Here is a 144179-nt window from a genome sequence, read left to right as displayed (position 1 = left end):
CGACACTCCTGGTCATACCATGAATTCTTTTGTGGAGGTATCTGGTATCCAGTATGGATTTTGCGGCTGTTTGCAGGGAGTGGGCAATATTTTGCCATTGTGTTGTTATGTTATCGGGACAAGGAGTGCTCTCATTAAGCAATTGGGCTAGTTGAGTGGAATATGCTGTGGCTATCTGTTGTGTTTGCAGCCTATCGATGTCCAACTTCCGCGTTGTGTCTGCTCGTGCTTTATTTGCAACGTTTGGACGGGTACGTACCTTTGCTGCAACAAGGTACTGGTCCGAGTCTATGTTTGCACCTCGGAACGATGGTACATCCAGCACGCTTGATGCATGTCTTCCATCTATTACAACGTGATCAATTTGATTTCTTCTTCTTTGATCCGGCAACAGCCAGGTGCCCTTATGAATATCGAGATGCTCAAATCTGGTACTGCTAATTACCATGTTGTTTGCAGCTGCAAAGTCTATCAGCATCATACCATTGAAAGATGTTTCACTGTGGAGACTGAATTTCCCGACTGTTGGGCCAAAAATATTCTCCTTTCCAATTTTGGCATTCAAATCGCCTTGAATAATTTTAATGTCATGGGCAGGGCAACTGTCATAAGTTTCTTCTAAGCGCTCGTAAAATATATCTTTGGTCTGTTCGTCCTTTTCTTCAGTGGGAGCATGAGCGCAAATAAAGCTGATGTTGAAGAATTTAGCTTTTAATCGAATTGCAGCAGGTCTTTCATTCACTGGGGTGAAGTTGGATACCAGATGTTTTAGTCTCCGACTAACTACGAATCCGCAACCAAACTCATGCTTTACGTCATGGCAGCTATAATACTAGTAGAGTGCGTCACCTTTAAGTGTTATTGTGACGCCATTCCCAATCCATCGTATTTCCTGTATGGCAGTAATATCGGCCTTGTACTTTTCAAGTACGTCTGCCAATGCGAAGACTGCACCTTCTCTATACAGAGTGCGAACATTCCTTAAAACGTTTGCGGGGTTCGCCAACTTTAGAGAGGTTGGTTTTACTTTTCTTTCGTTTTTTCATAGTAGGCTGTTTTTCAAGGGGAGGGTTACTAACCCGACGCCCAAACCCAATTTTTTAACGTTCTTATGGGTGAACGCGCGGCACATGTTAGCTCACTACCTTTAACGGATGTTAAAGGCAGCTCCCCAGGTGACACCACGGGGAGGTCAGTGTCCACTTCCATCCCCTACGTCACCCATTGTGGTTGATTGTTATCTTGAATTTTGAACGGAGCAGAAGCCGAGAAAAGAGGATAAAAATCGCAATTGTTTTGCTATTTTGACCATTAAGACCTGTTCCTTCAGGGTTCGTATGTTCTAGAAAGATGTTTATTGGGATCTGAGATACATTTTTGTAGTTGGTTGCTTGCTTCAAATTTGATCGGTTTGAAAGCTGTATAACAAAACTTGAGAAAAAATTTTAAAAGAAATTTTACCATGGCGATTTTGACCTTGCAGATGAAGTTTGATGGATTATATGTGCTCACAATTTTTGTTCTTTAAGGCAAGAGCTACAACTTTGCCTCCGAGATAAATTCAAATTTCCTGACGGTTTGGAAGATAACCTTTGAAGGCCTATAACCGCGAAAGTTGTTGAGATAGGAAAAACGGCGAGACACGTGTCTTCTCACTTTTGGTGTTCTATCACACTACGGTGTCAGAATATGGATAATAATTTTCGTGTTGCACAGTGTAGCCAAAAGTTCATTCATCCGTGCTATAGAAAATAATTTTTCAGAAAAAAATGTCGAAAGTCATAACCCTAAGGGACACACTTCGCTCAACCGCTTCATCTCGTCTAGATATGAAATATGGTGTTTCCAAAAGCCCTCCGACTAAGACGAAGACTTCGTGGTGCTACCTCTTTTTTTTGACAAAATTAACTTCTACTACCCTTTCCACATTGTGATTGTTATGAAGCACCAACGTAGCCAAATAGTCTACAGAGACCTACTTCAGCTGGTTAATAAAAACTGTCTTTTGTCTGTCTAGTCTACAAAGTTTTCCTACAAAGGATTTTTCTCTAAAGACTACCTTCAACTCGTTATCATAAAAACTACTATATAGGCCCACTTCATCTGACCCATAAAGACTCCTTTTGGAGTCAGTTCATCTATAAAGACAGCCTTTGTCTCGTCTATAAAATCTTTCTGCATCTGGCTTATAAAGACTTCCTTCAGCTCGTCTATAAAAACTCTGTTCAGCTATAGGGACTCCCTTCTGCTAGTCTACAAAGAACCCTTCAGCTCGTCGGTGAAAACTGTTTCAGACTTTTTAAAAAACTCCATTCTGGTCGTCTATAAAGACTCTTTTCGGGTCGTATAACAAGACTTACTTCAGCTACAATGTCACCCTTAAGTTTTTCTTGCATTATTCCCTTCAGCTTACCCAATAATATAAACTGTGGTACTTTTGTGGTTGCAGGAAACAAAACCAGCCTCAAAACATAAATACGAAGAAAATGAAAAAAAACTACTTAACAACTAAATAATAATATTAATGTAGGCAAAAATGACAAAAACAATATGAGCAAACGAGAATACATCATATACACTCATAGTAACTAACATATACCCCCAAAAAGCACGCACACAAATACCCCCAACCTCTCGTGTGTGTGTTCTTCTTCGATTCATCTAGTAAAAATAATATTTATCATAAAAATGTAGTAAACGGCCGAGGGAAATATTGCGGTTATTAAAAATGAACACCAACATGCGAACCCGTATATGAGAGGCACATAGATACAAACTACACACACACACACACCAACACACACAGTGCAACACATTCTCATCTACAACATAGAAATATATAAATTTTGATAGCGAAAAATATCAAAAGAAATAGCAACAGACTAAACCAAACAAAAATACATACAAAGGCTGATGCTAAACACACAAACATACATACAAATATACAGTTTTATCTAACTCTGTGTGTTGGTTTAAGTTCCATGAAAAAGCGAGGGGGGAGAAGAGAAAAAAACATTAAAAATGCCAGATAAGAGTTACAATAAAAAGCATATTTTATTTGCAAAGACCGGCCTACCCTGCCCACAAATCCCTGCATATACGCACAATCACTGATATATACACGCAATGAAACACGCACACACACCATGAATGCACCCACCCACACAACATTCTGTGTGTGAGTGCTAGTGCCAGAGAAGAAAAAAATTGCCAACAGAAATCATCATAAAAATGCTCCTATAAAAAAATTATAGATGAAATTCCCTGTGAAAAACAAAAGACCCACCACAAAATTTATTATGAAAAATGAAACAAAAACGCCAAAATTGCCAAAATATTCACACACAGATACATACAAATATACACAGATATATATTTATAAATACATACGGATTTATATAGAAAACAACTATATATGGGAAATTGCAATAAGAGATTGCCAGAAAAGATATTTACAAACGTGATTAAAGGGAAATTTACAGGACCCAGAACAGATGAGCATATGCGATACAAAGGGAGTCTTTGTGGACGACACGAAGGCAGTTTTTATGGAAGACACGAATGGAGACTATAAAAACTCCCTTTGATCTACATATCTGTAAAGATTCCCTCTGAGTACTATTGGAACTACTTTCTAAATACGCCTATCTGGGTACTATAAAGACTGTCATCTGCAAATTTATAAATATTCCTTTCTGAGAATCTATAAAGTCCTCCTTTAGGTGGTCTATAAAGACCCTCATCTGAAAGTCAATAAAGACGCCCTTCTGGGAGTTCATAAACAAGTATATAAAGACCTCCTGCTTCCTTTTTTAAGCTTATATAGAATCTCTTATTGGAATCTATAAACGAAATCTATACAGATACTCCGATAGTCTATAAAGACTGGCTTCCGAGAGTCTTTAAGGACTACCCTCTGGGAGCCTATAAAACTCCCAGTTAAGAGTTCAGGATTTTGGGTGTCTACAGAGATTCCTTTTCGAAGGACTATAGAGACTCCCGTTTGGAAAGTCTAAAAATACACCCCTTCGGGAGTCTATAAAGACAGCTTTTTTGAGCCTATTAAGATTTCCTTGCAGGTGTCTATTGAAATTTCTTTCTTGGAGACTATAAAGACTCCCTAGTGGAAGTCTAAAACACCTACTTTAAGGGGCCTTTAAAGACTCCCTTTTAGGGGCCTGTAAAGACTTCTATATTGGAGTCAATAGACATTGCCTTTTGCGGGTCTATATAAAATCCCTGTTGGGAGTCCTCCTATCTGTGAGCCTACAAAGATTCCCGTCTAGGGGTCTTCTACGGACTCCATTTCGCGAATCCATAAAGACACCTTATTGGGAGTCCAAAAAGACTGCCTTTTGTGTGTCTACTAAGACCCCCTTTTTGGGACTCAATAAAACCACCGTTCTGGAACTCAATAAAGGCTCCCTTCAGGCAGTTTGCCCTTCTGAGGGTCCATAAACACTCCTCTTGAAGTCTATAAATAATCCCTTTTTGAAGTCTATAACGACGTCAATCTGCAACTCTACAAAGCCCTTCTTTGGAGTTTATATAAAGACTCCAGTTTCGGCAAATTGTCTTTCAATAGAAGACTCTTAAGACTCTGGGTGCCACTGTGGTGCAATGGTATGCACACCCGCCTTGTACTCAGAAGGTCGTGGGTACGATTCCCCGGCCAGGCAACATCAAAAATGTTCAACGGTGACAAAATAAGACTCAGTAATGTTGGCGACATTTCCTGAGTATTTCAGCCATGCACAACTTCTATACAAATAGTGTCTTAGACACGCCGTTCGACACGCTAATGTCAATCAGGGTGCACTCATTGATATGACAGAAACCTCCCCTGTCCCATCTGGGATGTTTGTGGAACAGTTATTATTATTCGAAGACTCTTAAAGAGGGCTTCTATTCTGTAGAGGTCTTATTTTCTTAGAAGACCCTTAGGTGATGCCTTCTATTTTATAGAAAACCCTCTTCTTCTGTAGAAGGCCCTTAGTGAGCACTTCTATTCCGTAGGAACTCCTTAGCGAAGTCTTCTGTTCCCTTATGAATATATTCTATTTTGCAAAAGATCCTAACGTAGGTGTTCTTTCTATAGAAGAACCCCATTTCATACGCTTCGGTAGGTGATCCTAGAGGGTCCCGTTTCTATAGAATACCCTTCGGTAGGCCTTCTATTCTTTATAAGACCCTTAAGGAGGTCTTGTTCTACGACCCTTAGAGAAGTCTTCTGTTCTATATAAGCCACTAACAGAGTTGTTCTATTCTCTAGAAACCCCTTCGAAAAGGCTTTTATTCCGCAGAAGAAATTAAATAGTCCATTCTATAGAATACCCTTCGGAAGGACTTCTATTCTTTAGAGTAGTACTACGGAGGTCTCCTATTTTATAGAAGACCCTCAAGTAGGTCCTCTATTTCACAGAAGATCCTCACAGAGGTCTTCTATTGTGTAGAGGGCTTCAATTCCATAGAGGTCTTCTATTTTATGGATATTCACGAAGGTCTTCTGCCCTTTCGGAAGTTTTCTATTTTGTAGAACACCCTAATGGAGGCCTTCTGTTTTATAGAAGACCCTCATGGAGGGTTTCTATTCTACAAAAGACCATTACGGAGGTCTTCTGTTCTACAAATAATTTTCACGGAGGTCTTTTTTTAAAGCAGACCCTTCCGGAGGCCTTCCCACACGGAGGTCTTCTATTCTATAAAAAACTTTTAGCGAGGTCTTTTATTCTATAGAAAGCCTTTATCGACGTCTTTTATTCTATATAAGACCCTCACTGGAGGTCTTCTATTCTATAGAAGACCCTCACAGAGGTCTGATATTCTATAAATTTCCTTTGCCGAAGTCTTCTATTCGATAGATGATCTTTACCGAGGTCTTTCATTTTTAAAAGATCTTTGACGAAGTCTTTTATTCTATAGGAGACCTTTACCGAGGTCTTCTCTTCTATAGAATACATTTACCGAGGTCTTCTGTTCCATAGGAAACCTTTACCGAGGTATTATATTCTATAGAAGACTTCTACCGAGGTCTTCTATTCTATAGAAGACCCTTACCGAGGTCTTTTATTTTAAAAAATACCTTTGCAGAGGACTTGTATTCTACTGAAGACCCTTACCGAGGTGTTCTTTTCTACTGAAAACATTTACTGAATACCTTTACAGAATATCTTTACAGAGGTCTTTTATTCTATAGAAGATTGTTACTGAGTTCTTCTAAGATCATTATCGATGTCTTCCATTCCATAAACAACACTTACCGAAGTCTTCTATTCTTTTGAAGACATTTAGTGAGGTCTTCTTCTCTATAGAAGGCCTTTACTGAGGTCTTTTATTCTATAGAAAGTCTATACTGAGGACATCTATTCCATAGAAGACCTTTACTGAGGTCTTCTATTCTATAGAATACCATTTCTGAGGTCTTCTATTCTATAGAATACCATAACTGAGGTCTTCTATTCTTTAGAAGATCATTACTGAGGTCTTCTATTCTATAGAAGACCATTACTGAGGCCATCTATTCCATAGGAGACTTTTACTGAGGTCTATTTTATAGAAGACCATTTCTGAGGTCTTCTATTCTATAGAACACCTTTATTGAGTTCTTCTATTCTATAGAAGACCATAACTGAGGTCTTCTATTCTATAGAAGACCATAACTGAGGTCTTCTATTCTATAGAGGCCATTACTGAGGTCTTCTATTCTATAGAAAGTCTATACTGAGGCCATCTATTCCATAGGAGACTTTTACTGAGGTCTATTCTATAGAAGACCATTTCTGAGGTCTTCTATTCTATAGAAGACCTTTACTGAGGTCTTCAATTCTATAGAAGACCATTACTGAGGTCTTCTATTCTATAGAAGACCATTACTGAGGTCTTCTATTCTATAGAAGACCATTACTGAGGTCTTCTATTCTATAGAAGACCATTACTGAGGTCTTCTATTCTATAGAAGACCTTTACTGAGGTCTTCTATTCTATAGAAGACCATTACTGAGGTCTTCTATTCTATAGAAAACCTTTACTGAGGACTTCTATTCTTTAGAAGACCTTTACTGAGGACTTCTATTCTTTAGAAGACCTTTACTGAGGTCATCTATTCTATAGAATATCATTACTGAGGTCTTCTATTCTATAGAAAACCTATACTGAGAACTTCTATTCTTTAGAAGACCTTTACTGAGGTCTTCTATTCTATAGAATACCATTTCTGATGTCTTCTATTCTATAGAAGGCCATTACTGAGGTCTTCTATTCTATAGAGGACCATTACTGAGGTCTTGTATTCTATAGAAGACCTTTACTGAGGTCTTCTATTCTATAGAAAACTTTTACTGAGGTGTTCTATTCTATAGAAGACCATTACTGAGGTCTTCTATTCTATAGAAGACCATTACTGAGGTCTTCTATTCTATAGAAGGACTTTACTGAGGTCTTCTATTATATATAAGACCTTTACTGAGGTATTCTATTCTATAGAAGATCATTACTGAGGTCTTCTATTCTATAGAAGATCATTACTGAGGTCTTCTATTCTATAGAAGACCATTACTGAGGTTTTCTATTCTATAGAAGACCATTACTGAGGTCTTCTATTCTATAGAAGACCATTACCGTGGTCATCTATTCTATAGAAGACCTTTTCTGAAGTCCTGTATTCTATAGAAAACCTTTATTGAGGTCTTATATTTTATAGAAGGATTTTACTGAGTTCTTCTATTTTATAGAAGACCCTTACCCAGGTCTTCCATTTTCTAGAAGATACTTACCGAGGTCTTCTGTTCTACTATAGACTTTTCTGATGTGTTCTCTATAGAAACCTTTTACTGAGGTCTTATATTCTATAGAAGAACTTGACTGTTTTACTGAAGACCCTTATCGAGGCCTTCTATACTATAGAAGATTTTTACTTAGGTCTTCTATCTTATAGAAGATTTTCACAGAGTTCTATTCTATAGAAGACCATTACTGAGGTCTTCTATTCTATAGAAGGCCCTTATCCAGGTTTTCCATTTTCTAGTAGATACTTACCGAGGTCTTCTATTCTACTGACTTTTAATGAGGTCATCTATACTATAGAAGAGTTTTACTGAGGTCTTCTATTCTATAGAAGACCATTACTGAGATCTTATATTCTATAGAAGATTTTTACTGAATACTATTCTATAGAAGCCCCTTACCGTGGTCATCTATTCTATAGAACACCTTTACTGAGTACTTCTATTTTATAGAAGACCTTTACTGAGCTCTTCTATTTTATAGAATGCCATTACTGTGGTCTTCTATACTATAGAAAACCTATTTTCATGTCTTCTCTACTATAGAAGACTTTTATTGAGTTACTTTCTCCGAGATCTTCTATTCTAAAGAAGACCTTAACAGAGGTCTTCTGTTCTATTGAAGACCCTTATCGAGGACTTCTATTCTATAGAAGACCCTTACCCAGGCCTTCCATTTTCTAGAAGATACTTACCGAGGTCTTCTGTTCTTCTAAAGACTTTTCTGAGGTCTTCTCTATAGAAACCCTTTACTGAGGTCTTATATTCTATAGAAGACCTTTACTGAGTTCTTCTATTCTATAGAAGACCCTTACTCAGGTTTTCTTTTCTCTAGAAGACACTTTCTGAGGTCTTCTCTTCTATTGACTTTTACTAAGGTCTTCTGTACTATAGAAGATTTTTACTAAGGCCTTCTATCTTATAGAAGATTTTTACAGAGTTATATTCTATAGAAGACCATTACCGTGGTCATCTATTCTATGGAAGACCTTTTCGGAAGTCTTATATTTTATAGAAAACCTTTACTGAGGTCTTATATTCTAAAGAAGGATTTTACTGAGTTCTTCTATTTTATAGATGACCCTTACGCAGGTCTTCCATTGTCCAGTAGATACTTACCGAGGTCTTCTATTCTATTAAAGACTTTTACTGAGGTCTTCTTCTCTATAGAAGAACTTTACTGAGGTCTTCTATTCCATAGAAGACGTGTACTGAGTTCTTCTATTCTACAGGAGACCCTTTCCCAGGTCTTCCATTCTACCGAAAACTTTTACTGAGGTCTTCTTCTCTATAGAAAACCTTTACTGAGGTCTTATATTCTATAGACGACTTTTACTAAGTTCTTCTATACTGTAGAAGACCCTTACCCAGGTCTTCCATTCTCTAGAAGATACTTACCGAGGACTTATATTCTATTGAAGACTTTTATAGAGCTTTTATATTCTACTTTCTGTCGTATAGAAGACCTTTACCGAGGTCTTCTATTGTATAGAAGACCCTTACCGTCGTCTATCATTCTAATGAATGCTCTTACTGAGGTCTTCTATTCTTTAGAAGATATTTACCGAGATCTTCTACCTATATAAGAAGACCCTTACAGTGGTATTCCATTCTAATGAATACTCTTACCGAGGTCGTCTATTCTAAAGAAGACCTTTACTGAGATCTTATATTCTATAGAAGACCTTTACCTAGGTTTTCTATTCTATAGAAGACATTAGCAAGTTTTTTTATGCTACTGAAAATTTTTTCCGAGATCTTCTATTCTATAGAAGGCCTTTACCTAGGTCTTCTATAGAATGGAAAGTAATCTACATTGTAGAATACCCTGGAGAAGTCTTATATTCTATAAAACAACCCCTTAATGAGATCTTCTATTCTGTATAACGCAATTATGAGGTTTTCTTTTCCGCAGAGGACCCTTAGGTATATAAAAGTCCTTATAGGGTATGCTGTAATATAAAATACCCTCATGAAGGTTTTATATTCTATAGAATAATCTTAGGAAGATCTTCAACTCTTAAGAAGACCTTTACTGAGGTAGACCATTATAGATGTCTTCTATTCAATAGGATCTAGGTGTACAATACAGATGTGTTAGCAGAAATTCTACGTTTTGATTCAATTTTGAATTTCTTCAGAAATAAAACTCTTTATATAACCTACGTGGTATATTTTTATGAAATCCAAGTATTTCATTATTTTCCCATATAGTTTATATGTACGTAAATATATATTCTATGTCATTGTGTGTGTTTGTTGTTGCGTGTTAGTGATTGTTGTAATAATGTGGCGGCATATAAAAATATTGTATTTCATAAACAATAACCAACTATGAAATATGTCTAACAAAATACCATCCATGTACATTAAACGCACTCGTATAAAGAATCTGAAATTCCGTCCCCCATCCCTTCCTACACACAAGCGTGCTTTTGTACTTAGTTACACTCAGATAAAACGTTTGCTTCCAAAAAAAAGAAACTAATAAAAATCATTTATAAAAGCTCCACGGAAGAAACAAAAAAATAAATCCAAACCATAATACAGATTTTTGGAATTTTGTGGCTTTTCTTTGAGGTTTTCATATAAAGGGAACTTTAAGGGACTCAAGGAAATATTGCCATAATTTACTAGACAATGATAATATTACAAGAAGCCGGCTTTTGTTTACAGAAGATATTCTTCCTATAGACGAATACATTATATATAGGACTTATATGTCTTTTGTACTGCAGCCCTTTACGAGGGGTCTTATAGGACATTTTCTAATCTATAAAATATTCTTGAGATCATATATTTTATAAAAGAACCTTATAGAAGACTCCTACAGATGTCTTTCTTTCCATAGATAAGTATTTTTTCTATACAGAAAACCCCCATTTGAACTTTTAAGAAGATCGTCCATTCCATAGAACCTCCTTTGATTTGTTGATTACTCCGTGTTTTTCTCACTAAATCCAACATTTATGAACTGTTCTAAAGAACACACATGCCAAAATATCCACGACTGTTGTATCAAATCCCCAGCTCATAACCATAGTCCAGCTACTCCTACAAATGGCAATTTACAATCCAAAGAAAAAAGTAAAAAAGAAGAAAAAACTCAAATAAAAACAGCAATGGCGGCAAAATCGAATAATAAACAGCCCCCATCAAAAACAACAACGGCAGCAGCAGGAGCAGTCGCCGGAACAAGAACAAAAAAAGCAATTTCGTAAAAAGCCTCATAAAAAGCACTGCCATTTTCTATCAAAGGAATACAAAAATTTGTGCACAGGACAGGACTCCTACAAAGCAGATCTCCTGAGCAGCAGCACAGAGCTAAAAACCAGCCACCACGGCAATAAAATGGGAAAGAATATGGCCAAAAAAAGAGGCATACTAAACAAATATTCACACACACTCACTCAAACATATACAAAACGGAAATAAGAAGAAGAAAAAAGCGGTGAACGAAAAAAAAACACATAAAAATATATGTCCAACTTCATGCTACCCTTAACTCTGCTTTGGGATATTTTTTTACAAAAATACACGCGCGCACACACACTGACACATTCAAACACCAAGAAAGGAACTCTCTCGCATAAACTTAAGCTTTCTTTGTCCCTTATCAAGTCCTGCGGCCCAGAGCGCACAAAAAATGCACATAAAATTATAACTTGAATGGCCTGTGACGAAAGTGATGGCGACAACAAAAGGCACAGGCAAGGAGAAGAAGAAAAATACCGATCCAACATTCTCTTCCCCACCCTCTCTTTTGGCCAAAAACCCCCCGAAAAAAGGAATATTTACTTTTGCTTATAGCTCCATCATTTTATTTAATGTCTTAGCTCTCCTTCCATCAAATCCAAGGTCCTGCTTGACAAAAAGGAAACACCATTGAAGTACTATTCCTCCTCCCCCTCCTTCTCCGTCGCTTCGTATTTTATTTCATTCTTTTGCGTTGTTTGGAATTTTTATAACATCAGCGTCTTTTGTTATCCTGTCACCGTTAAGATATACGAAAAGCTACAAAAACAACAATAACAACAACAGCAGCAACAGTAACAGCCGAAATGATTGCAGAAGCTGGAGCAACAATCGTTACAATTCTCATAATACTAACACTCACATAAATAAACACACACTTCAACAGTTATAAGGATGAGGCTGGAAGGAATGGAGAAGGGACAAGGATGTGTAACAGTGTGAGTGTGATTGTCATATTCACAAAATCGTATTGTCATTTTAACGGGAAGTGTTTATTTTTCGTTGAAGGAGGGGGGCACACTTTCAAAACGAGAGACCAATAGAGATTTTTTATTTTATAAAAGACCCTTAAAGAGGTCTTCCATTCTACAGCTCTTCCATTCTGCGAAGACATATCGAGTCCGACTAGAAGACATATAAAGAGGTCTTTTTGTTCTATTCCACAACCTAGAGAGTCTTTCATACTTGAGAAGATGGCTAAGGGGCCTCATGTTCTTACAAAGTCTTTATCCTATTCGATAGGACTCCTCAATCTATGAAAACCCTTTAAAGTCCCTCACCAGTCAAAGAAAGGCGACTTTTCTTAAGAAGTATTCTTTATATTCCAGATAAGCCCACAAAGAGCAGATCTTCTTTAATAATTGAACATGGAAGAGATCTCCAATTCCACCCAACATCATGGCGGACGTCTTCTATTAAACAAAAGATTTTAACTGAAGCCTCTTGATCAATAGAGGAACCTTAGGAAGATCTTCTATTCTGTAGAGGAACCTTACTGAGTTCTTTCATTCTATACAACCCTTTAACCGAGGTCTTCTATTCTATAGAATACTCTTACGAAGGACTTCATTCTTTATAAGACCCTTTTATTTTTTATTATATAAAAAACCTTTACCTAGGTCTTCTATTCTATAGAACACCCTTACGAAAGCCTTCATTCTTTAGAAGACCCTTACGGAGGTATTTTATTCTATAGAATACCCTTACGAAAGTCTTCCACTCCATAGAAGACCCAAACGGAAGTTTTTTATCCCATATAACACCGTCACCCTTACGAAGGTATTTTATTCTATAAAAGATATGCACGGATGTCTCTTATTCCACAGAGGTGGTTTTGTATTCAACAGAAGACCCTTACGAAAGTCTTCTATTCAATAGAAGAACCTTACGGAGGTCTTCCATTAAATAGAAGACCCTCCCGGAGATCTTCTACTTAAGAGAACACCCTTACGGAGGTCTTCTACTCAATAGAAGACCCTTATGGAGGTTTTCATATTTACAGAAGACCCTAACGATGCTCTTCGATTCTATAAAAGATACGGAGGTGTTCAGGATACCCTTACGGAGGACTTCTATGTTTAGAAAACCCTTACAGAGGTCTCCTATTTAAAAGAAGACCCTTACAGATTAATTATATTTTATAGAAGACCCTTACGCAGGTATCCTATTCAGATGAATAACCTTACGGAGTACTTGGATTCTATAGAAGACCCTTACAAAGGTCTTATATTCAGATGAAAATCCTTATAAATGAATTCTATTCAGTAGCAGACCCTTACGTATGTCGCTACTTTATAAAAGAACCTCACGGAAGTCTTGTGTTCTACAGAAGACCCTTACGGAGGACCATTCCAGAGGACTTCTATTTAATAAAATGTATTTTTAGGTTAATTTTTTTATATTCTATAGAAGACTTTTTCCGAGGTCTCCTATTCCTTACCGAGGTCCTCTATTCTATATAAGGTCTTACCAAGGTCTTCTATTCTATAGAAGACCTTTTCTTATGTCCTCTATTCTATAGAAGAACTTTACTGAGGTCTTTTATTCTATAGAAGACCCTTATCGAGGCCTTCTATCCTATAGAAGACCCTTACTGAGGTATTCTATCCTACAGAAAATCCTTCCCGATGTCTTCTATTCTATAGATGATCCTTACCGAGGTCTTTTATTCTATTGGATACACTTACCGAGGTCGTATATTCTACAGAAGGCCCTTAACGAGCTCTTCTATCCTGTAGAAGACCCTTAACGAGGTCTTCTACTCTATAGAAGACCCTTACCGAGGTCCTCTAACCAATATAAGTCCCATACCGAGGTCTTCTATTCTATGGAAGGCCTTTAAGGATGTCTTCTACTCTATAGAAGACCCTTACCGGGGTCCTCTATTCTATAGAAGACCTTACTGAGGTCTTTTATCCTATAGAAGACCCTTACCGTGTATTTCTATCATATAGAAGACCCTTACCGATGTCTTTTTTTCTATAGAAGACCCTATGGAGGTCTTCTATTCTATAGAAAACCCTTACGGAGGTCTTTTTCTATGGGAGACCCTTACGGAGGTATAGAAACCCCGTACCGAAGTCTTCTATTCAATAGAAGACCCATACCTAGGTTTTCTATTCTATAGAAAAGCCTCACGGAAGTCTTCAAATACATTAAAGGTCATTGCGGAGGTCTAGAAGAAGACCCTTACCGAGGTCCTATATTCTATAGAAGGTCTTATATTCCTTAGAAAGGCCTTACCGAGGTCTTCTATTCTATAATAGAATAGAAGACCATTCTATAGAATGTCCATTGTCCTATATAAGTCGATTACAGAGTTCTTCTTTCCTATAGAAGTCTCTTATCTAGGTTTTCTGTCCTAGAAGACCCTTTCCAAAGTCTTATATTTAGTAGATGGCCTTTATCAAAGACTTTTATCCTATAGAAAGAAGGTCCTTACCGAAGTCTTATATTCTACAGAAAAGCCTCAAGGAGGTTTTTTTGTATAGAAGACCCTCACTGAAGTCTTTAAATACATAGACGACTCTTACGGAGGTCTTCGATTCCACAGAGGATCCAAACGGAGGTTTTCTATTGTATAAAGCTCCCTCATGGAGGTGTTTATTTAATAGGGCACCATCTAGGAGACCTCCTATTATTTAAAACCCCCGATACGAATATCTTCTATTATCTTCTAAAGAAGAGCCTCATTTATGTCTTCCATTCTATAGAAGACCCTTAGGAGGTCTTCTCTTTTCTCTAGAATGCTTTTAGGACTTCTTTGCTACAGAAAACCTTTAGGTAGATAGGTCTATAGAAAGCCCCTAGGCAAATCCTTAGAGAGGCTTTCTATTCTATTCTGTAGAAGACCGTCTGTACTGTAGGAGACTCCTTAGAGGTCTTATATCCTTCAGAAGTCGCTTAGGGAGATCTTCTATTCTATAGAAAATCCTTACGGAGTTCTTCTTCTATCTTACAGAATACCCTTACCGAGGTTTTCTATTCTATAGTAGATCCTTACCGAATTCTTCTATTCTATAGAAAAGCCCCAGGGAGGGTTCTATAGAAGACACTCGCGGAAGTCTTCAAATACATTAAAGGTCCTTACGGAGATCTAGAAGTAGACCCTTACCGAGGTCTTATATTCTATAGAAGACCCTTACCGAGGTCTTATATTTATAGAAGTCCCTTACCGAGGTCTTCTATTCTATAAAAGGCCCTTACCGAGGTCTTCTATTCTATAAAAAGGCCGTTACCGAGGTCTTCTATTCTATAAAAGACCCTTACCCAGGTCTTCTTTCCTATAGAAGTCCCTTACCGAGGTTTTCTATCCTACAGAAGACCCTTACAAAAGTCTTATATTTAATAGAGGGCCTTTACCGAAGTCTTTTATCCTACAGAAGGCCCTTACCGAAGTCTTATTACTTACCTACTTACTTACTTAGCTGGCCCATTACAGAACATTTGTTCCATAGACCGAACTAAGAAAAGATCTCCAATTCTCTCTGTATAGTGCTTCGCTTTCTGGAATACCGCGCCTTGTCATCTCTTCATCCACTTGTTTGCGCCATCTTTTCTTTGGCCTGCCAATTCTGTGTGCACCGCTCGAATTTATACGCCTTTTTAGCGGGTTCATCATCGCTCATTCTTATTATATGGCCTAGACAACACAATCGCTGCATCTGGATACGTTTAACTATATTGATGTCGTTGTATAGCAGATACAGCTCGTGGTTCATACGACGTCGATATTCCCCGTCAACGCAGATCGGTCCGTAGATTTTTTAAAGAATTTTTCTCTCAAACACGCCAAACGCTGCCATACATCAGCACGGGTAGTATCAGTGTTTTGTAAAGCGTTATTTTTGTTTGACGAGTTGTGGCTTTTTTTGAAGTGCTTACTTAAGCCAAAGTAGCATCTGTTGGCCAATACAATTATTCTTTTTATTTCACAACTGATGTCTTTTGTTGTGTTTACGGCGGTGCCGAGGTATACGAAGTCTTTTACTTCCTCAAAATTATAGGAACCAACTTCTACAGTTGGTCCGATCTCAATGGACGCATAGCCCGTCGACATCATCAACTTGGTCTTCTCGCTGTTTACCGCCAGACCCTCCTCCTTCGACAGATACTCCTTCGACCTTCATAAATGTATCGGTTACTTCTTTTACTGATCGTCCCATGATGTCTATATCATCAGCATAAGCAAGTAAAATGTGGCTATTGGTGTAGATTGTGCCACTTCTTTTGACGTTTGCCTCTCGCATAACCTTTTTTAGCAGGAAGTTAAAAAGATCACACGAAAGGCTGTCTCCTTGCCTGAAACCTCTTTTGGTACAAAACTCTTCGGAGAGGTTCTTTCGTATTTTAACTGAAGATCTTGTGTCCGTTAGAGTCATTTTACAAAGCCGACTGAGCTTTGCGGGGATACACAAATTCAGACATGGCTTGGAATACCTTTGAACGTAGCGGGCTGTCGAAGGCTGCTTTATAATCGACAAAAAGGTGGTAGGTGTCGATATGCATCTCTTGAGTCTTCTCCAGGATTTGCCGCAGTGTAAATATCTGGTCAATGGTGGACTTGCCAGGTCTAAAGCCGCACTGGTATGGTCCAATTATTTCGTTGACCATGGGCTTTAGTCGTTCGCACAATATCCCTGACACTATCTTGTAGTAGATAGGGAAAGGCGTATGCCCCTATAGTTGAAACATAAATTCTTATCTCCTTTCTTATGGACGGGACACAGGATGCTCAGGTTCCAATCGTCGGGTACGCGTTCTTTCTGCCAGATGGAGCTAACTAGCTGATGCATACACCTTATAAGCTCCTGCTGCCTTATTATTCATTAGCCGGTTTATTGCTGTCTTTACCTCATCTTGGCCGGGTGGTGTACATTCAATACCATCTTCTGGGATTGGATCTGTGGTATCTTCGTCGACTTCGCTACTATTGGATACCAACAGTTTGGAAAATGCTTTTTCCATATCCTTAGCACACAATCTGTATCAGTTACCAGATTACCTTGCTGGTCTCTACAGGAGGATGTGCCACTTCCAAAGCCATCAGTTTGATGTTTCACTCTTTGGTAGAATTTTAGGACTTCATTCTGTCTCCTGTACATCTGGATTTGTTCACACTACCGCTTTTCCATCTCTCTCTCCTCCTCCTTTCTCCTCTCTCCTTTCTGCCGATACCTCTCTCGTGCGCTACGCGTTGCTACAGATTGTAAAGAAGCCCTATATGCCGCATTTTTCTCTTCGGTAGCAGCACGATACTCCTGGTCATACCATGGATTCCTTGGTGGAGGTCTCTGGTATCCTAGTACTGATTTTGCGGCTGTTTGCTTGGATTGGGCAATGTTTTTCCATTGTTCTGATAAGTTATTGGGACGAGGAGTTCTTTGATTAAGCATTTGGGCCAGTCGAGTGGAATATGCTGTGGCTATCTGTTGTGATTGCAGCTTACCGATGTCCAACTTCCGTGTTGTGTCTGTTCGAACTTTGTTTGCTACGTTTAATATGGTACGTCTATGTTTGTGCCTCGGAACGATCGTACATCCAACACGCTCGATGAATGTCTTCCATCTATCACAACGTGATCAATTTGATTTCTTGTTCTTTGATCTGGCGACAGCCAGGTGCCCTTATGAATATCGAGATGCTTAAATCTGGTACTGCTAACTACCATGTTTTTTGCAGCTGCAAAAGTCTATCAGCCTCATACCATTGTCAGATGTTTCACTGTGGAGACTGAATTTCCCGACTGTTGGGCCAAAGATATTCTCCTTTCCAATTTTGGCATTAAAATCGCCTAGTATAATTTTAATGTCATGGCCAGGGCAACGGTCATAAGTTTATTCTAAGCGCTCGTAAAATATATGTTTGGTCTGTTCGTCCTTATCTTCAGTGGGAGCATGAGCGCAAATAAAGCTGATGTTGAAGAATTTTGCTTTTAATCGAATTGCAGCGAGTTTTTTATTCACTGGGGTGAAGCTGGAGACCAGATGTTTTAACCTCCGACCAACTACAAATCCGCAACCAAACTCATGCTTTGTGTCATGGCAGCTATAATACAGTGCGTCACCTTTAGTGTTGTTGTGACGCCTTTCCCGTTCCATCATATTTCCTGTATGGCATTAATGTCGGCCTTGAACTTTTCAAGTACATCTGCCAATGCGTAAACTGCACCTTATCTATAAAGAGTGCGAACATTCCAGGTGCAGATTCTCAGATCATGGTCCTTAAAACGTTTGCGGGGTTCGTCAACTTTAGAGGGATTTGTCTCATATTCTATAGAAAGTCACACCCCTAGCAGACCCTTACTAAGGTCTTCCATTATATAGAAGTCGTGTTTTATTTCAAATATCCAACCACCATATTTTCCAAACCACCCTCATAACTTGAAATTGGATATCTACATAGAAACATCTTAAAAATCTTCTATGCAAGCATGTGTGGGTTAAAGCTCTTGGGTTGGGGGCTTTGAAATGTCGTCGTCGTTACTGTTTTTGATGGTTTCTCAAACACGAAGCAACAGCAGCAAACAAAAATATTTGTATGCTGTCGGCCTTTTTTTGGCTCTCCTTAACAGGCTTTTTTAACATCTTATGAAGTCCCTTTGCTGCTTTATTCACAAAACCACACATTTCTCATACCCTTCCAGCTAGTCATTCAGCCACCCACCAACCACCGATTTTCTTCAGTCTTCGTGGCCATAATGTTGCCAAACAGCACAAACTTTTTAGTTGTAAAGACGACAACCAAGCAGGGCCTTTAAGGTATGTGTATGATTGTGTGTGTGTGCCAGCTTCCACCATCTTCCTGTTGTTGCCATTATAGACTTCCTTGCAAGAAAGGTTCACAGTTTCGTTTTCAGCGTTTTCCTCATCTTTACGAATTCATCTAACCATCCCGAAAGCTGTTTTCTTTCATTACTTCGTTTGAATGCGACTTTTCAAAGGTTTTGGGGCTTTTTTTTTCTTTTTGGGAGAGATGAGGGTTATGGCTTTGAATGACTGACTGAATGAATGGCAGGTTTGTTTTCATTTTTTGTTTACAGCGGGTGGGTGGATGGAAGGATGAATAAAGAAGACTGTGGTGGACGGGGGTATAATGGGATTGGGTGATATGGCAATGCTCCTCTGCCCGCTTTTTCCCATTTTCCTAAGGACAATGATTTTTATTTGAAATGTAGTTTTGTGTCTTGGCCCATGAAGAAGGTTATGGCCATATGTTTTGCTTATGTGTAAATGTGTGTGTGTGTGTGCGAGTTCTTGCTTGCTTGTGCGGCAGTTAGGTTTGAAGTAGTGACTAAATTAGATTTTTATGTAGATTGGCCAAAAAGTCCCAACAAAAAAAGAAAACTAAAAAGAAAATAAAAGAATTTTCGACCTTCTGGCCGGGGGAAAAAGAAATTTCATTAAATTTGTTAATGTTCCACAGGATTTTAGTTTCTGTGAAGGATAATGTGTATGAAAGGGGGTTACGGGGAGCAGGGGATGCAGACAAGAGATTTATAAACTTAAAAGGTAATTTTCTTTGTAGTGAAATTTCTTTGTTTAAAAAAAGGAGCTTTGCCTTCTTCTTTGAAAAAAGGTTGCCTTTTCTTTTGAAGCCATTTTTAAAAATGGGTTTTCCTGCTTTGTCAGAAAAGGGTTGCATTTGAAAAAAAGAAATCTATCTTTTAAACACGATAGAGGATTATATGGGGAAGGTTGTTATTTCTTTAATTAAAACTGACAAGCAGTTTTAAAGAAAAATGTTTTTAGGAAAATGTTTCAGTCATCTACCCCAAATTGGGGGTATTTTAAAAGTGGCAATCGGTTATAGTAACATTCGTATCTGTTTCTCCAGAACATATCATTCATAGTATGTTAATCTGCATTTCCAAAGTAATGAAAAGACAGCGAAATTTTATGCAACCCCTATTTTTGGTCCGATTCATGCCAAAGTTTGGGACTGGGCATATTTATGGCTTCTGAGGGCTATATGAAGACGTAGACCTATACCGGCAAATTTTAGGTGAACAGTTTTATACCCCCTAGGAAAACTTAATACCAAATTTCATCCATTTCGGAGGGATATTGAGGCCACAACCTTAAAAATGTCGGAAATCGGGAGGTATCGTTCTATGGGGGCTATATAAAAACGTGGACCTATACCGACGAATTTCAGGAGGAATATTTCATACCCCTACGAAGACTAAACGCCAAACTCAGCCATTTCGGTGAGATATTGAGGCCATAACCTTCAAATTACCGAAAATCGGGAGGTGCCGTTCTATAGGGGATATATGAAGACGTGGAACTATAGTGACAAATTTCAGGTGGAAAGTTGTATACTCCCAAAGAAGACTAAATACCAAATTTCAGTCATTTAGGTGGGATATTGAGGCTACAACTTTAAAAATACCGAAAATCGGGAGGTGCCGTTCTATAGGGACTATATGAAGACGTGGACCTATAGTTACAAATTTCAGGTTGAATGTTTTATACACCCAACGAAGACTTAATACAAAATGTCACACACCAAAGTTCAGAAAATTTGTGCGCACGATAACTCTTAAAGGAAGTAATCGATTTCCTCCATACTTTTCACATCGGGAAATTTCTACCAGACTTAGATGAGGTTCCAATATGGACTCAATCGGTCTACTCCTTCGGGTACCCCCCACACAAAATTTCGGAAAAGTTCAGTTTAGGACCTTCTCTCGAATCGCTTTGATTTTTGTTACAGAAACTAGTGTTCACTGCCCCCATACGACGCTATAAGTTTCATCAGGGGCAAGTCCATACTTCCTGAGAAAATAGCCTGAAAGTTACAAAAAAACACTATGACACCGTGTGTGGTGGTTGGAGCGCAAGATAACTTTCGGACGGATCTGCCGATTCGGTCCAAAATGTGGCCTTCGTAATATTTTGTGCCAACTTAATCTAAGTTCAAAGATAAGACATATCGGTCCACTCCTTCAGGTATCTGCCCCCACAAAAGCTCAAAAATGTTCGGAAAAATTGTGCGCACGATAACTCTTAAAGGTAGTGAACGATGTAATCCATACTCTGCACATCCTATTATATCTACCAGATATAGATCAGGTTCGAATATGGACTATATTTGTCTACTCCCTCTGGTATCTCTCACAAAATTTCGGATAAGTTCACTTTAAGACCTGCTCTTGAATCACTTTGATTTTTGTTAAAGCGATTTGCATTCGCTACCTCCATTACGACGATAAAAGTTTTTTCAGGGGCAAGTCCATATTTATTGGGAAACCGCCCCTAAAAAACCCCTATGCCACCATATGTGGCGATCGGAGAGCACGATAACTCTCGAACTGTTCAACCGATTTGGCCCAACATATGGTCTTCGTCATATTATATCTAAACTTAGTTTCATGGGGCAATACCGGTCCACAACTTCCGGTACTTCTCCACAATATTTAAAAATTTCACTAAAATGCTAGGACGATATCACTTTAATGGGGTAACCAATTTGGTCCAAACATTCCCAGCAAAATTTGAAGGAAGGTGTTCCATGCGATGACGTGATTTCATGGCATCTTTTGCATTGCTTCAAACGAAGTCGAGAAAGATCCGATCTTTTCATTAGCATTTGAACCAATGCAAAGAAAGTTATGAGAGATCCGATCTTTTCATCAGCATTTGAACCCATCCCATCGATCCCATAGAGATGAATTTCGTGTTTTTATTCATATACATTTTTCTAAATATATAAGATTAATTATTTACAATTCGGAGACTCGAAATCTCAATCAACGTTGTTAAAACTCGTCGTAATGATAATGTCATTGCAAAGGGTTAGTGAAAATGACATGCCAAAGCATTGGTGGAAATGACATGCTTTGGATCCAAAAATGAATAGCGTCTATTGGGGTCCACGCTCATATAAAATTCATCGATGAAGATGCTAAAAAGATGACATGCCAGCTCACTTGCACCCGTGATTGAATGGCATCTTTGGCATAGAACATTTTGCTGGGTTGGATCTCCGAATATTTTTGGCCAAAATTTAGTTTAACTTCTAAAATGACCCATATCGGTCCTCTCTCAGGGTACCACTCCCAACAAAAGTTCAACACATGTGTCTTAAAGGAGTTAATTCCTAACCCACATTTTTGTCGGCAAGTTCAAATGTGCAAAAAGGGCCACAAAATTCTGAAGAGACCTTATATACATTCGATCTGTCCGTAGGTGAAAGTTTCACTTCACATTGGCTGAGGGTATATATCTGTCGGCAAAGCCGACTGACACTTTTTTACTTGATTAGATTAGAAGATCTTCGTAAGGGTCTTATATAAATTAGAAGACCTTTCCATGCCTCTTCTATAGGATAAAATACCTCGGTATTGGTCTATATAGAAGACATCGATATTGGTGGAATAGAAGACTGCTGTGAGGGTATTCTATAGTTTAGAAAACCTTCTATGGAAGAGGATATCTGCATAGAGTTCCTCTATATAATAGAAGACCTCCGTAGGGTTCTTCTGTAGATTGAAAGACCTACAAGGCTTCTTCTTTGGAAAAGGAGACCTCTTCTTTAGAATTGATTACTTTCGTAAGGGTCTTCTATACAATATCACGCCTTCAAAGGGGTCTTTTAGAGAATATAACATCTCCATATTGTTCTTCTACAGAATAGAAGACCTCCGTAGGGGTCTTCTATAGAATGTAAAACCGCTTAGGGTTCTTCTATGGAATAAGGTATGTACCTCCGTACTACTACACATGTATACGTTGTTATTTTATTGATTCGGATCTATTTTCGTCTTCAAGCTCAAAAATGACGCCACATGGCTGGGTACATGTTCTGCTTTACACCAAACGTCAGCTAACAGGATATCGACAACACGTGAAAACACCATTTAAAATAGAAAATGAAGCTATAGCCGCCTCCTTTAAAGTTCAATATAATATTTTGCGATACGTATTAGCTTTGTGATATTTTGAATATATTTACCTGCACGTAGTTTGTAAGTTGTACTCAATTCAAAAAATATTAATCAAATGTTTCGACTTTTGGAGCTATTCTTAAGATGAACGCTTTCGAATGAAACAAATGGCCTGTTCCCGTACTTTATAAAGTGGTAAAAGTCGTAAAAGTTGTAAAAGTCGTAAACGATTTTCATATAAATTTTTGTGTACGGGAACGCAAAATGTGTAAATGTGGTAAAAATTGTAAAAACTTTTTAGTTCTGGAACAGAGCTAATATCTAATATATTTCATATCATAGCTATCAGAGTTGCCAGGTGTTTTATGAAAAAATTGACATTCAGTTTTTTTTATTTTTGGCCAATGGCTGGAACCACTATGGTATGCCTGGCTACCACACTTTTGTTTGGTGACCCAACATTTCAAACAATGCTGGATGGTAATATTCTCGACATCCTCGAACAGCATAGCATGACTGACTGTATCAAATACTTTAGTCAGGGCCACAGACTTTCCAAGAGGAGGGTATCATAAGAAAAGCTGTTCGGATTCGGCAATAAACATATCTTTGAGCTAATATGAATCGATGTGCACTCATTGACATGAAAGAAATCTCCCTTGTCCCTTTTGGGATGTTTGTGGAACAATTATATTGGGGGTTATTCTGAACGAAAATTCCCCGTGAGTTTTTGTCTTTCCGCCGTTTCAACTTAAGGGAGAAAGTGAAAAAACTCACGGCAAATTTTCGTTCAGAAAAGTAGTATCGTGTGTGTCCTTGTGTTGGAGAGTATTAAAATACTTAGTTCAGCCAAACTTATAACCGTTTTAATAGCAATTTAATTCTTCTAAGATTTGTTTATTATCCACACAAATTATCGGTCTCATCGGTGATCAAGGAATCACACAGCCTTATTCTGAATATAAACTCCCCGTGAGTTTTCTTTCGCTGCCGTTTCATCTTAACGCAGAGAGTGAGAAACTCACGGGGTATTTACGTTCAGGATAAGGCTGATAGTCACAATCACGACGCGACTCCCGCCCTAAACCGCTAATAGCTCCAAACTAATTTGATTATTTGATCCACGTTGGACATTTTGCTATCACCAAACGTGTTTTTCTCGAAACTTCATTATTAGAGATGTAACACTCTTTGAGTAAATTAGGGATATGTTTCCCCGAACACTGGAAATACAAAATGAAGAAAAATACTCCTGTTGGGTTATATACAATACGGTGCGCCTGAACTAACTTCAAATAAAAGGAGGTTTGAGATATGTAGGTAATTTTGGAAATTCGCATATAGGGGTAAGAAGAGTATTAAATGGTACTAAATTTGGTACAATTGGATTTGGGTGAACGGATGGAGCTGGAATCCTGTGATTTGGAATTAAGATTACTGTTGGATTGTAGGTTTTAGATAGTTTTGGAAATTTGGATAAAGCGATGGAACTGGAATTTTGAAATTTGGAACTAAGATTTCTGTTGGAATTTAGGATTGAGGTAGTACTTATGGGCACGAAAAGTACTAAATGGTACGAAATTTAGTACAATTTGGATGAATGGATGGAGCTAAACTTCTGAAATTAGGAATTAAGACTAATGTTGGAGTGAAGGGTTGAGATATGGAGATAGTTTTGGAAGTTCTTACTTATGTGCACTATAAATACACGAAAAGTGCTATCGAATTTTCGTACAGGTTGTATGGATAGAGTTGTAATTCTGATATTTGGAATGCAGATCGCATGCGTAGGGTTGATATGTGGAGATGGTTCTACGAACAGTACTAAACGGTAATAAATTGGGTATTGGGTATAGAAGTGATTTTCTGAAATTTGGCATTAGGGTCATTGTTTGTATGAAGATTTGTAATATGGAGTCGGTTTTTGATGGAATACGTATCCAATGGTACTAAATTGTGTATTGGGTGTATGGATAGAGTTAAAATTCTGAGTTTTTGTATTAGGGTTTTTTGGTATTGAATTCTAGAAATACGTACCACAAGTATAGTAAAATTATTAAATGAGTTGTGGATGTGGTTTTGGAAGTACCTGTTATGAATATACGAGGAATACTAAATTCTACTTAATTTTGTATTCGGCGCAGGGGTATACCGAAATTTGGTATTATGGGCAATTTTGTGTATAGTTGGTTTTGGAAATAGTACGTACAAAAGTTACTAAATATTGACTTGGGTCTAGGGATAGACTTAGAATTCGGAAGTTTGAAACTGAGGTCAGTGTTGCTGTGAAAGAGCTTTGAACATACGTTCGTAGGTAAATGAAAGATACAAAAACTTGGTAAATGGTACTCCCAATACACAAGGTGTACGGACAGAGTTTGAATTCTGAATTTTGGTATTAGGGGCAGTATTGGCGTGTACGGTTGAGATGTGGAGGTGGGTTTAGAAATGTGTACTATAACAGTACGAAAGGTACTACATTTAAAATTGGATATACATATAGAGGCGGTATTGGAAAATATAGTTATAAACTTACGAAATGTAATAAATGAAATAATGGAAAATGCGTACTATATGTGCAAAAATGTAATAAATAGTACAAAATTGTTGAATAAAGGCAAGTGACTTTAAGTGTAATAGGTTAACATGACGATTTCGTCCACAAAGACGATTTCAATCCAAATTTTTGAAAAAAATTTTAAACGCATTTAAAAAAAAAAACAAAAAATTCTTCATAACAGAAAGTAATTCGAACGAATTTAAATTAGAACCGTCTTACAGAAACCGGCCAAAGGAGTGCGGAAAGTAATAATGTTGTTCCGTTGGTATTGGGAAGGTTAGGAATCAAATATTGTCATTTGAATAAATTTTTCAACTTTCATTTATTAATTCTGGAATAAATAAAACCGGGGTCTGTTTGTATCCCCTGTCCTATAAATGACAACTTTTCGCTAACGAAGTAGCGGGCACATGCTAGTGTTATAATACGATGATAAAATTAGTGAGAAATTTAGTTTTCAGTTAAATAACTGCTTTCAGTGACTTCAAAAAATTTTCAAAAGTTTTGAAGAATAAAAAAACTTCAGAAGCTTTTTGTGCGGAAGTTTTTTATCGAATCACTTTATAATTAAGATTTTATGAAATCTTAGGTAAAAACTTATCAAAATATCATACAGGGATACGAGGTTGTAAAAAAGTCATAACCCTATTAAAGACCCGTGAAACGTAGCATAATGTTTGAATGTGTGGAACTTCGCTGGACACTTCGCTGGTCATAACGTCTCAACTCGAAAGATAAATAATTCAAATATCACTATAAAATGGCCTTCGCCTCAACCCACATAAAGCCACTGGTCGTTTAAACGCCACAAAAAATGGCTGCAAAAACTGACGTAAAACTCGGATATTTTAGAAAATTGTTGTGTGTTTTTTGCATTTTGTTATAGTATTGTCTGTTATCTGTCCTTCCATGATTATAAAGCTTCATTTGGTGCATGCATTTCCTCGCAATTGGCCTACGCCCTCTTTTGCGCCTACTTTTTTCAATTTTCAATTTTTATCATTTCTACAAAAACTACTGAATAGATTTTCCTGAAATTGCCAGGGAATGTACAGGGATGGCCCCGGTTAAAATAGGCTATAAATTTAGTTGATTTTCTTAAGGGGTGGGGTACTTCCCCTATATTTCTTTAAAAATGCTATATCTATATAAATAAAAATGTGGATAATTCTTTTTTGAAATGTTCGTCATGGCCCAATTTAGGTTTTTATGCAAAGAAAATTTGACCACGCCCAATTTTTTCAATTTTAATCTTTTCTACAAAAACTACTGACCTTCCTCAAATTGTCAGGAAGTGTACGAGGATGACCCCGGATGGGTCAGGGGGTACATCCCCTATACCCTATTTCTTTGACAATGCTATATTTACAATAATTTCGAATGTATCGGTTTGGAAATTAATGTAAGAGGCAATTGTGGATGTGTCTCCGACCTTACCTACTTTTTAGGACCTACAGACGCCCACTTTTTATAGTATGTTACATCTACAGGGATGGCCCCAGGTGAAAATAGGATGCATATTTTCTTTAATTTCTAAGGGGTGGGGTACTCAGTGTTGCCCAATTAGACGATTTTTTGGCTCAAAATAGCAAAATGACGATTTGACGATTTTACCCCTTTAAATGACGATTTTTAGACTAAATAATTTCAATCCAAATAATGCCTTTTCACACTCAAATCTGACTATCTATAAAATTTGACTATCTATATCTGACTATTTTTTAAAGTACATTGCTTTAGTAGTTACTAAAATACACTCTGATACGATGAAAATGTGTCCCATCGAAATAACCGAAAGTTTGTTTGGACGAAATCCATTTTAGACTTAGCCATGTCCGTCAGTCTGTCTGACTGGAGCGAAAGATAACTCTCGAACTGATCAACTGATTTGGTCCAAAATTTGTTTCCCGTAATATTTTGTCCAAACTTATGTCTTCGGGTACCTCCAACAAAATTTTCGCAAATGTGCAGTCAAAGAACATGTCTCAGATCGTTTTGAAATTATTACAGCAGGGTAGTCCTCGCGACTCATTCTACTCAATATAATTGTTTTCGGGGAAAAGTCTATACTGACTGAGAATTACCCTACTGCCATCAACAATGACTTTTAAAGGGTCGGTCCAAACCTTGCTCATCGTAATTTTTCTTCTAAACTTACGTCACAGCTGGAGATGGACTATGTCGGTCCGGAAGTAGCAAATTCTTGTAACATTTAAAATGTTGACGATTTTCCGTGTTGAGCTGACGATTTGACGATTTTTGACAAAATTTAGTCGGCAACGCTGGGGGTACTTCCCTTTGCCATATTAAAAAAACGACATATCTTTATGAAGAAAAATCAAATGCCGTCACAACCCAATTTAAGTTTTATGGAAAGAAAATTTTAATTTTTTTCAATTTTCAATTTAATGTTTTTTCTGCAGAAACCGATTTCCATCAAATTTGCAGCAAAGTCTGAATGTTTGCCATCGTTATGTATATTTTATGAATTTCAGAGGAGGTGGGTTACCTTCCCCACCTTTTAAATGCTACATGTATGTGCCAAACTTATGATTATATTGGTATCAGCAAAAATTTTGGGAGGCAATAGGATTGGTACACACAATCCTAGGTACATATTTGGAGCCAAAATACTGAACCACGCCCACTTTTTTTAATATGTTTTTTCTTGGAAGCTGTGAAGCCACGTCCACTCTTTTCAATACTTTATTTTTTTCCAAAACTACTGAACTAATTGCCAGTTTCTGTAAGACGTTTTGAAATGAAATTCGTTCGAATTACTACCAAACTCTTGCTGTTGTAGAAAATATTTGTTTGACTGAAAAGGAAAATGAATAAAATATTTTTTTAAAAAACAGAAGGTTGGCAGTAGTTTGAAAGAATTGGTATTCGAATCGTCTTAGTGAAACAGGCCATTACTTTCATGAAATTTTCAACAAAAAATTTTTAGGAAAGTCCCGTGGTCCAAGATGCTATATATTTGTAGACGAATTTCGGGGGCCTATTGTTTTATAATCGCTATACAAATTAATGTTCGAGACAACGGTGGTTGCGCCCCCGATCGAGAAATACTATATATTTACAAATTTCCTAAAACGGTGAGGTTCAACGGTTCATCAGACATGCAAAACTAATACATATACATATCGCTCATTTACTCAAAGAGTGACATAACTCAAAAAATCGAGTTGTTGAGTTAGAAATTTCCGTTTTTTCTACGACTTCTACTTTATATTGTGTCAATTTTTCAAGTTGATATCTATAAAACTTAACGAGTTACAGCTTATTTTCTAGGACTTTGGCATAAAGCATCAAAAAAGTTTTTTGAGGTTATGAATCACTAAAGCACTTCAAATCATGCTTGATCTTGCACAGAAATTTAGCACTGGTATCTGGCTAGCTTTTTACAAAAGATGGTCCAAATAGTTATTTTATTTTTTGTGTAATATTTGTTTTTGAGTTGGGAAGTCTAATTTCAATCGGCAACTTAAAACGAATTTTTCTCGAAACTTGATTTTTTGAAATGTGTCACTCTTTGAGTAAATGAGCGATATGTAAGTCTCAATAAGCGGGAGAATTCAACTTTACCATTTTTTAACTTTTATAATTAGATCGCTTTAGGATAAAGACAGAGGACATGGACGATAATAAATCCTAAACACAGCATCAATGGGCGAAAAAATCCGTCAAAGTCCGTAAGAGAAAAGAAAGGTTACACACAAAATCTGTTGAAAAATGCAAAATCCTCCTCCGTTTGACAATGGACCGAAGAAGTGAAATAGGAAATACCTTTTTTTGTATTGTCAATCCTAAAGTCCATAAAAAGTTGGCATTAAAAATCATCACGACGGGCCAGCAAGGCGGACCGGGGTATGCTAGTTGCTAATAAATATTAACCTTTTTTGTGTCATCTTTGCGTTTCCGGTGAATATCCTTCTCTAAATTTATTATTCCTTTCGAAGTTTTCAAAATTGAGGTACGTAACAATTTTCCTCTGACTTCATTTGAATATTCAAATGATTTTTTCTTTAAAAATATATAAACATTTTTCAATTCATTGTCTTTTTTTTCTAGTTCACACCATCACCCCAAAGGATGAGAAAAGTGACTTGTTTTTCTTTCCTTGCGGCCGAAGGGAAGGAAACTTCCTTACCAGCAATAAAATTCCAAGAATTTGCCTGCGAACCTTCTGAGAAACAACCAAAAAAAGGTCTGCTGCAAAGACAAAAAATCACGTTGACGATTTTAATCTTTTTTTAACCAAAAATATGTGAAAAATATTTTTCGTTTTTGGGAAATATCCTGACTACCTTTATTGCGGAGGATTAGTGTAGGAAACTAGAGCACAACATAACGGACACGGACACACACACGCACGCAAAGGGAAACGCACATGCTGTGAGCGAGTGACCATTCCGTCAACATGGTCGGTCAACGGTTCATTGTTTGAAACGACGGACAGTGGACAACGGAATGCTCTAATTTCTTTTGTTATGTTAATGATTACAGAGTAAAAACCTGAATTCAAAGGACAAAGACAACAACGGTTGGGTGCGCCTGTGTGTGTGTGCATGAAAGAAAAATAACGCGCCTTGAAGGACATTTGAAAGATTTGATGTTATGTTTTTTGTTGAATGTTTGTTGCTTTGTTTTGCCCAGGCGAAAGAGAAAGCGTAACGAAAATCAGAAGTCATTTGTTGCGTTAACCAAAATATTTGCCCAAGAGAGATTTTGTTGCACTCAAGGCTGGGTTAACGGAGTGATCATCGTGATCATGGTCGCTGCCACCGATAGCAGACGCATGGATAATGAGAGTGCTAAAAGGTTAGGTAACAGGTACTTAGGCATAACGTACGTATGACGACTGTGTGCATATTAAGCTTCAAGGAGGTGATTAACAATGAAAATCTAGGGAAAATTGCATCAAATCTCAATTTAAATCCTTCAAAAAGGAAAGGTTGCTTGTTGGCAGGGTTAATGAGTTGCAAAGAGAGTTAGGGCGAGTAGGATTTGCTTATGCCTTTTTGAGGTGTGTGTGTTTTTGGGTGAAGATAGACTTGGCTAGTCATGGCCAATTAAAATGGTGTGATTTTTAATATTGCCATGTAAAATTAGAAATAAATGGATTTCAATTTCCCTTGGCCTTGATCTATTTCAGTTTTTTTGTTTTGTTTTATTTTCTTTTACTGAAAATGACCCATAATATTTGTAAAACAGTACAGGACACATTTACATATTTTACCATACTTCCTTTTGAAAAAAATAATGTGATTTTTATTACAGAAATCAGGTAATTTTTTAAAGGGGCGCACACACACACATTCGCGCACTCTTTTACTGCTTAACCCTTTTCTCCTTTAACATGCATGCAGAAACAAAGGTGGATTGTCCTTTTTTGTCCTTGCACATGCAAATGTTTTTCCACGAACCATGAACATGAACAAAAAACCTTTTCCTTAGCATGTTGGCTTTATAACAAATGGTATCTGCTTTCTTAAAGAAATTATCCTTTCACAATTTTTATGATGTTGTTAAAAAAGGATCTCCTAAAATGTGGCCTTGTCCTTGTTTTGGGTGATTAGTTTACCAAATATAGTTCACTTATCTTTCGTTTGTTTGCATTTAAATATGCATTTCTTGTTGTTATTGTTGTCCTTAACCCTTTCCTTCTAAACTGGTTTTCATCATCGTTGTTCTCTATTGCCTGGAGAAGATAAACATGTCCTCTTTTGGGTTAGTTTTAATTACATTTTTTCTTTAAGTGCTACCATTTTATGAAAAGTTGTTGAAAAAAAACTAGTTTTTCTAGGAAATTTTTCTGCGTTTTTGGTTTCTTATTTTGGGACATGGGAAAGGATTTGTGTGAAATTTTCTCAAAGGTCCGATGACAACTTTTCATGTTATAGACCATAAAAGTTTGACCACTTTTTTATAAGGAGCTTTTGTGGATGAGCGAATAAAAAATGAATTATTTTGATAGCTAAAATGTGATCCCCTTTCGCAGGATAGTTTTTACTGTTAGTTTATTGTCTACCCTCTCCGCGTAAGAACGCAGAAGAAGCCTTTCGTAGTAGTCAAGAAATAAATAAAGAAACATATTTAAAAAAAATATATATAAAACGTTTATAAAATTCGGAGTTGAATGAAACAATTTGATAATGATCGTGTAAGTTTAAAAATATCAAATTAAATGCATACCTCTATCATCCACGATGGAGGCATTACGGATATTCGATTTTCCCGGATAATGGAACATTTGTAATCAAAAATATGTATGTGTTCTTGTTAATATTTATACATATGTGTGTATGTATGTATTTGAATTAAATTAATGTGAATATTCAAAAAGAATTATTTTTTGCATTGTATTTGTCCATTGGTAGGTATTTGGTCGAATTAGTTATAATCACGGATAATAGATGTTTTCACATTTTATCGATGTAAAATTAAAAAAAAAAATTGTGTGTTTTCCCTTCCTAGATAATCGAGGTTCTGTGTTCTTATATCCCCAACACAATTGCAAAAGTGAAAAAGTTTCTATCGATTTTTCCGACGGGGTTTTGTGAAATAACCATGAACATACTGTACAACCCCACATATAATTACAGGAAAAATCACATAGGGCGCCTTCTCCGCTGGGGCGGCTATGCCAGCGCCGATTTTCTCGCAAACTACAAGTGCTAGAAAAAATCCGTTAAATGCAAAATTGTGAGTTTAACGAAGATCTATCATGTCCCAAAAGTTGTGTCATAGGTATGATAGCGGACACAGGCTGTTTTGTGTTTCCAGGGTATTGGGAAAAATAACACTGTACAACAAAATCGATTTTTTTTTTTAAATTACAAGAAATCCCGCACAGATTAAGAAAAAAGACCGAAAAAAAGAAGACACGTGTATCGGCGTTTTGAAAGTTTACGTCGGGAAGTAACCTAAATAAGCGTGGCACGTTCCGCCAATTTCTACAGGTTTTGAAATATTCGACATCAGATTCCTTGGAATCCTTGCATTTTAGGTATAAAGTGTCTTTGGCAATATTACTGACAACAATGCGAGGTATCTTTTAATGAAAAAATTAACCCTCATGCGAGTCACTAAAGGGGTATTTTTGGTCCCTTTTTTCAAAAACGTTTAAAAACTCCTTTAAAATGTGATCGTATCAGATCAAATTATTCTAAAAAATTATTTGTCATAAAATTTTACTATAGGTCACCGAATACACTAAAACTCTAAATCGTACCTAAACGCCAGGAATCTGCCAAAAGTAAAATCACGTTTTAGGGTTAATGTTGTACTTTATCTGAGTTTATTAAGTTTTGTCCCACAAAACTTCATTCTAGATAGAAGATGTCAAAGACAAAAAAAAAATCTCCATCAAATTTTAATATAAGTCGCCGAATAAATGAAAAAATTATTTGAAATGTATATAATGAAAATATATACATCAAATTTGCCAACAAAACACCCAAATATTTTTGGAATATATTTGTTTCGTTCTTTTGTCGAATTCATGCATGAAAGTAACATGAAATTTAGTTTTAGACGAAAAGTGTTAAAAGAAGAAATGTTCTACACAAAATTTCACTGAAATTCCCAGAACAAACTAGATATCTAAGTAAAATACTTTGTTATGAAAATGACGTTACAAAATTAGATATTATAGGTAGAAATTATTTGTTAAACTTTTAGACTGTTAATTAAAATTTATTCCATACTGAATCAAAATCTCCTAAAATACCTCACTTTTTGGGGGTTGTGTCAAAAGAAGAAATATCCCAAATCAAATTTCATTATGAGTCTCTGAACAAAAGAAATTTGTAGCTATAATATTTAACATCTATATATGATTTAGGACCGTATTCTAACGTTTTATTCACATTTTCGTTATCTGCGGTCACAAAATATACTTTATTGAAGTTTTTATACCCTACACCACTATGTGGGCTATGTGTGTCCGTCCGTCAGTCCGTCTGTCCATCTAAACCTTGTAATCACGCTACAGGTCGCAATTTTGATCGGATCGTCACCAAATTTTGGGTGTTGATGAGGGTCCCGGAGGGGAAGAAGCCTATTGATTTTGGTGATGGTCGGATAATATTCAGGGGTCGGAATGGGCAAAAAACTAATTTGGGGAAAAAGTCAACGTTTTATTTCAAAGCGAATATCTCCGCATCTATAATGGGTATATCAAAAGCAAAACCTGCTAATGAAAGTAGAAAATATCACCTTTTCAACGATGTAGAGTAGGTTGTCGTAGTTGGTCAAACAAAGAAGAAATCGCAATAGCCGCTAATACAACCCATCTTTTTATTTTTGCGATTTGGGTTATAATGACGAATATCACAGCTTTGGTTGGGGATCTTCCAAAAGCAAAGCCTGACTATGAAAGAAGAATATCCCACCTTTACAATGATTCAAAGCGGGTTGGCGTAGGTGGCCAAAATAGGTTTCAAAATCGCGCTACAGGTCGCAATTTTGATCGGATCGTCACGAAATTTTGGGAGTTAATGGGGGTCCCACAGAGGAAGAAGCCTATTGATTTTGATGATGGTCGGAATTTTTGGAGAAAAGGTCAACGTTTTATTTCAAAACCAATAGCTCTGTTTCTTTAACAGCTATATCAAAAGCAAAACCTGGCAAGGAAAGTAGAAAATATCACCTTTACAACGATGTACAGTAGGCTGTCGTAGGGATATCGCAATAGTCGGTAATGCAGCCCATTTTCCGATTTCCTTGTAATCACGCTACAGGTCGCAATTTTGATCGGATCGTCACGAATTTTTTGGGAGGTGATGCGGGTCCCACAGAGGAAGAAGCCTATTAAGTTTGGTGATGGTCGGATAATATTCAGGAGTCGGAATAAGCAAAAAGCTTATGTGGAAAAAGTCAAAGTTTTTTTCTTTTGCGAATATCTCCGCTTCTGGTAGGAGCATTCCAAAAAGAAAACCCGCCAATGGTAGAAGAAAAGATCTCCTTTATATTGATGCAAAGTATGTTGGCGTAAGTGAGCAAACAACCGAGATATTGCAAAAGTCAGTAATATATTATTTTTTTTTTCATTTTTTGTGATCACGCTATCGGTTGGAATTTTGATCGGATAGTCACAAGATTTTGGGGGTAGATGCGGGCCCCACAGAGGAAGAAGCCTATTGATTGTAGTGATAGTCGGATAATATTTAGGGGTCGGAATGGGGAAAAATTCATGTGGCGACAAATTCAAAGTTTTATTCTTTGTGAATATATCGGCTTCTAGTAGGGGTTTCCAACGGCAAAGCCTGTCAATAGAAGAAGACAATATTACCTTTAAATTGGTGTAAAGTAGGTTGGCGAAGGTAGCCAAACAAGGGAGATACCACAATGCATCCAATTCTTCCATTTTTTGCAATCACGCAATTTGATCGGATGGTCACGAAATTTTGGTTGCTTACTGGGGTCCCGAGAGAAATAGGCATATTATGTTTGATGGTATTCGGATTATATTCCCTAAAAGAAATGTTTACCAGTGAAAAGCTTATGCACAGGGGTAGTGGTGTAGGGTAACACATGGTCGGCCCCGTCCCGACTATAGCCTTTGCTCACTTGTTTGATAATAAATTCTTTCAGAAGATTATGTGTGCTCGATCCAAACTGTTTTTGAAATATCTATGGTGAATATATATAGGGAAAATATTGATTACCCAGATCGGACTTTTAAAAATTGCGTATTTTAGTACTATAAACTAAAATAACGTCATCAGGATAAGTCATAGGTTCCTGATAATGTATGTGAACGTGCCGGTATAGTCCACGGCTATTGTCCTGTGAATATATATCTGACATACGAGTCCTAACATCCATGGGTTTGGCATGGTCCTAAATACTCTAATGATAGCAGCTACTCCTGCTCTGATAAAATTGACTCAATTAGTGACTTTAGTGACTCGCATCAGCGTTAATTTTTTCATAAAAAGGTACCCCGCATTGTTGTCAGTAATATTGCCAAAGACACTTTATACCTTAAATGCAAGGATTCCAAGGAATCTGATGTCGAATATTTCAAAACCTGTGGAAATGGGCGGAACTTGCCATTTAGGTTACTATTTAGGTTACTTCCCGACGTAAACTTTCAAAACGCCGATACACGTGTCCTCTTTTTTTTCGGTCCTCTTTCATAATCTGGTCGAATTATCTTGTAATTATTTTTTTGTGTTGTACAGTGTACACTGTGCTCTTAAATCAAATTTTAATGGAATGTGCTTACACCTGGGAAGTTTTTGCGGATTCTGAAACTACAATGTTCATAGATGAGAAAAATCAAAAAACAAAAAAATCGCAGGAGCGCTTTTTAAATAAATCTTGTTTCAAGTTGACATTTTTAGGGGTTGTTTAGGTTTTTGCGATTTTGCTTGGAAACCGCAAGTCCTATCAAAATGGGAATGATAAAATGTTGTAGCTATCAAAATTCTCTACAAGATTAACCTTAATGATGTTTTCGTAGGTTTTACAAGTTTTGAGATATAGAAGTTGAAATTGGGACAATTCAAATTCAATTCATTTCTGTATCGTCTCCTTATAAAACAATGTCATGACTGCAATTTTTCAACATAAACTTATATATCTAAAAAAAGTGGTACAACCTAGGAAAAATTGCATAAGCCAGTCTTGTAGAGAATTTTCACAGCTATAAGATTTTCTCAGGTCCCATGCCGATAAGACTTGCCGTATTCAAGCAAAATCGCGAAACCTTAACAAAAAAAAACCTAAAAATGTAAACTGAGCTTCTTAATCTCAAAAATGGTACAGCCTGGGAACAAATCGCAAACACCAATCCTGTAGAGAATTTTCACAGCTACAACATTTTCTTTAGCTCCATTTCGATTGGACTTGCTGAAAACCTAAAAAACACCTAAAAATGTGAATTTTGACCGCGATTTATTTAAAAATCCCTACAGCGATTTTTTCTCGTTTTTGGATTTTTCTCATCTATGAACATTGCTGTTTCAGAGTTCACAAAAACAACCCCTCTGTAAGCGGTTTTCATTAAATGTTAGTTAAGGCGCACCCTTCATGACATTGTTTTATAAGGGGGCGCTACAGTCATTCCATGTTCCCAATTTGAACTTCAATATCTCAAAAATGGTAAAACCTATGAAAATACCGTGAAGGTCAATCTTATAGAGAATTTTCATAGCTACAATTTTCTTCAGTCTTATTTTGATAGGACTTGCGGTTTCTAAGCAAAATCGTGAAAATCTAAACAACCCATAAAAATGTCAACTTGAATCGCGATTTATTTCAAAAGCGCTCCGGCGCTTTCAGAATCCACAAAAACTTCCCAGGTGTAAGCACCTTCCATTTAAATTTGATTCAAGAGCACCGTGTGTAATTATGGTAGGTATGTTTTGTGATATCATCGTTACCTTTTGTGATATCAAAAACATATTTTATACCGTTAGAAGACAACTTCAAGCTTGGTCTCTTAATTACAATATTCGCAGTACAATAATACAATATCTTCGATATAAATATACGATTCGAAGCATTGCCAAGAGAAGCCACTACCTACAGCAACCGATATGCCTGATGAGCTGGGTAACTAACAGTGAAACCGGTAGCATAATTTGGTAGTTGTGTGGGAATCTCTTTGGCTTGCTTTTTTCATATGCAAAAACCTTGGATCATTCAGCTCAACTTTAACAAGAAATTATTAAAAATTAATGTTAAATGATCTACGCCCTAACAGGCAAAATTTCAAATAAATTTCGTATTCATGTTTTTTTCTTTTTTCTTTAAAAAAAATACTCAAGAAGTCTCCGTTTGTATTCTCAGCCTTGTAGCAACACTTGGTCACATCAGAAAACTATTCCCAATGAAATAATGGTTTTAGACTCCGCATATTTTAAGACCAATTTTGTATCGCACAATATGGAGTAGTTCCAGTTATTTCCGCCTGCCGTTAATCAGCTCCCTCCCTAAGGTTTTAAAGTTTTGTTTGTTTTGTTTATTGTTGAAGATTCAATCTAATTTGACTGCTTGAGTGGAGTAAAATTACTCTCTGTAATAGAGGGTAATAAATGAAGTTGAGCCAATGGGGGAATACTCCACTCAAGCAATCAAAAAAAGTTTTAAAGTTTTGCTAAAAATGAATGAATGAATCTTCGTGAATTGATTTGGTCTTTATGGTCTAGTTTACATTTTTTTTCTTGTAAAAGTCCACACATTCTGAGATAATGGCCTAAAAGCTTTAAAAAAGTCCTTGCACTAAAGTAATATATTTTTTAAACGTACCTCAAGTTCCTAGAATGGCTATATGGGATATATTCTTCTTCAAAATTTTTGCCTTTGTGCAGATTCAGAGCTGTTAACGGATCGCTTTGATATGTTCATCGAATGTAGTCCTTGCATAATTATGATTATGTATAATTCTATTCCTGAAGAAGTCAATGCTTCCTGAAATGTTGTCTTAAAAGCTCTAAAAATTCTCCGCGTGACCAACTAAAATGGCTGGTGGACCCGATAAATATTGAAAAGCATCAAGTATCGGCACATTCCACATATTCAACTTTTTCTGCTTAAATACAGTTTAAACCACTTCTGTAGTGGGATTCTGTAACTCATTTTTGCTGTTACCGACAAAAATCGGTAAAATTAAATCGCAAAATTATGACTAAAAACATAAAGAAAAGTTGGCATCACTGTTTGTGTCGGTAGAGACTAGCGACTACTTTTTATCCATCGTTAACTTACCGAAAAATTTCGTTAATTATCGAAATTATAAGCATTTTAATGTTACCGACAATTATCGATAACAGCAAAAATGAGTTACAGAATCCCACTACTGGTATCGTATTAAGGTTTTAAAAGCTGCATCTCTGAAGAAGAACAAGGCAGACTCTCTCTCTCTCTCTCTCTCTCATATTAAAACGTGCGTGGATTCAGATTAGGGGCAATTGTAATTTCTAACCCCTGAGTTGGAAAACTTAAGGCACGCCTCAAGAAACCTCAATAGTGTTCATACCCGAGGGTATCTACATTTTGATACGTTCAGAATTGTGCATAATTGTTTGGGTTTTAACCCAATTATGCTCGCATGACATCTGTTTCAGACAATTTGGAGTCAATTTATCCAGCTCCGTCCATCGATCTGCCTTCTGGTGCGTACGATATATGTCTTGAGCGGATCGATCCACATCGAAATTTGGTCGCTGTATTATATTTTCTACACTTAGAACAAGTTCGAAGATGGGCCCTTCGGGTACAACCCCCACAAAAGTTAAAAAATTTAAAAAAATTGCGCCCATGATAACTCTCGAAGGGAGCAATCAAATTGAGCCATATCTTCGGTTATGGACTATAAACTATCGATTCACACATTCTGGTAGCTACCTTACAACATTTTGGAAAAGTGCAGTTTCAAACTTGCTTTCAAAAAAAGATATTTGGCATACATACGTATGTTTCCACAAACATCCCGAAACGAACAAGGGAGACTTCTGTTGTATCAATGAGAGCACCCCAATTCACATTAGTTCAATGATATGGGATCTACTTTTTATAGCAGAGCCTGAAGTTTAGATGGCTGAAATATTCAGAAAGTGTCGCCAACCATACGCTGAGGAATATTTTTTGACACCGTTGAAAATATGATGTTGTAGCCCTGAGAATCGAACCGGATGTGCTTACCATTGCCGTCCATTGCTATAACTTCGTTCTTTCATCACCTACTACAACACACATGGCATTATTGCAAAAAAGATATGTTCTATTTTCATTGTTATTTGTATAGCCCCCAACATTATATGGAGGGTATAATTAAATTTGTCATTCCGTTTGTAACTCCGAAATATTCATCGGAGACACTATAAAGTATATATATTCTTCATCAGGGTAAAATTCTAAGTCCGTCTGTTGAAATCACGATAGATCTTTGTAATCTGGTATAGAAGTTTCTATTACTCCTAGGATGTTTGGTATTGCAAGTGGGCTATATCGGTCCACGTTTTGATATAGCCCCTATAGAACGGTATTTTGAAGGTTTTAGCTTCATTATCACACCGAAGTGGCTTAAATTTGGTACTTAGTCTTCGTGGGGGGTATAAAACTTTCCCCCAGAATTTTGTTGGTATGGGTCGACGCCTTCATATAGTCCCCATAGAACGGTACCTCCCGATTTTCGGTATTTTGACGATTGTGGCCACAATATTCCTCCGAAATGGCTGAAATTTGGTATTTAGTCCTCGTTGAGGTTACGAAACTTCCCCCAGAAATTTGTCGGTACAGGTCCACGCCTTCATATAGAACCCATAGAACGGTACCTCCCGATTTTCGGATTTTGAAGGTTGTGGCCTCAATAACCCACCGAAATGGCTGAAATTTCGTATTTAGTCTTCGTTGGAAATTTAGTATTTGGTGTTCGTTGGGGGTATAAAACTTTCCATATTAAATTTGTCGGTATAGAATCACGCCTTCATATAGCCCCCATAGGACGGTACCTCCCGATTTTCGGTATTTTGAAGGTTGTGGCCTCAATATTCCTTCGAAATGGCTGAAATTTAGTTTTAGGCTTCGTTGGGGTTACGAAACCCCCAGAAAATTGTCGGTACAGGTCCACACCTTCATATAGCCCCCATAGAACTGTACCTCCCGATTTTCGGTATTTTAAAGGTTGCGGCCTCAATATTCATACGAAGTGGTTGGTACTTAGTCTTCGTTGGGGGTATAAAACTTTTCCCCAGAAATTAATATTGTAATATTGTCTACAGTTCCCAAGTATATACATACATAATATACATATATGTATGTATGTAGATCACGTAAAAACTCTCGCGTCGAAGGCCCCATATCTATAGATTAAAATTTTAAATTTAATACCAAAATCTGTAGCCGATGAATACAAGAGTGCCGGTGTATGATTGTTTTAAAATCTTATATACATATTATGTATGTATATACTTACTTATTTACTTAGCCTTAAGATTATTTTATGATTATTTCAAATCATTATCTCGGAGCATCTTAAAAAATTAAATCAAAATTTATGCAGCGTCTTTTCAACAACACAAAATATTATGACACATGTCTAATTTACATAATTATGTATTAACATGCGGATGGATGATTTTAACTTCAACTCAATTGAAAGCCACATGACACAGGTTAATGCGTACGACTTTGTGGGCTTGTGAAGGAGCTAGATATGGAAAAAGGAGAAAACGAACACCGGAAATGGCTAACAGTGTTCACAAACCTACAATTGGTAAACACGACATCAAAAGGGAAAGCATTTAAAAACATTATATCGACAACCGGCTGAAAAAAGCCAGGTCAGTATTTGGCCGCTTAAACAAAATCTGGAGAGCAACACAATTATCCCAGAATACTAAATTAAAAATCTTCAACTCATGCGTGAAGTCAACACTTCTTAATGGCAGTGAAACATGGCTCATGTCAAAAACGTTAGCCCAAAAACTGCAAACCTTCATCAACAAATGTCTCCGAATAATCTGTGGCATATTTTGGCCAAACACTATTTCAAACATAGATTTACATACCAGGATGAGAGAAGAATATATTACTAAGCAAATCGCTAGACGGAAGTGGAGATGGATTGGGCACACTTTAAGAAAGCCGGTCACCAGTATTTCTCGTGCGGCTCTTGAATGGAACCCTCAAGGATCTCGACGTCCAGGACGTCCAAAAAACACATGGCGCAGAACAATCCAAAATGAATTATCAGGAATTAATATATCAATCAATGACTTAAAAGCAATATGTATCGATAAAATTAGATATAATTTTCTTGTAGAAGCCCTATACTCCCAAGAGGAACAATAAAGGACAAAAAATATCTATTGCTAGTAATTTAGTGTTTATAACCATTCGAAGGAACACTAGAAATACTTCTTATAACGGTCAAAAAAGGACAACATGAGGGACGTTTACCTTATAAATACCCCAAAGGTACTTCCAATAGAGATCACCATTTTATATAGACAGAGAATAGAGTGCCTACAAAGAAAGACAAGGAGAAGATTTTATTGGACCTATAGCATTTTTTTCGAACAACCAGAATGAAATTGTTATAGGGAACTAGAGGATTAGCTGACGAATAATATTAATAAAGACTCTAAAAGTGCACTCTTGTTTTTAAATTTATTTCCAAATGATTTCACCTTTTAACCTTTACACTTAGAAGGCCTATAAAAATCAAGGAATCCCAACAATTACTATGTTCATGTACATACACACATACTCCTCGTATGTAAGTATGCATATGTGTCTTCGTTAGAAATGATATATGAACGCTGAAATTGTAGATCCGCATACATATAAAAATATATTTTGTAATGCATTGAATTTTACCTTTTCGAAAAACGTAAAATTATAATACCAAAATATATAAACATAGGTAAACACATACATACATTGATACAGAAATACATACATACATATGTATGCATGTACATTGCCAATGGTGTATGTATAATTTGTACCGTTGTACATTCATTCGCTCACTCACAAATGCAATAACATAAATTTATAATTAGTTCATTTATGTATAAAACGTATAAATGTTTATTTAATTATAATGTGCAATACATATGAACATTAGAGTGCCTTCTATGAGTTTACCATGAGGTTTTCCATGAGAAGACCATGAGGTCTTCTATGAGAAGACCATGACGTCTTCTATGAGAAGACCATGAGGTCTTCTATGAGAAGACCATGAGGTCTTCTATGAGAAGACCATGAGGTCTTCTATGAGAAGACCATGAGGTCTTCTATGAGAAGACCATGAGGTCTTCTATGAGAAGACCATGAGGTCTTCTATGAGAAGACCATGAGGTCTTCTATGAGAAGACCATGAGGTCCTCTATGAGAAGACCATGAGGTCCTCTATGAGAAGACCATGAAAAGACCATGAGGTCTTCTATGAGAAGACCATGAGGTCTTCAATGAGAAGACCATGAGGTCTTCTATGAGAAGACCATGAGGTCCTCTATGAGAAGACCATGGGGTCACCTATGAGAAGACCATGAGGTCCTCTATGAGAAGACTATGAGGTCTTCTATGAGAAGACCATGAGGTCTTCTATGAGAAGACCATGACGTCTTCTATGAGAAGACCATGAGGTCTTCTATGAGAAGACCATGAGGTCTTCTATGAGAAGACCATGAGGTCTTCTATGAGAAGACCATGAGGTCTTCTATGAGAAGACCATGAGGTCTTCAATGAGAAGACCATGATATCTTCTATGAGAAGACCATGAGGTCTTCTATGAGAAGACCATGAGGTCTTCTATGAGAAGACCATGAGGTCCTCTATGAGAAGACCATGAGGTCCTCTATGAGAAGACCATGAAAAGACCATGAGGTCTTCTATGAGAAGACCATGAGGTCTTCAATGAGAAGACCATGATATCTTCTATGAGAAGACCGTGAGGTCTTCTATGAGAAGACCATGAGGTCTTCTATGAGAAGACCATGAGGTCTTCTATGAGAAGACCATGAGGTCTTCTATGAGAACACCATGAGGTCTTCTACGAGAAGACCATGAGGTCTTCTAAGAGAAGTCCATGAGGTCTACTATGAGAAGACCATGAGGTCTTCTATGAGAAGACCATGAGGTCTTCTATGAGAAGACCATGAAAAGACCATGAGGTCTTCTATGAGAAGACCATGAGGTCTTCTATGAGAAGACCATGAGGTCTTGAATGAGAAGAACATGAGCTCACCTATGAGAAGACCATGAGGTCTTCTATGAGAAGACCATGTGGTCTTCTATGAGAAGACCATGAGGTCTTCTATGAAAAGACCATGAGGTCTTCTATAAGAAGACCATGAGGTCTTCTATAAGAAGACCATGAGGTCTTCTATAAGAAGACTATGAGGTCTTCTATGAGAATACCATGAGGTCTTCTATGAGAAGACCATGAGGTCTTCTATGAGAAGACCATGAGGTCTTCTATGAGAAGACCATGAGGTCCTCTATGAGAAGATCATGAGGTCTTCAATGAGAAGAACATGAGGTCACCTATGAGAAGACCATGAGGTCTTCTATGAGAAGACCATGTGGTCTTCTATGAGAAGACCATGAGGTCTTCTATGAAAAGACCATGAGGTCTTCTATAAGAAGACCATGAGTTCTTCTATGAGAAGACCATGAGTTCTTCTATGAGAATACCATAAGGTCTTCTACGAGACGACCATGAGGTCTTCTATGAGAAAGCCATGAGGTCTTCTATGAGAAGACCATGAGGTCTTCTATGAGAAGACCATGAGGTCTTCTATGAGCAGACCATGAGATCTTCTATGAGAAGACCATTAGGTCTTCTGTGAAAAAACCTTGAGGTCTTCTATGCGAAAACCTTGAGGTCTTCTGTCAGAAAACCATGAGGTCTTCTACGAGAAGACCATGGAGTCTTCTATGAGAAGACCATAAGGTCTTCTATGAGAAGACCATAAGGTCTTCTATGAAAAGACCATAAGGTCTTCTATGAGAAGACCATGAGGTCTTCTATGAGGAAACCATGAGGTCTTCTATGAGAAGACCATGAAGTCTTCTATGAGAAGATCATGAGGTCTCCTATGAGAAGATCATGAGGTCTCCTATGAGAAGACCATGAAGTCTTCTATGAGAAGACTGCGAGGTCCTCTATGAGAAGAACATTAGGTCTTCTATGAAAACACCATGAGGTCTTCTATGAGAAGACCATGAGGTCTTCTATGAGAAGACCATAAGGTCTTCTATGAGAAGACCATAAGGTCTTCTATGAAAAGACCATAAGGTCTTCTATGAGAAGACCATGAGGTCTTCTATGAGGAAACCATGAGGTCTTCTATGAGAAGACCATGAAGTCTTCTATGAGAAAACCATGAGGTCTTCTATGAAAAGACCTTGTGGTCCTCTATGAGAGGACTTTAGGGTCCTTTATAAGAGGACCTTGTGGTCTACTGGAAAGAAACTTTGTTGTCTACTATGTGAATATGTATTTCGTTTTTTTTTCTTCATATCCTTCTTATCCTTTACTAATGGCACTAAAGGCACTCCAATATTCATCTAGGCTCCAGAATCCAACAATACAATGTGTGTACAAGCGGTTGTCATAGACAATATACTTATTCTATTCAAATGTAGACAAATATACAACATACAATCATTCGCACACACATGCAGACATTGTTCGTTTGGTGTATCCGCAGAGATGCGCGTATATTAGAACCAAAAATGCAAGTGTAACTAAGTCAGTGTGTGTGTAGAAGTTTGTGTTTGTCACATGGATGTGTATTCGTACATCCGTATGAACATTCATAATTGAGATGGTTTTTGGTGTATTGCATTTAGGTGAGCAAAAACATACACATGTGAATGCGTGTGTGTGTGCGTAATGCACACACACTGTTACACATTCGTATTTGTTAAATGATACCCTTAGGGATTCAAAGCAGGAATAACAAAATAAAATAATAAATTTAAAGTTTTTACCATTATTTTTGTTGTAGTTGCAGTTGTTGTTGTTATTGTTCGATTCAATCGTTTTGTTGTTGCCATACTAAAAACACAATAATTACGTTGCTCATTATAATGTTGGTCGTCAGGGCATTATCGTGGTAATGTTGATTATGAGGTTCTATAATTATATTTAAATACAAACATATACAACATGCCTATACAGTGTATAGGTATGTAAGTATGTATGTCTATGCCTAGCATCATCATAGTTAGTCGTTACCTTGTTGATTATAGAAAATATATAGAATGACTAATCGCAATTGAGTAAAAGAATGTAGGTTTCGGTTAATGAGGAATTCTAAAATCTATTCTATTTATTTGCATATAGTCCGCAGGATCTCTAGCTATAAACATATTACTGTTGTAGTCCGATATACATACCAGATGTATATGTCATATGATATTTTTGGCCTTATAAAAGGTTTCCTTACACATTTTCATAAAACGAGAATTGAGTACCAGAAAGAGGAAATCAAAACAGGGATTCATGGAACTGTCAAATGCTCCTTTACTAGGATATTCCTTTCTATGAATGAAGCTAACTATAATAATACATGCATATCACTGCATCAACATCAGCGTTGAATGTAAAAATGGTGGACTGAGAATATTTTTGGGACCATGGTTGAAAAGTTCCGATTTTATTAAGTAAACACCAATAATCATAATATATTGCCGGTAGACCTTACGGCATTATTTTTGTAGTGTACAGTAGACAATGATTCTTGTCTGCTGTATGTGATAAGCACCCCCACCACATTGATCATTCCCTAAGAATTTCCTCAGTTCTCAAGTCGAAATTCGAAAATCATTTCCATCTTCCATTATTCTGTATTTTAATAATCTTTCTTGGAAAAATCTGATTAACTAGAATTAATGCCACACGAAGTGCCGTTAATATCACCCACTGCTATCATTATGAGGCGATTCAATACATATGTATGTACATATATAAATATATAAAATTTCTTTTCATAATTATATTGGCCAGAAGGGGAGTTTAAACTCTTTGCATCTCTGTTTGTCTAGGTAAATATATTTGTACGTGTGTAAATGTGCGTATATGTTTGTTCATTTTTGATTTGTATATGCAGGTGTTTGTGTGTGTGTTTATTATTAAACAACCAACAACTAATACTAATAATAATAACTATAATGATAATGATGAATGATGTTTTGTATATAGGAAAAGTAAATATTTAAGCAATATTAATTAGAAAATTCATTAAAAATGGGCTTTTTGTTTTTGTATTGCAACAAACTTCTTCTTCTGCCCATTTACTCCCTTTGCGGAATGTATATTAAAATTTCACATATATATATTATTAGTATATATTGCTATTAAGTAAAGAGAAAAGGCTTTACTTTTTGTTGGTTACCCCTCTGATGCAATGTTTAATATGCCCAATTTTCACGGAACCAAAAATCCCTTATAAGGAAATGGAAATCTGATGGTCTTCTATAACAAGGCCTTATGGTCTTCTACAGGGTGGCCCGATGGTCCTCAATAAGAAAACCTCATGATTTTCTATAAGAAAACTTCTTGGTTTCCTATAAGAAGACCACATGGTCTTCTATGAAATGACCATCAACGTTTTTTATAAACTGACGGTCTACTACAGTTAGTGGACTTGTATAAGAAGATGTCCCTGGTCTTTTACTAGAAGACGTCTGATCTCCTATAAGAGCCCTAAAGTTTTCCATAAGAAGACCTCATAGTTTTTCATAATAGACTCCATAGTCCTTCATAAGTATATCTCATGGTCTTGCACAAGATGACCTCATGGTCTTCCATAAGAATTCCTCCCTGTCTTCTAATGGCAAAAATCCCTTCTTATATAAGAAGACCTCATGATCTTCTCTAAGGAGTCTTCTGCACAGAAATCGTATGGTCTTCTAAAATAAGGTCTTATGGTAATCTATAAGGTGACACTATGGTCTTCTATAGTAAAACCTCATGGTTTCCTATAAAAAGGAATCGTGGTCTTTTTGTCTTTGCTGGGAAATTTGGTCTTATTTCGGGTATTGGACCAGTAGGCTGCAGTTCTCACAGCTACTCGAGGATTTGAGAAACTAGGCAGATCTCTAAAACGGTAATTAGTAAATTTTCGGAACTCTTGTTAAATAGCTTTACCAGGGTTCAGAAAATGGCCTTCTACAGGGGTTATAAAGTCGGGTGTTATGTTATTGAAGGCGATGATTAGGCAGGGGGAGGAGTCAATCAATTGAATGAAATTGAAACGTTTATAACAGGATCTGTTGATCCTTGAAAAATATTGAAAATATTAATTTCTTCTGGTCTGTCGGTTCCTAAAAAAGATTTAAAAAATAAATTTTTGGTCTGTTGGTCCTTGGAAAAATTATTAAAAAATATAGTCAGTGCGTTTTGTAAAAATTACCCTCTATAATAGAAAGTAATGATGAAGTTAAGCAATCATTAAAAAATATATTTTTTGTGGTCTATGGGCACGGTGCTCTTGAACCAACTTTAAATGGAAGGTGCTTATACATGGGAAGTTTTTGCGGATTCTGAAACTACAATGTTCATAGAGGAGAAAAATCAAAAAATCCCGGGAGCGCTTTTAAATAAATCGCTATCGAAGTTCACATTTTTAGGGGTTTTTAGATTTACACGATTTTGCTTGGAAACCGCAAGTCCTATCGAAATGGAATTAGAGAAAATATTGTAGCTGCGAAGATTCTCTACAAGATTGTCCTCTATGATATTTTCTTAGGTTTTCCCATTTTGTACAACCTAGAAACAAGTTACGAAAGCCAATCTTGTGGAGAATTTTCACAGCTATAAGATTTTCTCTAGTCCCATTTCGACAAGACTTACCGTTTTCAAGCAAATAGTGAAAACCTAACAAAAAAACCTAAAAATGTGGCCTGAACTTCTATATCTCAAAAATGACAAAACCTAGGAACAAATCATAACGGATAATCCTCTATAGAATTTTCACAGCTACAACATTTTCTTTAGCCCCATTTCGATAGACTTGCGTTTTCCAAGCAAAATCGTGAAAACCTAATGAAACCCAAAAAATCAGTACTTTGATCGCGATTTACTTAAAAAGCGCTCCGGCGATTTTTTTTTCAGAATCCGCAAAAACTTCCCATTTGTATGCACCGTGTGGGTCCTTGAAAAAAATGTTTTTTAATTTATTGTTGTGGTCTATTTGTTGTATTTTGAAAAATCAATTTTTTTGTATGTTGATCTTTGAAAAATATTAAAAAATATATTTTGTGGTCTTTGGGTCCTTAAAAAAATATTTAAAAAAAATAATAATTATTTGTGTATTGGCGGTCCTTGGAATAATATTTCTTTAAAAATGTATGATTTGTAGTTGATCCTTAAAAATAAATAAAAAAATGAAAAAATTTTAAAAAAATCAGTTTTTATAATCTGTTGGACTTTAAAAAAATATATTTTTTAAATAAATTTTTTGATCTCCTGGTTCTTGAAAACTATATTTTTAAAATTCATGTTTCAGACCTTAAAAACTATTTTTTTTTAGAAAATCCATTTTTGATTGGTCCGTTGGTCCGCGAAAATTTTAAATCCTATTTTTTGGGTCTGTTGGTCCTTGAAAATATAAATCAATGTATTGGTCTTTGAAAAAAATATTTCTTAATATATGATTTGTTATCTGCTGATCATTGAAAACAAAAAAATTTTTTACAAAAAATATTTAAAAAAAATTGAATTTTTTGTGGTATGTTTGTCTTGAAAAAGTATTTTAAAACATACTATTTGTGGTCTAATGATCCTTGAAAAATAATAGTTTTTGGTCTGTTTGTCTTTCGAAAAATAAGTCCATATTTATATTAGGCAATTTTCCTTACGGCTATAGTCAGTTTAATGGAGAGAGAGGTGAGGCATATGGTAACCCTTTGCCCCCCAACACCCTCTCACCCTGAAAAATATCTTAGTGGTGTCTTGAAAAATATTACCAAAAACTTTTATAGATTCTGTGGGTCCTTAACAAACATTTTTATCGATTTTTTGTTATTAAAAAGATAAAAAACTTGGAAAATTGAAAACCCATTTTTTGGTCTTTTGGTCTTTGAAATCTATAATTTAAATTATTTTTTGTGGTCTATTAATCCTTGAAAAATATAAACAATTTATTTTTGAAAAGTATGTAAAATAATGCTACCATTTTGTTGCCTGGTTCTCTTGAAAACTATTAAAAAAATATTTTATCTAAAAAATATTCTATGGGTCCTTGAAAAAATTTAAATATTTTCCATTATTGGTTCTTATACTTAATTTTTAATCCTTTTTTTTGTGGTCTGTTGGTCCTTAAAAATATAAAAAAATGATTGAAAAATATTTTAAAAAAAGTAATCATACAAAGTGAGGTCTGGTAGTCTAGAAAAAATATTTTATATAATTTTTATAATGTTATTTTTAAGCTTTTTTAGTATTCTGTTGGTCTTTAAAAACATAAAAAATATAATTTTTTTATGGTCTGTTGATCTTTGAAAAATATAAATATATTTTTTTATATTTTAAAAAATCAATTTTTTGTAGTGTGTTTTTTTCTCTTAAACAAATATTTATAAAAAATATAATTTGTGGCCTGTTGAATACAAAAGAAAATATAAAAAATATTTTTTTTTTGTATTTTGTGGGTCCTTTTTATAATTTTTGATTTTTGGTTATTTAGTTCGACCTTTATTTTGATTATTTTAAACGTATTAAATGAAAACGAGCTCGAGGTCTTGGAAGTTTGTTGTTTTTATTTATTTATTTTATTATTATTTTATTTATTTTTATTACTTCGTCTTTTTTCGAAAGACATCATCAGGATAAATAATGCTTAAAACTATTACAACAATAACAATAATTTTGCCAAGCACAAGCGTCGATCTGTTGTCGCTGTCATCTGTTTCGTCATACATAATTTTTTGGTCATTGAAACAAATTTTGGTCTTTGAAAAATATTTTTTTAATTCTTTTTAACTTGGCTTTTTAAATTTATTTGTAAGTCCTTTTTGTTGTATGTTGTTCTTTGAAAATATAAATCAAAATTTTTGAACATCGGTCCTTAAATAATATAAATGATCTCTATTCTGTTGATCCTTGGAAAATATAAGTTTTGTTTAAATATTTAAAAACTTAGTTTTTGTGTGGCCTGTTTGTCTTCAAAAAATATTAAAAAATTGTGTGGTCAGTTAGTTGATCCTTGAAAAAATAAACAAATTATTGAAAAAATAATTAAAAAATTAAATTTTGTGTGGTCTGTTGGTTTTGAAAACATTTTTTAAAACATTGTTTTGCGGTCAGTTTGGCCTTGAATTTTTTGCGGTGTGCTGGTCCTTAAAGTTATATTTTAAAAAATATGATTTTTGTCTGTTGATCCTTGAAAAAAAAAAATATATTTAAAAAAGTTATAATTTGTGGTTTGTTGATAATTTAATTTATTTTTTTTTAATATTTGAAATTAAACTCAATGTTTTGAGGTCTATTGGTCATTGAAAAATATTTTAACAAAAAATTCTTTTTTGTGGTCCGTTGATGCTTGAAAAATATAAACAAATATTTTTTGAAAAATATTTAAAAAATTCAAAATATTAAGCAAAATTTTGTTAGTCTGTTGTTAAATTCTATAATTTGTGGCATGTTGCCCCTTGAAAAAAATAAATATTTTTAAATCCATTTGTTGCGGTCTGTCGGACCTTAATTTTTTTTCAAAAATATTTTCGGTCTAGCAAAATATTCTTTTTAGTGTTCTGTTAGTCTTTCAATCCAGTTTTGTGATCTATTGGTCCTTGAAAAAATTTTTAAATCCATTTTTCAATATTTTAGGTCTATTGGTCATTAAAAAATATTTTTTGTGGTCCTTTGATGCTTGAAAAATATAAACAAATATTTGTTGCAAAATATTAAAAAATTCAATATTTTTAAATCCATTTGTTGCGGTCTGTCGGTCATTATTTTTATTCAAAAATATTTTGGGTCTTGCAAAATATTTTTTAAAATATTCTTTTTAGTGTTCTGTTAGTCTGAACAAATGGATTTAAAAATATTGATTTTTTAATATTTTGCAACAAATATTTGTTTATATATTAAATCCATTTTTGTGATCTATTGGTCCTTGAAAAAAAATTTTAAATCTTGAAAAAAATATTTTTTAACAAATCCTGTCATCTGCAGGTCCTTAAAAATATTTAAATTTATTTTTTCAAAAAAAAATGTAAAGAAGTCGAGTTTTTGTGGTCCTTTTGTCCTTCAACAATATTTGTAAAACATAATTTTTAATATCCTGTTATCCGTTGATTTTGTATACCCTACACCACTATGTGGGGAGGGTATTATAAGTTGGTTTTGGCCAAAAAGTTTGTAACGCATCGAAATAATGGTCTCGACGAGGTGAGTCGATCTGGCTATGTGTGTCCGTCTGTCCATCTAAACCTTGTAATCACGCTACAGGTCGCAATTTTGATCGGATCGTCACGAAATTTGATGGGGGTCCCGGAGGGAAAGAAGCCTATTGATATTGGTGATGGTCGGATAATATTTAGGGGTCGGAATGGGCAAAAAACTTATGTGGATAAAAAGACAATGTTTTTTCCAAAGCGAATATCTCAGCTTCTGTATGGGGTATACCAAAAGCTAACCTGACAATGAAAGTAGAAAATATCACCTTTCTAATGATGTAAAGTAGGTTATCGTATTTGATCAAACAACGAAGATATCACAATAGTCGCAAATGAAACCCAAATTTTCATTTTTGCGATTTTAATTATAATGACGAATATCACAGTTTTGGTTGGGGACTTTCCAAAAGCAAAGCCTGGCTATGAAAGTAGAAGATCCCATCTTTACAATGATGTAAACTAGGTCGGCGTAGGTGACCAAATAACGGAGATATCGCTATAGTCGGTAATACATCCCATTTTTCCACTTTTTTGGAAATCACGCTACAGGTATCAATTTTGATCGGATCGTCACGAAATTTTGAGGGTTAATGGGGGTCACACAGATGAAGAAGCCTATTGATTTTGGTGATGGTCGGATAATATTTAGGGGTCGTAATGGGCAAAAAACTTATTTGGAGAAAAAGACAACGTTTTGTTCCTAAGCGAATATCTCAGCTTCAATGTGGGGTATACCAAAAGCAGAACCTGGCCATGAAAGCAGAAAATATCGCCTTTCTAGTGATGTAAAGTAGGTTCTCGTAGGTGATCAAACAACGAATATATAGCAATAGCCGCTAATAGAACCCAACTTTTTATTTTTGCGATTTTAATAATAATGACGAATACCACAGCTTCGGTTGGGGATCTTCCAAAAACAAAGTCCGACTATGAAAGTAGAAAATCCCATCTTTACAGTGATGCAAAGTAGGTTGGCGTAGGTGGCCACATAACGGAGATATCACAATAGTCGTCAATACATCCCATTTTTTAATTTTTTTGTAATCACGCTACTGGTCGCAATTTTGATCGGATCGCCACGAAATTTTGGGGGCTAATGGGGATCCTACAGAGAAAGAATCCTATTGATTTTGGTGATGGTCGGATAATACTCTGGGGTCGAAATGAGCAAAAAACTTATTTGGAGAAAAAGTCAACGTTTTATTTCAAAGCGAATATCTCCGCTTCTAAAAGGGGTATATCAAAAGCATCACCTTTGCAACGATGTTACGTAGGTTGTCGTAGGTGGTCAAACAACGAAGATATCGCAAAAGCCGCTAATAGAACACAACTTTTCAATTTTGGGATTTTAATAATAATGACGAATATCACAGCTTTGGTTCGGGACCTTCCAAAAGCAATGTCTGACAATGAAAGTAAAAAATCCCATCATTACAATGATGTAAAGCAGGTTGGCATAGGTATCCAAATAACGGAGATATCGCAATAGTCGGTAATACATCCCATTTTTCCACTTTTTTGGAAATCACGCTACAGGTCGCAATTTTAATTGAATCGTCACGAAATTGTTGGTGTTATTGGGGATCCCACAGAGGAAAAAGCCTTTTGATTTTTGATAATGGTCGGATATTATTCAGGGGTCGGAATGTGAGAAAAAAAATATTTGGAAAAAAGACCAACGTTTTATTTCAAAGTTAATATCTCCCTTCTGTAGGAGGTATATCGAAAGCAAAACCTGGCAAGGAAATTAGAAAATATCACCTTAATAACTATGTGAAGTAGGTTGTCATAGGTGGTCAAACAACAGAGATATCGCAATAGTCGGTAATGCATCCCTTTTTCCATTTTTGTGCAATCACACTACGAAATTTTGATCGGATCCTCACGAAATTTTGGGGGTTGATGGGGGTCTAACAGAGATAGAAGCCTATTGATGGTTGACATACATCCCACTTTTCCATTTTTTATTTGGGTTGTACTGTCGATGCACTTAAATGCGTTTCAAAAAAATTGACCTGTGTTAATGAAGACATTCAGAGCAAAGGCGCTAAGCTATCCCAATTTTAATATTTTGAATTTTATTAGTCAAAAGCTTATGAACAGGGGTAGTGGTGTAGGGTATCACATAGTCGGCCCCGACCCGACTATAGCCTTGGCTAACTTGTTTTATATATTTTTTGGTTTAGTTTTTAAAACTAATTTTTTGTGACGCTGCACAGTGGATCCACTTGTATGGAGAAAGTGGCCAAAAATATTTAGAGTGTAAAAATAAAGCCATTGCGCCGGTTACAGCTTTGTGCTGCTGCGAAGAGTATTTTAAGGAACCACGAGCGTAACATTCTCCCCCCTTTCCCCTCTGGAGGGGGTATACGGTAAGAACTGTTTCATGCTCTTAATACAAAATGACATGAACACAGGTCCCGATTATCTTATGATGCAAAAATAGGCTTGGGGAAACAAAACAATCTCCAAAACAACATAAAATCCAACCAATTTCGCGGATAAAAAAATCAACATTTTTGTCTGAAAATTTATAACATTATTAATACAGATCTTTTAGCGTTCTTCCTGGAAGGTACGAACCGCCAACGTAAGACAAATTTGGAAGAAAATTTCTTCATCTTGCCACTGATACCAATTATGTTAATGTACGCGGTCAGATAACAGAGTTATACGCTAATATATCCAATGAAACCCTATTATAGGGCAGCTTTAGTCAGCAGCCCATCATTTATAGTCTGGCACTAGATGGCAGCTGATTTTAATACTGAATAATCTTAAACCCATGAACTACTTTGGTAAATTATTCCCGAGGTGGGCACTGGCGGGCATCAGGACTAAAACCTTAGGTCAAATTAAAGTATATGATCGAATTGATATTACAAAATACACTAAGAAAATATGCAGCTAACTAGAATTCCACAACACGCTAAAACAATATTTTTTAATGAAAATTAAGCTAATACCTTCTCCTTCAAAATCCACTATAATATTTTGCTATACGTATTAGTTTCGCGATATTTTTAAAATATTTACTTGCACTTAAAATATAGGTTGCACTCACAACAAAAAATATTAGTCAAATGTTCCGACTTTTGAAGCTATTCTTAAGAAGATCGCGTTCGAATAAAACAAAAATTAATATATTTTTAAAAAGGTCCATGTCATATCTGTCAGAGTTGCCAGATGTTGTACCAAAATTTTGACATTATTTTTTTTATTTTTGGCCAATGGGTGGATTTTTTGTGCTTTGTTGGTCTTGAAAATCCTTGAAAATATTTAAAAAAGAATCTTGTTTCAAATATATTAAAAAATCGAGTTTTTGTGGCCTGTGTATCCTTGAACAATATTTATTAAATAATAATTTTTAATTCTCTATTAGCCGTTGAAAAATTTGTTTAATCCATTATTGTGATCTGCTGGTCACTGACAAATACATTTTTAAATTAATTTTTCTGGGTCTGTTGATCCTTAAAAAAAATTTTGGTACAATTCCATTTTTGTCATCTGTAGGTCTTTAATTTTAACCCCCATTTTTTGAAAATATTTTTAATAATCTTCTTTAATTTGTTTAAATATCCTTTTTGTGCTCGTACCTTGACCAATTGTTTTTTAACGAATTTTTTATACACCTCTGATTTTTGAAAAAATTTAACAAATCCATTTTTGCGATCTGTAGGTATTCACATTTTTTTGGAAACCGTTTTTGTGATCTCTAAGAATGCATTCCTGTCTTCAATAAGATTACATTTATTCCTCTATAAGAAGACCATTGATATCTAATGAGAAGACTTATTGATTGGTCTTCTATAATGAAATCTGCTTAGTTTGGGCATCTAAAAGAACGTTACCCTTTGTCAATCTTTAAGAAGGCTTTTTGTCATTCATTTTAGTAAATAAGAAGAACTTATGGCCTTCTTTTTGGTCCTCCGTAAGACAATATTTAGTCTTCAATAAAAAGATCTTTTGGTCTTCCATAAAAAAAGTTTCTAGTCTTCATTAAGAATACATTTAGTACTCTAAAAGAAGACTTGTGGCCTTTTACATAAACCTTTGTTCTTCTATATTTCAACCTCTAAAATAACCTTTCCAAGACTATATAGTTACTCCTGGTATTCGATAAATATACCCTTTTATCTTCAATAACAAAACCATTTGATCCTCCATGAAAAGACCTTAAATAGGGCCCTTTTAACTCTTCGATAAGAATATTTATTAGTGTTCAATAAGAATGCCCTTTGTAAAATATCTCTCATAAAGGACCTCTCATAGATCACTGATTCTCTCTAAGAAACCATTTAACCCATTAGATAACCTATGCTATTTTAAAAACGTCATTATTGACTCACTACCATAATTTTGAAAGGAAAGGTAACTAACAAAATTGCATTGAATTTTTGAAATACATATATTTGATTTTTTTTCTAAAACGCATTTTTTTCAACCAAAAAAAATATTTTTAAATTGCTTTTCCAAAAAAAAGGAATGTTAAAGAATCAAATATTTTCATTGTTATGTGTTGTGAAATGGAAACAATCATTAAAATGATTTACTAGGACATTTAACGAGAACTATATTCGTGCATATATGTGTGTGCTCGCAAATTTGAGAGAGAATTATGCAAATAGACCATACACTCTCCTCCTTCCTACCTCCCTCTTCCACTCTCTCTCATTCTTCCGCCTAAACTAAAATAATCTAAACAACAATAGTGAAACATTCAAAATATTTAACACACAAATAAGTCAAACATTACAAACACCCACACAATGGTCAGTTAATACTGATAGATATTTTTGGGCCAACTACTCGTGTGTGTGTGTGTGAGAATTGTCCACACTCATTTGTTAGTCGGTCACATTGTTTAGCCATGCAACAAAACTTACCTGTAACACAGATCATTGAAGATTTAAACTAAACCGGATTAGAAATTTTCACTGTACCGGATTTAAATTGTGAATTTTTATGGCCAACGACAGGATTTAACCGCCGAAAGGATTAACGTGTGCGATGAATTCGCGCACATCCACACTAACACACAGGCACCGCTTTCGCGTGTTAAGTCTTGTTTTTTACCTGCAAACCTGCTTAGCGTTTTATTCATTAATCCATCGAAGATTTGGAAAAAGTGCTCCAGATTTAAATGTTTTTGCCACACTAAGCTGATCTCTTTGCCTAACGGGCCAACACAAAACGCCTCTTTTAATCCAAATTTACATGTAAATATGTTAGATGGCGAAGGCGTAGCCGGATTTAGTTTTTGCTTGATCCTGCTTCACACTCATACGTAACATGTGCTCACACAACTTGTGCTCGCTGCTTGCTTGGATCACTTGAATTGAGCTGCCCGGATCAATCTTAAGTCACTCAGATCAACGAAGGATTGTGACATTTGTTTGCTGTTCGTTCGCTGATCGCCTGATTAACGTTTTGTAATTTTGCCCAAAATTATGTCAAATCATTAGCGTGAAACGCCAAAATTTTCAGAGTTAATCACTCCCGTAGTTAGTTGGTATGGGATTAAGTGTGAACGGCAAGTAAAGTCCAGAAAATTAGTTCAGTTGGTTAAGTAGGGGGTTAAGATCTTAATTATTGTTAACACAAATACCTTAAATAAGACCACAGGAGGGAAAGAGGATTAGAAATTGGAAAATTAAAGTAGACAATTTAAAAAGCTTAAATCCCGCCTAGCACTCACTACCTTTAAAGATATTCATTTGTTATAGGGCAAAAATGGGTTTTCTGGAATTTTTTAAATCTGAAAAAATATAAACAGAGTGGTATGGTGTTTTCCAAAGAAGATTTCCTGAGGTTTGTTTAGTGAAATATTCTAAATATACATTCTCTACAAAGAATGCCTTCAGTTCGTCTGTAAATAATTCATTTTGCACGACGACTTTATAGGCTTCCTCTTTGCAGCTAATCTCCCTTCAGGTCTCTAAAGATTCTGTTCGTCTATACATACTCCCTACAGCTCATCTATAAAGACTTTCTTCTCTTATTAGAAGACTTTTAAGAGATTTCTAGCATTCTGGTTAAAGGTATGATGTAGATAGATTTCTTTATGGCTGACAGAGGACCTTCTAAAATTTTAGAACACCTTAAGGATATCTTCAATAGATAGATGAGCATTGGTAAATTCTTAAAAATACAGAATAAAAATCCAGTGGTCCTTAAGAACTTTTCATCTGCAACTATTACGAATGTTGGTTCTAATATTCTGACACAACTCACAAAAGGCGCCTACAAAATTCATACCGATATAGAGTGGGGACTACTATGACATGCAACGATTATTTAGAGGGCTACTAAACCCTATTGTTAAGCTTATAATTAGGCGTTGCATCGACCAGATCTTCATCTTATCTCAAACTCCGGAGATGTCTCAAGAGAAGGACGTATTGAATGCGTGTAACCAGGACGAGTAGGATAAGCCGATGGTGGGTTACTAGCCCAGCTTTTTGGGATCGGAGGTGATACACTAATAAGACGTATGTATGTCTCAGTAAGATATTAACTTCTGGCAAGAGGATCGCATGTCCAATGAGCATTCTATGTGACATTGAGAAAGAAGGCAACATCCTGTTCCAATTACGTACAAAATCGATCATACTGTATAAACTTGTCAATGAAATAATTGCATCGTAATCATGCGCATACGACACTCCGTCGACAAAGTCAAAGATTCGTCTTGTTCGCTTTTTATCTCAAGTGGCCACATATCTTCCCCAGTGTCACCTTGCGTTCATCCAAAAAAATGACGAAAGTTTGGATTGAGCTTCGTTTATACAGGGTGTTTTTTAAGCTAGATAGAACTTTAAATTGTAAAAAGTAACACAAAAAATTAAATTTTGATGAAACTTTTTTTTATTTGTTTCAGTATACTCTGACAAATCATCATTAATAGACTCACGCTTGAACAACGCTACGAAATTATCCAAATTTACTTTGAAAATCAGTCATCGATTCGCGCAACTTATAGACGACTTCGTCATTTGTATGGCGTACATAATCGTCCATCTGAACAAGCCATTCGTCGAACTGTGGATAGATTTCGTACCACATGGAGTGAGACCAATCCACAAGAGACCCTACAGACTCCATTACATCCAGAAAAATGCACCGTATGGTGCGGTTTTCACGCTGGTGGCATCATCGGACCTTATTTCTTCAACAACAAGTAAGAAAGTATCAGTCAGCTGAGCCGACAGAGATATACCCTCAGCCACGTACCCGAAGAAAAAAAGTTAACACAATACTTCTGTAGGTTTTTTAGCTGTTGGGAAATTTTTCCAGGATGGAAAGGGCCGCAAAAAACTACATGTTGCAACAAAATTCAATGATCCAAGGCGAGTGCATTTTTTCCAAACTTTAGGTAGGGTGTACCCATAGGAGTGATCCGATGTAGTACATATTCGGACCTAATACAAATCTGTAGGAAATATTTTTTTTCTTTATTAGTCTATGGATATTTTCCTTACAGACTATATAATTAAAAATGTTGTACTTAATTTTCTGAATTTAAATATATTACAATTTTACTTTTCAATTTACAAAGTTTGAGCTAAATCGATTTCTCTCTTAAAGGGTTATTTTACACATTAGCCAGTTTAGGTGGTGCTGCACACTGGTTGAAACCACTGATCTAGCGGCGCGAAAGTCAAAAAATCGAACTGTAAAATTGCGAAATATTTTCCATTGTATCGATTACAGACACTTTGCAGACAAAGATTTTATTTTTTCATTTTTGTTGTTGTAAATATTCACTCAGTTATTCACTATCAAATACAAGAGTTTTTGTTGCATCAGATTTTAAGAAATTGTTGCAAAAAAATTTGCTTCATATTTGTTTAAATGTTAAATAAATTCGTAATGAAACTGGACAAGATTTATTTTTAATTAATAGCAGAGGGTGTGATTTAAATTATAAAAATTAGTTTGGGGTCTGGAGGCACTTAGTTATATAGCAATAAATTTTCAAAAAATTCAATTTTTTTTTTTGTGTTTTTAGGGGTTGTACGCGCTTGTTCCATAGAGTGCAACTTGTAAACTTAGCCGAACTTAGGTTCGATTATTTTTTGGGGAATGAAATTGGACTCTCTGGATACGGAATAACCACATTAAAGCTAAATCAAAATATGGACCTATCTTGAGAAATGTTTGCAAGGAGGAGTTCTACCCCCGGAGACACTATAATACCATATTATAGCTAAATATGTTATTAAATATGGGAAAACAAGCAAAAATCCAACGAATCGGGTGTACCATAAAAGGGGCTACATCGAAACATATTGAAAATGTTTTGCAAGAAGATTTTATACGCAGTGAGAACACGGAATGCAAAATTACAGCCACGTTGGTTTAAAAATGTGGTCATGATATTCAAAATACTTTAAATTAGGAGGTACGGTTACATGGGGGGTATACCAAAACGTGCACCTATGTCCATAATATTTGGTGGAAATATTTTGTGACCACTAGGAACCCTAAGTACCAAATTACAGCTAATTTGCTACGAAATTGTGGCTTAAATCCTCAAAATACCGAAAATCGGAAAGTACCGTTATATGGGGGCTATACCAAAACATTAGCCGATATTGTTCATATTTGGCCCATTATTACCCACAGGTACAAGCTGAGTTTGTGCAAAATTTCAGTGACATATCTCAATTCGTTTGCAAGTTATTAATTTCGCGCCGCTAGATCAGTGCTTTCGACCACCGTGTGCTGGTAGGATTTTCTGGACCTTTTTGGGTCATTATCTCAGGAAGTATGGACTTTCCCACAAAAAAATTACAACGTCGTAACAGGGGCCGCAAGTGCAACCTGCTGCGTCACAAATTAATAAGATCAGAGAAGAGTTGATAAGCTATACTTTTTCCAAATTTTGTGTGGGAGGTACTCAAATGAGTGGACCGATATAGTCCATATTAGAACTAGATCTATGCCTGAAAGTAATATTACCAATATTATTCCCTCCTAGAGTTATCATGCCCACAATCTTGGCGAAAAATGTTGAACCCTTGTGGGGGAGGTATCGGAAGGAGTGGACCGATATGGCCTATCTTCGAATTTAAACTAAGTTTGGACAAAATATTGAAAGACCCAAAATTTTAACCAAATATGTTGATCCGTTCGAGAGTTATCGTACACTCCAACTACGACACATGGTATTATATGGGTTGTTTGCAGTTTTCGTGCTGATTTCTGAGGATATATGGATTTGCTCCTGAAAAAAATTATATCGTCGTAATGGGGGTAGTGAATACAAGTGGCTGCAAACAAAAATCAAAGCGATTCGAGAGCAGGTCCTAAACTGAAGTTAAGCAAAATTTTGTGTGGGAGGTACCCGAAAGAGTGAACCAATAGGGTCCATATTGGAACCTCATCAATGTCTGGTAGAAATGTCACGATGTGCAAAGTATGGACTAATTCGGTTACTCCCTTCAAGAGTTATCGTGCGGACAATTTTTCCGAACATTTTTTGAACTTTTGTGGGGGATGTACCTGAAGGAGTGGACCGATATGGGCCATTTTCGAACTTAAATCAAATCTGGACAAAATATTTCGATACCCAAAATTTGAACCGAATCGATTGATCCGTTCGAGAGTTATCGTGCGCACCAGCCAGCAAGACAGACAGACGGACAGACAGACAGACAGACGGACGGACATTGCTAGATCGACTCAAAATTGTCTGAAACGGATATCGTACAAACATACTTGGGGTCTAAAACCATTATTTCGATGAGGCACATTTTTGGCCGTATCAAAGTGTAAATACCCTCTTTAGCCTAAAGGCTGAGGTATAATGAGGCCGGAGCTCGCGTTACGGTCAATGGAGATCGTTACCGCACCATGATCAATGATTTTTTGTTTGAAAATATGGATGACATTGATCCGGAGGAGATGTGGTTTCAACAGGATGGCGCTACGTGCCATACGGCGAACGCAACCATCGACTTATTGAAATCAAAATTTGGCGATAAGTTGATTTCGAGAAGTGGACCTGTCAATTGGCCTCCAAGGTCGTGCGATTTGACACCTCTCGATTATTTCCTGTGGGGCTACGTGAAGTCACTGGTTTATGCTGATAAACCAGCAACAATTGATGCCTTGGAGGACAGCATTGTTCGTGTTATTTGTGACATACGACCAGCAGTGCTCGAAAAAGTGGCCAAAAATTGGACGTCCAGAATGCACTTCGTCAAGAACAGCCGCGGTGCCCATGTGCCCGAAATCATTTTCAAATGTTAATGTCACGTATTGATCTTTCGAATAAAAAAAAATTGATTACAATTTAATTTTTTGTGTTATTTTTTACAATTTCAAGTTCTATCGGGCTTAAAAAAACACCCTTTAAAACAAAACATTGTATGACAAAAAATAAGAAGAACCGCCTCTAATAATATCGGGTATCCATCCAGTTTCTCCCCTGTGGATGAGAAACTAGCTACAATGCGGATAAATGTTAAATTCTTCAACATTCTATTCTAAGCGATTTTAGTACTAAAAGTCGGACGATCGATCCGAGATGCAAAAATCAATTAAACTTAGTGGATAAAGTGCGTACAGAAATAACATTGATGTTGGACATCGGAAAACTGCATTCACAATTTTCTACTCAACTAAACCAATTGCTTAAGAAAGCAGAGGAAATATATTGCCCACAAACAAAAATCCCCAAAATCCGTACTTGGATACCAGATGCCTCCATCGAGAAAGCAAGCTATGGTATGACCAGGGGTGTCGTGCTGCTGCTGAAAACAAGAGTTCGGTTTTTGGGGCTATTCTGAAATCAGTAGCAATGCTTAACTCACGAGAAAGCCATCGATGAAAGAAAAACTTTCTTTCGCAGGAAATGGGAAATGTGCAGGATCCAGAATGAAGTCCAAAAAATCTACCAAAGAGGGATGTTTCCCTCTGAACTGATGGCTCTGGTACATATATATACTCCTGTAGATACAGATAGAGTGTTCTGAATATGGAAAGAATACTTTTCCAAACGGTTGGTATCCAATACTAACGAAAACGACGCCGCACAATGGTTCAGGAATCGATTTTCCTGGCCAAAAATAAAAATTTTGTTTTGTCAAAGATATTTAATTTCTATATGGGATTCGATAGTAAACATATTGAAACTAAGGAAACCAAAAAATTAGGCCCAAATATTGGAAGGTATGGGCGTGGTGTGCCCCTAAAGACGAGCATTTTCCCCATTTTTGGGAAATACGTCATTTTTGCAAATTTCTGGAGAAGCTATTTCTCTTAAACTATAACAGTTATTGTGTTCATTGTTTTTTTTATAAGGTAGGTAGGATTGTGGCCTTTAAAAATCGTTTTTGCAAATTACCGTAGCGCTTACACAACATGATCTATTTTATTTTTCCTCGGGTACTAAATTTTATGAAATTCCAAATTTAGTGGACTAGAACTTTTGTGGAACAACATGGAACAAAGTTCTGTTTTCACAGGAAGATGCCCAAAAGTCTCCTCTTCCAGCCTATATATACTTTTGTACCCGTCCCGTTCCGTCCGTTTAACACTTTTTTGAATTTATTGAAATTACATGGGTAAAAATGTGTGTTTTTCTATACTGTTTCCATATGAATTACAGTTTTTGACACAAATTAACATTTTTCTGAGTATATGAGTTTTAAAACGAGTTATATAAGTTTTAATAAACACCCAAGGAGATTTTTTTTTAATTTTTGAAAAAATTTAAATTTTTTTGCTAAAATTTTTTTTTACAAATTTTTGAAAGAAAATTTTTTCAACATTTTTTAGAATTTTTTTTTTTTTTTTTTTTGGTAATTATTTTGTTTATTTGTTGGTTTTTGACCATCTTTAATACATAGTAAGATATAAAAACCACAAAAACACTCATATTTTGATGAAAAATAGTTAAAAAACTCAAAAGTTTAACTTTGACCTTGAATTTCTCTGCAACTACCAGACCGAACTTGACCGCTTATAATTCGTCTGAAAGCTGGTTGTGTTATCTGTCTAAATAAAAATTAGAATTATGAATATATCTCTATCCGTTCAAAAGTTACAGAATTTAGACCAGGAAAAAAAGATTCTGAACCACTGTGCGCCGCAGATCAAATGCAGAAGATTGTATTTAGGGTATACCGCCTGGCTTGAATGAGGCAAAGAAAGCAATTAATCGGCTGAAGAAGAAGTTGATTAGCTGAACTGTTCAAGACTGCAGGAAACACTGTAATATGGTGTATGCGTCAGCTATTTAGCACCGTCTGGTGGAAGGAACGTGTTACCGACTTATAGGGTATACGTCTCTATTGAATGTCAGATCGTATCTGGAATATTGTGTGAACGACCAAAACCTGTGTTCAATGATCTAATTGGGTCATATTAATGCGGCTATAGACCACCATTGACCACATTTTCACTTTGCGCCAATTACTGAAGAAGACTCAAAAGATGCAGATAGATATTTACCACAACTTTGTCGACTACAAGGCAGTTTCTCGTGCCACCGATGTGCACAGATTGGACCAACTCCGAGTACTCCCTTTAACGCCAGTCAGTATGGATTTACCCTCTGATGAAATTTATACTGTTGTAATATGCGCCCGAAGGACACGTGCTATAAAAATTTCAAAACGATGCTAGACATGGAAAATTTTATAACCTCAACGAAAACTAAGTACCAACTTGCAGACGTTTCGGTGTTATAATGAGGCTAAAAACTTCAATATACCGAAAATTGGGATATACCGTTCTATAGGGGGTACACAAAACGTGGACATATACCGACAAATTTCTAAGGGGAATTTTTGTAGCCCAGAAAAAGAATAAATACCAAATTTTGAAATTTTGCGTAGAAGGTGCCGAAGGAGTGAACTGAAAGAGTACAAGAAATGTTGCAATGTTAATAGGTTGGGCCATTGACATTGGCCAAAGTCAAATGCTTATCGGGTATTTCAGTTGGTCACCGTTTGCCCACGAAAAACATTATATTGCTGTAAACAGAATCACAAGTACTACTTTCGGTAAAAATTTGCAAACGGCCACCGAACAACCCTTAAACTGCACTTAAGCAAGAATGTTGAACTTTTGTGAAGGTGGTACCCAAAGATGTTTTCCAATATAGACCTTCTTGGAGCTTAATGTACGTTTGGAAGAATTTTATGATATGATTATGATTTCGTGCTCATCAGTCGTTTGAGTTGGAGCAGGCAGGGTTATTCAGAGCTTTTAGGTCTGTAAGTATGGTACCGTCGTAAAAGCGGCCATGAGCCCCGTTGCAAGAAATTTCATGACGTACGAGAAGTACATATCTCTAAATTGTATTTGTGCCAAAAATTTTTAAAATTTGTATCGGAGGTACCCGAAAGAAAAGATCGGGAAAAAGTCAAGTTTATGGCCTGGTCGAGGGTATATACACTTTTATATGGGCAAAACGTGCCTCATCGAAATAATGGTTTTAGACCTCAAGTATGTGTGGACGGAATCCGTTTCAGACAATTTGGAGTCGATTTAGCAAAGTCCGTTCGTCTGCCCGTCTATCTGGCTGGTGCGCACGGTAACTCTCGAACGGATGAACCGATATGGTTCAAAATTTGGCTTTTTGTCCAAACTTAGTTTAAGTTCGGTCCACTACCTCTCCCACAAAAGTTCGAAAAATTTGTGCGCACGATAACTCTTGAAGGGAGTAACCGATTTGGTCCCTACTGCACATCGTGAAATTTCTACCAGACTTAAATGAGGTTCCAATACGAACTCAATCGGTCCACTCCTCCGGGTACCTCCCAGACAGAACTTCGGAAAAGTTCAGTTAAGGATTAGCTCTCGATTCGCTTTGATTTTTGTTGTAACAACTTGTATTCGCTGTCCCCTATACGACGGTACAAGTTTCATCAGGGGCAAATCCATACCTCCTGAGAAAATAACCTGAAAGGTGCACAAAACTCCCTATGGTTGGAACGCAAGATATCCTTTGAATGGATCTGCTAATTCGGTCAAAAATTTGACGTTCGACTTAGTTTAAGTTCGAAGATAAGCCATATCGTTCCACTCCTTTAGGTACCTCCCCCACAAAAGTTCAAAAATGTTTTGGAAAATTGTGCGCACGATAACTCTTGAAGAGAGTGACCGATTTGATCCATTCTTTACACATCCTAATATATCTACCTGGTATAGATCAGGTTCGAATATGAACTATATTTGTCCACTCCTTCAGGTACCTCCCACACAAAATTGCAGATAAGTTAACTTTAAGACCTGCTCTCGAATTACTTTGGTTTTTGTTGAAGCAATTTGCATTCACTGACCCCCTTAACCATGGTAAAATTTTTTTTTTTTAAGGCAAGTAAATACTTCCTGAGAAAACAGCAGCTTGAACAGGACAACCAATTTGCTCCAAACTTTGGGTCTTCTAATATTTTGTCCAAATTTAGTTCAACTTCTAAAATAGGCCATATTTGTACCTCCCCCGCAAAAGTTCAACATTTTTGTTTAAGTGCAGTTTAGGATCTGTTCGAAGATCTTTTGGAAATGTATACCAATGCTATTCGTTGTGGTCCTGTTTACAGCGATATTATGTTTTCCGTGGAGTTCACGCTTCCTGGCGTACTGGTCCAAAAGTTATACGATGAACATTGAAATGACTAGTGGGTGCAATATCTATCGAAAAGATATGACTCCCAAAATAAGATCCTCTTTCATAATGAACTAAGTCGGTCCATTCCTTCAAGTACCTCCTCCGCAACACCTTTGAACTTTAATCCTAATCCACATTTTTGTCGGTAAGTTAAATGTTAACAAGTAAAAAAGTATCAGTCGGCTTGGCCGACAGAGATATACCCTCAGACTGTGTATACTGAAACAATTTTTTCCCAAAAAACGTATGTATATAGGGGGTTTTAAAAATTTTCGGCGTATAAACCGACAAAAATGTTAATTAGGATTAAAGAGCAAAAGTTTTGCGGAGGAGATACTTAAAGGAATGGATCGACATTGACCATTATAAAAGTGGATCTCCAGCCACTACATATGGTGCCATGGGGGGTTGTGACATCATTCGGCAGTTAATACAAGTTGCTTCAACAAAAATCAAAGTGATTTGAAATAAAGTGATTGGTCTTAAAGTGAACTTATCCCAAATTTTGTGTGGGAGGTACCGGATGAAGTGGACAAATATAGTCCATATTTGAAAATGATCTATATCTGGTAGGTATATTAGGATGTGTAAAGTATGGACCAATTCGGCTACTCCCTTCAAGAGTTAACGTACGAACAATTTTTCCGAACATTTTTGAACTTTTGTGGGGGAGGTACCTGAAGGAATAGACCGATATGGCTTATCTTCGAACTTAGACTATGTTTGGACAAAATACATATTACTAAATCCAAATTTTGGACCCAATCGGCAGATCCGTTCGAAAGTTATAATGCGCCCGGTGTCATAGAGGTTTTGTGCAACTTTCAGGCTATTTTCTCAGGTAGTATGGACTTGCGCCTGATGGAACTTGTACCGTCGTATGGGGGGCAGTGAATACAAGTTGCTAAAGCAAAAATCAAAGCGATTCGAGAGCAGGTCCTAATCTGAACTTATCCGAAATTTTGTGTGGGAGGAACCCGAAGGAGTGGACCGATTGAGTCCGTACTAGAACCTAATCTAAATCTGGCAGACATTTCACGATTTGCAAAGTATGAACCAAATCGGTTACTTCCTTCAAGAGTTATCGTACGTACAAATTTTCCGAACATTTTCGAACTTCTGTGGGGGAGATACCGGAAGGAGTGGACCGATATAAACCATCTTCGAACTTAAACTAAGTTTGGGTAAAATATTACGAAAGCCAAAATTTGAACAGAATAGGTTTATCCGTTCGAGAGTTATCGTGCGCCCCAGCCAGCCAGACAGACGGACGGACCTTGCTCAATCGACTCAAAATTGTCTGAAACACATTTCGTCCAAATATACTTGGGGTCTAAAACCATTATTTCGATGAGACACATTTTGCCTGTATGAAAGTGTATATGGGCAATATTATTGAAATTTTAACATCGTTGAAGCCAAGGTTTACCCCTTTATAACTCGCGAATAGAGATTGTATATTGTACAATTTAAATGCTTTTCGATAAAATGAAATGTTTTTAGACATGGCAAAAAATATTGGCCTTCAAAGTTGATTTGCGTGGAAGCTGTGGCTATATTTATGTTAAAAAATGGGTAAAAATGGGTTGAAGCCAACGTGACTTTTTTTGTTTTCTCTCGATTTGTGATTAACCCATATTTCTCCCGATTTTCCTGTCAAAGTGAAAGTAGAAGCCAACTAAATAAGGATCATCCCACCAATGTATAACTTTTCAAAATTTGATCTGCGTCTACCATTAAATGATGCTGACATTTTGAAACCAGATTTTAAGTGTTTTTTGAAATTTTCTTATAATTTCGTTCCGCAAACAGGTTTTTCAAAAAATCATATATAGGAATGAAGAACTCACGATTCTGTTTTATTTGATATATGTGTCGTGAATGTAAACTACACAGCTTCAGAGAAATCTGTATCCAAATACGAAAGTTTTGTGCGAACAAATTTCTAAAAATCATATATTTCGGGTCTAATTTGTACAATTGGCATTCGATTTACTCGTGCATGATTGCAAATTTTGGATTTTTACGTTGCGGATCTAATAAATCATTACTCCTTAAAATCCATCTACTAAAACGCGAGATAGGAGAAATTCCAAGGTAGGAAAATCACCTAATATTGTTTTTGAAAATATCGCGCATTTTATCGTGTATTCTGTCGACCGCTTGCACTGCTATGAAAAAACTTTTGCAGCATCTTCCTTTTTGCGGAAACAGAGATTTAAAAACTTCACTGATAAGGAAACTACATTCATTTTATCCCAAAAATAGTCTGTGATGCTACATCCACGGTTCTTGACTGATTGCCTTGAAATAGGTATAAATCGATGCAGATTTTCATGGTGACACTAACACCGGATGCGGAACGAAATTGTATGGACTTTGCGCAAATTAGCGTTGTTTAATAGGTTTTTTAATGCTAAGATGCAGCCGATGCTACTTCTTAGCGTCCAAAATATATTTCGAAAAATATATACAAATTAAAAGATATGGTCTTGCTGTACATGAAAATCATATGCGGACAAAACGATTTTGATAATTACGCGATTTACACATATTTTAATAATGCATATAAGTTAAAGCGGTTTATTTGAACCTATTTCCGTTTAAGAAGTCTAATGATTTATTTCAACAACCGGATAACTTTCCTCAATGGGAAACCTTTTATGTGAATGTAGATAAAGCAAAATCCGCCCATTTTCTTGGCAGTTTCAAGAAAAATAAAAGAAGTACTCCTATAGAATTTTTCCAATATTTTCGACTTTAAAATACGTGTGAAAACTATTATTCCAAACCAAAATTTGTTTTTATTGTAACACAAATATGTGCTACTATCCCGATGATTATAAGTTTGGTCTCATTTGATTCCCCGTGAAGTCTTCCTTTAAAACTGTTACTTTTTTGTAATTTTTGACGGGTAAATAGACCTATATTTTCAAAAAATTCGGATTACATTTAAAATTTTGTCAATTTTTAGTAAATTCCGCGAATGTTGAGTAACATTTTACAAATATTATGCAATCTACTTCATGACGTCACTTCGTGATAACTTTTTAGTGACAATTGTGCTCAATAAAATAATTAGAGTTTTTATAATAATTTTTTCTTAAAAGCAGAAGTAAAACCGCGGTAACATTTGTCCGCAACAACCAAAAATTTGCTCGCGAGCGGATTTGTACTGGGGAATTTTTTCTTAACCTATCCCAGCAAAATGTTCGATGCCAAAGATGTCATTCAATCATGGGTGCAAGTGATCTGCCATGTCATCTTTTTAGCATCTTCATCGATGAATTTTATATGAGCGTGGACCCCAAAAGATGCTATTCATTTTTGGATCCAAAGCATGTCATTTACACCAATGCTTTGACATGACATTTTCACCAATGCTTTGGTATGTCATTTCCACCAATGCTTTGGCATGTCATTTTCACCAACCCTTTGCAATGACATTATCATTACGATGAGAGTTTTAACAACGTTGGTTGTGATTTTGAGTCTCCGAATTGTAAATAATTAATCTTATATACATATTTAGAAAAATGTGTATAAATAAAAACACAAAATTCATCTCTATTGGATCGATGAAATGTGTTCAAATGCTGATGAAAAGATCTGATCTTTCACGACTTCCTTTGCATGAGTTGAAATGCTGATGAAAAGATCCGATCTTTCACGACTTCCTTTGCATTGTTCAAATTCTAATGAAAAGATCGGATCTTTCACGACTTCGTTTGAACTAATGCAAAAGATGCCATGAAATCACGTCATCGCATGGAACGCCTTCCTTCAAATTTTGCTGGGATGTACCAAAAATCGTTAATGTAGCGCGAAAAGAAAAAATTTAATTTTTTGGAAATGGAATATGAAATAATTGGCAACATTTCCCATATATACATACCCTCGTTAACATAAATACTCAGGGTATAAAAACATTTGGTATATTTCTTGTAAAAAATCATGAAAAATGTAATTTTTCGTGCTTAATAAGTGGCCATAATCCGTTAATGCTAGTATTTATGCATTATGTTTCTCAGCAACAAACGTCAGATGTGCAATTGCTTTGCACGACAACGAGTTAATAATAACATTTTCTGCAGTACGAGTACGTACTGTGTTTTGAAATCACCTAGAGACTCAATTTTATTAACAGTTTTTCCGAATGTTATGTACATTTAGACGACTAATCGACAAAATCACGAAATGGACGATTTACATTTTGATAGATGAACACCAATTTTCATAATATAAGCCTGAATTTTTACTCGGTTGTGTATTTTTCACTGTTCAATTGAAGTTTGTCTTGTGCCAGACTATGAAAATTTCCAAGAAAATGTTTTGAGCTTATTGGTAAGAAGGGAGGAAGGGAGCTCCTTTACCTCCGCTCTTTCCTAAAAACTAAAATATTTTCATGTGTTATTTTCAGTGTATGACACAAGAGTTAGTCTGAAATTGAGAAATGTCAAATGAAATGATTTTCTTTTTATTTTTGCCTTATTAAGGCGAAGGTCAATTTTAATATTTTTAATTATTTTGCTTTCGAGTTGAGCAATTATGACCTTAGAGGTGCATTGAAAAATGTTGAGTCTATCGAAATCCCATAAATTAGTTTCACGTGTTGTTACCCAGCAAAAATACTCATTACAAATTGGCCTACTTTCTCATTATTTTAACACGGGCATGTCATAGGGAGTATGTACTTATTTTTTGGCACTTAAAAGTAAATAAATAAGTACTTAAATAAGTAGTTACGACTTGAAGTAACCAGGGAGTAACTACTTATTTTTCTACTTTTCCAAAAAATAAGTACTTACTCCCTATGACATGCCCGTGTTAAAATAATGAGAAAGTAGGCCAATTTGTAATGAGTATTTTTGCTGGGTAGTCCGATCAACAGGCATATTTTCATTTCTTATGCAATTAATATACAGTAGAATCTCGATAATTCGTAATTTAAGAAACCTGACAATTTTTACGAATTATAGTGAATTACGATTTAGCGAGAATACGAATTAAAGAAGTTAAAATAAAAATGCCAATTATCGAGGTTTTTGGTCAAATTCAGAAAAAAAAAAACAATTATTTACTATTCTTATTTTTTACATTATCAAGCCAACTGCTATTGCTTTAAAATTCTTCATATTTAATTTCTTGGTGAAGAAGTGGGCCTTTTCTATTAATAATGGACCTGAAATTAGAATATTGGCTAAACCACAAAACTAAAGCCTTAGCTACATCAGGGCATTCAGGTAATTTTTTGCGCTTTGTTTTGGTACTAGGTGACGATAGGTGACACACAAAATCCAGAGAAAACTAATCGTAAAAGCCATTGACACGGCTTAGAGGTTCTGAAATTTCACAAGAAATAATTAATCTAAGCTCGAGGCATGTACAAAATTGGAATACAAAGATATTTATAACAATGTTGTGAAATTTGTTTGAAGTTAGAGAATATTTTGAGATGACGAAATTACAAATTATCGAGGCGTCTTATTTTTTTCAAGGGACCGGCAGTTTGTTACGAATTTTCGAAGATTACGAATTATAGCGATTCTATTGCAGATTCCATAAATGTGGATGGTGTTTTTCTTTCAAGAGTTGTCTATATTTTTCTATCCGAAGAAGACTTAGACCACTTATTGAAGATCTCGTATTTGAATAGGGTTTCTTATAGCCTTTTTCTATAGTTTTTTTTTACCAGCTTGTTTTATTTAAACATTAATCCAAATCCTTTTTTATACAATGCAGACCTCATTAGCTACCGCAAAATACAATATTTTCAAAATAAAGATGTCCTGTTTTGCATTTTTTTAGAAATTCAGCAAATCGGCTTAAAACTTAAGATGTCCTTTACAAAAAAACTAAATCCCCTCTTGACCAAAGTATGCCATGAATATGACAATTTTTAACAAATTATGAAGATATCTGTTCTCTTTTCTTTTTGTTTTGAATTTGTCTCTCGTTAAACCATTACTAAAGAATCTCAAGGATCTTAAGTAAGTACATGCTATAAACAAATTAGTAGAAGAAAAAAACATCTTGTTTTGCATAAAAGTAAAACAAAAATACTAAGAGTTATGAAGGACACAGATAAAGAACACTTAAGCACCTTAGAGATGAAAAACAGACCGCCTCAAACGACACACAAACACATTTGTTGCATGTCTAGTCTTCTTCTTTGCTGTCAAGAGTTTCTTCCCTTTGATGTTAAGAAGAACAAAAAATGCCTAAACTCATAAAGATGCTGTTGTTTACAGATCTTTTCTGAGAGGTTATCTCTATTTTGGGGTGGTTGAGTGAATGCTGGAGTGTTGAAGTTCAAATAAAGGGAAATTAGAACAATATTTGATATGATCACTGATTTTCTTTGACACACTTCAGGGTTAAAGTTCAAAAATAGAGACAAATTGATAATGTCATAGTTTAAACTAAAAGATCTTGTTAAGGAAGGGAGGGTGGATGGAGTATATGCAAATGGAAGTGTGGGGCACTTAAGATAACACTTAAAACTATTTAGGATGCTATTTAAAGAAATTACATGATAAGGGAGGAAGGAGAAATTAAGGTGAACAATCATATTTGAAATGATTCCTAAGGGATTGAATTTTAAGATAATTTTAATAATTTAAAATAAGAGAAAGGAAAATTATAAAATGTATTAAATAATTGTTAGTATTTGAAATTAATTTAATTTTATTACATGAGAGGAAGAGGGATTTTTAAATTTATTAAATATTTTTTTTTAATATTTGAAATTATTTTTTTTTATTATACCCTCCACCATAGTATGGAGTGTATATTAAATTTGTTTTCCGTTTGTAACGCATTGAAATAATCATTTGCGACCCTATAAAGTATATATATTCTTGATCAGCGTAAAGTTCCGAGTCGATCCGTCCGTCCGTCTGTGGTAATCACATCCACAAAAATGGCGATAGAACGCTGAAATTTTGGGCAGATGTGTCTCTTGTTCGCAGGTAGGTCATGTTCGATGATGGCCTATATCGGTCCACGTTTTGGTATAGCCCCCCCATAACGGTACCGCCCGATTTCAGGTATTTTGACGTTTTTAGTCATATTTTCGAACAGATTTAGCTATAATTTGACATTTAGGGTTCCTAGTGATCAACAAACTTATGTTCCAAAGGACATTGACATAGGTCTATGTTTTGGTATAGCCCCCATATAACGGTACCTCCCGATGTTCGGTATTTTGAGAATTTTAGCTAAATTTTTTAACCGAACTAGCTGTAATTTGACATTTAAAATTCTCAGTGGTCATGAAACTTATCCACCAATCATCGTCAACATAGGTCCATGTTTTAGTATAGCCCCCAAATAACGGTACCTCACGATTTTCGGTATTTTGAGAATTTTAGCTAAAAATGTTTACCGAACTAGTTGCAATTTGACATTTGAGGTTATCAGTGGTCATGAAACTTCTCCACCAAACATCGTCAACATAGGTCCATGTTTTGGTATAGCCCCATATAACGGTACCTCCCGATTTTCGGTATTTTGAGGATTTTAGCTACACCTTTAAACCGAAGTAGCTGTAATTTGACATTTAAGGTTCTCAGTCGTCTCGAAACTTCTCCACCTATAATCGCCAATATAGGTTCATGTTTTGGTATAGCCCCCATATAGCGGTACCTCCCGAATTTCGGTATTTTGAGGATTTTCGCTATATTTTTTAACCGAACTAGCTGTAATTTGATATTTGAGGTTATCAGTGGTCACGAAATCTACTCAACAAAAATCGTCAACATAGGTCCATGGTTTGGTATAGCCCCCATATAACGGCACCCCTCGATTTCCGGTATTTTGAGAATTTTAGCTATACTTTTGACATTTAAGGTTCTCAGTGGTCCCGAAAATTCTCCACCTAAAATCGTCAATATAGGTTCATGTTTTGGTATAGCCCCCAAATAGCGGTACCTCCCGAATTTCGGTACTTTGAGGATTTTCGCTATATTTTTAACCGAACTACCTGTAATTTGATATTTGAGGTTCTCAGTGGTCGCGAAATCTACTCAACAAAAATCGTCAACATAAGTCCATGTTGTGGTATAGCCCCCATATAGCGGTACCTCCCGAATTTCGGTATTTTGAGGATTTTAGCTACACTTTTTAACCGAACTAGCTGTAATTTGGTATTTAAGGTTCTCAGTGGCCACGAAACTTCTCCACCTAAAATCGTCAATATAGGTTCATGATTTGGTATAGCCCCGAAATAGCGGTACCTCCCGAATTTCGGTACTTTGAGGATTTTCGCTATATGTTTTAACCCAACTAGTTGTAATTTGGTATTTGAGGTTCTCAGTGGCCACGAAACTTCTCCACCCCATATAACGGTACTGCCCGATTTTCCGTACTTTGAGGGTTTTAGCAAATATTTTTACCGAACTAGCTGTAATTTGACATTTGAATTTTCAGTGGTCACAAAACTTCTTCCCTAAAAATCATCAGCATAGGTCCACCAAATATTATGAAGATACCTTTCACCTAGCTGAACACATTTTTTAGATTAGATTAGATAATTTCGGCAATTCGAGTATCTATCCATGGTCGAAAAAATGTTCCACCTAAAATTATTCCATTTTAATTAAAACTATTTTATGGTAGAGTGTATAAAAAGTTCGGCTCGGTCGAACTTAACGGCTCTTTACTTGTTTTTTATTAGAGACATTTTTTATTTATAATTTTTTATAGAGAAGGAATTTTAAAAGTTAGTAAATATTTTTTAATATATCAAATTAATATTCCTAATTTTTTATAAATTCTCCAAATTTCTATTTCTACACCATTTACACATGTAATTCGAATTATTTCATTTGTAATTCGAATTTTTCCATTTGTAATTTGAATTTTTCTATTTGTAAGTCGAAGTCTTTCATTTGGAATTTCAAATGAAAAAAGTTTAAATTACAAATGTAAAAATTCGAATTTTAAATGAAATAATTCGAATTACAAATGAAAAAATTCAAATTACAAGTGAAATAATTCGATTATCAAGTGGATTTCTCAAATTATAATTAAAATAATTCAAATTCCAAATGAAATTTTCAAATTACAAATGAAATAATTCGATATTCAATTGGAATTCTCAAATTAGAAGTGAAATGTTTTGAATTACAACTGAAATTATTCGAATTACATGTGAAAATGGTGTAAATGTCTAAAATTAATTTTCCAAATTTTTATTAAAATGAGAGAATTTATTAAATATTTCGTTTCGATTTTAAATAAATTTTTCCTAATTTTATAAAAATTTCCTTATTTTTAATTTCTACAAAAAATCCTTTAAACAACTCCATACAATTTTGTTAGAGGAAAAATAAAATTTAAAAACATTTTATTATACCAACTAGAAAATAGGAATAGAAAAACAAAACCAACAACTATTTTCATAAACAACAACAACAACTGGATGGAAAAAATTGTCTCTAAAATAGGCGTACGTTGTTGGATACACAAACGCCAAAAAACAACAACACCAACAACAAACTGAAAAAATATAACGACATCGGCAAAAAAATCCAACGAAAAAACGCACAGCCACCTCACCGCACTGCTGGTTGACTCTGTGTATTTTTGTTATACAACAAAAAAGCACAAAAACAAGGATAACACAACACGCACACAAGTGCATTTCAAAGTGGGGAGGACTCACACCAAACGCCATCATCACCCCCACGACAACGATGGCGTCTCACGCACAACGCATAAAACAGGATAAACAACAGGAATCCTAAAGAAAAATAAAACCAAAAAAAAAGCCCAGCAATGCTCAACAACGAACGCACTCAACAGTCAATGTGTGCGGCTGTGTTTTTTTCTGCTTTTTTTGTTGTTGTTTTTGGTTTCGTTCAAACATCAGTCAGTCGATGGCGCTAGAATTGAAAACGAAAATGCAAAAAAGAAACATCACATCAGCAGCTCCACATGTAAACAATACACACACCCACAAACCCATGACCCAGCATTGCCTGCTAATGGAGAAATCTAAAGAGTACAAGTAGCCAGAGAAGAGCATTTCATTTCTGCTGTAGAGAGCCTTAAACAAAATGCATTTCTGCACAAAAGTCAGTCGAACATTCATCCACGACAACAACGACGTCGTCCGTCATTGTCCTTCGCCAGCATCCTCAGATGCCGGCAGCAGAGTTAAGTTTTGTTGTTATTGCAAGACAGCACACAACAGAGAATAGAGGAAAAGTTACAGAGAATTAAATTCTCTGTTAACTGAGATGCTTTTCTGCCTCAATTTTGTTTTGATATCAAAACATTAGGCAAAGAGATGGCGACGACGACACCGACATCCATCGGCCACATAATTGTAATTAATGAGGAGAATCAACGACGACGACAACGATGAGACGACACTGTATTCGACTGCGACTCTTTTTTTTTCTAAGTGCGACGTGTAGTTGAACCAACAAAATTGCAAAGAAGAGGCGAATTTTTGTAAGAAATTATGGAAAGAGCCAAAGTTTGTGACAGTGTGATAAAAAGCCTGCCAGTGATGGGAGTTGTTATTTAATGGGGGTTTTAGTGGTTAGGCTTTAAGTTTAATAATACCCTCAGACTTTAAGCTTCGATAGTTCCAAAATGTGCCTTAAGGAAATTATGGTTTAAGATCTCAAGTATGTTTGAACGAAATCCGTTTCAGATCATTTAAGAGTCGATTTAGCCCCGTTCGTCTGCTTGGCTGGTGTGTACGATGGATCAGCGGATTTGGTCCAAACATTATCCCCTTATACATACAGTATCTGTCACGTTAAAGGTAGTGAGCTAAAATGTGCCGCGCGTTCACCCATAAGAACGTTACAAACTTGGGTTTGGACGCCGGGTTAGTAACCCTTCCCTAGAAAAAAGCAGCCTACTATGAAAAAACAAAAGAAAAGTAAAACAAATCCCTCTCAAGCTGACGACCCCCGCAAACGTTTTAAGGAATCTGCACCTGGAACGTTCACACTCTTTATAGAGAAGGTGCAGTTTACGCATTGGCAGATGTACTTGAAAAGTACAAGGCCGACATTACTGCCACACAGGAAATACGATGGAACGGGAAAGGCATCACAACAACACCTAAAGGTGACGCACTGTATTATAGCTGCCATGACACAAAGCATGAGTTTGGTTGCGGATTTGTAGTTGGTCGGAGGTTAAAACATCTGGTCTCCTGCTTCACACCAGGGAATGAAAGACTTGCAACAATTCGATTAAAAGCAAAATGCTTCAACATCAGCTTTATTTGCGCACATGCTCCCACTGAAGACAAGGACGAACAGACCAAAGATATATTTTATGAGCGCTTAGAAAAAAACATATGACCGTTGTCCTGCCCATGACATTAAAATTATTCTAGGCGATTTTAATGTCAAAATTGGAAAGGAAAATATCTTTGGCCCAACAACCGGAAAAGTCAGTCTCCACAATGAAACATCTGACAATGGTATGAGGCTGATAGACTTCGCAGCGGCAAAAAACGTGGTAGTTAGCAGTATCAGATTTAAACATCTCGACATCCAAAAGGGCACCAGGCTGACTCCGGATCAGAAAATAAGAAATTAGACATCGGTAAGTTGTAATCACAACAGGTAGCCACAGCATATTCCACTGAACTAGCTCAATTGCTTAATCAAAGCACTCTTCATCCCGATAACATATCAGCGCAATGGCAAAGCATTGCCCACTCCATGCAAACAGCCGCAAAATCCATACTGGATACCAGAGACCTCTACCAAGGAATCCATGGTATGACCAGAAGTGTCGTGCTGCTACCGAAGAGAAAAATGCGGCATATAGGGCTACTCTACAATCAGTAGCAACGCGTAGCGCACGAGAGAGAGGTATCGGGAGAAAAGGAGAGAGGAGAAACGTCTTTTTCGCAGGAAAAAGAGAGAGATGGAAAAGCGGGAGTGTGAAAAAATCGAGATGTACAGGATCCAGAACGAAGTCCGAAAAATCTACCAAAGAGTGAAGCATCAAACTGATGGCTTTGGTACAGGCACCTCTTCCTGTAGAGACCAGCATGGTAATTCGGTAACTAATACAGATAGTGTGCTCAGGATATGGAAAGAACATTTTTCAAACCTGTTGGTATCCAATAGCAGCGAAGACGACGAAGATACCACAGATCCAATCCCAGAAGATGGAAATGAATGTATACCGCCCAGCCAAGATGACAGCAATAAACCGGCTGAAGAATAATAAGGCAGCAGAAGCCGATGGCTTACCAGCCTAGCTGTTCAAAACCGGAGGCGACACGCTGGTAAGGTGTTTTCATCAGCTAGCTAGCACCATCTGGCAGGAAGAACGAGTACCCGACGATTGGAACCTGAGTATCTTGTGCCCCGTCCACAAGAAAGGAGATAAAACTGTATGCTCTAATTATAGGGGCATAAGTGTACTCTCGATTGTCTACAAGATCGTGTCAGGGATATTGTACGAACGACTAAAGTCTATGGTCAACGAGAAAATTGGGCCATACCAATGCGGCTTTAGACCTGGCAAGTCCACCATTTGCCAGATATTCACCCTGCGGGAAATTCTGGAGAAGACCCAAGAGATGCAGATCGACACCTACCACCTTTTTGTCGATTATAAAGCAGCCTACGACAGCCCACTACGTTCAAAGGTATCCCAAGCCATGTCTGAATTTGGTATCCCCGCAAAGCTCATTCGGCTTTGTAAAATGATTTTAACTGACTCGAGATCCTCAGTTAAAATAGGAAAGAACCTCTCTGAAGAGTTTTGTACCAAAAGAGGTTTCAGGCAAGAAGACAGCCTTTCGTGTGATCTCTTCAACATCCTGCTGGAAAAGGTTATACGAGAGGCAAACGTCAAAATAAGTGGCACAATCTACACCAATAGCCACATGTAACTTGCTTATGCTGATGATATAGACATCATGGGACGATCAGTAAAAGAAGTAACTGATACCTTTATGAAGGTCGAAGAAGAATCTGCTAAAGTGGGTCTGGCGGTAAACGGCGGGAAGACCAAGTTGATGGTCGCAATGCGTCCATTGATCTCGGGCCAACTGTGGAAGTTGGTTCCTATAATTTTGAGGTAGTGAAAGACTTCGTCTACCTCGGCACCGCCGAAAACACATCAAACGACATCAGCTGTGAAATAAAAAGAGGAATTGTATTGGCTAACAGATGCTACTTTGGCAGAAGTAAGCAGTTTAAAACTAAAGCCACATTTCGTCAAACAAAAATAACGCTTTACAAAATACTGATACTCACCGTGCTGATGTATGGTTCCGAAGCCTGGGTACTTGCGCAAGCAGATATGGCAGTGATTGGCGTGTTTGAGAGAAAAATACTTCGAAAGATCTACGGGTCAATCTGCGTTGACGGTGAATATCGACGTCGCATGAATCACGAGCTGTATCTGCTATACAACGACATCAATATAGTTAAACGTATTGAGATGCAGCGATTGCGTTGACTAGGCCATATCATAAGAATGAGCGATGATGAACCCGCTAAAAAGGCGTATAAATACGGGCCGCTTGGCGGTGCACGCTGAATTGACAGGCCAAGGAATAGATGGCGCAAACAAGTGGATGAAGAGATGAAAAGGCGCGGTATTCCAGAAAGCGAAGCAATAAACAGAGAGAAATGGAGATCTTTTCATAGTTCGGCCTATGGAACAAATGTTCTGTAATGGGCCAGCTAAGTAAGTAAGTAAGAAATAATAGCCAGACCAAACAATCGGATTTTTAGTTTTGGACCAAAATCGAAAAGTCGAAAATACGACTATTGCTTTTCATTACCTATCCCCACTTCATATGTGTGAATGCTTCTTAAACCTGTTTGGAAGACTTATTGATCTCTTGTAACGCTGGACCACTCGTCCCAGATCATGAAGATCCCTACTGACATGTTTGGGTGGCTGTCCTTTCCACCATATGGAGATTAGGATGGCTCTTACGGTAACACCCGAGCAATTACTGCAACGAGAGAGCATGATATTATGTTGCAGTACTAGAAGAATCTTTGTCTACTTAGCATTGATGCTCAAAATAAAAAAGAGAGTAAAGTAGTGAGAGAATCACAAGAAAGTTTGTATCAGCATTCAGTGGTTGCTAGACCTGTGACCAGTAAACATGTGGCGGGTGTGTGCGGTTTTGTTCAGTGTCCCCACTAAAATTATGCGTATATCCATGCACATGTTTACTTGTCGGCTGCTCAACGACGACTGATTGTTATTCTCACATACGTTAACGTATATGGATGATCTTGGCTGCTACTTAGGTACATGGTCCACTTGAGACATGATGCAGATCTCAGGGCGATATTCTGATAGGATTGAATATTTTTTTTATAGCATAGCTTACCACATACCAACCTTTCTCGTTATATGTGGTCAACAAAGTTTTTTATCTGCACTCCAAGTGCTGCCGGCTGAGGGACTTGAGGACCTTGTTTCTACATCTTGTCACAGATAGCTGTGGCATGCTCAGACGACGTGAACATGTGACCCCAAGAATCTTAGGGTAGTTGTGGTTGGAATTCTCCTACCATCGACCATGACATTCAACTCAGCGATCACCTTTGCAGTCCATGTGATGAACAGGATGGATTTAGTGGCGTATGTTTGCATATTCCTTGTCTGGAAAAGGTGGTAAGATCATCAAATAGGGGTTGCGCACTTATTCAGTTCAGTCACCGTAACGTCGTCAAACGTTTCTGAGGTCTATCTTTCCAGGGTTCGAGAGTGACTTAACCGTTGTCCACAATTCAATTATTCCGGCTCCGATGTTTGCAACTCTTCAGATGCTTTAACCACTTTTTCCGCTTCTGCTCACCGACCAACCTGTTAACTTTCAGTGTCAGCTCCCTGACACTCTGGTGTCACTGGGGTTGGCATGACGAAACTCATCACGTTCATTTGCTAATACCGTCGTCTATGCAGAAAAATTTGGCGAGCGGCTACAACAGTGATTATGTCTCGAAACGTCCTTTCTACTACCCGAACAGTAGAATGGTTGGCCAGATCTCTGAAGCAGTGATTAATGAAATCTCTTCAACTAAGCCAATTGTCTTTCCCATGATTGATGAAAGTGCGGTGTTCAGAAGTGATGAAATCGGGCGTTCTGCTGACAATTTTGGGGAGATGGTCTGACCCAAGAGAAACGACGGGTTGTCTGGTGACGTCATTTGTCAGATCAGGTGACAAAATGATTATGTCTGGCGAACCAGGACACTCTTTGCTAATTATACCCATTTAAAAAAAAAATTGAAATTAATTAAAATTCGGCTTTCGTAATATTTGGTCCAAACTTAGTTGAAGTTCGAAGATGGGTTATATCGGTCCACTCCTTCCGGTACCTTCGGAAAATTTATGCGTACGATAACTCTTGAACGGAGTAACCGATTTGGTCCATACTTTGCACATCGTGAAATGTCTACCAGACTTAGATGAGGTTTCAATATGGACTCAACCGGTCCACTCCTTCGGGTACCTCCCACACAAAATTTGGGATAAGTTCAGTTTAGGACCTGCTCTCGAATCGCTTTGATTTTTGCTGCAACAACTTGTATTTACTGCCCTGTATACGACGGTACAAGTTTTATCAGGGGCAAGTCCAAACTTCCTGAGAAAATAGCCTGAAATGTGGAAAAAAAAACCCCTATTTCACCGTGTGTAGTGGTTGGAGCACAAGAAAACCGTCGAAAGGATCTGCCGATTCGGTCCAAAATTTGGCCTTCGTAAGCTCTATCTGCCTACTCCTTCAGGTACCTCCGCCACGAAAGTTCAAAAATGTTCGGAAAAATTGTGCGCACGATAACTCTTGAAGGGAGTGACAGATTTTGTCCATACTTTACTCATCTTAATATATCTACCAGTTATTGGTCAGGTTTAAATATGGTCTATATTTGTCCACTCCTTACATGTACCTCCCACACAAAATTTCGGATAAGATCACTTTAAGACCTGCTCTCGAATATCTGTGATTGAAGCAACTGGCATTCGCTACCTCAATTACGACGGTAAAAGTTTTTAAGGGGGCAAATCCATATTTCTTGAGAAAACAGCCCGAAAGGTGTACAAAACTCCTATAGCACTATGTGCAGTGGCTGGTGAGCACGAACTGATCAACAGATTTGGTCCAAAATTTGCCTTGGTCATATTTCCATTCCTTTAAGTATCTCCTCCGCAACACTTTTGAACTTTAATCCTAATCCACATTTTTGTCGGCATGTTCAAATGTCCAAAAAGTCTGAAAAAACGCTAAATACATTCCATCTGTCCTAGATGAAAGTTTAAATTCACATAGGCTGAGGGTATATCTCTGACTGATACTTTTTCACTTGTTCTTGTAGGGGCGTTTTCATTGACCGTGCAAAACGTAGAGCTATCAGTCTGCTCAACCTGCCAGCACTTTACTTGTGATGAGCATTAAAGTCCCTATGACCAGATGACGCCGACTCTCTGGGGAATGTATTCAAACAGCATGCAGCAACATAGTCCCTGTCGTAGTCTCTCATGAACGAGCCCAGGGAACCTCTGCGATGCACCCATTCTCAGAAGTTTGAGTATGGTGGATGCGGATGACAAACTGAGCACATCCATATTGAGTATGGGTTCTACTCCGACAGGGACCTAAAGAATCCGGAGAGCTTACACTAAGATGGCAGCCGCTGCCCGGAACGCTTATGTAGTCTGGTACAGAGTCAATGCGTCATCGTAGAACTCGCCGCCGTAGTATTGGAGAACTGTCGGTAATTCTGTCGTGCGTAAAAGAGTCCGACCATTATAGGTACAGACTCCCAGATTATGGCCTATTAACCTTTGGTAGCCAACGTCACAAATTAGGCTAAAATTTGGAAGGTATAAAATTCTCTCCGAATTTTTTCGTACAAGTACCGCCCGATTTTCGGACTTTTCAACGTTGTAGACGCAATATGCTTGCTACCCAAATGGCTAAATAGTCTTGGTTGGATATATAATATTCCTGCAGAATGAACCAAACAGCACCTTAAGCAAAGTAGCTGTCAAAAATTAACTAAGGATTCAAAATAGCTGACCTTTGGCAGCCCGAGAATAATCAAAATTTGGGATACTTTTTGAAAAAACCTTTTGAACAAATTTTTTGCTCGCGTATTCGGGTACCATCTATTGGTAAAATACTCCAATCTCAGCCTAAGCCTATCTTCCATTTATTTGTATTATTATAATGTTCCTACATAGCTGGGGGGATCATTGAAAAATATCCCGCTTATGCTTGAATTTGACAGCTGATTATATTTCAAGTTTCTTTCTCAGGTATTTCACACTATGAGAAAGTGTTTTCATTATTGGAGAATACACAAATTAATATTAACTCAGAAATCCCCAAAGACTAATTAAAATTTACCATTCACATACTTCCATCTCTGATAAGATGGGGTAAGACTAGAAAAAATGCCTACAAAAGGAAAACCAAACACAGGGTACGTACCCTGTACAATGTGGATGCCGACTGGTTGGCTGCCTGTGAAAGTTAATGGAATGCCAACCGATTTTGGCGGGGGTGGTTGGGGGCTAACATTAAGAATGAGAATAATAAGCCAAAAAGATGGGAGAAAGAAACTTACTGAGCAAACAAAAAGGGTAGCATCTTAACGAAAGCATCATAAAAGAAAGAGCAAGAGAATTGGTACGAGATTGGGGGGATGTTTCTGTAAGTTTTGTTGTAAGAAAGAAATATTTTCGCCATATGGAAATTATGAGAGGCGACACAACAAAATGACAACTGACTGTTGATGCTGTGGGAGATGCATGGATGGAGTGCAACAACGAATGGGGGGCTGGCTGTTGATGGTGGTGAGTAATGAGTTGATGATGGGCTTTTTTGTGTGATGTGATGTTGGCAGAGAGTAGAATTTTGCTCGCTGCTGCTGCTGAGGGCATGCAGCATGTGTTGCAGTGCACATTGCATTAGAAATTAGATTAAGTTTTATACGAGAGAAGCTCTCATTTGATGCCATGATGCTTGCAGCGTCGTTACTGCGTCGTTTGGGGGATGCATTACTCTGCCGTTTGCGAGTTTGGGGAACACTGAGATGCTATGAGATTTTCCTAAATTGTGATTTTGCCTTTTGATTAAGTCCCAGAGAGCGGAGGCTGCAGTGTAAGGGGGGGCACTGTTGTTATTGTCGTCGCCGTTGTCGTCTATGTTTGTGGATAAGTTTTTGTTGGGAGCGCACAGACAGCGCGTCATCGTCATCATTACACATTAGTTGTGTTTAGTTAATTTTTTCCGTACTTTTAGCGGCGTTGAGCAAAACTTTGCATTAGTCGCGCTCAGAGCCTCCAAACGTTAAGGATGTGCAGACAACATTAGAAATAACCAAATCGAAACAAAAACGAAAATAACCAAAAACATAAAAGAAAATAAAAAAAAAAAAAAACAAAAATAATTAAATATTACTATTTATTTAATTTTGAAAATATTATTTGAAAAAAAATTTTAAAATCGTTTGTGGCCAAACAATTTTCAAACAGAATTAATTAACTAAAAAATCTAAAACAAAAGGAAATTTACAAAAAATTTCCCTACTCGAAAAAAAAAACGAAAATAACAGTAAATTTTTGTCTGCGGTTAGTGTTTGTTGTTCCGAGTTTGTGTTTTGTGCGCTGCCCCTTTCGTCCGCCTTTCGCCCCATGTGTGTGAGTCTTGTCGAGTCCCCGAGTCTAGAGTTGGTGTTGCCTGCCATTAACCGTGTAGTTCTCGGCTACCCTGTTCCCCGCCGTAACGTGACGACGTTGACGCTGTTTTGAAAAAAGGCAAAAACAAATTTGTTGGTGTGCAAAGTTTCTGTTTTTTTTTTTCACCGGTCATGCGTGAGACTAGAATCTAATAAAAATTTTAAATTGAAAAAATTTCAAACCTCAATTCAAATTCTCAAGAACGTTTTTTGACACTTGTAAGAAAATTCGAACTTGTTATGGAGAACTTCTCATTGTGTTGTCTGCTGTAACCCCCCTCTATTCACTCAAAAAAAAAAAACTTCAAACCACCCCAAAAGCGTAACAAAAATCCAAAACACAAAGTACCAAGAAAAAAGGAAACAAAATATTGTGTTGTGGAAAGAGGTTACAAAGAAAGCAGAAAATTAAGTTTTTGAAAAAACGAAATTCCTATTAAAAGAAAATCAACCCCTTTGGCTGTAACAAAAAAACAAAACCCAAAAACAACCCAAGAAACATAGAAAGTAAAAGGATTTTGGTGTCCGGTACCCAAGTAAATCACAACAAACAAACCAAAAAACAACAGCAACAACATTGATATCATAAAGAGTTAAGGAAACTTTCCTCCTGGACTCTACGAAAGAAAAGGTAAATATTAATCATAAGCAAGTTGGATTTTTAAAAAGTTTATTTTGATTTTCAACATTTTTTCTTTGGTCCCCTTTTTTGTTTTCAACTTCATAACATCATTATTATCATCTGCATCATCATTATTATCATTTGCATCGTCATCATCATCATCACCATCTACTCTGTCTGTCATTCACTCACCCACTTTGACTGGCCAGTGGCCACAATGTGCATCTGTTAGTCTTTCGGTCGGACAGTCTATCGTTTGTCTGCCACTTCTGCTGCTGCTTCTTGTTTTTGTTGTGTTTGAAGGCTACTAACCTTCAAAGTTATTTTGTTGATTTTTCTAAACAAAGCTCATTCTGTTCGGACATTTAGTTCCTTTTTACACACAAGCACACCAGACAGACGGACAGGATAGACTGACACCTTTGTAGCACACACATCTACCCACACCTTGTGTATTCACAAAATATTTAAAGATTAGGACAAAATAAAAGTAATTTGTTTCACTTTTTAATAGAAATTCGATACCCTATATTGGGTCAAAATTGTATTATAATTTATAAAAAATATTAAAATTGGATTTCATGGTACGAGTACATTGATTATCGACATTTTAATACAAATTTAATTTTTTTTATAAACTACAAGAACACGCAGAACAAGAATTTTCCTAATTGAAATTAAGTTGGAGATGTTTTTCCAACTTTGGGCGAAGTGTGGATTCGTTTACGGTCACTGTCCAGATTGTTTTGAATTAAGGTTCTGTTATCTCCCTCAAGTGATATTTGTGAACAAGAAGTACATTCTACCCGAGCTATTACGAAATTATAAAAAACATTTCGCAAAAGTAACCAACAAAAATGTACCAAATGTACAAAAATGTACCAAACCTTATATTGTATGGTGAGATTTTGAGATTTTCACATTCGAGAGTAAATTTCTCCTAAAAATCCATCGGATCAAAATACGAATTAATTTCTCTCCTCAGATAATCCAATTATGACTGATAACTAACTGATGCTAAAGTCATTAAAAGACCCCAAATCGGGTGATACGATTGTTTTTTTTTTTTAGTTCACGAACGAACTAGTTCAATTGAACGATTCATTAAGAAAATCACACGAACTACACAGGCATTTTTTGGTTACCGACAAAAATCGGTCAAATTAAAACGCAAAATTATGAATGAAAAGTTCAAATAAAAGTTGACATCACTGTTGCTATCGGTAGAACTTTACGACTACTTTTTATTTGTCGCTAACTTATCGAATAATATCGTTAACTAACGAAATTAAAAGCATTTTGGTTTTAACAATTTTTGTCGATAACCAAAATATGCCTTAGAGAATCCCACTGCAGATGATATCGCACCTGTTCAACAAAAGGGTAGTAACTAAAAATTCTGAAATTTTCACGTTTTAATAAAAAACGATAGATAATGATCAACTCCATCCACTGTAAAAATCTCCCATTGTTTTGTCTACTATTTCGTCAAAAAATACCGTTATTCCACTTTTCGTGTCCTCAGAGTTACTACCCTGTAGGAAATGTCAATAGTGAATCTATACTGACTTACTACTGACATTGTCAACAGTACTACTGACAAACTGTAGACAACTAATGTAATTTCCTATAGACATTTTGTATGAACGTGTCATTCGAAAGTCAGTACTGACAATGGAACTAGTATGTCAATAGTAAGTCAGTAGTTCCTGAGGAACCATGTGTTGACATTAGAGGTAGTGAGTCAGTATAGACATTGGAGGTAGTAAGTCAGTATAGACAATGGAGGTAGTGAGTCAGTATAGACATTGGAGGTAGTGAGTCAATAGTACCAGATTTTCAATACTAAATTTTTTAGCTTATTTGGAACTTTTCATAGATAAAACAGCAATATAGTACGTTTAATAAGGAGATGAAGCTACACATTTGTTTAAATACTATTTTTCATTAAAGAATAAAACTAATAATATTGAAAATGCTAAAAATGTACAAATTGCTATTACAGTATTTTTATCTTTTTAAATGGCTAAGCCAAAGATTCCACATAAGTAAAAATTAGTAAATAAAGACAATGTTTTCAAGGCTGCTTAAACATTTTAACATATAAATAATAAAAAACGTTTTCATTTTATTTTCTTGGCCAAGTCGCACCAATGATTTGTCTGCTTAAAATAGTTCTTCTTCTGTTGCACTTAACGTTTTATCAGGCGATTCGCTGAATGTTGATATAACATCTAGGAATTGGAAAGAATAAACATGTATAAATAAACATAAATAAAAAATATGTCCTTAAATTTGCTTGCCTATTACAGCTGTATAACATTGGCAAAATCTCACAATCGATTTTTGCCAAATAATTCTTCAACATTGTAATTCATTATTATGTTTAGTTGCATTCAGTATTTCCAGCGAGACGGGACAATATATACATCAGGCTCCACAATCTTCTCTAAAGGTTCCACATAATGTCTAATTGTCGAAATTTGACCACAAATGTTGTTAGTCGCCTCAGAATTCGTGCTATAGAATTGTTTAATTTTCACATGTCTTTTATATTTTCTTTTGCTCATACTTGTTATTGAAATTATATGCTTTAAGTTTTCACGATATTTTATTGATTTTTACAAAAACACTTTTTTCACCAACCGCAAAAATTATTTTACGCCAAACAATTAAGAAAATTAAAAAAAGATGCTTCGTTGGGCTACCATCGGTCAATATACACAATGCTTCTTCTTATTAAGGTAAGGGTATCAATAGTTGACAACCTGGTGACAAAGTGTTGACTTTGTCACCATATTAGTAGACAAAGTGGCGACATGTCAACACATGACCCCACACTTCCTACAGGGTAGTTATGTAAGAACAGGTTTTTGTCTCTACTGAAAAGTAAGAAATTTTGAGTTGCTTCCCTTTTGTTGATCAGGTGCGATATATCTATATATATAAAAGAGCTTAGTGATGACTGAGTGAGTGAGTGAGTGACATGTATATCATCGCCCAGACGAAACCGCTGAAGCTAGAAAGCTGAAATTTTGACTGTGGGTTGCTGTCGGTGTGTAGGGGTGAGATAAGGCTGGGTTTTGGGAAATTCGACCTATAAGGGTACGAAAAGTACTAAAAGGTACTAAATATGGTACCCTTTGTATTAGGCAAACGGGAAGAGCTAGAATTCTGAAATTTGGAATGAGGGTAACTGATGGAGAGTTAGACAGATGTACCAATGGGTTTTGAGAAATTCGACCTCCAAGTGTACGAAAAGTACTAAATTTAGTACCAATTGTATATTTTGAACGGATTTAGCTAGAAACTTGGTTTGTGAAATTCGTATTCATGTGTACGAAAAGTACTAAATGGTACTAAATTTAGTACAATTTGGATTTGGGTGAAAGGATGGAGCTGGAAATCTGAAATTTGGAATTAGGATTACTGACGGAGTATAGGATTGAGAAATAGGGGTAGTTTTGGAAATTCGTACTTATGTGTACGAAAAGTACTAAATTTAGTACAACTTGGATTTGGATGAACGGATAGAGCTAGAAACCTGAAATTTGGAATTAAGATTACTGACGGAGTATAGGATTGCTATATGCGGTAGTTTTCGAAATCTGTACTTATGTGTACGACAAGTTCTAAATGGTTCTAAATTTTGTACAACTTGGATTTGGGTGAACGGATAGAGCTGGAAACTTGAAATTTCGAATTAAGATAACTGTTGAAGTGTACGATTGATATATGGGGTAGTTTTAGTACTTTTGTTTACGAAAAGTACTAAATGGTACTAAATTTGGTACAATTTGGATTTGGTTGAACGAATGGAGCTGGAACCCAGCAATTTCGTACTTATTTCGTACAAAATATGGTATCCATGGTATTAGGCAAACGGGAAGAGCTAAAATTCTGAAATTTGGAACGAGGGTCACTGATGGAGAGTTATAGAGAGAACCCTTTGGTATGGATTTTGGAAATACCACCTATAAGTGTACAAAAAGTACTGAAAGTTACTAAATTTGGTACCAATTGTATATTTTGAGCGGATATACAATCTTCAAATTTGGTATGGCAATCAAGGTTGGGAAGTGGTGTTGATATAAGGAAATGATTTTGGAAGTTCGTACTTACATATGTGTACGAGAAGTAATAAATGGTACTAAATTTGGTACAATCTGTATTTGGTTGAACGGATAGAGCTGAAAACCTGAAATTTGAAATTTAGATTACAGTCGAAGTGAAATATGGGGGTAGTTTTGGAAATTCATACTTATGTGTACGAAACGTACTTAATGGTACTAAATTTGGTAAAATTTGGATTTGGATAGACCTGGAAAACTGAAATTTGGAATTAAGATTACTGATGGAGTGAAGGACTGAGGTAGTTTTGGAAATTCGTACTTATGGGTACGAAAAGTACTAATCCTGAAATTTGGAATTAAAATTACTTTTGGAGTGTAGTTCTGGAAATTCGTACTTATGGGTACGGAAATTACTAAATGGTACTAAATTTGGTAAAATTTGGATTTGGATAGGCCTGGAAACCTAAAATTTGGAATTAAGATTACTGATGGATTGAAGGACTGAGGTAGTTTTGGAAATTGTTACTTATGGGTACGGAAAGTACTAAATGGTACTAAATTTGGTACAATTTAAATTTAGGTGGACCGATAGAGCTGGAATCCTGAAGTTTGGAATTAAGATTACTTATGGAGTGTAGGATTGAGGTAGTTTCGGAAGTTCGTACTTATGGGTACGAAAAGTACTAAATGGTACTAAATTTGGTTCAATTTGGATTTGGGTTAACGGAGAGAGCTGGAATCCTGAAATTTAGATTACTGCTGGAGTGTAGGACTGAGATAGTTTTGAAAATTCGTACTTATGGTTAAGAAAAGTATTTAATGGTACTAAATTTGGTACAATTTAGTTTTGGGTGGACGGATAGGGTGGAATCCTGAAATTTGGAATTACTGTTGGAGATAGTTATTGAAAATCGTATTTTCATACAAAAAGTATTAATGGTATTATGAATAGAGATGGAATTCGGAAATTTGGTATTATTGACCCTCTACCTACACATCAGTAGGGTTGAGATATGGATGTGGTTGTGGATATACCTACAAAAAGTGTACGAAAATTACAAAATGGCACAGAATTTGGTTCAAATTGTTATTGTGTAAATTAGTAGAGCTGAAATTGTGAAATTCTTTATTATGTATACGATTATGCGATTTTGATTTAGTTTTGGATAAAAGACAGTAGTTTTTTAACTTATACATATTATAAGTACTGAATTTGGTACCATTTTGGCGTTGCTTGAAGGGTTAAAGGTGGAATTTCCAATTGTTGTATGAGGTATGGTGTTGGTGTTTAGATAAGGATTTTTTGAAATGCATACAAATTCTGAAATTAGGCTGAGGGCTGGCTGACTTATTGAGAAATACGAAATGTACTAAATGCAATGCAAAACATTTGGTATTGGTCTAAGGAATAGAAGTGGAATTCTGGTATATTATTTATTTGTCAGGTTCATTGTTAGAAGTGGTAGTACAATAAATGTACTAGAAGTATTAAGTTATACTAAATATTGAAGCACTGGTATTGAGTGAATCGATAAATGAAATTTGTTGTGAGGATCACTGTTGAGATTAGATCAGAATGTTTATTAAAATCGACCTTTAAATGTATGAAAGGTTTCTACATGTAATACCATTGGCATTGGGTGAACAAGTAGAGCTAAAACTGTAACATATGAGCTAAGGTTCTGGATTCTAAAAATTTTACTGAATAATGTACTATTGTTTCTATATTAACATGAATTCGGTTTGTAAATAATGTAATAATTGTTCCATAGACACCCCGTTTCATATTAGCTCAATGATATGGGACCTACTTTTTATCGCCGAGTCCGAACGGCGTGCCTTACGACACCACTTGTAGAGAAGATTTACATGGCTGAAATACTCAGGAAATGTCATTATTGAAGGATATTTTGCCACCGTTGAAAATTTGATGTTGCCTGACCGGGGAATCGATCGGTTTTCTACATTTTGATATCACAAATTCCAAAATTCGGTTGGAAAATGTGGATAAAATTTTCAAAATACCCATACCGTTCTTATAAAATATGGACAATAATTTAAAATGTACGCCGCTGTTGAAGTGTAGAGGTCTTTTTTTGAGATTCGAATAAAACGTGTACGAACAGTACTTGAAAGAAATTAAATATCAATTCAAATAGGTATTAGTACATAAAAATGTTCAGTGTTTACCATATTAAATATTTTTTTGAATATTATTCCTTTTCCGCATACGAAGTAGCGGGTATTTTGATAGTTTCATTATATTTCTACTTACTTACTTAGCTGGTCCATTACAGCACGTTTGTTCCATAGACCGAACTAAGAAAAGATCTCCAATTCTCTCTGTTTTTCGCTTCGCTTTTTGGAATACCGCGCCTTTTCATTTCTTCATCCACTTGTATACTCCATCGAAGCTTAGGCCTCCCGATTCTGCGTGCACCGCCATGTGTCATGTATTCATACGCCTTTTTAGCGGGTTCATCATCGTTCATTTTTATGATATGGCCTAGCCAACGCAATCGTTGCATCTCGATACGTCTAACTATATTCATGTCTTTGTATAGCTTATATAGCTCGTGGTTCATACGACGTCGATATTCACCGTCAACGCAAATCGGCCCGAAGATTATATTTCACTAAACTAAAATACGTAAACGATCAAGAAGTCCAGACGAGTCCTTAAACTGCACTCTTTCCAAACTTTGTGTGGGAGGTATCCGAAAGAGTGGTCCGATGTAGTCAATATTCTGACATGAACCGAGTATGTAAGAAATAATACAAGGGTGGACCACATCGGGTTTTCCTTCGAGGGTTAGCTTACGTACTACCCAGTTTAGTTGGTGCCGATAGGCTTTTTCGAGCTTTTCGGTCATTATCTCAGAAAGTATGGACATGCAAGCGAAAAAATTGTGCCGTCTTTACAGGTTCTTCAAGAAGAACTTGTTGCCAAACATTTTAACACGATCCGGGACGAGATGTTAAACTGTACTTTTTCCAAATTTTGTAAATAAGTACACGAAGGAGTAGGTATACCGATTTAGTCCATATTCAAACCTGATCTACATATGTATGTCTGGAAGTAATATTACCATATGTACATTTATGACCAATTCGGTTGCTCCCTTCGAGAGTTATCGTGCGCACCATTGGGTATAAACCCATTATTTCGATAAGGCACATTTGGCTCATATGAAAGTGTATATACCCTCTTTAGCCTAAAGGCTGATGCATGGTGCAAGAAGGTGATACAATAATACCAACTGATGTCTTCATTTGCTGTCAAAACATATTTTTAATCAAAAATAAATAAAAATATTTCGCTTCTATAAAGAAAATCTGTGTGCAACATCTTTATTTAAGCTTCGCAAAGAGTATTTTACCGTTTTCTTCTAACTTTTGTGGATTTTTCGCACAACAAATGTTTCTTCTAAGCGTACATATAGTAAATGTGGTAGCACACTCATAACTCGATTTACGCTGTTTCGGTCATGGGTGAGCAGATCAAAAGATACCACGGTACATACCACCAAAACATATTAACGGGAGATTTAATAATACTGTATCATCCCAGCAAACCAAATGTCTGATGTCCGACACATCTGAACAATTTCGGAAGCAAAATTGTTCAGATTTTTCGATTTCTATACGATTTTTCGTAGGGAAATTCGTTCAGATTTCGCAGAGAATGTCGGAAGTAAATTTCCCTTCGAATATACCAAAGTTTTTCTTCCGATTTCTGTACGAATTCAGAGCGAAATGTCGGAAACAAATTTCCCTTCGCACAACTACTACCATATAAAATTTTTAAATATAAATGCAACATATAATAATTCAAGCTAGTGCTGATAGACTCAACATATTCGTTCACAATGTTTACTTTGTTCTACTATAAAAACGATATAATAACAACAGTGGAAATTTCATTAGAACGTTTGAAATTACAATCTTCAAATACAAAAAAAAAACATAACAAATAAAAATTGGTCAATAAAAAAGGCGTCAGAGAAAATTGTTTCCTTCGATGTTCCTACGACATTATTCCGAAATCGTTCAGAAATCTTTACGAAGATTCGGAAGGTATATCCGATTTTCATACGACATTATTCCGAAATCGTTCAGAAATATGTATGTACAAAGATTCGGAAGAAAAAAATTCCCCTTCTGAATATCCCAAGGATTCTCTTCCGATATCGTTCCAAAATTATGTCAACAACTTTCGTAAGATATCGCTACGATTTCTGATCCGACATCGGACGTAGCGTCCGAATTTTGTTCCGATTTCGTTACGATGTCTGTACGATGCCAGATACCTGAAGTTGGGATGCCAGATACCTGAAGTATGGAGTATTAATCTAGGACAGAGATATATGGATAGATGAAACCCTAGCACAAATGCTGGTCGATTCTAGGTGGAAGATGGACAAAAAAGAATTGTTTATATGATTTCCTGGGGTCCATTTAGTCATGTCCATTCGTCAGTTTGTTTGACGGGCTGGTACGCACGTTAATTTCCGAACCGATCAAATGGTTTGGACCAAATACAAGGTGGCGCAAAAGTAATCTTCCGAAGTTTTTTGGCTGTAATTTAAAAAAAATGAAAAACTTTGATTTTTCTTGTGGATTATTTTTATTTGGTCTTTTAATTTTTTTTACATCAAGTCGAGAATATGATATCAGATAAATGGCCGCTGCCACAGTTTATTGTCTTTTGAGCCCTTTTATGCCATTTTCCATCACTTTGGCCAAAACTTCCGGCGATAGCTCCTCACATTCTTGTCGGATATTGTCTTTAAGAGCTGAAAGAGTCTGAGGCTTGTTGACATAAACCGGCGACTTCAAAAAGCCCCACAAAAAGAAGTCTGGAGCGCCTCATCACTCAGGATTATTTTTGATGAAAAATTATCTTCCTGTTGGTGGTGATTAAGGATGGCTTGATCGTATATTAGACGCGATTGGCGGTGAGCATCTAACAGCTTATGCACCGTCTGGACTTTGTACGGAAACATCTTCAAATCTTGTACCAAAATTCGCTGTAAAGAACGTCTAAGGCCTAAGTCGACGGCGCTTCCATGACATCCTCGGCTACAGCAGCAATATTCTCTGCAGAACGAATACTCCGGGGTCTGCCATGCATGGCAGCATCACGTGTTGTGCCAGTCTCTTCGAGGCGAGCGGCTAAACGTCTGCGACGAAATTCACGTTGTGCCAAAGTCACCGACCGATTATTGGCCAAATAAATAGTCACCAATATTCCGCGTTCTGGAGCAGTGTAGCGTAACATTGTTTATTAACGTGCATTTCGCATGTGTTTACTACACAAATGTCAAAACAGAACTGACATTAGGGGCCAATCGCAAAAATTATAGCATTTTCTGATAGGAGGATTACTTTTGCGCCACCTTGTATATGTCTAAACTTACATCAAGTGCGAAGATGGACAATATCGGCCCACTCCTACGGGTACCTCCGACACAAAATGTGGAAAAAGTGAAGTTTAAGAACTCCTCTCGCATCGTTTTGATTCTTTTTTCATTTGGTTGTTTTAGCGGTCTCATTTACAACGGTACAGTTTTTTTCCGGAGCAAGTCAATACTTCCTGAGATAATGGTCCAGAAGCTCCAAAATCCTGCCTGCACATACTAAAATGGCTACTGTGCAAGTGACTCTTAAACTTTTTCAAAAATTTCTTCCAGACATATTTTAACGTAATTTAATATTTCGAATCCTTTATGAAGAAGTTTGGTTACTAAAAATGTTTGGTATATGTCAAGGCACATTTATATAAGGTAGAAGTGACAATTCGAAATTTGCTATCATAAAATACTTCTTTTCATCCTAAACATGCAATAAAAATTACCTACGGCAGTTCTGAATGCTTTGTATTTAAAATCCTCTGAAATAGAAAAAATTTGAATCAAAATGTAAATAAAAAGCATTCAGAACTGTCGTAGGTCACTGTTATTACACGTTTACGATGAAACCACGTTTTTTATGGTAGCAAATTTCGAATTTTCAAATTTCATGAGTAGACCCTATTACATTTTGAAAACCAAATTTACAAAAGAAAAAGTAAAAATACAGCTGATTGTCACTTCTACCTTATATAAATTTGCCTTGATCAAAATATTTTATTTTGTTGCTGTTGTTGTTTTTTTTGTCAGTGGTCATATGTTATATTTCCGTTAGCACAGCCGACTGATACTTTCTTACTTCTTTTTTTAATTTTGTCTCGTTATAAATGTATGATTAACTTTTCGTGGCGATAGCTCGATTAGAAATATTTTTGACACACCTTCCCATACAAGTGGGAAAGACCACTGTCCCGCGTGTCGAGAATAGTTCGATACCACCCATTTATAGAGAAGATTTTAAAGTCGAAATAATCAGAAAATTTGCCTAGCTTTTTTGATGAGGGGATTGCCGCCGCAGAAAAATGTATCATGTATTGAAACATAGAACTTTGTTGTGCCAGGCGGGCATTCTTACCACCACTTCATCCAAGGTGGTTCACAATTACTTAGAAGAATTTTATAGATATCGTCTCAAGTTTTGAAGGCTCTTCATATAAAGAACCCTCCATAAAGGTATTTTAGAAATTGGTATACCATTTGGATTAACACCTTGCATCTATCGAAGTCCTCAAATAATAAAAGACTACACATTCATCCAGGTTCTTCTTCCTCTGGAATGTTGACTTTGAATATAAGAACTTTTAATGACGTTTTTTTTCTTTCTAAAGAAATCATATACACGATTTAGATGTGCTCTATAGATATAATTTCGTTGTTAAATGCCGTTTAGAAAATTTAGCTACACAGTACGTCTTCCTATTATAGCTGACCTTATGAAGGCCATATTTACTTAGTCATTGTTGGCTGCTATTTTTTTTTATTATAAAAAACCCCAAATCTTTTTCCCCACTGCATTTAAAACAACATTTATCAGTTGGCTATTTTTAATAGCATTGGTAATCTCCGCACATATGCATGTGAGCAACATGCATATGATTTTTTAATTTAATTCATTTTTTTGCTACAAAGGTGATTTATAGATTTTTTCTGTCATTTTTGCAACGGCTGCCAGTAGTTGCGATTTTTTGCTTCTCGTCTTTTTGATGTAAACATTTTGCGCGCCTTTTCTTTTTTGTCAAAAAATGCCTCAGTTTTTGTCAGATATGCCTTTTCTCATGTTTTTTTTTGTTTATTGGTATTGTTGTAATTTGGCTATGATGCTTCTGCAATAGTTGTTGTTGTTGCTGTTGTCTCCGTCAAAAAAGTATTTATGAAAATGTCTTAAAATTTAATTGTTTCATTTTTTCGTTGACGTGTTGATCATGTAAAATTGCCAAAATAGAAGCAGAACAGGGTGGTGGTCAAAGGGTGGGAGATGAGGGTGTAGTTTTGGTTTTTTTTGTTTGGGTTTTGATTTTTGTACTGTGCAGGAACTATAGCGGAACTAATTAATCATATTTAAAGAGCTGACAGAGATGTTATTTTTGGCAAAAAATATTTTTTTATTTTTTCTTTGTTTTAGATTTTAAATGATTGGGAAAAAGTGGAAATTTGCGGACGTAGTCAAAAGGAAGGGGTAATTTTTACAAAAGTAATTGTAAAAATTTTTTATTTTTAAAAAACAATTCATAAAAAATTGAAGATTTTTTTTAAAAAAACCAGGGGCTGGACTCTTGTTTTATGAAAATTTGAAATAAAAAATATTTTCTTTATATTTCTTTATTTCTCATTTGAAAATTATTTCCTTTATAAAAGTTTTCATTTAAAATTTTTATAGAACAAGAATTGAGCCCTAGGTCATGATAGTTCAATTACATTAATTAAAAGGTTCACAAATAATGACATTTGTTCTAAAATGACAACAAAAATAAAACCTTTTTAAAAGTTTTCTTCATTTCAATCCTTTGTTTACCTCCCCCCTTTGCTACCTCCATGCTTAGTAAATTATGCTAAATATGCTATCATCAGCTCTTTAATCGCATCAAAAATAAAATTTTATGAACAAATTTCAATGCCAAGAAATGTAAAGGATGTTATCTTTTTAAGAACTACCTGTGGGATGGATACCTTATCAACACGTATGAATTAAAATTCGGCGACTTAGCAGACATTAGAGATAAGTTAAGACTGACTTAACTTCCTAATTTAAGATGCCCAATGTTGCAAGGAAAAAAGTAAAGATCATCTACCAAAGTTATTTCCGGTAACCTACGGACCAGATCTATTACTATAAACACAATTTATTTATTATAAATACTGTGAGGGAAATACCACAATCTCTGTAATAGCCACCCACGTTTCTGTTAATATCCCAACAACATTTCTTCCCCCCCTTTTATCCCACCACCATTTCCCATTTTCTATTGCACACTACCAATCATTTCAATCAGCAAAAAACTTAAACAACAATTTCAAAATCTTTTTTTTTCTGTTCAACTCATTGTAAAAAATGCATAAATTTTCAGCATTTACGTCTTTTGGGTGGTTTATTTTAAACATTTTTTGCCAGATCGCAAAAAAGTACAAATACAACAACTAAACAAAAAACTGAATCCTCCTCAGCATCACCATCACCACACCCTGAAAGAAAAAAAAACTTAAATTTTTTAAAATAAACAAAATATTATTTATAATATATACTATGTGGCGTGTGTGTGTGTCCGTGCATTGTATCGATGGTGTATGGGAACTTTTGGGGGAAAATTACCAGAAACAAAAATTAGCAACAACAACAATAAGCAAAAAATAATAGTTTTTACAAAGCAGTGCTTCTTTTTTGCATCTGCAGCCAAAAAGGCATAAATATTTTTTTAATACCGCCAAGTGTAAGATCGATATACCCTACCCTATGTCAAGGTTATAGGTGGGTGGTGGAGGATGGCATATGACACACATGAGATCATTTTGGCAATTATAGATATAAATACTAGCAAATGCCCGCAACTTCGTATGCGGAAAGGGAATAAAGTATACATATATAAACAATATTTAATATGGAAATGGTGAACACTGGATATTCTGTTGTACTAAAACGATCTCATATCACAGGCATACACCAACAGAGACTCATATTGCAAATTTCAGACTTGACCTCTAGTTGTACCCCTTCACTAACACAACATTTCCTTACAATACGAATTTCCAAACACTAAACTTTATCTCACCCCTTCACAACAACAATTCAAGATTCTAGCTTCAGCGGTTTCGCCAAGAATCCGAATAGGTTCGTAAAGTTTTCGGTATTCAAAATGGCCATAAAAATCCACGTGTTCGTATATTCCCATATTACGGTACCCCTCGACTTAGTGTCTTTTAAAACTAGAACAAATCTGTATTGTCCAATTTTCGTAAAATTCAGACCTTGAATACTCAGAATGTCCACTTCAATCCACTTTATCTGTTCCCCTGGAACCAATTATAGTACTATTTAGTACTTTTTGTATAAATAAATACGAATTTTCAAATCCTCCTCCATACCTCAACTCTTAACACCAATTGCTAATCTAATGCGGAATTTCAAAATTCCAGTTTTACCCCTTTACAGAATCGCAAATAGGAAATAGCAAAAGGTACCAAATTTTGTACCAGTTAGGACTTTTCGTGCACGACTTTCGAAAAACTACTTTCATATCTCAGCTCAATCCGTTTAACTAAATCCAAATTAGCATATACAAATTGTATCGAACTTAGTACCATTTAGTACTGCTTCGTGTACATTAGTACGATTTTCCAAAGTTACCTCCATATCTCAATTCTATATTCCAACAGTAATCTTAATTCCAAATTTCAGGAACTTTATCCGTTCACCCAAATGCAAAACATACTAAACTCACTACCATTTAGGACTTTTCGACCTTTGGTACATGTTTCTTACTCTTCATCAGTGGCCCTCCAAATTTCACGAGCTCTATTCATTCACCCAAATCCAATTTGTACTAAATTTAGTACCATTAAGTACTTTTCGTACACTTATAGTTCGAATTGCCAAAACCCTTTCATTGTTTTTCTTTATCGGTAGCCCTAATTCCCAATGAACGGAAACAAACAAAACGATTCCCGTACCAATCACACAACGCCACAAACTTTTCAGATTCTCTGAATCGTTTCATTCTCACAACCAAAACAAAACCACAAACTTTTCAATGTAAAAAGATGAAAACTGTACGATTGCTGAATTGTACTTCGGCTATGCTTTGCCGAGTTGTTTCATTCACCACCCAAACAAAAAGAATTTTTGGCAAACGTTTGCTGTGCGTTATGGTCAATGACATACTCAGGCTCACACACACGCACATGTGATTGCTTAACAACCTTATAAGTAGCATCAGCATACCACAGTAAATTTTATCAACCACCAAACGTTTTTGATTTATTCACATGTGTTTAGTACTATTCCGTTTTCTATCTGCTCTTGTGGAGTTGAGTACTTTTCGCTTTTCGTTTTGTTCGCACTCACGAATGTAAACAAAACAAAAATAAACAGCGAGCTCGGCCAACGTGGTTTATGTTTCGTTTTGTATTGTTCCTATGGAAAATACGAAACGAAACGATTGGAAATGTTATTTAAAGTATTTTTACGTACGCTGCTAATTCCAAATTTCAAGATTCCAACTCTATACGTTCACCCAAGTCCAAATTGTACTAATTTTAGTACCATTTAGTACTTTTCGTACACTTATAGTTCGAATTTGCAAAAACCCTTTGGTACATCTTTCTAACTCTTCATCTGTGATCCTCATTTCAAATTTCACAATTCTAGCTCTTCCCGTTTGCCCAATACAAAGGGTAGTTTATTAAGTACCTTTTAGTACTCTTCTAGTTAGAATTTCCAGAATCAGTCAGTCACTCACCTCACTGCTCTTTTATATATATATATATATATATATAGACGTTCCCACAATCACCTCCGAAAGACAAGGGAGACTTCCCTCATATCAATGCGTGCACTTCGTTTCATATTAGTTCAAAGATATGGGCCCTACTTTTTAGAGTCTAGTCCGAACGGTGCGTCTTAAGGTACAACTTCTGGACAAGTTTTACATGGCTGATATACTCAGGGAATGTCGCCAACATTACGCTAAGATGTATTTTATCCACCGCTGAACATTTGATGTTGCCTGGCCTGGGAATCGAACTCGGGCATTCAGTACACAAGTAAAACAAAGTCAGTGAAAAATAAATTGCATTTTCGTAGGTTACAAAAGAAGTTTTAGACTTTTGCAGCTTACATTTTTAGCCATTTGTCTACACGAAAAAAAAGCCTAATCCTTCTTATAATGTAAGAATATCATCACTTGGGCGTTGTTTTTGAGACTATCGAGCCATTATCGAGAAAAGTATGGAGAATAAAAGTGTAGCGTTGCAACAAAGACCACAAAGACTACTAAACATTTAGTGCAAGAGGTGTATGAAGGAGCTGCCCCCTAATAATGGGGCATTTCGGAACACCTAACACGATATTAAAAGTGCAAAACGATCCAATAAGTAGCCTTAAACGGGATTAAAGTGCAAGAGAGTTAAATTGTTGTGTTAGAAGTAACTGAGAAATAGTTCAAATTGGAACTAGATATTATTTCGGGAGCTCCACTTTCATCCACCCGCAATAAAAAATATGATTGATCTAACAAGATAGAAAGATATCGTTAGAGTCCATATGTAGTATTGTGACCCCACCAATCGCTTGTCAATTTCAACAATCGTTTTGTCAAATCCTACAGTAGTTTTTGTCAACTGGACAATATTATTCTCTTCTCTCGGTATTCCATGTCGTAGTGGAAGCACAATTTTGGTGAGTTTTGTTTGTACGACAGGATGATTTTGTCTTTGTTTTGTTTTTTTTTTTTTTTTTTTGGGTATGTACACCAATGAGATTCTTGTTTTTATTCGTTTCTTCTTTCTCATTCTTCTTTGTTTTTTGATGGTTGTGTTATACCGGCACAATATGAGATGTGTTATTGGGAGTAAACTTGCCTGGTCGTAATTTTTGTTTTCATATTAGTTATGGTTCTTTATTCCTTATCCTTTGTCATTGTTCACAGTTACATCAGCAAAATTTGACCATGCATTGTGCTCATCAATACTCGTACGTGACATTTAAACCAAAGTTATATGGAAAGTGTATATGAGAATTATATGCAATCAAATCAACAACTTCAGTAACATGATTTGACAATATTTCTGGTAATCATTCTCGATTATGATCATTTCTACCACCGGTATTGTTAATGATTGTTAATACTTCGGCATTTCGCAATTTGTTTTTGTTTTTTTTTATGTTTGAAGCAAAATATTGTATTTTTGAATTTGCAATTACAATGCGTGAACAAAACAGATAAATTGTTGGAAAAATATTTTCACCGTAGGCTATTTTAAAGCCTTCTAGTCATTATGTCAGAAGCATATTTATCGAAAAAAAGTTTATCGTTGTTATCAGAAGACAAGAACCTACCCTCAGTCAAAATTTCTAAATAAACCTCGTAGGACCTTAAACCCCTGCATGGACGTGCCCATGGTTATCATTATATCGCTGTAAGACACATGGAGTACCGCTGGTAAAAAAGCCAAAACTATCCTCAAACAGTCCTTAAACTGCACTTAACCGGAAATGTTGATTTCTTGTGATCTCGGAAGGTGTTGTCCAGTAAAGACCTTACCCTGAGGTAAGTTTGGAAGAAATATTAGCATGCGCAAAGTTTCGGCCAAATTGGACACTTAATTCATAAGTTATTGTGTCATTTAGCTGGTGCTGGCAAAGTTTTTTACAGCTTGTAGGCCATTGGCTTAGGATGCATGGACCTGCCTCCGAAAAATAGGGGCTGCAAGCGTATAACCTGTTGCCAAAATTTTCAAAATTCCACTTCTAACGTCCACCTTACACTCAAAAGGTCTGCGGTTCAATCCCTGACCAGAATATCAACATTTTCGATGGTGGCAAATCCCTTAGTGTAATGTTGACTTCCGTTTCGTTTCTTGATTATTTCAGACACACGCAGCGCCGTTCGGACTCAGCAAACAAAAAAGTCGGTTCCATATCATTTAGCCAATATGAATCGGCGTTCACTGATTGATATAAGAAAAGTCTTCCTTGTCCCTTCAAGGATGTTGTGGGAACATAATAAAATACTTCAAAGCATATCCAAAGTATAGAAGACTTCTAGGTGTCTTCTTCGGATAGAAGACATCAAAGAGCCCTCATTAAAGAAAAGTCCTCATGAAGTCTTCTTTGAATAGAATGGAAACGATCCTGTATAGGAAACCTTAAAGGGTCTTATATAAATAGAAGACCTCAAAGGGTTTTCTTCCTCACTGTACCGTATAAAAATAACCCAAAGGGTTTTCTATAGATAGAAGACCTCAAAGGGTCTTAAACTAAAAATATTAAAGGGTGTTTTATAGATAAAAGACTTTAAAAGGGGTCTTCTATAGATAAAATACCCTAAAGGATATCCAAGAAATAGAATACTTCCAATGGTCTTCTTTACATAGAAAATCTCAAAAGGTATTCTATGGATAGAAGACCTCAAAGGACCGTCATGTGATGGGTGGCCTCAAAGATTTTTTTTGAGAGGAGACCTCAAGTGGATATGTCTCATGGGATATTCATTTGAAAGAAGATACAACGGGTCGTCTGTAGACATCAAAGGAATTCCTTTTTATATAGAAAAGTCTTATTTAAATATAAGACTTCAAAGGTCTTCTTGGAAGGGTTGTCTTTAGATAGGAGACTTCAACGGTACATCTATAGACAGAATGCCTCAAGTCCGTTCCATAGATAGAAGACCTCATAAAAAGTTCCGTACACAGTAAACCTGAAGGAGTGACCTATATGTGTCTCTTTAGGCAGGAGACTGACCGTTATGGTAGTCTAGATAAAGACATCTAACGGAGTTCTCTAGACAAGAGACCTTAAAAAGTTTTCTATACACATCAGATAAAGGGTCTTCTTCGCATAAAGAGCATCAATGGGGTTTTTATACATAAAAAATAAAGGATCTTCTATTGATAGGTGGTCCGAAATTGTGGTCTTTTAGTGCCTTCTATAAATAGAAGACCTCTAAGAGTTTTCCTTACACCTCAATAGAACCCCTTAATAGTAGACCCACAATAGGCAGAGCCCAAAAGGCCATATACAGAGGGGAGACATTAAGGGGTCTTTTTAGATTAAAAAAATTCTCAGTAAGTTTTCTTTAAGCAGAAGGTCTTAAAGGGACATTTATAGATAGAAGATCAAAAAATGTATTTTTGAAGGAGTCTTCTATTGACTGAAAACTTATAAGAATCCTCTAGGATTATTCTAAAAAAGTAAAGAATTCTAGGAACTAGAATACCAAACAGGGCCCTCATTTATTTGTAAACTACTTTTTGTCTGTCTATGGAAGATTCTTTGAGGCATTCTCCATATGGAAGACCTTTCATAGTCTACGATCTATCGAAGAATTCTCTTTAAAAGAATTTCAAATGTCTTCTAATAAAAGAAAATTTTAAGCAGTATTTTCCTTGCAGAATGCCATAAATAGTATTCTGTATTTGGAAGAGCTCTCAGGTTCTGTCATGGTGTAATACTGAGGTGACATAAAACGACCAGCTGATTTCCATCAATCTGTCAAATTCCTTTGTTATTGTGAATTAAATGTATGAAAACGTAAACAAAGCTTTTAACAGCTTTGGAGAATTTTCCTGATGTTCTTGTCTTGTTGTTGTACACTTTAAGTGGCCTGTTAAATAGACCTTGGGTTCTGCTATTGCTAGAGGGCCTCGAATTTGTTCAAGAACTTATGAAGTCTTCCCTAGATTAGTGTGAAGAAAACAAAACAAACCGACTACTAATATTTTTTTATATTTTAATTGCAGTTTTAAAAGGTATAAATGATTCTCAAACTACATTCTATAATATATATCGTCTGCTCCGTCGGAAAAGGTCGTAAGTCCCTCTCAATAAATTTTTCAGGAGGAAGAAAAAACATTCCAGCGCTTTCTGTATTAAAGATTTTATTGTGGCGGTAAAGGCAGTATTCCTCGTTTATTTATTCCGCTTCAATACCTGTACTTTGTTTGATAAAGTTCCAACGCGTTTGGGAGATAATTGGATGTCTTTGGACTTACGACCTTTTCCTTGTACAGTTTTGTATGTTTGTAGGGACTTACGACCTTTTCCTACAATTTACGGACGTTTTTAAAATAAAATATTTTACTTTACAAAACAATGTGGAAAGGGTATTACAAGTTTGTTTTGTCCAATATTCGTGTAACATCGAGAAATATGCGTCGTAGACCCCCTCCCCTTGCCATTTTTTCATATCTTGACGAGATAAAACGATCTAGCTATGTGTGTCCGTCCATTCATTATCAATTGTAATAAAACTCCAGGCCTCAATTTTGGACCGATCGTCACGAAATTTTGTGGAGAGGTCGGGTTCCGACCAGAAGTGACCCCATAAGATGTTGGTTATGATCGAAAGGTGTGAAATGGACCAAACACACAATTTTTACCCAACTTTGTAGCTGTCCTGTAGATCGCAGTAATATTCCGATCGGAGCGAAATTTTAAAAATGATTTGAGTTTAGAACAAAGAATAAGCTTGCAATTTAACATGGTGATGAGATAATTATTAGCGGGTTTAATGGACCAAAACTTTTGGGTGAAATCTTATATATAAAAGACAATGTGTGTATGTTTGTATGTTCCGCATAGATTCACCGATTTTTTTAAAAATTTCAGAGAATATACAAGGAACAACCGGAGTGAAAATAGGCTCTATATTTTTTTGAATTTGGAAGGGCGGGGGCAGGCCCTATTTTTTTAAAAACGCTTTTTGCTAAAGTTATGAAAATATTGGTAAGAAAATTAATTTGCGAGGAACTGTTGTTGAATCTCCGACCCTAAGTACTTATTCCATGTAATTTTCAGATTATGCGCAGGGATGTCCCTTGGTGGAAGTAGGCTATATATTTTGTTGAATTTTGGAGGAGCGGGTTACACATTTATAAAACTTACGAACGATTCCGTTTCCCAATCCTGGGTTAGGTTATGGCCAAATCATGGGGGCTATGAACTTTATATTATACATTTGAATACTGGATTATATAGTAGACACCCTAAGCATATCCGGAGTACCATATGAAGATCCTATGACTTCCCCCGATGACGCAATTACAGCTTTAAGTACTCAAAATATGCAATTTTTACAAGGTCCGTCGTATATTTTCTATATTTTTTGATATATACTCACCATAACTATTTAAAAAACGATTTGTATCAATCGTACAACATCTCCTTAATACATTAATGTCGAAAAATCCACAAAAAAATATTTGTTTGTATCTGAAAATAACGAAAGTCTGGGTTAAACACGTAAAACCCGATTTTGAGCTATATCTCAAAAACAAGAGCTGTTGGAGAAAAATCGGGACCGGATTTGAAAATAACTCGCCGTTTTCATTTTGAAACAACTGCAACTTCGGTTGAAACAAAAGTCCTGTTTACCAGTCTTATTATTTTAGAATCATTTAATAATATAAACATTGCACTTACCCGTCCGTTAGAAGGTATTACTTGATTCAATTCAGAACACAAACTAATCTCGTTATGTGAATAAATGTCCCTAGAGAAACCACAAATTACCAGTTAAGAATGTAAAGTAAGATATGCGACAGTAAAACAGTAAAAATCTTGGTTTTTTAAAAATTGTTCAATATATGAGGCATTTGAACACATACAGCATCCCAATTTGTATCAATGAAAAGGCCAGAAGTCCATCTTTCATAATCAGTTCGCTTATAGGGCTATTTTTTAAATTTTCGTTGCAATATAGAAATTATCACATTTTTGTTCAAAAGTTTGGTCCAAAGGCTCCGCCAAATATCATCCGATTATCATCCAAAGGTGTAGGCTAGTTCTTTACATTGTACCCCAACCATGGATGACGTTAAACATTATATCTGAACTACATTAGCTGTAGTATTCTTTTAAAGTATACATTTTCCTGTGGACTTACGACCTTTTCGTACTCAAATTTGTACGTTTTGGGGACTTACGACCTTTTCCGACAAGGCCAAAACATATAGAAAAACGCGACATACTACGATTTTCTTTGTATCATACGACGTGTTTTGACGTGTACTATCATCCTGTAACAAAAACGCGATTTCCAAAAAAAGTGGACTTACGACCTTTTCCGACGGAGCAGACGATATATATCCTACTATTTACAGAAGACTTTCTTCGAGTTTGTAAATGTATTTGTTTTGTGGTCCGATAAAAAGCAAACTTTTTTCATTGGGTCCTAAAATCTTAAAAACGAAATATCATGTGGAGCTGTTCAATCGAATTGAAAATTTTACAACTACTAACAACGAATCTTACAGAAATTTTTCAAAATAGACTGTAATTTTAATATAGCTTCCATATTCATATTCTGCTAATTTTAGGAATTTTTGCGCTCAATATACATACATACATAATTTTCAACTATTTCGTAAAAATCCACTATTGGTCCCATGTGACTGCTATGAAAATAAAGAAGACTCACTTGGCAAATGTTATAGCTAACAGATCGCCAATTTTATACTTAGGGTTCTTGGATCAAAGATTTGAAGGGTATGCATTCAATTTTTGTTAGTTTTTTGTCCATGGGACACCCTAGTATACAATCATATATCACTATTTTATAGCATGATATTAATAACAACCACTACCTGTAGTGAATATCGTTCTTTCGCTTCTCAATGAAAATATGTATTTTTTTTATAAAATGCAAGGTGCAAATTCTACCCACTATTTATACCACACCATACCATAGATACTTTCAAAACAAAAAAAATCGAATTCGTTTATTTACATTACAAGTCAATGTACAAGCATTGCCTGTTGTATTATTATTTCTTTTTTGGAAAGACTATTTCTCATCGAAAATAACAGCAACAACAACAAACGAGAAAATTTTGAAAAAAGAAAAAATTGCAGGCACATGTTTTCAGTTTTTTGTTTGTCTGTGTGTGTGAAATAAGAAAAAACAGAAACACGAAAATTTTTAAAAATCTAAACGAAATAATTCTTTCAATACTGCAACTGCTGCCCATTATCTTTGTCTTTCCTCTGGCACATTTTTCTCCGCATCTCTTTCTCCTTTGTCTCATTCAGGGTAATATTTGCACAGAGAATGGCTGTGCATTACAACTGACACTGTGTTTTGACCACAGTAATTCATGCCATCTTTACACACCAACTAACTGACCATTTACAGCGGCTGACGACTTTTTGCACCCACTAACCCACTGTTTTCTAATAGTTTTGATTTTTTGTTAGCCGCGCGATAATCAGGCTGCCGATATTCTTTTTTTTGTGGTTTTCTTTTTGTATTTTTTTTTCGTTTGCATTTTTTACGTCCTAATATTAATTTTACACTTGGCCTCTAAAATTGAATTGCAGCAGCAAACAACAGTGAGAATATTAGAACAAAATGCCTATCTCTGGGTGTTGTTGTTGTTTTTTTTTTCTAAAATAGTAATACAAATATATTGAAGTTCTTTCGAATCATTATCATTTGAAAGAAGAAGAAGTCTGTATTTTTAATAAATAAAGAAACATAACCTTACAAAGTAATAGCTGATATTTAACAGATGCGAGAGTTGATTTATTCTGCCGAAATATTTACAGAAAGAAATTTAAACAAAAGTTTTCTTTGCGCTATTTATTAACATTGAAAAATAAAATAATTATAATAAACAAAAATAAATAAAAAATAATAATAAGAAAAAAATAATAAAAAAATTAATAAAATATATATTTTTTATTGATATTTATTGATTACTAATTCTTTTAAATTAATTTGTATTTATTAATAAAATAATGAAATATAAAATAATAATGATTAATAGAAATAACAAAATATTAATTAAATAATTAATAAATAATGATTAAGAAATACAAATGTATTAAAAATAATTGTAATAAATAAAAATATCTTATAAATAATAAATAGAAAATAAAAAATACTAAATACTAACTAATAGAAAATAAGTAATGCAAATAATAGAAAATAAGAATAACATTAAAAATAATAATTAAAAAAAAAACAACAAATAATAAAGAATCAATTAAGAATAATAAAAAATAAATAATTATTAAAAAATACATATTCTGTCGAAATATTTACAGAAGAAAATTTCAACAAAAGTTTAGCGTTATTACTTAACATTGAGAAATATAATAGTAATCACAAATAAAAATTGATAAATAAAATGAATAATAAATAATTAATAGATATTAAATATAAATAAAAATAAGTAATAATAAATGAATAATAATTAATAAAAAATAATAAATAGTAAATGATAAATAATGAATTCTAAATAATTCTCATTTCTTTCTAAAAGTCCTTAAAATAATAATAATTAATTAACAATAAATAAAAACTAAAAAAATAAATAATAATTGAAATATAAAAATAATAAATAAAAAAAAAACATTTTTCCAGGGACACTTCTCTCATATCAATGAGTGCACCCCGATTCATATTTAGCTCAATGATATGGGACCTACTGTTTATCGCCGAGTCCGAAAGGCGTGTCTTAAGACACCACTTGTGGAGAAGTTTTACAAGGCTGAAATACTCAGGAAATGTCGCCAACATTACTGAGGGGTATTTTGCCACCGTTGAAAAATGTTTGATGTTGCATGGCCGGGGAATCGAACCACCGACCTTCTGCGTGCAAGGTGGGCGTACATACCATTGCACCACGGTGGCACCCAAATAATAAATAAAGCTCAATAAAAAATAAGCACTTATTAAATAAATGATAAATAAAAATTTATAAAAAAATAAACCAGAAATAAAAAATGATAATAAATAAAAATTAATAACAAAATAAATAATAATTATTTAAAAATAAAAAATAAATATTGAATAAAAATTAATTAAAAATAAAAAATAATTAATAAATAACTAAATATATTTTTTAAACAACAAAGAATAAAAAAATAATTAATAAGATTTATACATATCTGATTAATAAAAAATAAAAACTATTAAATAAAGACAATTATCAAATAAAAAGTTTGTAATATTTTTTTAAATAAAAAATTTAATTAAATAAAAATTTATTAAAAAATAAACAAGAAATAAAAAAAATTGTAACAAATAATAAATAAAAATTAATATTATAATAAATAATAATTATAATAAAAAAAGATTAACAAAAAATATAAATAAAATACATATAATAACTAATAGAAAATAAATAATAATTAATTAATAATAAATATTACAAAAAATAATTGATAAATAAAAATTAATTAATACAAATAAATATTTATAAAAAATTAATTAGTAAAAAATGAAGTCAAATTAATAAAAAAATAAATAACACATATAAAATAAAAACATTAAAAAATAAATAATAATTTTTAAATAAAATAAATACAATATAAATAATCATTATTATATAAAAAACATAAACAAGAAATAAAAAATTATAACAAATAATAAATAAAAATTAATAACAAACTAAATAATAATTATTTAAAAATAATAAATAAATATGGAATAAAAATTAATAAATAAAGAATATTAAATAAGTATAATTTTTTAAACAACAAAGAATAAAATTGTGATAAATAAGATTTATGCATATCTGGTTAATAAAAAAAATATTAAATAAAAACAATTATCAAATAAAAGGTTTGTAATATTTTTTTTTAATAAAATAAACTAAATTATATAAAAAATTATAAAAACATAAACAAGAAATAAAAAAAAACAAATTATAACAAATAATAAATAAAAATTAATAACAAAATAAATAAAAATTATTTAGAAATAATAAATAAATAAATGTTGAATAAAAAAGAATAAAAAAAAATAATAAATATAGAATATTAAATAAGTATATTTTTTTTAAAACAAAGAATAATATTTAATAAAAAAATAAAAAATATTAAATAAAAACAATTGTCAAATAAAAAGTTTGTAATATTTTTAAATGTGCCACCGTGGTGCAATGGTATGCACACCCGCCTTGCACACATAAGGTCGTGGGTTCGATTGCCCGGCCAGGCAACATCAAAACACTTTTCAACGGTGGCAAAATACCCCTCAGTAATGTTGGCGACATTTCCTGAGTACTTCAGCCATGTAAAACTTCTCTACAAAAGTGGTGTCTTAGACACGCCGTTCGGACTCGGCGATAAACTGTAGGTCCCATATCATTGAGCTAATATGAATCGGGGTGCACTCATTGATATGAGAGAAGTCTCCCTTGTCCCTTATGGGATGTTTGTGGAACAATTATATATATTTTTAAATAAAAAATTAATTAACAAATAAAAGGAAATATAAAATATGATTAACAAAAAATATAAATAAAATAAATATCATAACTAATAGAAAATAAATAATAATTAATTAATAATAAATATTACAAAAAATAATTGATAAATAAAAATTAATTAATACAAATAAATATTTATAAAAAATTAATTAGTAAAAAATGAAGACAAATTAATAAAAAATAAATAACAAATATTAAATACTTACTTACTTAGCTGGTCCATTACAGAACATTTGTTCCATAGGCCGAACTAAGAAAATATCACCAATGCTCTCTATTTGTTGCTTCGCACGCTTGAATACCGCGCCTTTTCATCTCATCATCCACTTGTTTGCGCCATCTATTCCTTGGCCTGCCAATTCTGCGTGCACCGCCAAGCGGTTCGTATCTATACGCCTTTTTAGCGGGTTCATCTTCGCCCATTCTTATGATATGGCCTAGCCAACGCAATCGCTGCATCTCGATACGTTAAACAATATTGATGTCGTTGTATAGCAGATACAGCTCGTGGTTCATGCGACGTCGATATTCACCGTCAACGCAGATTGGTTCGTAGATCTTTTGAAGAATTTTTCTCTCAAACACACCAAGCACTCTGCTTGCGCAAGTACCCAGGCTTCGGAGCCGTACATCAGCACGGGTAGTGTCAGTGTTTTGTAGAGCGTTATTTTTGTTTGACGCGATGTGGCTTTGTTTTTAAACTGCTTAATTAAACCAAAGTAGCATCTGTTGGCCAATACAATTCTTCTTTTTATTTCTTAACTGATGTAGTTTGTTGTGTTTACGGAGGTGGCGAGGTAGACGAAGTCTTTTACTACCTCAAAATTATAGGAACCAACTTCCACAGTTTTTCCGAGCTCAATGGACGCATTGCGCGTCGACACCATCTACTTGGTCTTCTCACCGTTTACCGCCAGACCCACTTTAGCAGATTCTCCTTTGACCTTCATTAAGGTATCAGTTACTTCTTTTACTGATCGTCCAATGATGTATATATCATCAGCATAAGCAAGTAACATGTGGCTATTGGTGTAGATTGTGCCACTTCTTTTGACGTTTGCCTCTCGTATAACCTTTTCCAGCAGGATGTTGAAGAGATCACACGAAAGGCTGTCTCCTTGCCCGAAACCTCTTTTGGTACAAAACTCTTCGGAGAGGTTCTTTCCTATTTTAACTGAACATCTTGTGTCAGTTAGAGTCATTTTACAAAGCCGAATGAGCTTTGCGGGGATACCAAATTCAGACATTGTTTGGAATACCTTTGAACGCAGCGGGCTATCGAAGGCTGCTTTATAATCGACAAAAAGGTGGTAGTTGTCGATCTGGTCAATGGTGGACTTGCCAGGTCTAAAGACGCATTGGTATGGCCCAATTATCTCGTTGACCATAGGCTTTAGTCGTTCGCACAATATCCCTGACTATCTTGTAGGCAATAGGGAGTAGACTTATGCCCCTATAGTTAGAGCATACCGTCTTATCTCCTTTCTTGTGGACGGGACACAGGATACTCAGGTTCCAATCTTCGGCTACTCGTTATTCCTGCCAGATGGTGCTAACTACAAGGTGGCGCAAAAGTAATCTTCCGAAGTTTTTTGGCTGTAATTTAAAGAAAAAATGAAAAACTTTGATTTTTCTTGTGGATTATTTTTATTTGGTCTTTTAATTTTTTTTACATCAAGACGAGAATATGATAACAGATAAATGGCCGCCACCACAGTCTACTGTCTTTTGAGCCCTTTTTATGGCATTTTCCATCACTTTGGCCAAAACTTCCGGCGATAGGTCCTCACATTCTTGTCGGATATTGTCTTTAAGAGCTGAAAGAGTCTGAGGCTTCTTGACATAAACCGGCGACTTCAAAAAGCCCCACAAAAAGAAGTCTGGAGCGCCTCATCACTCAGGATTATTTTTGATGAAAAATCATCTTCCTGTTGGTGGTGATTAAGGATGGCTTTATCGTATGTTAGACGCGATTGGCGGTCTGCATCTAACAGCAGATGCACCGTCGGGACTTTGTACGGAAACATCTTCAAATCTTGTACCAAAATTCGCTGTAAAGACCGTCAACTGATACCCATTTGCGTGGCACGTCATCTGGCCTATGTCGACGGCGCTTCCATGACATCCTCGGCTACACCAGCAATATTCTCTGCAGAACGGATACTCCGGGGTCTGCCATGCATGGCAGCATCACGTGTTGTGCCAGTCTCTTCGAGGCGAGCGGCTAAACGTCTGCGACGAAATTCACGTTGTGCCAAAGTCACCGACCGATTATTGGCCAAATAAATATTCACCAATATTCCGCGTTCTGGAGCAGTGTAGCGTAACATTGTTTATTAACGTGTATTTTACATGTGTTTACTAGACAAATGTCAAAACAGAACTGACATTAGGGGCCAATCGCAAAAATTATAGCATTTTCTGATAGGAAGATTACTTTTGCGACACCTTGTAGCTGTTGAATACACCTTATCAGCGTGTCGCCTCCGGTTTTGAACAGCTCGGCTGGTAAGCCATCGGCTCCTGCTGCCTTATTATTCTTCAGCCGATTTATTGCTGTCTTTACCTCATCTTGGCTGGGCGCTATACATTCAATACCATCTTCTGGGATTGGGCCTGTAGTATCTTCGTCGTCTTCGCTGACGTTTCTTCTCTCTCCTTTTCTCCCGATATCTCTCTCGTGCGCTACGCGTTGCTACGGATTGTAAAGTAGCCCTATATGCCGCATTTTTCTCTTCGGTAGCAGCACCACACTCCTGATCATACCATGGATTCCTTGGTGGAGGTCTCTGGTATCCAAGTATGGATTTTGCGGCTGTTTTCATGAAGTGGGTAATACTTTGCCATTGCGCTGATATGTTATCGGTATGAGGAGTGCTTTGATTAAGCAATTGGGATAGTTGAGTGGAATATGCTGTGGTTATCTGTTGTGATTGCAGCTTACCGATGTCTAACTTTCGTGTTGTGTCTGTTCGTACTTTGTTTGCTACGTTTAACCAAGTGCGTACCTTTGCTGCAACAAGGTAGGGGTCCGACTCTATGTTTGCTCCTCGGAATGAACGCACATCCAATCACAACGTGATCAATTTGATTTCTTGTTTTCTGATCTAGAGACAGCCAGGTGCCCTTATGGATATCGAGATGTTGAAATCTGGTGCTGCTAACGACCATGTTTTTTGCCGCTGGGAAGTCTATCAAACTGTGGAGACTAAATTTTCCGAATGTTGGGCCATAGATATTCTCCTTTCCAATTTTGCCATTAAAATCGCCTAGAATAATTTTAATGACATGGGCAGGACAACGGTCATATGTTTCTTCTAAGCGCTCATAAAATATATCTTTGGTCAGTTCATCCTTGTCTTCAGTGGGAGCATGAGCGCAAATAAAGCTGATGTTGAAGAATTTTGCTTTTATTCGAATTTTAGCAAGTCTTTCATTCACTGGTGTGAAACTGGAGATCAGATGTTTTAACCTCCGCCCAATTACAAATCCGCAACCAAACTCATGCTTTGTGTCATGGCAGCTATAATACAGTGCGTCACCTTTAGGTGTTGTTGTGACGCCTTTCCCGTTCCATCGTATTTCCTGTATGGCAGTAATGTCGGCCTTGTACTTTTCAAGTACATCTGCCAATGCGTAAACTGCACCTTCTCTATAAAGAGTGCGAACATTCCAGGTGCAGATTCGCAGATCATGGTCCTTAAAACGTTAGCGGGGGTCGTCAACTTTTGATAGATTTGTTTTTCTTTTCTTGTGTTTTTTCATAGTAGCCTGCTTTTTCTAGGGGAGTGTTACTAACCCTGCGCCCAAACCCAAGCTTTTAACTTTCTTATGGGTGAACGCGCGGCACATTTTAGCTCACTACCTTTAACAGTTGTTAAAGGCAGCTACCCCAGGTGACACCACGGGGAGGTCAGTGTCCACTTGAGATGAAAGAGGGACCAAGATAAATCCTGGACTTTGCCATGTTAAAGCCGGTCAGGACCGTTCCTTGGTATCTTTCATCCCCTACGTCACCCATTACAAATTTATTGGGGTGCTATATTATTTTTTTTTTCTGCCTTTTCGTCAAAGGTCTCAAAGCTTATTTTAATTAAAGAAAATATATTCCTAAATTTCTTAGCAAAAAATGTCCATGCTTAGCAATTTACTGTGAATTTTTGGCATCACATCTTCATTACTTATTTCCTTTACCCAAAAAAATATATTATTAACCACAAAGCACAAAAAATATATGAAAATAACAAAAACAAATTACAAATTTGTCAACATCATAATTTTCAAAACTTAAAAATGCCAACTTTTGCATTGCGACTAGCAAAACGACAATTTGCTAAATTTTTAATTCTTCCTCTTGCTGGGCGGGTGTTGATGCCGGTGTTAGCTGGCAATTTCTATTCTTTCGTTTTTTTTTTTCCTACAATAATTTTTTGTCACATTTTAAATATTTTTAAACAAAATAATCTTGTGTCCACACACACCACTACTACAGACAGGCAGTATGAAAGAAATTAATTACCAATTTTAATTGTTTTAGATATTTTTCCGCAAAATTTCTATTCTATGTAAATGCATCGACGACAACATGTTAGAGAAAACATGAATTCAGATGTTCAAAACAGACAGTATGTGGCGTTTTTTTTTATTTTATTATTTTATTTTTAATAATAGCATTAAATTTGTAATTTGTTAAAAATAATGACACAAAAAAATGCGGGATTTTTTTTTTTTTGGAAATTATTTCTCTTTGGCATTTGAGATTACTTTGTCTATGACGTTCAATCTTTTTTGGTAAATTTCCAATTATTTCACGTCTTTCAAAATTTCAAAAAAGGTGCGAATTGAAGTTAATTAAAAGCGCGTAGAAGCGTTATTGGTATCTATATTTAAAAAGGAAAATATTTCTTTAAAATATCCAAAAACTTGAAGATATTTTTTTTGCGTTTTCCTATCTCTCTTAAAAATACATATCCGTATACAATTTTATAATTTCACATCCTTCACCACCACCTATCATCTTGAATGGGATAATACACATACTCACACCTTATGATATTGAATCCTAACTTCTTCTGCTGGCAAAGTATTCCTTAACTTTCATTCCACTCCCACCAGGCTGCCAATAAAAAGGAAGCGAAAAATGTCATTAATTATTCAAAAACCTGGCTGTCTTATTCATTTTTGCCAGAGACTGAACGATCGACCATTCCTTCTTTCCCCTGACTGTATGTACTTTAACTGACTTTTCCACACAGACACACACATACAATGAATATCCACACACCTTTCCCCTTAACATCCTTTTTTGCCCAATATCGTTGCCTTGCTAAAACAACAACAACGACGACAACGAAATACAGCCGTGGAGTTTTCAAAAATTCAAAACTCAAACTCATGTAAAGGATTTTTTCAACAAAAACGCCTAAATTATCGGCGCGTTGTTGTTCTTTATTTAAAACCTCGCTGCCGTTTTACAACAGCAGAAGAATAAAAATTTCAACCCTCTAAAAATGCCATTCGCTTCGTTGATGAGTGTTCCTTGTTCCTAGTTTTTTGTTTGTTTGTTGGTTCGGCAGACTTTTCTCTCTCTTTTCATAGCGCCCCATCTTTATCTTGAGATGCTATGTAAAATGTGTCGTCGTTACCCCTTTTTTGCTGCTTTGAAGACATTTTTCTTTGATTTGAATTTTACATGACAGCGAAGTTTTACACTTCTCTGCCACCAGTGCGGTGACGATAACGACAACGACAACGTCAGAAATTTGGTGGCGGCAAACTGCGACTGAGCCCAACTACTTCGAGGCATTTTGAACGGTGTTGGAACTTCTTTACGCGAAGTTTATGTCGTTGCTCTGCGATTTACAATGAATTTTTTACCATGCAAAAGTAAAGCCTATACAGCAGATGGTAACGTAATTTTGATGGCTGTTTGCGTGAGGTTACATCACTCCCACCTTTCCCCCTTTAAAACTCTTCAATTTTAGACAATCCAAGATATCATCCCCATTCCTTATGCCTACAGGAGGTGGGTATACATAGAGTTCTTTGAAAAGTTCTTTGATGTACATGGCTTGGGATAAGGAGAAAGTTTTATAAGGTTATGTGTGGGATAATGCGTACTGAGTCTCTTTTTTTACTGAATTTGAGGAAAGTTCACGTTGGAATGCAAGTAAAATAAGTTGATGTAATTAAATATCAAATGGCACGGTGCTCTTGAAGCAACTTCATATGCAAGGTGCTTACACCTGGGAAGTTTTTGCGGATGTAGAAACTACAGTGTTCATAGATGAGAAAAATCAAATAAATCGCAATTCAAGTTGACATTTTTAGGTGTTTTTTATGTCTTCACGATTTTGCTTGGAAGTCGCAAGTCCTATCGAAATGGGGCAAAAGAAAATGTTGTAGCTATGAAAATTCTCTACAGATTGGACTTTATGATAATTTCGTAGGTTTTACCGTTATTGAGATATAGAAGTTCAAATTGGTACAATGCATTGACTGTATCGCTACCTTATAAAACAATGTCATACATGGTGCGCCTTAGCTAACTTTAAGTGAAACTCGCTTACACCTGGGAAGATTTTGCGGATTTTGAAACAGCAATGTTCATAGGTGAGAAAAATCCAAAAACAAGAAAAAAATTGCTGGAGGGATTTTTAAATAAATCGTGGACAAAGTTCACATTTTTAGGTCTTTTTTTTTGGTTTTCACGATTTTGCATGAAAAAGCAAGTCCTATCGAAATGGGACTAAACAAATATTTCAGCAGTGAAAATTCGGTACAAGATTGACCTGCAAAATATTTTCGTAGGTCTTACCGTTTTTGAGATATAGAAATTCAGATCAATCATTTCGATTTTTTTCTCAGGTCTTCAGGATTTTTCTTTAAAACCGCATGTCCTATCGGGGAGGGACTAAAGAAAATGTTGTAGCTGTGAAAATTCTCACCAAATTTAAGTTGGGAAATTGCAGTCATGACTTTGTTTTATAAGGAGACGATACAGTCAGTGAATTGTCCCAATTTTAACTTCTATATCTCAATAACGGTAAAACCTACGATATCATAAAGGTCAATCTTGTATAGAATTTTCTTAGCTACAACATTTTCTTTAGTTCCATTTCGGTTGGACTTGCGGTTTTCAAGCAAAATCGTGAAAACCTAAAAAAAACCTAAAAATGTCAATTTGTATCGCGATTTATTTAAAAACCGCTCCGGCGATTTTTTTTGTTTTTTTTTTTTTGACTTTTCTCATCTATGAACATTGTAGTTTCAGAATCCGCAAAAACTTCCCAGGTGTAAGCACCTTCCATTTAAAGCTGTTTCGAGAGCACCGTGTAAGGCATTTTTGTGATACATGTTCCATGCCATCGCACATTCTGTAAGTATTTATTGGGGTCTTCAAATTATGGACTCAATTGGAATTTTTCTACGTTGTTCATGATATGGTTTTTATACCCTCAGCATTTATGCTAACGGGGCTATATACACTTTCATACGGCCAAAATGTGCCTCATCGAAATAATGTTTTTAGACCCTAAGTATGTTTGGACGAAATGTGTTTCAGACAATTTGAAGTCGATGGAGCAATGTCAGTCCGTCTGTCTGGCTGGCTGGCTGGCTGGGGCGCACGATAACTCTCGAACGGATCAACCGATTCGATAAAAAATTTGGCTTTCGTAATATTTTGTCCAAACTTAGTTTAAGTTCGAAGATGGGTTATATCGGTCCACTCCTTCCGGTACCTCCCCCAAAAAAGTTCGAAAATGTTCGGATAATTTGTACGTACGATAACTCTTGAATGGAGTAACCGATTTGGTCCATACTTTGCAAATCGTGAAATGTCTACCAGACTTAGATGAGGTTCCAATATGGACTCAATCGGTCCACTCCTTCGGGTACCTCCCTCACAAAATTTGGGATAAGTTCAGTTTAGGACCTGCTCGCGAATCGCTTTGATTTTTGTTTTAGAAACTTACATTCACTGCTTCCTATATGACGGTACAAGTTTCATCAGGGGCGAGTCCACACTTCCTGAGAAAATAGCCTGAAAGTTGCAAGAAACCCCTATGTCACCGTGTGAGTTGGTTGGAGCGCAAGATAACTTTCGAACGGATCTGCCGATTCGGTCCAAAATTTGGCCTTTGTAATATTTGGTCCAAACATAGTTTAAGTTCGAAGATAAGCCATATGGGTCCACTCCTTCAGGTACCTCCCCCACAAAAGTTCAAAAATGTTCGGAAATTTTGTTCATACGGTAACTCTTGAAGGGAGTGACCGAATTGGTCCATACTTTACACATCCTAATATATCTAATAGATATAGATCATGTTCAAATATGGACTATATTTGTCCACTCCATCCGGTAACTCCCACACAAAATTTCGGATAAGTTCACTTTAGGACCTGATATCGAATCACTTTGATTTTTGTTGAAGCAACTTGCATTCGCTGCCTCAATTACGATGATAAAAGTTTTTTTTAGGGGCAAGTCCATACTTCTTGAGCAAACAGCCCGAAGAATGTAAAAACCCGCTATGGCACCATATGTTGTGGCTGGAGATCCACTTCCATAACGGTCAATGTCGATCCATTCCTTTTAGTATCTCCTCCGCAAAACTTTTGATCTTTAATCCTAATCAACATTTTTGTCGTTTCAAACGCCCAACATTTTTAAACGTATTTTGGGAAAATTGTTTTCAATATACACAGGCTGAGAGTATATCTCTGTCGGATCAACATTAAAGGTATTTCTTTGCATATAGTTTTTACAGAATTCGGCGCGATGTCTCTGGAACCTTTAGAAAAAAAAACTGAAAATATACTAAAATGTTTTGCTGACGAACAGCATCACCACAGCAAAAAAAAAAAGAAATCAAAAACCACTTTTTGAATAATTGTCCGATTTCAGTTAGAAAGGTTAAGGGCATTATAAAAGATGAACTGAAACGACCGTAGCATATTGTCTGAATGTGTGGGACTTCGCTAGATATGATTTTCAATATAAACTCCCTCTGGCCATGAAGGCTCAATTAATTAAAAATTCACAAAAAATAGCCTTCATATAAAAATAAATAAAAATATACATAAATAAAAAAGTTCAGCATGAGCCCGGATTAAGTTTGAACCCGGGTCCTCGATAACCCACAGACAACGTTGCCGACGTCTTTCTTTCAAACTAGTCGACATAATACAATTCCTGAAGAAAAAAGGCTTCGATTGAATATGTGTATGTATTGAAAGTTATTCTCGAAGACAAGCCACTTGACATAGAAAATTGTCTAAAAAATACTCCATATCTTTAAATATGTAAAAAAGTTTGTATAAATGAAAGTTATCAACATCCGTTTTTGTCTAGCCAATCACGCTAGATGATATACATATGGGAATCTAAGGATTTGTCGTAAGTTCAATGAAGAAGGAAAAGTGGATTGTTTTCGCTTTCAGAACGCCAGAGATCCCAAGAGGGAAAATGTCCACTTAATGACTTTCGTTTTGAGTTAATTTTCTCACAAATTGTACCCGATAGGTCAGTATAACTATAGGGCTTGCAACGGAACTTGAGATCATCTTACTATTTATTTTGGAGGGAATATGAAAAGGCGCTTAAACAGAACCACAAAGGGTAGCATCGGTATAATTATCCAAAGGTTCTTCGAACAGATCCTAAACTGCGCTTAGACAAAAATGTTGAACTTTTGTGGGGGAGGTTCCCTAATGAGAAGACCGATTTCTGAAGTTAAACTACATTTGGACAAAATATTAGGAGATACAAGATTTGGACGTTTGCACTGTGGGCGAAATTCAAATCTAGCGGGGAAAAAGTTCGAAAACTGACCAAGAGCTAAGTAAAAATCATTAGTGCAGTATTTTTGCAAACATACTGGTAGACCTAAAAATAACAATCAGTATTGCATTTAACGGTTATTGGCCGCTTTAACGGTACATTTACTAGGAGTTTTTTTTGCAAGTGATAAACTGCAGTGATGACTTGCATATTGACAAGTAATATGGACAAATAAAAATAAATGTGACCGTAATTTCAGATAGTTTGGAAGTAGTGTTTATTAAAAAAAATAATTGTAGCATTATTTGATGTTGTAAATATTCTGAAAAAAAATCTGTAAACATTTATATGAGATTTTTTCTACTTAGAGCATTTTGAGTAAAGTGCAACTTATCCCAGCAAAATTTGACGGAAGGGGTTCTTTGCGATGACGTGATTTCATGTCATCTTTTACATTGGTTCAAAGGAAGTCGTGAAAGATCCGATCTTTTCATTAGGATTTGAACCAATGCAAAGGAAGTCGTGAAAGATCCGATCTTTTCATCAGCATTTGTACCCATTCCATCGATCCAATAGAGATGATGTTTGTGTTTTTATTTACACACCTGTTTATTTTCATTTTGGTATGTTCCAGTACTGCAAAAATCTACTAATTTTTAATATTTTTTCCGATAACATAAAGGAAAAATTGTTATCGTAGTAAAAATAAGTAGATTCTTGCAGTTTCTGGAACAGACCAAAGTTGTTAGAACTGTCGTCGTGATGTTGTCTTACATTTCCTGCATATCAAACAACTAAAACTTCTAAACAATTGGTATTATATGAAGTCCCAACCATCGAGCTAAAAATAGAATCGGACTGCACACATTGCTATTTTAAAAGTTCCCTTGTCTGTTCTAAATCTGACATATGTAGAATGAAATCAATCAAATCTCGCTTCTTGGAATTTGAAAAAAAGTCCGAAACGAAGAGTAACAAGAATCTGAAAATAAAGAAGAAACTACTTTTGGAAAGAAACAATTAAAAATAAATTAATTAAGCATGAATGGTATTTTCCATAAAAAGTCTCTCCTCCCCGTTCGTTACATTTTGTTCTTAGAGATCCCTAAAGCAAGCCGGGTTGTAGATCCCTACATATTTCCGTCACTAAACAAAAAGTATAAATTACCAAAATGTTGTTATAAAATAACAAAATTATAAAAAAAAAAACAATTTACGAAATTAAAATACTTAAAGGAGTGCATTTGGAGTCCATGTTGAAATCTGAACTGGTGATGGGAAGATAATTGAAAAAACCTTTTGTAAGATGAAAGAATATCAGTTGCGGAGAACGGAGGAAGTAATCTTTTGCGTTGCAGCGGTGGTGATTACATTGCAATTTTGGATGTAAACTTTTGAAAAACTAAACTGATAAATTAATTGTAGCTATTTCATGAATTCGTTTGAATTAATAAAGAGTTTTGTTTATCATGAAAACCATATTTCAATACAGCATTTCCATTTTCCAAACAAGACATGAAAATTTCATGCCAAGGGGTTGGTGAAAATGACATGCCAAAGCATTGGTTAAAATGACATGTCAAAGCATGGGTGAAAATGACGTGTCAAAGCATTGGTGAAAATGACATGCCAAATCATTGGTGGAAATTACATGCCAAAGCATTTGTGGAAATGACATGTCAACGCATTGGTTAAAATGACATGCTTAGGATCCAGAAAAGAACGTCATCTTTTGGGGTCCACGCTCATATAAAATTCATCGATGAAGATGCTAAAAAGATGACATGCTAGATCACTTGCACCCATGATTGAATGTCATCTTTGGCATCGAACATTTTGCTGGGATGGGAAACACACGGAAACACCACAGGACTTTTTTAATATTAAATTACATACTCCTAGGTATTTACTCCCAAAATTTCGTCTGCCTTTTTTTGCCTTTTTTCATGTTATCAACAATTTTATAACCCCATTTTTACATGCAAATACGTAATATAAAGTAGGACATTTGTATGGGGGATATACCAAAACGTGAACCTAAGTGAATAATGTTTGGTGTGTAGATGTTTCGTTTATTTAAACCCCGAAAACAAAATTTGCAGCTATTTCCGTTGGAAAATGTTGCTAAAACCTTTTTAATTCTGGATATCGGGAGATACCTGTATATGAGCACTATATCAAAACGTTGATCTAGGTCGAACATTTTTTGAGGTTTTGTGTGTACTTAGAACCCGAAATACCAAAGTACAGCCAATTTGATTGGAAAATATGAAGAGTACATTCAAAATAACGAAAATCTCGGGGATAGACCAAAACGTGGGCCTAAGACCCCCATCTTTACCAAATTATAGCCGCTTACCTCAATTAGTTTAGGAGTTATTAATTTTCCCCGCTAGATTTGGATTTCGCCCACAGTGGCTTGCTCCGTTCAGCAGATATAGCGCGTACTATTTTAGTGGGGGTGGGGAGAGATACCGGAAGGAGCGCACCGACAGAGCCAATCTTCAAACTTAAACTTAGTTTGGACTAAATATTAGGAAGCCCAAATTTTGGACGGAATCGGCCGATCCGTTCGAAAGTTATCGTACGCATAGTGCCATAGGGATTTTTACAGCTTTCGGACTATTTTCTCAAAAATATGTTAAATAAATACCTTAAAGTCTAATTAATACAAATAACTTCAATAAAAATGAGTATTCGATTTTAGGCCATATTAGGCCTAGTTTGAAGTGCGTGCGTATGTGGCATACCGACAATTAGGTTATAGCTACCGACCACCACACCAAAAAAAGAAATTTTAACTGGTTTCCATATGTTAACAAAATTTTAAAATTATTTAATTTTTAATAGCAATATGGATTAAAATAAGACTTATTTGTTTAAAAGTGTGCTTTTTGTGGTTTAAAATAAATGAAATGATCAACTTATAGCATTTCTTTACTAAAATACGATATGCCGACTACTGGAACATGTCATGCCGACAATTGGGAAATGGTGCCGACTACTAGCAAAAAAACACTATTTCACTAAATTCGCATTTTTTTCATATTTTTAAAGAAATAATTCAAAATTTTTTCTATTTCATCGAAAAGTAAACAAAATTTCGAAGCAATTAAGCTTTAGTTCATAGCAATTGGAAAAATTTACTCCGAATGGTGAATGATTAAAGTTAGGCAATTCCTTAAAGTGCCGACTATTGGTGCACTTACCCTATTTATTTTTATTATTTTTTTTTTATTTTTTTAAATAATTCCCATGTTTTATTCTATAATAAAACTCATATCAGCATTTTGATATTCTTTAAATATTGAAAAAGGAGATACCAAATAACGTAAAAATAAATAAATAAATTCATCTTAAATTTCATAAATTCAACTTGAATTTTCCCCACAAATACATAAAACCTGAACGAAGAATTTCCGTTGCAAATATTTTGAGTACCGCGGTTCATAAAACTCGGATATTCGCCATCAACGCCCATTGGACCATAGATTTGTTAAAGTATTTTTCTATCAAACATGGCCGCAAACGATCATGATTCGGCTCCACTCATAATTTCGCATAGTATCCGAGTCTTGTAGGCCGCTTACTATCAGATCCACTTTGGCAGATTCTTTCAAGGGTCTATAACCCATTCTTTAAGGTGGTCTATAACCCATTGCTTCTCTAGAAAATAGAAATATGAAAAAAATCAAATTGCCTTCCATTTTATTTTTATTTTGGTTGCCATCGTGATGCAATGGTATGCACACAAGGTGGGTACGCTGAATTTTAAACTTTGGCGAAAACACCCCTCAGCGTAATGTTCGCAACATTTCCTGGATGTTATTGGGACACGCCGTTCGGACTCGGCGATAACAATTAGGTTCCATATCATTTAGCTAATATAAATCGGAGTGCACGCATTGATATTCAGAGATGTCTCCCTTACCCTTCTAAAACGTTTGTGGGAACATCTATTGTATATCCATTTTCTTATGCTCGTTACATTTTGTGCAATCAAGTGCCACTCCGTGCTAGGTCACAATTTTTTTATGGAAAACCACATCCACACAAAACTACTTTTTACCACTTCTTCTTGTTCACATCTTCTTTTCATAAACAACTCTTTTTTATTTCTTTATGGGATTTTTTATTTGCTTTTTTCAGTTTTGTGGAACACTTGGCAGGTCAGGCCAGCCAAGATTTAGATTAAAAAATAATTTTCCCCCAGCTTAGCTATTACGTGCCGCTCTGCGCGCTAAATCTCTTTTTTTTCGCGAATGTCAAAAACGCATAGCCGTCGTGTCTTGATCCCTTTTTTACTTAAGAGTTAAATCCATTGCTTAAATCGCCGTTCATAAAATCCCCGCGCTCATAAGGAGGATTTATCAAAAACACAACGCTCAAAAGTTAAGTAAGTAAGGTTAAGCAGGAGCAGTGTTAAGTAAGCTACAGATTAAGAGAGAAAATGTTACGCTAATCTTGGCGATTTAGCGTTGTGTGTTATGAAATATGCATACGCGCTTTTCTAAGGCAAAAGGACTTATGTTTTTAATCCATTCTCAAAAATCAACAAGGATTTGATCCAGACTAGCGAACGCACACACACACAATGATTGGTGGCCTACCTGACCTACCTGGCTTGGAGATGGTGGCGGGATTGGTTGAAAAAAAAAATGATGTGCGAGTGTGTGTGTGTGCGTGGAAAATGAGAGCCAGAGTAGATTAGTTGAGCCTACTACCTGTGTTAGTGTGTGCGTGACTTTTCTTTCTAATCTGTGTGTGTGTGCTTGCAGAGAGGCTGTGTGTTGGGATGTTTAGGATGCGTAAATGAGGGTGTATGCCTGTGTGCGTGTGTATCCTTTGTGTGTTTTCTTGCTTAGAAAACACCAACCACTCTCTGCCCTTCCTCACTCTCTCTCGGCTTTACTCATCTCACTGCTGCTGCTGCCTTCTGTAGTTGTGTTTAAATATCTGAGGGTTTTCTGGTTTGAGCATCAGTTGCATTTCAGCATCGAAACGTGAAACACAAACACGCTTCTCCTTCTCTTCTGTTTATCATACGGAATTAATTATTACGAAGAAGAGATTTAAAAGTGTGACAATAAACAAACGAGATTTTATAAAAATCAAAGTTTTAAACAAAAAAAAAAATACGAACTATTTATACGGATTACCCACAACTTCCAAGAAGTTTTTGAAAAATTATTTTTTGGATTTATTTTAAATATTAAAAAAAAAATAATACGACAACGAAAACAAAAAAAAGTGAAACCACAATTTATTAATACAAAAATTGGATTCCCTCTTTTCCACGGATTTCTTTATTAAGGTACCTATCAGCACCATTATCAACGAAAACAACCCAAACACCCCCACTTTTGGATTACTGTGTTCAAAACTCAAAGTGATTGGTTTACGAGAAAAAAAATATTTACAACAAAAACGCATAAAAAACAAAAGAAATATTTTTTGTCAAAGAGAGTTTGTTGGTTTTGTTGTTATCTTTTTGTTTCCCCTGCTTTTGCCGAGTAACAAAAAACAATAACAACAAAAACCCATAGCATTTTGGCTCCCACTTCCTTTGTGAGTTTACGGCGAAAAACGCGTAAATTTTAGCGCCTGCGCCGTTTACCACGGAAAAATATTTTTTTGTTTTTTTGCTGATTTTTGTTGTATTTTTTCCCTTAAAAAAGTTTTAAAATTTTACTAATTTTTTTTCTTATTTTTTTACTTTTAGATCTCCCTTTTTTGGAAAGCTGGAAAATTACAAAAAATTCAAAGCATAGCGCAGAACTGTGAACGAAAGGGATTTTAAACTCCCCTTTTCCTTCCTCCCCCCAAAAAACAAACACCCACCCACACACACAGATTCCCAAAAGAAACATGCAAAATTGGGACAGTAACACATCTGCCGCCACCACCATGCAACAAACAGCCGCCACCAGCAACAATTTCATGGAACACAACACATGGTATAATCAAATGTTTGCCGCCAATATTAAACAGGAACCCGGTACCATGATGGCCTCACCCACACATCCCCAACATTCTCCCCTGAACAGCGGAGCCTCACATTTGGAAAACTATTTGAAGCAACACGCCCACAACAGCCACTTGCAGTTTGGTGACAACAGCAGTGCCATGACACCCTCACCCAGCCATAATAACCAAACCCCAACCACAGATTTCTTTGATACCCCCACAGCCAGCCTGCAGCAACATCAGCTGTATCAACAACATTTCCAACAGGCCCAACAGGCAGCGGCCCAAAATCAGGTTAGCTCACATTTACCTTTGGGTTTTAATCCCCTGACGCCACCTGGTCTACCCAATGCCGTACTGCCGGGCATGAATCATTACTACCAACAACAGCAACAACAGGTTCAAAGACAAATTCAGCAAACTCCCTCACCCTCCAATACCTCCCTTCTAAATGATGTCCATGACAAGAGCTCAGCATTGACACCACGTCACACACCTCCCATGGACATTACCCCACCTAAATCACCCAAAAGCACCAGCTCCTCTGCCGCTCAAGTTCAACCCATGGACCACCAAAACCACCAGGAAGATCAAGATTTGATTTCCAATTCCAGTGAAGATCTCAAATACATTGCCGAATCCGAGGATGATGAGTCGATACGCATGCCCATCTACAACTCGCATGGCAAAATGAAAAATCACAAATGCAAATCCTGCGGTATGGTGGCCATTACCAAAATGGCTTTCTGGGAACATGCCCGCACTCACATGAAACCTGAGAAAATTTTGCAGTGTCCCAAGTGCCCCTTTGTCACAGAACTCAAGCACCACTTGGAATATCACATTCGCAAACACAAGAATCTCAAGCCATTCCAGTGTGACAAATGTTCCTACAGCTGTGTCAACAAGTCCATGTTGAACTCCCATCGCAAGTCCCACTCCTCGGTGTATCAATATCGTTGTGCCGATTGTGATTATGCCACCAAATACTGCCACTCCTTCAAGCTGCATTTGAGGAAATATGAACACAAACCAGGCATGGTTTTGGATGAAGAGGGTATTCCCAATCCCTCGGTGGTTATTGATGTCTATGGTACCCGGCGTGGACCCAAAAACAAGTCGGCTGCCAATGCTGCTTTGAAAAAGGCCTGCAGTGATTTGAAAATTCCCCCCACTTCCCAATTGTCGGCTGCCTTACAAGGTTTCCCCCAACAGCCAGCTTCGCCAGCCAAAAGCAACAGCTCCGTGGCCTCGGATTTGCCTGCCTTGACCCTCAACATGTCATTGCAGCAAAATTTGGCCCAACAGCAACAACAACACCAGCAACAACAATCTCCTGGAGCCCAAAGCCAAACCTCCAGCCAGCAACAGCAGCAAATTAACAATCTCTTACCTCCCCTGGCCTCATTGTTGCAACAGAACCGCAACATGGCCTTCTTCCCCTATTGGAATTTGAACTTGCAAATGTTGGCTGCCCAACAACAGGCTGCTGTTTTGGCCCAACTTTCACCACGCATGAGGGAACAACTGCAACAGCAGCAACAAAACCAGGCCACGGAAAACACTGAAGATCCCGAATTGGCTGAAGAGGATGAGGACAACGAGGATGATGACCAGGACGAATTTGATGGTAAATCTGTGGACTCGGCCATGGATTTGTCTCAGGGTACCCCCACCAAGGAGGAACAACAAACCCCAGAATTGGCCATGAACTTGAAACTGAAAGAAGAACATGGTGAGACACCCCTCTTCTCCTCCTCGGCGGCAGCCAGGCGCAAGGGTCGTGCCCTGAAATTGGATCAAGAGAAACACAGCCACATACAATCGGCTCCCACCTCGCCTCAACACAATAACCCAGAATTACCAGCCAGCCAATCATCACCCATCCACCCCAGCCATCCAGCCTCCGGCGGCAACAACGACCACCACCACCACTCTTCAGCCGATGAATCCATGGAAACCGGCCACCACAATGCCACAAACACCGCCAATACCAGTGCCAGTTCCACTGCCTCCTCCAGCGGCAACAGTTCCAACAGCTCCTCCACATCCAACTCCAACTCGAATTCCTCGGCAGGCAATAGCCCCAGCACCAATACCACCATGTATGAATGCAAATACTGTGATATCTTCTTCAAGGATGCCGTGCTCTACACCATCCACATGGGCTACCACAGTTGTGACGATGTCTTCAAGTGTAACATGTGTGGTGAGAAATGTGATGGACCCGTGGGTTTGTTTGTCCACATGGCACGCAATGCCCATTCGTAAGATACCCTCGCCCCCGCTCCTGACTTGACTCACAATTTGTAAATTGTTTTTTATTTTTGTTATTATTTTTTCGTTGCTTTGAATTGTAAATACTGAAAAACCAATTTTTAGTAGCTTAGGAGGGGTCTGGCCACAACCAGGTCACCTAAGTGAATCGTTGTCATGAATTGTAAATATGAAAACAAAACTAGTTTTAGTTACATTTTTTTTTTAATTTTCTAATTTTAAGTTTTAAAGGTTCCTTTTTTTAATTTTAAACAATTTTTGTAATTTTTTGTACATCAACCAACCGAACAACAACAAGAACAACATGACGTATTATTAACCCTTAACATTTAGCAAAACAAACAAACCCAAACCCAAACAATCAACCAAACTTAGTGAAAATTTTTTAGTTTTTAATTTCCGTATTTTATTTACTTTATTTTATAAGTAATTTTAACAAAAACCTTGAAAGGTTTAAAAATTCTTTAGTCCTAAGTTTATAATTACAACTTAAAAATAATTATTATTTTAATAACAAAATATGCAAAAATCAAAAAATTACAAAACATCTTTTATTTTTTTCTTTTTTTCTAATGAAAATTTTTTAGTTAAAAACCAAACCAAAAAAAAAAAACTCAACGAAAATCAAAATCACAAAAACCCTGAAACCAAAAACCCAAGTCATTAGTTTTAGTTTTTTTATATATAGAAAAATAATTATTATTTTAATTATTTTCAATATAATTTTAAGGTGTTTTTTAAATTTAATGTGTTTTTTAAATTTAATGTGTTTAAATTTGTAATTTTTTTGTATGTAATCACAAAGGGACAAAACCAGTTTAGAGAGAATCAACCAAATATTTTTGTGTAATTTTTAAGGCAATTTTATGGAAAACATTTTGCAAATAAAAATGAAAACAAATACAATTTTTGAAACAATAATTTTTTACATCTTTTTATTTCTTATTTTTTAATTTTTCTTTCTTTGAAAGTCATCATTAAAGCAACAATACAATTTTTACCACTACAACCATAACAATAGCCATACCACAACCATAAAACCAACCATAGAACCAACCAAACAGCCAAACCAACCAAAAAATCCATGCAGTAAAAAAACAAAATCTTCAACGATTTTTGTAAAAAAAATAACCAAAAACAACAATAGTAATAAAACCAAGTTTTTAAGTTATCCACCATACCATACCAACAATACATTACCATAGCCATAGTTATCATATAAGTATTTCTCTCTTTGTGCAATAATTTTAAAGTCAAGCTTGGACAGACTAAGGAAAAATAATAATAATTTATTATTCGCCTTTCAACATTTTCCTGCAAAATTCAAATTATGATTCGTCCACGACGGAATTAGTCGGTGACATGCCAGGGCGAACTTTTAGAGAAAGGTACGGGGAGCTTTATTTAATTCTTGCAATCGAAATATTGAAAAAAAAATAAATAAAACACAATGAGACCTCGATGTTTCTTACCCCTGTGAGATTTCTAATTACAAATTACAGTCATTCCAGCGTAAAATCTTCAAAATACATTACACTGTCAAATACCGTCATATCGTGAATATGCAAAGATATGGACCAATATTTATCCGAAATACAATGTAACACTTACATTAGTAGACATAATATAACAAAACCCTTCACTATAACTAACATTGGACGGTGTCGTAGTACAATGTCCCTATAAAAAAATAGACCTTTATTTACAATTTCCCGAATGGAACATTTTTACCCACTTAGACCTTGTAATACCAAATTATAGCAATTTCGATCCTCAAATGTGACAAAAAAAACCTACGAAATGCCGAAAACTCTACGAATATATGGGGGCTATATTTAATGGTGGACCTATAACAACAATTCTCTGTAAGAATGTTTTATTCCCCAATCGACGACTTAATACCAACTTTAAGTCATTTCGGTTCGATAATGTGGTAAAAAATTAAATGCTATATCAAAACATGGACAATTACCGAGAATTCTCTGAAGAAATATTCGATACGCCTACTAAAGACTAAATACCAAAAATCAACTATTTCAGTTGAATAATGTGACCAAAAAATTCAAATACTTGAAAATACCAAAAATCGATAGAAATGCCAAAAATCGTAGGACGGACGGACATCTTTAACCGACGTAGAATTTTATGCTGATCAATATTTCTATTTTCTATTTTAACCGACGTAGAATGTTATGCTGATCAATATTTAAATTTTTTTTTTTTTTTTTTTGGTAAATTTGAACCGACAAAAATGTTCATTAGGATTAGAGATCAAAAGTTTTGCGGAGGAGATACTAAAAGGAATGGATCTACATTGACCATTATGAAAGTGGATCTCCCGCCACTACATATGGTGCCATAGGGGGTAATGCAGCGAATGCAAGTTGCTCCAACAAAAATCAAAGTGATTCGATAGCAGGTCTTAAAGTGAATTTATCCGAAATTTTGTGTGGGAGGTACGGATGGAGTGGACAAATATAGGCCATATTTGAACTTGATCTATATCTAGTAGATATATTAGGATGTGTAAAGTATGGACCAATTCGGCCACTCCCTTCAAGATTTACCGTATGAAAAAATTTTCCGAACATTTTTGAACTTTTGTGGGGGAGGTACTTGAAGGAGTGGACCGATTTGGCTTATCTTCAAACTTAAACTATGTTTGTACAAAATATTACTAAGGCCAAATTTTGGACCGAATCGGCAGATCCGTTCGCGCTCCAACCACCTCACACGGTGTCATAGGTGTTTTTTTGCAACTTTCAGGTTATTTTCTCAGGAAGTATGGCAGTGAATACAAGTTACTGAAACAAAAATCAAAGCGATTCGAGAGCAGGTCCTAATCTGAACTTATCCGAAATTTTGTGTGGGAGGTACCCGAAGGAATAGACCGATTGAGTCCATATAGGAACTTCATCTAAGTCTACTAGACATTTCACGATGTGAAAAGTATGGACCAAATCGGTTACTCCCTTCAAGAGTTATCGTACGTACAAAATTTCCGAACATTTTCGAACTTTTGTGGGGGAGGTACCGGAAGGAGTGGACCGATATAACCCATCTTCGAACTTAAACTAAGTTTGGACAAAATATTATGAAAGCCAAATTTTGGATCGAATCGGTTGATCCGTTCGAGAGTTATCGTGCGCTCCAGCCAGCCAGACAGACAGACCGACGGACATTGCTCAATCGACTCCAAATTGTCTGAAACACATTTCGTCCAAACATACTTGGGGTCTAAAAGCATTATTTCGATGAGGCACAGTTTGCCCGTATGAAAGTGTATATACCCTCGTTAGCATAAATGCTGAGGGTATAACAACAGGTGTTTGGTAGTAACTCGAACAAATTTTATTTCAAATGTTCTTAGAAAAACAGGCCATAATACCCGGCAACCTTGTAATACTTACCCCCATTATTATAAGTCTTCTTTTTTTATAGTTTGGACTTACCGAACAGATTTATAGCGTTCCGGTTAACTTAAAGTTAAAAGTGATGATTGAATTTCAAGGAGGAGCTTCTTGTCATTAACTTTCAGGAGCTTCTTGTCATTATATTTTTAATGTCTCCCAATTAGTTTATTTTGCATTTTCAAATCTATCAGATAGTAAAAGAACACATGTAATAATGGCCCTAAGACTCCTAATTACAGGATATATTTGTATTTTTTTCAGGAGATGAGGAAAAATCTCTATAAAAGAGAACCGAAAGTTCAGAAGAAAAAACGTTACTGCCACAGACCAAAACCTTAATTTTATTTCAAGAATTTGTAGGGTAAGAGAGGAGAGCGATCGAAGAAATATATTTGTCAACAACTTACGAAATCTGTAATTTTAGAAAAATTCGCGCCCGGGTGTTGCCTGAACTTCATATTAAAAAATAAGTAAAAAAGTATCAGTCGATTTTGCCGACAGCCTAAAGTTATGTATTTAGGGGTTTTATAATTTTGTCGCCCATTTTTGAGCCTATAAACTTGCGGACAAAAATATCGACAGGAAACATGGATTTGCGCACGAAAAAACAGCTTTTGTGAACATTTCCAAAAGATCCTCGTACAGACCATAAACTGCACTTAAACAAAAATGTTGAACTTTTGTCGATCAAAAATATATATGGGAGCTATATCCAAATCTGAACTGATTTTGATATAATTTGGCACACTTATTTCTAGACCAAATTCCGTGACACATTGCAAATTTCATTGAGATCGGACATATATAACGTCTTTCGTGCACCAAATACCAAAAATCGTCCGAAAATGTATATAGGAGCTATATCCAAATCTGAACTGATTTTGATATAATTTGGCACATTTATCTATAGCCCCAATTACGTAACACATTCCAAATTTCATCAAAATTGGACAGATACCGCGTGTTTGGTGCATCAAATACTTCAAATCGGCAGAAAATATATATGGGAGCTATATACAAATTTGAACCGATTTCGATATAATTTGGTACATTTATCTATAGACCTAATTTTCACCAAAAGCAATAGCGTTCTTCATTACGCTAAAAAAATGATCTTCCCCAATTTTCAGCCAAATCGAACAATAAATGCGACCTGTACGTTGCGAACGGACGGACATGCATAAATCGACTCAGAAAGTGATTCTATGCATGTCCCTAGAAGGAACTATGGGTCCCTAGAAGAAACTATGGGTCTATCTCTTTTTATCATTTTGTTCCGAATTCGGACAAAATTTCTGAAAAAATTTCCGATTCTAATGCCGAATTCGTAACAAATTCAGTACGAAAGTTGTATGGACGTGGTCACCGAATTCGGAAAGAATTGTCTAAGGAAATTCTAAAAAAATATTAGAGTTTCGCGACGAATTCGGCCCGAATTCGAAGGTAAATTCATGAAAAAAATCAGATTTTCTGACAGAATTCGGTGCGAATTCGGAAAAAAATTCTGGAAAATTCGGTGGAAAATTTAGATTTCCTTAAGAAAATCTGTCCGAATTTGGAAAGAAATTCTGAAAAAAAATTCGAAGAAAAATTTAGATTTTCTGAAAAAAATTCTTGGGAGCTGATGGATGCCTTTGATATTGACACAACACACTACAAACCCCACTCAGAGACAATTTTCTTTTAATGCGCTATTTATGAAAGATTCAAAATTTGAAACGTTTTAATGATTCTTCCTGTTGTTTGCATTTGGTGATTAATAGTTGAACAATGTGCACGTGTAACTTGAAGCTATCAACACTAGCTAGCTACTAAAAATTGTATATGCGGATTTCATAACCAATAACTACATATGTTTTTTAATAACAACCAAATAAAAACATCCCTTCGAAAATCGATTGGAAATCGGAACGAAAACTCTTATGATACTTCAGAAAATGTGCAGAGATTCTTCAAAAAAAAACTTTGGAAAATCGGTAAAATTTCTAGGAAAAAATTAGAGAAAAAAATCGAAAATCAGAGCAATGCACAATGGTCCCAAATCCAAATTTTCTGGCCAAAACTATTTCAACGTCTATTTTGTATTGAAATTAATTATTATTATTTATAATAAATGTGTACAAACAGCAATTCTTACCTTTTATCGACCAAAATGACCAAAAACAGCCAAAATTTGTTGAACAGGGTGGTACCGTGGTGTGGGGTCTAAACCAAAACATTGACCTATGTTAATAATATTTGGAATGAAGGATTCATATCTTCCAAGAGGTCAAAATACCAAATTTCAGCCGAATCCGTTATAAAGTGTCGCTAAAATCCACAAAATATCTAAAATCGGACGGTACTTTTATGTGGGGGCCTTGACAAAAAATGGACCTATTTTCAAAAAAATTATACATACTTGTTTTCTACACTCTGAAACCCTTAAATATGAATTTTAAGGAAAATCGGTTAATAGATGTGGGTATTACCATTCTATTTCAATTGGATACTACGTACAGTCACAACACGTATTTACAAAAAATTCTCCCATTCTAAAATAGAAAAATCCACTTTATTTTAACTGTGGCAAATTTGAGCACCATTTGACATCTGAATTTATTAGTACAGATCCCCTGCTATCTTTCAAATTCGATTTGGAGGTGGACATATTTGGACATTTTTTTAAAAGTTTAAGTATATTTAAAAAATATTTGTAAAAAATAATTTTTAATATATATAAAAACATTGATTTTATTACGCTAATTTTACAAATTTCATCGTTCTTTTTGTAAATATTATGAAAGTAGTCATTAACAGCTTCCCGATTCATAATAACTTTGATCTCACTTCTGTATATTTATTCAGCGACGCAATACAACAAAAATTGTATATTTTATAGCACAAAGGCTGTTTTATTCTTAAAAAAAAGGGTCAACTTTGGTACTGCGCCAATCAACGAATACTAACTTTATTTACAAAAACTAATTATTTTCAGATGACTTGATGTGTTTTTTATTATTCTGTGCAAAAAAAATTAATATTTCGAAACTTCAAAAATAGGGATTTGGCCAAAAATTTCCTGATTGAAATCTATGTGCAATAGGCCAAATAAGTTACCCCCTTCGAGAGTTATGCTGTATATCATTTTAGTGAATATTTTTGAACTTTTGTAATGGAGTACCCAAGGGAGTGGACCGATATGGACCATATTCGAACTTAACCTAGTCTTGGACCAAATATTACGATAATCAAATTGTCTGAATCGAATTTCGTCCAAACATACAAAGGTAACTGACCGACATAGTGTATTTCGTAAGTGATGTTGGGAGTCTTTCCTTTCGATGGATATAGCTCCCACCTGTCATTTCAGCTGGTCACCTTAGCATTTAGTGCTAATCAGTCACTTTAGTTGGCGCTGACCGGTTTTTTAGCTTTTGGTAGATTATATCAAGAATTATGGACAGCCAGTCCGACGGACGGACATGGCTAAAACGACTCCAAATTTTGTGGTACGGGTTTATTTCAACAAGGCAGTACCAACCTAGACTTAATTGCACTTCTATGCAGGGAGTGGACAGGCTCTTTGTATTAAAGATTTGTATACGTATACCTCGGCTTATTGGCTTCTCCTAAAAAAAGTTGTAGTAATTACTTCAAGAACTATCCGCTTTTACAATTTCGACCCGATATATAAGAAGTGGTCACAAGCAGGAATTAAGCGTAAAAATTAACTTGGAACCTAATCGTACCCACCAGTCGATCCCAGTACACCCCGATTCATATTAGCTCGATGATATGGTACCTACTTTTTATCGCCGAGTCCGAACGGCGTGTCTTAAGACAACACTTTAGAGAATTTTTTAATGGCTGAAATATTCAGAAAATTTCGGCAGAATTACGCTGTGTTTTATTTTTGAACCATTGAAAATGTAATGGTAATCGAACCCGGATATTCAGTGTGTAAGGCAAGTGTACATTAGGGTTATGACATTTAGACATTTTTTTATCAAAAATGATTTCCTGTAGCACAGATGAATGAACTTTTGCCTATTAATCACTAAAATAACGTTTATTTCATTGAAATAATAAAAGTTCACGAACAAATCGATTTTAAAAAATAAATTTTTTAAATAAACTAGCGGACCCGGCGAACTTCGTCTCGCTATTAAGGAATAAAATTTCATACAAAAACTCAATTTTCGATTTTTCCAATTTTCCAACTTTTCCAGAGAGATTTTCCAAAATTTTCTTCCGTAAAGACCTTCTCCTCGAAAATACGAATAACTGACAAAAAATTTACAGAAATCGGCCTAGCCGTTCTCATTTTATGAATTACTATACATTTTTTACACCATTTTTATATATATAGAAGATGTATGAAATTGAAACAAATCTCATGTGGATTTAAAGTTTATGTTCAATTATATATCTGCTTACAGTGGCTTCAAACAATTGTCCATAATTCTGATAAATTCTAATTTAAAAATCATTTTGTGCCTGAGGTTTTTTCGCCGAATCACCGATCGTTCGCGAATTTACCCGTCAATCAGTTTTCGATACGATAAAAAACGGCATGATAACACTCGATCGAAAACGTTCAAGCAATGTTATCGATTTTTTCGATAGTAACCGGTAATCGAACTATGGAAACCTATGTGTTCTTCAAGCAACATTACGAAGCATGGTAAAACAAACAAGGTAAAGTAAATACTACAACAAAAACAACTCAAGAACAACCACATAGAAATTTGTTTTTGTTTGTAATGTTAGTGTCAACAGTAAAAGTAAACAAAATAAGGAAATGTCTATAAATTAATGGAATTAAAAAAACTAATATTTTTTCAAATTTGAATGAATATTTTGGAAAACGTGGATGAAAACTCGTTAGATTTTCAATGAATGTTTCCATATCATTCCACTAAATGCATTATTTCTCGCAGAAAGTAGAATTCTTGCAAAAATGCTTGGGGTCGCTGGTATTTCATCGAAAAGGGAGAAGCTGCTTTAATCTTTTGTTTTTGAAATCCAAATAACATACGTTTATTAGGGTTTTATTATTTTCAAGTTTAACAAAATACCACACATATTAACAAATATTGTACCGCCTCTATAAGCGGTGTTTTAGTGTGTGGCACGTCGTTCGGAATTGGAGGAGGTTACATGTCAATGATATGAAGAAGTCTTTAGGGAAATAGTATTTTTTCTGATGAATAATTTTTCTTCAAAAAATATATATCTCTAATATACATCGAACATAGAAATAAATATATGTATAAAATGTCGTATGGAATTTGACACTAACATTACAGCCCAGTACAGTCAGCTGGGTATTGCTGTTACCTTTCATTGTTCTACCATGATTACGAAGGTAGATGCCAAATATGTGTTTATTTTAAAACAAAAACTATAAAACAAGTGAACAAAGGCTATAGTCAGGATGGGCCGACTAGGTGATACCCTACACCCGTGTGCATAAGATTTTCACTGGTAAACATTTATTTTAGGGAATATTACCTGATTACCACCAAACTCAGTATGTTCATTCCTCTCTGAGACCCCCATTAGCCAACAAAAGTTCCTGGCGATCCGATCAAAATTGAGACCTGAAGTGTGATTGCAAAATATGGAAAAATTGAATGCATTACCGACTATTGTGATATCTCCCTTGTTGGACCACCTTCGCCTACCTATTTTGCATTAATATAAAGGTGATATTTTCTTCTTCTGATTGACAGGCTTTGGCGTTTGAATACACCTATTAGACGCTGGTATATTCGCATAAGAATAAAACATTGAGTCCTAGTGACCCGTTTATAGCGAATAATATTTTTCGTAGGCAGGCCCATACTTCTGACGACATAATGGCCGAAGCTTTATAAAATCATATTGTGACCAACTAAAATGGCTGACGGATACAAAAATTAGATCTTAGATGGATAATGTCGGTCCATTCCTCCCCCAGATACCTCATCCACAAAAAGTTCAACACTTTTCCACTTGAATCCAGTCAAAGCCACTTCTAGGTTTGTGTGGATAGTCCTAACGATGGTGGCTTCAAAAAGAATTCCAATTTACGTTCAATCTTTTGTACATCTAAGGCACAAAAGTGATTAAGTTCAGGTTTTTACTCCACGTAGTTTTTGTGATTTCTATTACAACGTTTTAATATTATTCTCCATACTTCTCTCGATAATAGCCCAAAAGTTTCCACGGGTGTTTTTGTACTAAATAAAGGATTATGGATTTTATTTTTGTGGACAGTATTTTTTAGGTTTGTCCGTAATTAGCTACTCAGGTTAAGATACATATCCCACAATAAATATTTTCCCTGGAAAATACCCCTTAATGAGTATACTCTTCTCACATCAGTGAGTGAAGCCGTATCCTATATTTTGCTATAAAATATGGGACCTCTGTTTTATCCCCTTGTACGAATGGCGCCCAATATTAGAAATCACTGATCTAGAGGCGTTAAATTAACATCTTCCAAGGTAATTTAAATATGTTACTGAAATTTTGAAATGTAAAGAATCTGTCTGTATCTGGGTCAAATATGGACAATAACTCTTTATGTTTTGGTATTAGCAACCCATATAACAGTACCATCCGATCTCAATTAATTTTAGGGTCTACATATTTCTCAGAAAATCGTTGCAGTTCCGTAGTTTGCCCACAGCGGAATTAGAAAACCTTCTCGCCAAAAAATTGTTCAACACGTTTTGAAATAGCCCCCGATTTAATCGGTAAAATCCTGAATATGTCTGGAGAATTCAATTCCCATGGAATGGATATCTCTGCAGAAAATATTCTTCCAATCACTATTTATTTGCGAAACACATTATTATGGAATTTGGCAGCACTGTAGAACCTTTCCCTACCTTGTGGACCCTTATTTTTAAGAAAATTTCAAGTGTTTTTGTCTTTCAAACAAAATAAACAAATTAAGTCAAATAAATTACTATAATGATAATTTTGAAAAAAAAAAACAAAAAAATAAATTGGAAAATTCAACTGCCACAATCATCAATTTATCATGGATCTTGTTTTTGTAGACATAAAATCCGGAGACTATACGTCGAAATCTGCATACATTTTCAGCATTTTTAACAAGGTTAGTTTTTGGGTCAAAACGATGATCTAGCAAAAATTGCATATCAATCGGACATGATAATGTCAAACTTCTTTATAACGTAGCTTTTGGAAACTAAATATTAATACATTATACAGAAACTGCGGTTTAAAAGGCATATTTTGTGTGAGAATTTTTTGGTCTATATGATAATCCGTTGAAGGGAATTTTTCTATACTATTTTGGACCTCTACAAACCCCTTTGTAAAAAAAGTTGACGTCGATTGTACGTACAACCTTAAGCGACACAATAATCGTATTTCGGACTTAGGGTTTTGGGATCAAAAGGAAAACATTTGGGAGGTCTGCACCTCAATAAAAAAAATACTTTAACCACAGTCCAATACAGAATAAAATATTGATCGAAACTTTATAAAAATGTATAACAAATGAGAAGATTCCGAACAGTCCTGCTTGACTTTATATTATCGCAAACCATATTATTCAACATAAAACTACAACAAAACAACAATAGACCATAGATCCATAAGCAACTACAACAACAAAAACAACAATAGTAATTACCATAGACCAGCAATAAGTATTTATTTATTAAGATTTCACTCATAACAACAACAACAACAATTATTTATATTCAACCAACCAAACCAACCAACAACAATAGATTTATAAGAACCAAACATCAGCATTCATTTATATAAAACAAAAAAAAAATAATTTATAAAAATTTTCAGAATTTTTAACATGTGAAATTTTATTCCACTATGAAACCAACCATAGATTCCAAAATGTCCCATTTAAACAAAAATTTTGTAATTGTGTTTTATTTTCGGTTTAGAAAAAATAAACAACAGCCAGTTTAAAGTCAATAATAATCTCTCAAAAATTAGTGTTTATTTTTGTTTAAAATCCGTAATAATCTCTCGAAAAGAAATGTTTTATTTTTTACTTTATTTTCAATAAAATTACAAAAATTAATTTTTGTTAAATTTGAAACGAATCTATTATACGACCTATAGTGATAAATAAATGTAACTTAATTATAAGTATTATAAATTATACAAAACAAAACGAAAAACGTTTAAACAGGTTAGAAGAAAATGGAACTAATGCAAACTTATGAAAGATTTTAAATGTCTGTTTAAAATTTATATTTTTGTTTTATCATTTTTTTCAAAGACAAAGCGATAGAAATTTGTAATGGATCAAATTGGGTGTTAGAAGTTTCAACGAAAACATTTTAAAATTAAGACAAATGCTAAAGCGTTCTGGCCTTTCAACTATAGAGAAGTAATAGAATTCAAGCTAGAAGGTACTACGCGTTTTTGCCACTTATGTATGTTTACCAAAAAATATTCGGTACAAATTAATCTTTGACATTGAAAATGGCGCCCGACATAGGACTGGTTTTTGTCTTGGACCCAATCGCAAATATAGCCACAGTTTTCAAGATTTTTAAACCCTAATTCATAACATATTAATAACTTTTGCAATGCCCTCAATGTTTTAAGAGCTTATAAACTGGCGCCCAATGTGATCCATTCCAAATGCTATCATACATTCTCACTAATTTCTGAATTCAAATAAAAAATAGTAACTGAAAAATAGTAAAATCAATTATTTTTTTAATTTAGAACTAATTTTAGCAAAAAATCCACACACATACTATACTCACGCACACACACGACGAAAACGAACGAAACGACAATATTTATTTATTTACTCTCACTCTCTGAAGAAAAAGTACAAAAGAACAAATTTTGAAACTCGAAAACGAAATATCCACAAAACCATTTATTATAGCGAAAAATAACCCAAACCAGAAATGAAATCCCAAAACAAATCATGGAACTTCAAAAATAACAAAAAAGACGTTTTTCGATTTGAAATAATAAAACGAATTTTTGGTAGATTTTGAATAGAAGAAAACTTAAATTTTAAGAAAATGTCACTGTACTGTACTTTACTGTACAATGTACATGTATGTATGTTTGTATGTATGTGTATATACACCTCAATTTAGTCATATTTTTATTAATTTCCATTTAGATAGAATTCTCATTAGGTTTTACTTTCCCGAACACAGTAACAAGCATCTCGTAACTTCTTTGAGGTTAAGTTTAAATTTTAAATGTTTTTTAATACAATAAAAAGTGAAATTTTGTCCTTAAGTAAAGCAAAAACACAAAAAAATTATAATAAATGTGAACGAAGAAAACTGTATATCATTTGAAGAACAAGATGAAGCTGAAAAATATATATGAAATTTTTAAAAATTTTGACAAAACAAAAATATTGTAATTATTTTTACTTTCGGTGAGAGCAGAAAAAAGCAATGGTAAGTATAGATGGAATTGAAGGTTTGCTGTAATTAAAGTAACAAAATATGCATATTAAGCGGGGTACACACGATCACACGATCGATAATTCGGAAAAATCGACAGTCAAGATTTTTCCGAATTATCGATAACTGTAGAACCATCCAGCAACCACAAAATATTTTGTGGTTGGCTGATGACTGACAGAACTGAACGGCCACACTGGCAAGCAACCGATTATTTGAGCAAAACTGATCGTGTGTACCTCGCATTAAATATGACGCCCAAGTATAAAATAAAAAAAATGATTCTGTCAAAACTAAAGAGTTTAGTAGATTGATCTGGATTAGGTTCTGCCATGCTGATAGCAATATTTTTTGTAAAATAAATCTAGCACAACTAATCTTTATTGGTGCAGATAACAGAAGGAGTGTATCTTAACACAAACAGATTCATCGTCTTAAAACAGTAGGCCCAGGACTTCGCCAGGGAAAATATGTTGTAAGAACCAAAAATGCTAAATAAAATTAAACAAAAATCAGTAGGTTTTGACGACAGCTAAACACCTTCTGCTTATGACTGTACATAAAACATAAATGAGTGGTGAAACTAAATGTCCTATGAACAAATTTCTACTTAAAAAATATAAAAAATCTATAACTCGACGGTCAAACAAACCATAATGACTTTCTTCTCACCACAGAAAGCAGCGGCTCCATACCAGATCTTCCAAACACATGTAAACTGAGGTGGCAGCCGCTGGCCGGAACGCTGATTGTGTGTGGTCCCGGGTCAATCCGGTACAGAGAACCCGCAGCCATGGACGGCGCCGTATAGAAGAGAGTTGAATATCAGGGTCGATGGTAGCAGAATTCCGACCACAAACTGCCCCAAAATTCTAGGGGTCACATTCAACACCACTTTCACGTCGTCCGCGCATGCCACAGCTATCTGCGATAAACTGAAATGTAGGAACAAAGCCCTCAAGTCCCTAGAAGCAGCACTTGGGGTGCAGATAAAGAAACCTTGTTGACCACGTATAAAGCGATAGGTCGATCTGTGGTAAGCTGTGCGGCGCCAGTTTGGTCCCCGAATTTATGTGACACGCAAAGGGATAAGATTCAAATTTGTCAGAACGCCGCCCTGAGAACAGCAACAGGGTGCCTCCTCAAATCTACAGTGGACCATCTACATGAGGAGGCAAAGATTCTTCCAGTACGACAACATAATGAGATGCTATCGTTGCAGTACAAAGCAGCGGCTCCATACCAGATCTTCCAAACACATGTAAACTGAGGTGGCAGCCGCTAGCCGGGACGCTGATTATGTGTGCTCCCGGGTCAATCCGGTACAGAGAACCCGCTGCCATGTGCGGCGCAGTATAGAAGAGAGTTGAATATCAGGGTCGATGGTAGCAGATTTCCGACCACAAACTGACCCAAAATTCTAGGGGTCACATTCGACACCACTTTCACGTCGTCCGCGCATGACACAGCTATCTGCGATAAACTGAAATGTAGGAACAAGGTCCTCAAGTCCCTAAAAGCAGCACTTGGGGTGCAGATAAAGAAACCTTGTTGACCACGTATAAGCTATGCGGTGCCAGTTTGGTCCCCGAATTTATGTCTATTATGTGGGATAAGATTCAAATTTGTCAGAACGCCGCCCTGAGAACAGCAACAGGGTGCCTCCTCAAATCTAAAGTGGACCATCTACATGAGGAGGCAAAGATTCTTCCAGTACGACAACATAATGAGATGCTATCGTTGCAGTACTTGCTCGGGTTTACCGTGAGAGCCATCCCAATCACCACCTGCTGGACACCGATACACCAAGGCATATCAAGAAGGATCTTCAATCCCATGGCAGCGGGTTCTTTCGTACGGGATTGACCCGAAACCATAGTGTTTCGGCCAGCGGCTGCCAACCCAGCATTAAACCTATGCTGATACGTAGGTTTCATGTTGCTACAACAACAACAAGAAGGATATTCATGCTCTAGAGGCGGAGGTCCAACAATATAGGAGAGAACCTCCAGATCAACAGGTATATCATGTAGGTTTGAACAGCATTCACACGGACATAGTTGCTAAGACCATAAGCAATTATTGTGTGAATGCAGTGATCGAAGTACATCCCCCACTTATCGCAGCTGAAGAACGTCAGCTGCCACGACAAACCAGAGTAGTTTTGGCTCAATTACGCTCGGGATATTGCAGTCGCTTAAATTCCTATTGGGCGAGAATCGATCGCACCGTGCAAGACATCTGCTCAGGATGCGGCATGGGCAAGAAGAGACAAATAAAAGCAAGAATCTCATTGTACATACAAAAACAAACTAAACTCGCCAAAATTTTTTTTTCACCACGGCACCGAATACCGAGTGAAGAGAATAAAATTGTCGAATAAAAGAGAATAATATTGTCCAGTTGACAAAAACTATTGTTGGATTTGACAAAAACAATTGTTAGAGTCACAATACTATATACGGAATCTAAAGGCCTGAGTACATAAGCTGCCTTGCCTGCTTGTCATGCTTTCCTTCCTCATTTCTGACATAATAAAAATAAAAGAATAAAGAAGGCCAAGCCAGTTTCGAACTAGGTCACCCTTTTCTTTTTTAT

General features: G+C 35.7%; 1 protein-coding gene across 1 annotated transcript; it reads left to right on the top strand.

The window, feature by feature from the left end:
* The first annotated feature begins 85102 nt into the window (after window positions 1-85102).
* Window positions 85103-129670, top strand: hb (zinc finger protein hunchback). Its single transcript, XM_073974655.1, has 2 exons — window positions 85103-85322; window positions 126231-129670. The coding sequence occupies exon 2, from the start codon at window positions 126377-126379 to the stop codon at window positions 128744-128746; it is 2370 nt and encodes a 789-aa protein (XP_073830756.1). The 5' UTR covers window positions 85103-85322; window positions 126231-126376; the 3' UTR covers window positions 128747-129670.
* The last annotated feature ends 14509 nt before the right edge of the window (window positions 129671-144179 follow it).

Source organism: Musca autumnalis, unplaced genomic scaffold (genome assembly GCF_047663935.1).
Source record: "Musca autumnalis isolate F117 unplaced genomic scaffold, ASM4766393v1 scaffold_1, whole genome shotgun sequence".
In the NCBI taxonomy this organism is placed as follows: domain Eukaryota; kingdom Metazoa; phylum Arthropoda; class Insecta; order Diptera; family Muscidae; genus Musca; species Musca autumnalis.
Note: the sequence above shows the minus strand (reverse complement) of the source record. Positions and strands in the feature narration are given on the sequence as shown.

Excerpts from the sequence above, each read along its gene's own strand:
- hb (XM_073974655.1), top strand. The coding sequence starts at position 126,377 with ATGCAAAATTGGGACAGTAACACATCTGCCGCCACCACCATGCAACAA.